The sequence below is a fragment of the Alosa pseudoharengus genome, unplaced genomic scaffold (genome assembly GCF_046254945.1).
Source record: "Alosa pseudoharengus isolate Yale_2024_CS ecotype anadromous, Long Island Sound unplaced genomic scaffold, YU_APseudo_1.1 YU_APseudo_1.1_scf_9, whole genome shotgun sequence".
NCBI classification, from domain to species: Eukaryota; Metazoa; Chordata; class Actinopteri; order Clupeiformes; family Clupeidae; genus Alosa; species Alosa pseudoharengus.
Window position 1 is genome coordinate 14822348 of NW_027468881.1, and position 107773 is coordinate 14930120.

General features: G+C 40.9%; 6 protein-coding genes across 22 annotated transcripts in view; 2 read left to right on the forward strand and 4 right to left on the reverse strand.

The window, feature by feature from the left end:
- lad1 (ladinin) overlaps positions 1 to 9882 on the forward strand; it is an 11056-nt gene extending 1174 nt beyond the window's left edge. Inside the window, exons 2-15 of one of the 3 annotated variants that reach the window (XM_076277102.1) lie at positions 38 to 175; positions 339 to 398; positions 1087 to 1450; positions 2691 to 2755; positions 2937 to 3084; positions 3400 to 3477; positions 4774 to 4817; positions 5210 to 5249; positions 5343 to 5386; positions 5689 to 5755; positions 6709 to 6837; positions 7155 to 7244; positions 8501 to 8625; positions 8991 to 9882. In XM_076277102.1, the coding sequence (XP_076133217.1) occupies positions 38 to 175; positions 339 to 398; positions 1087 to 1450; positions 2691 to 2755; positions 2937 to 3084; positions 3400 to 3477; positions 4774 to 4817; positions 5210 to 5249; positions 5343 to 5386; positions 5689 to 5755; positions 6709 to 6837; positions 7155 to 7244; positions 8501 to 8602 (1369 nt within the window). In that variant the 3' untranslated portion in view covers positions 8603 to 8625; positions 8991 to 9882. Of the gene's footprint in view, positions 1 to 37; positions 176 to 338; positions 399 to 1086; positions 1451 to 2690; positions 2756 to 2936; positions 3085 to 3399; positions 3478 to 4773; positions 4818 to 5209; positions 5250 to 5342; positions 5387 to 5688; positions 5756 to 6708; positions 6838 to 7154; positions 7245 to 8500; positions 8626 to 8898 lie in introns of all 3 variants that reach the window. The other 2 variants (XM_076277103.1, XM_076277104.1) reach the window with 2 other exon arrangements.
- A 734-nt stretch (positions 9883 to 10616) lies between these two features.
- tnnt2a (troponin T type 2a (cardiac)) lies at positions 10617 to 21151 on the forward strand. 5 transcript variants are annotated; one of them, XM_076277107.1, is made up of 15 exons: positions 10617 to 10773; positions 10993 to 11059; positions 12173 to 12190; positions 12719 to 12775; positions 13777 to 13863; positions 14937 to 14966; positions 16068 to 16089; positions 16182 to 16245; positions 16461 to 16577; positions 18120 to 18197; positions 18514 to 18621; positions 18935 to 19041; positions 19336 to 19426; positions 19661 to 19701; positions 20930 to 21151. In XM_076277107.1, exons 2-15 carry the CDS (start codon positions 11056 to 11058, stop codon positions 20961 to 20963), a joined length of 858 nt encoding a protein of 285 aa, XP_076133222.1. In that variant the 5' UTR covers positions 10617 to 10773; positions 10993 to 11055; the 3' UTR covers positions 20964 to 21151. The 5 variants fall into 5 exon arrangements, with proteins under 5 accessions (XP_076133222.1, XP_076133224.1, XP_076133225.1 ...); XM_076277109.1 differs by lacking the exon at positions 12719 to 12775; XM_076277110.1 differs by lacking the exons at positions 12719 to 12775; positions 14937 to 14966.
- Positions 21152 to 28893: 7742 nt separating this feature from the next.
- LOC143114989 (uncharacterized) lies at positions 28894 to 35683 on the reverse strand. Its single transcript, XM_076276826.1, has 4 exons — positions 35675 to 35683; positions 30250 to 30466; positions 29982 to 30110; positions 28894 to 29900 (listed from the first exon to the last, which is right to left on the reverse strand). Exons 1-4 carry the CDS (start codon positions 35681 to 35683, stop codon positions 28894 to 28896), a joined length of 1362 nt encoding a protein of 453 aa, XP_076132941.1.
- Positions 35684 to 41898: 6215 nt separating this feature from the next.
- On the reverse strand, positions 41899 to 58862 carry pkp1a (plakophilin 1a). Its single transcript, XM_076277345.1, has 14 exons — positions 58562 to 58862; positions 55504 to 55625; positions 53098 to 53459; positions 52803 to 52944; positions 51083 to 51290; positions 50422 to 50590; positions 49272 to 49389; positions 48838 to 49002; positions 48278 to 48451; positions 47520 to 47673; positions 47177 to 47363; positions 45129 to 45213; positions 43864 to 43973; positions 41899 to 43590 (listed from the first exon to the last, which is right to left on the reverse strand). The coding sequence occupies exons 1-13, from the start codon at positions 58734 to 58736 to the stop codon at positions 43899 to 43901; spliced, it is 2136 nt and encodes a 711-aa protein (XP_076133460.1). The 5' UTR covers positions 58737 to 58862; the 3' UTR covers positions 41899 to 43590; positions 43864 to 43898.
- Positions 58863 to 64672: 5810 nt separating this feature from the next.
- Positions 64673 to 71595, reverse strand: smpd2a (sphingomyelin phosphodiesterase 2a). Of its 2 annotated transcripts, none has more exons than XM_076276890.1 (11): positions 71245 to 71595; positions 70817 to 70967; positions 69421 to 69517; positions 69021 to 69097; positions 68034 to 68127; positions 67655 to 67744; positions 67399 to 67481; positions 66928 to 67060; positions 66555 to 66659; positions 66236 to 66407; positions 64673 to 65975 (listed from the first exon to the last, which is right to left on the reverse strand). In XM_076276890.1, the coding sequence occupies exons 2-11, from the start codon at positions 70864 to 70866 to the stop codon at positions 65515 to 65517; spliced, it is 1362 nt and encodes a 453-aa protein (XP_076133005.1). In that variant the 5' UTR covers positions 70867 to 70967; positions 71245 to 71595; the 3' UTR covers positions 64673 to 65514. The 2 variants fall into 2 exon arrangements, with proteins under 2 accessions (XP_076133005.1, XP_076133004.1); XM_076276889.1 differs by having other exon boundaries at positions 70817 to 71029.
- Positions 71596 to 73787: 2192 nt separating this feature from the next.
- tead3a (TEA domain family member 3 a) lies at positions 73788 to 106967 on the reverse strand. 10 transcript variants are annotated; one of them, XM_076277055.1, is made up of 13 exons: positions 106802 to 106967; positions 98567 to 98816; positions 84795 to 84859; positions 84323 to 84385; positions 79895 to 79906; positions 78725 to 78853; positions 78416 to 78459; positions 78221 to 78303; positions 77933 to 78069; positions 77466 to 77639; positions 77146 to 77289; positions 76863 to 77015; positions 73788 to 76553 (listed from the first exon to the last, which is right to left on the reverse strand). In XM_076277055.1, the coding sequence occupies exons 2-13, from the start codon at positions 98688 to 98690 to the stop codon at positions 76440 to 76442; spliced, it is 1242 nt and encodes a 413-aa protein (XP_076133170.1). In that variant the 5' UTR covers positions 98691 to 98816; positions 106802 to 106967; the 3' UTR covers positions 73788 to 76439. The 10 variants fall into 10 exon arrangements, with proteins under 10 accessions (XP_076133170.1, XP_076133172.1, XP_076133176.1 ...); XM_076277057.1 differs by lacking the exon at positions 84323 to 84385 and adding an exon at positions 84110 to 84172 and having other exon boundaries at positions 98567 to 98819; XM_076277061.1 differs by lacking the exon at positions 84323 to 84385 and adding an exon at positions 84110 to 84172 and having other exon boundaries at positions 78221 to 78285; positions 98567 to 98819; positions 106802 to 106966.
- Positions 106968 to 107773: the final 806 nt, after the last annotated feature.

Here is a 107773-nt window from a genome sequence, read left to right on the forward strand (position 1 = left end):
ACACATGTTATTTTCTCCACCTTTGCTGGGCTCTTAGTCTGGCTCGGCAGTGGACTATGGAGGACGAGGAGGAGCTGGAACGGGAGCGCCGGAGGAAGACGCGAGATCCCAGCGTCAGTGCAGACCCTGATGAAGAGGAGGGCCTTGCTAGTGAGAAGAACCAAGGCTCCAGGAGGTCAGCATGCAGACTAGTGCAGCTTCGTATTGTTGTGCAATCACATTAACTATTGCTTGATCACATTGAGACACTTTGGGACTATGGAGACTAACTTTGGGAAATGTAAAGGATGTATTTACTGAAATCGTATGAATTGCTGTTGGGCTCTCTGACCCTATAGAATGGATGTCAAAGAGCTTCTTGGTACCAGGAAGCAGGGCCACTTCAACACAAGCAAACAGTGAGATGTGTTTGTCTGTTTGAGAACAATGCATATTCATCACAATTTTGTAAACATATAAAGGAAAAGGGACACTCCTTATTAGGGCTTATTAGGGATTATTCGATTAGTTTTCAACTATTAAATTAATCGGCAACTATTTTGGTTATGAGTTAATCATTGTGTGTCATTTCTAAAAGAAAACACCATAAAATCTTTGATAACAGCTTCTTTACTTAAACCTCTTTACAGTAAACTAAATGGACAAAACAAGGCATTTGGGATGGGCTTTTGGAACACTGATGACATTTTATCAATCCAATAACTAATTGATTAATCAAGAAAATAATCAACAGATTAATTGAAAATAATCGTTAGTTGCAGCCCTACTCATGCACACAAGATGTATATCCTTTATAGGCAAATGCTATAGTGTGTTGCTGTGAAGGCATATTCCTATAGTTCAGGGTCTCTATCAGCAGGGGCCCCAGAAACCTCGTACATCTCTGGGGAATTGATATTTAATGTAATAGTGCACCAGGTGTCGCAACTTGCCAGCTGAGCTAGCTGGCTAACATTTTTGGTCAAAGTTAAAAAATGTCACATTCATTGATGCTTTATTAGCATGACTATTTAGATACATTGCAGCCAAACCACAAATAGCAATAAACAATGACTAATTTGTGATGTATAACTTAATGCCCATCAGTGCGAGCAGTGCCCAGCTGGAGCCTTCTGACCAAGGGGACAAGGATGAAAGTGCCATGCAGGAGGACTTTGTGGAGATGCTACGCCTGCGCGACGAGCGGCGGAGGGCCCGGCACGTGGAGACACTGCGGCGGCAGAAGCAGGAGGAGGAAGAGGGGCCAGAGGAGGGCGGTCCAGAGGCCCAGCCCAGGGTCGAGCTGCTGGGGGACGTGGACCTGACGGAGGCCCTGATCAACCCCCTCCGCATCCTGCTGGACCGGGACAGACCTACCAGCCCCACAAGCCCCAAAAGCCCCGCTAGTCCTGCCAGCACCAGCAGCTCCCACAGCAGGAGCCAATCCAGCCACTCCGCTGGGGAGGCTCAGGTGAGGGAGGCGTACGTCTGGTCACACATTTGTAAACACATTTGTAAATATATTTCATCAGGTGAGGTGAGGGAGGAGTACGTCTGGTCACACATTTGTAAATATATTTCATCAGGTGAGGGAGTTGTACGTCTGTACACATTTGTAAACATGTCAGGCTCCTTGCAATCTAATTGTAAACATGTTTCATCAGTTAGGAAGCTAGATGTTTTCTAACAGTGCATGATTTGGCTTCTGATCTGGAAAGTGCTTTGGTCTTCTTGTCAGAAGCATCTGGGGGTAGATGCTGCTTCTGTGAGCATTAAGCAGTCATATGGGTTGTGTAAGCTTCTCAGAATCTATGTTGTTTTGACCTTGTTTACACTATCAAATGTATCAGTGGGAAAGTACATAACACATTGCATAATGCATCTGCATAACCACAACTGCTTTGTATAGCAACTTCTGGGTGTAGTTTACCTAGATGTAAAGATGAATTACTAGATGTAATACCTGCGATGTTCCTTTACATTTAATGTTTTAAATGTAAAGGAACACATCACAGTTTCAGACTCATTCTGATGCTACTCTGAGTTATAATATGGAGATTGAAGTCTCTGACATTGCCAGTGCACACCCAGAACACTTGATATTGCACTGTGTAACATTGTTAATCGTGTATTATTGTGACCCTTTTAGTCAATTTAGGACTCTGTACCATCTTAGCACTAAATGGTGTTGAATATTGACACCAAAGGGCATAGATATAAATTATTCCACTGTGTTCCTTTAGGGACGTATGGTTGCACAATGACCAAGTTCTTCAGCTGTGATACAGTGTATCATGTCAGGCTCCTTGCAATCTAATTGTTTAAAAAACAGATCAAGCCGTGAGTTGTTCCTGTGTGACTCGACAACTCTGTCTTGTGTTATCTGCGTCATGCCCTGTGGTGTGCAGACCCGGCAGGGTTAGTGTGTCAGGTTAAATTACATGAGGTGTGTGAGCTTCCCACTCTTCACTCCACACCTCACCTCCCTCAGAGAGGCAGTTATCTGCTATACCACCCACTGAGTCTCTGTGTTTAATCATCTACACCATTAACAGAGAGAACAAAGTCAGGGGCCTTGATGTGAATGCACCGCAAGCATGGGAGGCACTATTTGGGTTATGGAAAACAAAAGCATTTCTCAAACAGTTCAATGTCTTTAGGTAAATTTCTTCACTTTTATTTATTTTATTTTATATTTCTGTTCTAATTAGAATGAAAACAGCAATGCAAATTCAGACCAGTCAACTCCAACAAAGACGTCCAGGAAGTTTGTCAGGTAATGTGTATTTTCAGTACCTCCACAGTTGACACAGTTTGATAGTGCCAAGCTCTGCCCATTAATATTACTATTCTTTATCAGCTTTTGTTTGAAGCTACCTTTGTCCAGTACAGAGTCCACCAACACACCTATAATGATCAATTTAATTTGTTCACTTCTGTTTGATGTGTCCGCACAGCTCCTTCTCCATCTCCTTTGACAAAAGCCCGGCGGCGTCACCGCCACAGAGGCTCGTTTCTCCCCTCAGCCCCAGAAGTGCACCCCAGAGGCCATTCAGCCCCACTTTTGGGGGCGCCCAAAGCCCCACGCAAAATGGGGATGCCGAGGTCAGTATCATGTATTCAGATGTTTCAAAGTCAACAATCTCTGAGTTTAAAACTGAAGTAAAGTAATTGAAATGGCTACTGTAAGGCCTGTGAAATGTAATTGCATAACCACTAGTAAGTTTGATATGCATTCAAACATTAAACTGTTTAGTGAGGTCACTGTCACTCCCTTCAAGCCTTTTGTAGTTTACCTTCTGTCACTTGAATCTTGAAGATATAGCACCCCCTGGAGGTGCATTCTATAGTTCACATGTTAGCAAATGACTGTGGTGAGGTGAATATTATGATGAAGGAATGTGCTTTGTCTCCTGACAGAATGGCACAGCTGCCAGCATTGAGACCACAACCAAACCTGCCTTTACAAGACAAAGTTCTAGAACCACCTCCTTCAGGGTAATTGCCACCCTTAAAGCAACACAACACCTTAAAATAATGGCTTCAAACTTATCTTGATATCACACTGACTTACAGCAAGGAGTATGGAGTCTCTGATTTTGCCGATGTGTGCACAGAATGCCTGTGATTAAACATAATGTGATGTTTACGTTAGCATTTACTTTTAGTAATTTAGCTGACGCTTTTACCCAAAGTGACTTACAAAAAAGGAAAACAATCAATGTATAGTGCGACAAGGACATGTTAGTGCAGCAATAAGTACTACTCACATAGAATCAAGTGATAGTTCTAGAAGGGGCATAGTCAGGTGGTAAGTGCTAGAATTAGCATGTGTAGTTGTTTGTAGTGCTAGGAGAGGAGGTACTATCTGAAGAGTTGGGTCTTCAGGAGTTGTTTGAAGATAGAGAGGGACATCCCTGTTCTGGTAGGAATTGGTAGCGCGTTCGACCAACGGGGAACTACAAATGAGAAAACTTTGGATTACCAAACTGTAATGTTGTTGTCACGGGTAGTAGCATGGCCCTTTTTGATGGTTGTAGACAAATTTGGTAGGTGGTGGTGGTGGTGGTGGTGGGGTGCCGGCGTAGTGGTTAAGATGCTGGGCTAGCATGTAGTAGCCAGAAAAGTTGTGGGTTCAATTCCCAGCTTCCATCGCTGTGCCCTTGAGCAAGGCACTTAAGTTCTTAAGTCAATGGCCCTTGTAATATAATTTACATACGTAAGTTGCTTTGGATAAAAGTGTCTGCTACAGTAAATGAATAAATGTAAATGTGTTGTCCCATTTCAGTACGTTGAATGGAAGACTGCATTCTTGCTTAGTGTTACCTTATTAGTATGTCACACTGTAAAACAACAGAAGATAACTTAATCAAGCCATGTTACTGCTTTGACTTGACTTGAGTTATTTAATGTTTCAGCTTTATGTATCAGTCAAAGCAACAACATGACTCAACTGGGTTCTGTTCAGTGTGCTATTCTGTTTATACAGCAGCACTGCAGTATCCAAGTATCGACAGCCTCTGTAATGGTGTGGAGACTACAGGCCCTGTATTCCCATCTCATTATCAAGAATTTGCCTAGGTCAATGTGTGAACAAGAAATATCATTTAAATCATCTGTGTTTGATGCTTGAAACATCAATATCCTTCTGTTTAGTTGTATATGGCATTGCCTCACTCGTCAAAGGCATGTGGTTCATATTTGCCTATGTAAGCACGCAAATGCAACATTAAATGAGTTCATTCTCCATTCGGCAATACAGTACATCTGAATCTGCTTTTTGTTTCATGTCAGTTGCTGAAGAAGCAAGAGGAGCAAAGCATGCCATTGCAACGGAGGTAACGTAACTCGCACTTTTACATTTATAACATCGGTTGTAGGCCTACTGTACTGTACTTGAAATACATAATTATTGAACGCGTATCTACAGTAGCCTACAGAGTTACAGAGAGTTTACATTAATGCACTGCTCGAGGTGATATTCAATCAATGTCATTGCTACAGTATGCTGGGGGCATCAAATGTGTGTGTTTGATGTACTGTATGATAGATAGATAGATAGATTGATAGATATATTATTGATCCCCAAGGGGAAATTCATGAGTTGATATGCAACTTATTATGCATATAATATGTATAATAAGTTGCAGTCTTGATTGTTTTGAGACTCCATAAAATGTGAAGTAACTCTACATTTTGCCTTATCTGTCATGTTCATTTACCTCAACAGCGCGAGTGTTCGGGTCACAAGCAAAATTGAGTCCAACAAGGTAGAGAGAGCTCTCTCTTTCAACATGAGGCATATCGCTGCATGTTTTAAGCTGGGTTTGTTCTGTACATTAACAGATAACTCTTTTTCTTAGAGTCCCAATGAAGATGAGCAACAACAGTCACCGTTTCAGAGAAAGTAAGCACTTCTTTTTAATATAAGTAACAGAAAAATATACAAGTAATGTGTGTAATACGACTGCAGCATTAAAAAGGGTTGATGCTAGATGCAGCAATGCTTTTTGTTTATTGAACAACAATTGTTTTATAATTATAAATGTGTCTGGGGACTTAAGTGTATGATCAATTATAGTGGGGTCATTGCTTGTGTACTTACATCACACACTTTTTGTATTTCAACTGTTAAATGTGTGTCTCTTAATTTTGTTGCTAACAGATTTTCTGATGTATAAATGTTTGTTTTTGGTGCTAATTGCTCAGCTCTAAACAGAGAATATCAGCTCGTTCAATCCAAGAAAAAATGGAGAGACTTGCCCAGGCTTCACAGGTGTGTTTACGTTTTTATACTGATTCTCTATCGGTTATGTGATGTGATGTGATGTGATGTGATGTGATGTGATGTTATGCTATGTTATGCTATGTTATGCTATGCTATGCTATGTTATGTAAGGGATAATGTATAGAATGCCGGTCATTATTGGGAAAATAAGTCCCGACAGGGCGAACCGGACCCCGACGCACAGCGGAGGGGTCTTGTTCCGCCCTGAAGGGACTTATTTTCCCAATAATGACCGGCGTTCTATACATTATCCCGCTTATTACACAGCTACTTGCCAAAACGAAATAATAAACTCCCCACGACATTACTTTAGCCTACATAGCCTAACCTATTTGTTACCGTTCATCGTTGCATTTGCTGAGAAACAAATAGTTTGCAACAACACATGCTGAACTTGAATCAAACATTCTTTAGAACACAGCTGATTAACCGTCTGCTTTCACTTTTGAATGAAGTTCCAGTCCTTGCGTAGGGATATGCAAGACGTATCAGAAGCACAAAACCCGTTGCCATTGACAGCGGTAATTATATATTTGCAGCGGTAATTAGATGAAAATATTTTACTGTAGAACTTTGGGAAATCCCATTCAAGCCAATGGAGCGTTCTACTTGCCTTGTGAAGAGCCGTGTAATAAGTTATGTTATGTGATGTGATGTGATGTGATGTTATGTTATGTGATGTGATGTGATGTGATGTGATGCTATGCTATGCTATGCTATGCTATGCTATGCTATGTGATGTGATGTGATGTTATGTTATGTGATGTTATGTTATGTCATGCTATGTTATGTTATGTTATGGTTTTGCTTTTATTGATTGTAAAGTACTGTGGTAAACTGTTGTTTTTAAATGTGCTTTATAAATACATTTATATTGGCATTTGAAGTGACACTGATTCATTGATTTTTATAATTGATTTTCATCGATCTCTCTTTTATAGAAACAAACAAGTAAATCCCCCTATCAGCCAGAGAGGACTCTGTTTCTTATGGATGAAGTCTTAAGAAAGAAGAATCTGTTTGAGAGTGAACAGCCAAAGGGACAGAAAGAGCCTGGAATGGGCAGACAGGTAGCACAGCTTTAACAAATCAAGCAAACTATACATTTTTACTTAACATGTTTGGTTAATGACGACATTCTAAACTGATAGATGAAATGTAGATACAACACCCATCTTGTTGTTTTCTGTTTGTTGATATGTTTGTTTTCTGACTGATGGTTTATGCAAATATCAGTTTGTTTGTATTGGTATCCATACAAAGGCAATACATTAGTGTGACTCTCTCTCTGATCAGTCAGTGATCTAAACAGTCAGTTTTTTTACTAATGCTCAAATTATCTGTTGGGCAAGTACTTACAATCATTGTGGTTTTGTCACTTATTTAGGATTTTCGCAACTTTTCATCTGGAATTTCTGACCGGATTAATCGCTGGCTGCAGAAACAACCAAAGCCTAGCCCTACTTCCACCACATCCGTAAGTATTTATGCTAGTCACTATGCTATACTAGTATACAATAGGCCTACTAAAGGCCTAATATGCATTGTTTTAGTAAGGGATAATGTATAGAACGCCGGTCATTATTGGGAAAATAAGTCCCGACAGGGCGAACCAAACCCCAACGCGCATCGGAGCCTGAAGGGACTTATTTTCCCAATAATGACCGGCGTTCTATACATTATCCCGCTTATTACACGGCTACTTGCCAAAACAAAACAATAAACTCCCCACGATATGACTATTTAGCCTACATAGCCTAGGCTATAACCTATTTGTTACTGTTCATCGTGGCTTTTGCTGAGAAACAAATAGTTCGCAACAACACGCAAACATTCTTTAGAACACAGCTGATCAACCGTCTGCTTTTCACTTTTGAATGAAGTTCCAGTAGTTGCAGAGTGATATGAAAGACCTGAATTAGAATCACAAACTCCGTTGCCATTGACAGTCATTGCGGTCATTATTCTTTTCAGAGGTCCTCTAGTCGAAAATAATGACCGCTAGAACTTTGGGAAATCCCATTCAAGTCAATGGAACGTTCTACTTGCATTGTGAAGAGCCGTGTAATAATATGAAATATGATATGATTTTATCTTTATTAATAAATGCCTGATAGACCAGCTAGAGGGCACTGTTACTCTGTTTTCTAAAGGAAGTCCTCTGAAGGGTAAGGCGGAGTTCACATTGTACGCGCAAACGGCAGTGCTGCACTATGAAACATAAATCTTTGGGACATTACCTCAACCAAGAGCAACTTAGCGTGCAATGTGAAGTCCCCTTTAAATGAGGCATGAGTGACAAGTCAGCCAAGCATTACTGAAAATCATGAACATCCGGGATGTAATCATTGCAAAAGTCCATTATTGATCAGATCTTATGTACAGTATGATACAGGAAGTTAAAGAACTGTATATCTTGTAATAAGATATATGCAAAATTGTAGTTCCTACTATCCCAGTTTTTCAAACATATGTCTATTTGAGTGAAATGTACTTATGTAGGTTGATTGTGATTCATTATTGAACATTTTTAGTTTCTCACACAGTATTCACCTGTTTGTTACTAAAGACTTTTTTTTATCTCTATATACCGTTAATATTTCTGAGTATAATTTAGAGAAGTACATATTGCTTGTAACATCATTGTTTTTTCTAAAGATAGATATGAACCATTCCAACCAATGTTCTAGAAATGTCCAAAATGCTTTACTGATGTTGCAATTGTCCCTCCAGGACCTGAGGAACGTGGACATCTTAAGCAAGAAGATTCTCTTTGAGCGGGGCAAGGATGAAAGGCCATTGTCTCCTGAACCGCACAGCAAGAGCTCAAATTAAGAGAAAATGCCACCGCCTAGACAGTAAGTGCCATATTCAACTTTCCTGTCTATTTAGTAAAAACAAAAAACCTAATTCTATTTTGCTTACTCTAGCTTTGCAAAGGAATGTCCTCGAAAGTGTGTCTTGTTACTAGGTAATTATAGGTTGCTTACCAGGTTGATGGTCTACTGTTTATGTTTGTAATTATGGGGTGGTAAAATATATTTACATTGTATTTTGGACTGCATAATGATCATGACATAAACATGACACTATAAATCCTTTCAACTGGAGCTATATATCTGCTTTTGCAGATGCTTCAGCGTGAGTGCACAGAAAAATCCTTTGGAATCTTTGAGAAGTTGTGTTGCCTGGAAGTGAAATGTGTTGGGTATTTCTCTCATAGGACTCCAGGATTCACAGAAACACAGTCTGACCACTACAGAGGACCAGCACTACTGATTGTACATTTTAGTGAGGAGTTTTGACCATGTCCACTTCTACTCCAAAATAATACTTTTAAATGGCTCGTACACCATTACTGCATGATGTGGTACACACTTACATACATGATGGGGTTGATGAGGTACATACATGCATACATTCATATATTTCCTTTGTTTTAAGATACACTTTTGTCAGAGACTGAAAAAAACTACAAAACACACTAAAATATCCATTGCATTCTGAGATTTATCCTAAATATCATACTCTGACTCTGTTGGTTAAATACAGATAATGGTTCTGTTAATGTAAGCTTTTCAAAGAAAACTGCCCCCAGTCTTTTATGCACTTTCTGTGTATGCGTTTTTCTTCAGCAGAAGTGTTTGTACTTTAGCAAACTAGCAAACACTTTTTTTGGAAAACAAAATAATGTACATTCATTTCAGTAGTGTAATGAATGCAAGGCTTTCTTTGAAATGTACAGTTTGCCATTTTCTTACAAGAACAGGAAGAATGATGATTTTGCTGATTCATTAATTATCAATAGGATATTTTAAATTGATGGCAGTCTAACATATGTCTAACCTGCACTCTTAATGCTCATAAATTACATACAAGCTATCTCTCTGACTTCTCATCATTTAACTACAAAAACTACAGTGCAGTATGTGTGATAGGAAGCATCAGATCACACTGAGGCCTGTTGATTAACACAAATGACAACTCTCAGATATTGTTTATGAGTGTGCCAATGCTATATGTTTACTTTCTTACTTTCTATACTGGTAATCTGATGCTTCAAAGTATGGAGGTGTTTAGTAAATAATAATAAACTATATTTTCGAAAATTTAAATACAGAGTTTTGTTTCCCAAGGCTTTATATATATAAGTTTCATATAAAAGTTTGTTTTAATATGCTAAATAGGCCTACTTTGAATCATGTTAATGTCTGAGTGTCTGTGTCAGTGTTTCAATGTTTTCTCAACAGATTGGGGTGTTTTGTTGCAATGAAAAGAAATAAGTATAAGTATATATACTCTTTTGATCCCGTGAGGGAAATTTGGTCTCTGCATTTATCCCAATCCGTGAATTAGTGAAATACACTCAGCACACAGTTAACACACAGTGAGGTGAAGCACACACTAATCCCGGCGCAGTGAGCTGCCTGCTACAGCGGCGCTCAGGGAGCAGTGAGGGGTTAGGTGCCTTGCTCAAGGGCACTTCAGCCGTGCCTACTGGTCAGGGTTCGAACCGGCAACCCTCCGTTTACAAATCCGAAGCGCTAACCAGTAGGCCACGGCTGCCCCCAAGAATAAGGCATTCTTACGTTTAGATATTTAAAATAATACCATAATTACAGAATCCAGAGAGAATAGAAGAGACAAGGTGTTATCTGTGACAATCTTACAAACCAAATAAGCAACATATTTAACATTTGCCCACTAGAACAGAGGAACATGCCTTTTTTGGGATTGGAGAGTGAGAGTGTGAGGACTATCTTTAGAGTTAAAAATAAATAGTGTCTGTGTGTGCATGTTTTGTGTGTGTGTGTGTGTGAGTAGTGGTGACAGTGGGTAGCTGGGCTGGGGTGGGGTGGGGTGGGGTGGTATGGTGAGATAAATACCCTTTGTCATCCAGCCTCCTCTGCACCCTCTGTAGTTTAAAATCCAGCAGGCTTTAAGGGTTCCACTCCCTGACCAGCTCAGCATCTGCCCGTCTCTGCATTCCTCTCTTTTTCCCTAAGGTAAGTACATACAGTTTTATTCAAACAGCATCTGCCCGTCTCTGAACTGGAGAACTGGTGAAATAGGGCATACATGTGTTATCTTAGTGGCTGCAGTCTCCTTGGTCCTCATAACCTGAGATGTTGAAGCGACTACAACTTTTTGAAAGATTTTGAAAGATAGATGGCAATGTCTTTAGGACCTCCTCAGAAAATCTCAAATCTTGGATATTTCAACAGCTGCTCCTGCTTTGAGTTCAGAGGAAAAAGAAAAAATGTCGGACAACGAAGAAGTTGAGGAATATGAGTAAGTGTAATGAATTGTATTCATACGGAGCTCTGGAGGTGTGATGTTTTTTTCATATATATATATATATATATATTGAAATATATATATATGATATATATATATATATATATATATATATATATATATATATATATATATGATATATATATTGAGGGAATGTTTTAGCAAAACGTGTGCTCTTTTTACTAAACGTGCTCATTTGACTAAATTGTGTGCTTGTTTGGGCTACACTGTACACAGATCTGCGTAAATGGCTCAATATTATGTGCTGTTGGCTGTCAGAAGGACAGCATAGGGACTGTCTACAAAGTGCATCACCAAAGAGAAACCAAAGAGAGCTACTGCAGTCTATATCTGTTGTAAAAATCACAATATAGTAAAACAAGCGCATGATTTAGCATTAAGTGTGCATGATTTAGTAAAACGAGCACACATTCTCTCGATATACATTAAAATCTCTAATACCTCCAAGGCTCTGTACTCAACTCACACATACCCACAATAATAAAGATACCTAGAGAAAATACCGTGTCAAAATGCCAACACTATTCACCACAAGTCATGTGAATGTAGTTAAAAAGACGTTTTCTGTTTTTTTTTCCATTGTGAACAGAGAGCAGGCGGGTAAGTCGGCACTTGCTTCTATCACATCCGTTTCATGCCGTATGTTTTAAAATCACTGATCCATGCTGCTCTGATCTTCCCCCATTAGTTGACCTCAGGGTTGGACTTTACCATGGATTAATCATCATGAATTACATAGTTGTATACATTAATTGTGCTAACCCTGTTAAATTAACCAAATTAACCAAAATGTGATAAATTAATGCTGTGTAGTTGTAAGTATGGTCATGTACTGTATAGAGGATAACCATCAGTTGGTACCATAATGTGGTAGAGAATCCTGGTATGTTGCCCTATGCACCATTTTGTTGAAATAACAGATTATGGTCCTACACTTACACTTACAAGATGCATGATATATGCTGCACTCTTGAACAAAGAAATACATAGACAAAGGATTAGTGCTATGTATATGTTTTGTGTAACAAAAGCCTCTGCTGATGTATAATTGAAATGTTCCCATTTGATTCTGGGCCTCATCGACAGACGAGGAAGTGATTGAAGGTATGGTTTTGTTTAATAGTTTATTTCTCTCATCTTATGCATGTCAATCATCAGGTTGCCTTGTTTATCCCATGGCAAGACATTGAGATATGCTACCTGGCATATACAGTATAGATTATGACTTGGTGTTTCCTTGATTGCTTCTTGCTTCATGGATTTTTCATGGACATCATTCAAAAATCCCAAACAGTACTGCATCTTTTTGCTTGAACTGTGTGATGTTCTCTAGTCAAAGCTCACTATAACCTGTACTCCTGTGATATTGTAATGTAGTTGCTATGTACATATACCACAAAGTCATTCAAAGAGTATACATTATTCTCAAGGTCAAATTAATATAGTCTAAAAACCTTCAGATCAATGAGCATTATGGGTAATCATATAACCATGACATGTAATGTGAAACTAATGCCACGGCTATACTCATGCATAGTGCAGCCGCCTGCTGTGTTTGTGTGTGTTACATACACACACAAACACAGCAGTGGGATGCCCTGCTGACTAACAGTCTGCTCTTGCTTTGCACAGAGGAGGTGCAGGATGTGGCAGAGGAGGTGACAGAGGAGGTGACAGAGGAGGTAGAAGGTAGAGCCTGTGCTGTCGCTCCTGCTTTGTGCTTTGCTTATCTGCCCTTATCACAGATCAAATGCAAAGAAGTGAACTTTGCACAGACAATCATGAATGGCAGATGATCTGTTGCCTGTATATTGTGTAGGATGTGGGTGCGGTTTTGGATTTTTTTTTTTTTTAAAGCATGCATATAGGGAAAAACTCACACACTATGCACATAACATACACAGCCAATGCACACACGCACATACACACACACACATACAGTACACGTGCACACACGCACATACACACACACACACACACACACACACACACACACACACACACACACACACACACACACACACACACACACACACACACACACACACACACACACACAATTTATTCTAATTCTGAGGAAAGTAGATTAGAGTGGTGTATTGTTCTATACAAGGACATGAAATTAAAATGTTATTCAACTTCAACACTTGTTATCACCTCAGCTGCCACCCGCAAACAACTACAGAGGGCTATCTGGAACGCAAGTGTTGTTATCTGTGTCCATAAATAGGCAGCAGAGATAGACATGCTATGCACTGCACCATATATGCCCCCTCTTTAACAGTACTGAAATAATTCCAGTTGATCAAAATGACAGGTTATATTACAGTAAAAGGGTTTCAGTAGTGATTCATTTATCATCTCTTTCCAGTCCTGTGGATGTTTTGGAGGAGTGTTTTGGCCATGTGCATGAGGAAAAGATATTATTTTTATCTTACAGGGGCTTGGTGCTCTCTTTACCCAACTGGGCTTTTGAATTGCAATTGGATGTGTGTACCATGGAATTTTAAATGTTTGTCATCTGGGGCAAAGTTATTTTAATAGTTTTACATTTTGCTCTGGAAATGAATGTTGAGTTTAAAAAAATACATTTTCTCTTTCCCTGTATGGTGTAGTGAATAACCAAATGACATGAATGCATGAATGCATGACAGAGCCCAACTAACGCACAAACTTGTCCCCCCATCCAGAGGCTCAGGAGGAGGTGGTGGAGGAGGAGGCAGCTGCGGAGGAGGAGGAGGCAGGGGAGGAGGAGGAGGAGGCCCCTCAGGAGCCTGGTACTTAGCACACACACACACACACACACACACACACACACACACACACACACACACACATATGCGCATGCACACATACACACACACACACACATGCGCATGCACACTGCACACGCACACACACACACACGCACGCGCATGCACATGCACACGCACACACACACACACACACACACACACACACACACACACACACACAAACAATATTAGGCACACTGGCAAGCTATGTTAGGCACAAAGCAATGCTAGGCATAGTGACCAACTGAGAAAATACAAAAATGGAAGTTGGATACTGGGGGACGAATGCATGACAACAATGGGCACTGGACAGAAATCACTGACTATTAGGAGAGTCAGACAGTAGAGTCTAGGGTCTAGGGTGTCTGGAATGGACGTGGCCTCTGAGCTCTTGCCCTACCATGCTGTCATCATCTTCATCATCACAGCCACCATCATCAACAACAACATACAGTTCTACATCATTGTCTGAGTCAACATCATTACATCCATACAAAATGATATAAATATAACAAATTATAGACATCTGACCTTTAGAAGAAAGCACTTGATGTACTTGTCTGAAAGAGAGAATGAGAGGCAGGAAGAATGAAAGAAAGAGTGCATGCGTGTTTGAGTATGTCACGTGTGTATGTTTGTGAACATCATACACGTGTGTGGCTGTCCTCAAACATGTATGTGCACGTAAACGAGTATTTGGCCGTGGCTTTCGTCCCTACATTCACACATCAGGGTCTGTGCTTAACATTCCAATTCTGTTCAGGCCTCTTGGGGGTCACACGAGTACATTCACTCATGCATGTTTCATTTCCTTTGCACGGATTCCTCTCCAAGTTTGGCTAGAGTATGTTGTTGGAGACTGTCTTCAATCACAGGCTTATCACCATCCCCCCACCCTTCTTCAGCCCCCACCCCCTCCTCCTCCAACCGCCACTTGTCTTATCAGCATGCTATTTCAGCCCCCATCCATGCCACCCCCATGTCCTCCACGGACCTATCACTGTTGTCATCCATTGCCTCATCATTGCTTGGCTAACACTCTCCCTTCATTGCAGAGGCAGATGAGGAGCCAGAGGATGGAGGAGGTAAAGGCTTTGATTTGACTTTGGCCTCTCTGATTGGACGAAATGAAAGAGGGAGTGAAGGGTGGGAGGGGAGAACTGGTAGCTTAGGGCACAAGCACTGATATACTTCACTGTATACTTGATACTGAAGTGTTTCTGGGAGGAGGAGGAGGAGGCATATATGCTAAATGCTTAAGTACAATTGTACATGGGCTGGGGTGTACTTTTTTATAGTTGTGCTGGATCGAATAGGCCCTAGTAGTATGAGGGGTAAACCACACAATACAGTATCCTATAACATAATGACAGATGTGCTGTAGGTAATTGATTTGAAATACTGTTGCATTGACAATGACCAATGATGGTGATGTGATGTATCTATATGTCTTTGGATATTTTTGCATATGATGGTCTATTGTATTGGTCATGACATGTTCAGAGCAATTTTGTCTTAGTTAGGTTCAAGTAAATGTCACTAAGGTTTCTCTGATTTGTCATGACAGCATAATAAGGACTGGGACCTGTGCTGATTCATGTCATTGTCATTAAGTCCAATTACTGCCCATGAGTAACAGTTTCAGCCTTGAGGAAATAGATCAAAAGAAGTCAAGCAAAATTATTACCTGTGACTGTTCACTTTTTTTGAGGTGCATCAAACTTCTCTGCGACAACCAGTCTGTGAACACATGGGGTGACTCAGTGTGAAAAAGAGCTGTCATTATTGATATTGGCACAGTCCTTAGAGTATGTTCAACAGAATACCTTAAAGATGAAGAAGACAGGGACTAGTTCAAACCTATATCATTTCAACATTAACAAATTAGGTCGTTTTATGAGGTCAATGTTGCCGCAACACTGAACCTTCAAACAGGCCAGTTATGACAATGTGAATAACAATATGCTATTCACGATAACATATCCGTTCAGTCAGGTGTTCTCGAATCTTCTTTTGAGGTCATGTTGCTAAATACTATTTTACAATGTTGTGTGATATTTTACTATGTATTAGTAAAACAAGTCAGTTTTGTATTCAGATGATTTTAATAAAATGATGCCACTCACCTTCATCTCTGTCTCTCCCCTCCAATGCAACTCTCACACCACCTCTCTCCACATACACAGAGGAGGCAAAACCCAAATTCAAGTAAGTGCAGTCAATATAAAACAAATATAACTTTAAAATGACTGTTTACTGACTAAAACCATGTATACATGTTCTGGCATGTTCTTCCTCAGGCCTTTCATGTTGCCCAACCTGGTGCCTCCCAAGATTCCAGATGGAGAAAAAGTTGACTTTGATGTAAGTATGGATCTCTGTCATGACAGGCTTTCCTTAAGAATTGACAGGGTTTCCTTAAGAATTGCTCCTGTGTGTACAATATATTTGTCGTGCTATGTCATGGCGACATGCAGAACATAAACATATTAATATATCACATGCCATGTCACATGGAATGACTAATGTGAAAAGAGTTGTCTGAGTTTGATGAAAGGCATGCACATGTTTTGTTGAAGGATATCCACCGTAAGCGCATGGAGAAGGACCTGATTGAGCTGCAGTCGCTGATTGAGGCCCACTTTGAGAACCGCAAAAAAGAAGAGGAGGAGCTGATCAACCTCACGGACAGGATTGTAAGTTCCCACCCTCCAATTGTATGTTGTAGTATAACAATTGCATTCTAGCTGGAGTATTATGCCGTAGAGCATGCTTTATATAAGATGTTCTTAAGTGTATAATTATATAGAATGTAAAACATTTGGAAAAATACCTGGATGTTTTTACCATATCAACCACAGAAAGGAGCAATGGGCCTCATTCACCAACCATTTGTACAAAGAAATGTGTTCTTAAAACCCACTTAGGCAGTTTTCACGAAGGTTCTGGCTTTCACTGTCACTACACACACTCAAGAGCACTCTTATGCATGAGTAGTGACTTGTTAGTGCAAAATAAATGGTTATTGCAGTTTCATCATTTTTGCAAGCATGAAATATAACAAAATGTATGTATATATTTTATCATTTTTTATATTTTATTATTATGATATTATAATTTTTTTAAATAAAATAAATTCCACTATTTTACAAAGCATTAAGGTATTTTGAAATAAACACAACAAACACAAGTAACAAGTAACACTTTTCACACCATATATATTTTAGTTTATATATATATATATATATATATATATATATAACGACTCGTTTACTGTTTAACTTTTGCAGCAGTACCTTCACTTCAAAGCAGCTGTCATATGGTAATTAAATTGTCTTGCTTGTATAAGGTAGGCCTACATTAGAAATAAAAGTGTGGTGTCTCAGCCTCAATGTGTGTGACACAGCCCTGCAGTATCATGCCCTTCTATGGGGACTGTCAGGGCGTTTACCTATACTAATTAAGAACAACTGGCATGCCCTGTCAACTTAAGAAGAGATGGGATTGAAGCTGCAACAATTCTGAGGTTTAAAGTAGAAATCCGGACATTTTTCACATAGATCTCTGTTTCTCGAGGTCAGCGAGTACTGTCTGTACGGGGGGGGGAAAATAGAGTTGCTGCAGCCAACAGCTATAGTAGCCAGGCAGCTACAGTGCTACACTCTGGGGGCATAATCATAATCATGCCCCCAGAGTGTAGCTGCTTGGCCTGCCTACAGAGATCTATGTGAAAATGGCCGGAATTGTCCTTTAAGAACACCTTTGTGAATCTGCTTAAGATTTTTCATAGGATCTTGGCTTAGGTAGATATTGGTGAATGAGGCCCATTCACAACAACTGAAGCATAACTATCTGTCAAACAAGCTCAGACATTTCTTTCACAAAATGTACACACCATCTCTGCACTGTCTTGGCACACATTATATACTCTGTTTGTAAGTCTCATCCATTAACACCAGTTCATAACCTGAGCTTGTCCATGCTTTAAATGGATGTGTGTGAAACATAAAACATAATACTGCAGCAGTTGGGCATATCAGTACACTGACTGTTAAGGTGTTGGACTTTAATCCACAGGTTCTGAGTTTAATAGTGTAAGCACTTTACAACAACAAGTTGTTATTATTCAAGATGATGACATTACTTTAATAGACCATTAGAGAGACGGGTCTAAGCTTTTGTTCCCAGGCAAGTTCCTTTAGGTTTGCTCAGTGATTTGTTTGATCTCTTAATTGCAGGAGAAGCGCCGTTCTGAGCGGGCAGAGCAGCATCGGATCCGCAGCGAGCGTGAGAAAGAACGGCAGAAGCGCGTTGAGGTGAGTCACTCACTGGCATCCTCTCCCACAGGGCATCAGGCCAGCACATTGCTGAATAATGATAGGTGATTACATGCAGCCTCCTACTCCCGCCATTTTGGCTCTACAGGTCAGGAAGGCCTTGATCTTCTTTGGGTCAGACCGTGGTCATACCGCAGGCATTTGCTTGACCAAACCATTCATCAATCCTGTCAAAATGAACTTGAAAGTCATGGAAGCACTATCCATTTTGAACTAAGTGGGCAATAAATGTTTGAATTTTTAATATGACATCCTGTCACGTTTTAGTCATGTGGCTTTTTATTCCCTTCAACAGGAGGAGCGGGCACGAAAAGAGGAGGAGGAGGCAAAGAAGAGAGCAGATGAAGATGCCAAAAAGAAAAAGACTCTCACCAGCTTACATTTTGGCGGTTATATGCAGAGAGTAAGCACTTTAAGATGCTGTTGGAGGAAGGTTATTAATGTATTACCCCAACAATCTAATCAAATCACACCCCTCCCTTCCATGTTCCTAAAGCAACCTGTTGATTGGCTGGAACCGTTTATGGTTCCGCCCAAGCCGGTATTTTGTTTGCCATGTAGAGCCTAGGCTACAAATTATCAATTTGAGTTAGAGTCAACCGGCTCTACCTAATCCTACATAATTATTCTACATCAACTGCCGATGCTATGTTCTGAAACTAATATATGAGTTCCCAAAGCTTATGGTGTCCTCTAAAGCCTATCAACTCCTACAGACAGTACGAGTTGGAAAGAAACAGACTGAGCGGGAAAAGAAGAAGAAGATCCTCAGTGACCGCCGCAAACCTCTGGATATTGACAGTCTGAATGAGAACAGCCTGAGGTTGAATTCAAAAGAACAGCTCAACAGATATATACTGTGTATTATATATATATATATATATATATATATATATATGAACCACTGTAAACCAAACCTTGAAGGCAGGCCCAATTTTGTATGAGTATGACTTAAAGCTAAGATATGTAAGGCTGATCTCCCAAGGGCATCCTGCTAATTTTACAATTTTACTGTCATCTTTATCATTTATGTTGCATTGTTCTCTGTCTTTATTGTTCTCTGTTTTTGCCATTCTCTGTTTCTGTAACCCTGGCTTCTCTCACACCTCACCTGCAGGGAAAAGGCTAAAGAGTTGTGGAGTTGGATGTACGAGTTAGAGGCTGAGAAATTTGAGCTGCAATACGAGTTCACAAAGCAGAGATATGAAGTAAGAGTTACACAATGCCATTAGGACTTTATGACCAAGCCTGGTTTACATGGTCTATAGCCATGTAAGTCGCTTTGAGCAAAAGCGTCAGCCAAATGAATGAATGAATAAATGAATGAATGAATGAATGAATGAATGAATGAATGAATGAATAAAATAAATAAACATACCCTACTTTCCATGCTGTTCAAGGACCATTACAACTAACACATTATCTTTTTTTTCTGGCCTTAGATTAATGTGCTGAGGAACCGAGTGAGTGACCACCAGAAAACGTGAGTAGCCTATACAAGTCCGTGTGTGAGTGAGAGTTGTAGTGTATCTCAAAATGTCCGCCAGAATCCCTATAGCATTAACAGGGGTCTTTTGGGGGTTATCAAATAGACAAATTACACTCTCATCTTTCAGGAGGAGAAGTATCCTTCCTCGTATTTCTTGGATAATGAACAAATATCAGGTTTAGTACTCTTATCTTAGAGCGATAAACCCCAGTTGCCACTGCTAATCTCCCAACAGCCTGCAGGGATCTAGCAATGTGACTTCTTCTATGCTTATCTCTTATTGCTGTCACTCACGGGCTATAGACAGGTGGTGTGTGTTGGGTAAGAATGATTTAAGGAGATCAGCAAGAAACAACAAAAACTGTCAGACATCAGTTGGGCACAAATGCCTGCCAAAACATTTATGCTTGTTTGTAATAACATTGGTTGACATTAACAACTTTGAAATCATAATAGACACATAAATGTCTGCCTGGGGTAATAAAACATGCCAGAAAATGTATAACATGCCATGGTGGTTCTGAAATGTATAAGTATTGTGCTGTTTGTGTAGATCCAAGCCAAATTTAGTAAAGGGAAGTTCAGTAAAGAAAGTTAACTCTGTGATTGCAATTCACTGTTCAACCAACCATACACCTTACAAGACTAGGATTGTTTGGGGTCACATATTCAATTAAGAACATTTGTGTGAATAAACTGCACCCCTTTGACATAATGGCAAAAATGTCATCAGTCACATTCTCTTCTTATGCTTCAATCCCTAAGGGTGTATCATTGTAACTCTTTAATGAGCATAGTCAATATGTACAACTTATAGACTTATGTCAGTAATTATGGGGCATTATGAATACCTTATAACTCTATATGAATATGTTTATAGGTTTCTATGTATTCAGGAAAGTGTTACCAAAATACCATAATACTATAAACTCAAAGATACATTATGAATACCTAATACAGTAATAGTGTTAATGTCAACACAGTAAATGTAATAATGCAGGGAATACACTAGATTGAAGCAAAGTGCTACCAAAATGTTTCAACAGCATTTTCACAAGCTGTAATATCTTTGTAACCATTTGTAACATGAAACAAGAACATCAGGTGTTACCAGACCCCTACTTCTTTGTTGCAACTCTTTAGAATGTCTTTATATAATACTTCCTCTGGCAAAAATGTACAATCCTCCCTTTTTCCTTTCTTTCTTTCTCTCTGTTTCTAGGTCGAAGCGAACCAAGAGGGGCCTGAGGAAGTAGACATCCTCTGTTGGTGGCCATCAGCTTCACAAACCCTCATCTCACTTTTCATCTTTTGAAGCCTTTGTAACATCCCCTTTAGCTTGCATTTCAATTATGTGTTCTGTTATGTCTATGAAATGGTGAGGTGTAATGTATTCAGTTTAGAAAAGTATAATTGAAAATAAAATAATATATAGATTTGGCAACTTTTAAGCATTTGTCTGATTATTCTAACTGATTGGCCTGTGCCTGACATATGACTTCCCAACATGTCATTTGGAATCAATAGGCCTATCTATCTATCTATCTATCTATCTATCTATCTATCTACTGGTATGTAACTATTTATCTTCTCAAAGGCAGCCACTATGCCAGTCCAACCAGAGTTCACCATTTGCACATATTATGCAATTACAGTTTTCGTCAGTTGCTTTGGTGCATTTATTGAATCATCATTAATCATCGTTTGCACAACAGTGCATTTCTCAAAACAATTAGTCCAAACTGCACTAAATAGTGGATTGCCTGCAAAAGTGCATATCTTGCTCAAAATGCTTAGTTTATGTCTCAAAGGCAAGTATTTCTGCCAAGTCCTTACACTATTGTTCATGAACAATATAGTCAAACTGTTATAAGTTCATTTTCTAATGAAAAATCCAAAAAGCAACACTATTTTCTGTGCGGCGTAGCACTCTGTTGTACTGTTTGTGCTGTAATTAGTTGATACAAAAAAAAATAGCCTTGCAGTATTGTGCAAAGGAAAAATGACAAATTTACAGCAAAACATAGGAAATACGCCTTATGACATCTATTTACAACAACTAGTTCAACACTTTTGCATGTAATAACTCAAGTGGTGAAATATGCCTATGGTTTAGAGTAGGACTATTCAGCATTGAACCACCAACATACAGTACATGACAGTAGCAATTAAAAATGCAAAAAGCAGCAGGCATTTGGCATGGATGTACGTACTAACGCATTTGCATGGATGTAAGTATAACGCATTGGCATGGATGTATGTACTAAAGCATTTGCATGGATGTACAACCCCAAATCAGAAAAATGTGGGACGTTGCAAATAAAAATAGGATGTGATAATAAGTCTTGTAAAACCCATATTTAGAAGCAAAAAGGACACAAACAACATATCAAATGTTGAAAATGAAAATTTTGACTATTTCATGGAAAATATATGTTCATTTTGAATTTGATGCCAGCAACATGTTTAAAAAAAAGTTTACCACTGTGCTGCTTCACCTCTTCATTTAACAAAATTCTGTAAATGTTTAGGAACTGAGGAGACCAATTGTTAGAGTTTTAAGAATGAAATGATGTCCCATTACTCCCCAATATAGGATTTCAGTTGCTCAATAGGATGGGGTATTCTTAGCCATGTTTTTCATTCCATTATGCACATAATTTGACAAATCTAGACTGCAAACAGGTCATTTTAGCACCTGGACTCTTACTCTATGGAGAAATGCTGTTTAAATATGTGCAGAATCCATTTTGGCATTGTTTTCCTGAAATATTCAAGGAAATCCCTGGAAAAGACATTGCCTGGATGGCAGTACAGTGCCTATAAAAAGTCTTCAGCCCCATGCTGACGACTATGGAATACAAAAAATCATCTTTTGGAAATGGATCTTAAAGCAACACCAAAGAGTTTTTTATACCTTAAAATAATGTTTCCAAAATCATTTCAGTGGTTCATCAACTCGTAACAGGGTGAACGGCACTTCTGCATTCGCTTCGCTGCCCTCTCGGCTATAACCGCACTATGTAAATTTGCCAGATCGGGTAGCGGATCTGTAGTTCGATGGAATGAGAAACATAAGAAACTTCACATTTGAAATGCTTCTGATGTCGCAATACATCATACTTTCATAAAATCATGCAACATACTCTGCCTTGTCTGTGGACATTGTTAACAAACAAATACCGGTAGTGTGCGTGCGACAGAGGAAAAGTGCTTTGGTGTTGCTTTAATGCCTTAATTAAAAAATGAGGAAAAATCCAACCTTTAAGGACACTAATTTTCTTTGTGAATGAATAATGGATTTTTCCTCATTTATTAATTAAGGCATTAAGATCCATTTCCAAAAGACGATTTTTTTATTCCTCTTTTTAGTCAACTTTAGCATGGGGCTGAATAATTTTTATAGGCACTGTATATGTTGCTCAAAACCTGTATGCAGTACAAAGGTAAAGTTGACTAAAAACAGGTACTCTCCCAATGAAAACAATGAGGAAAAATCCACCCATAAAGGGAAGCAAATTTATTCTGAGAAAAAGAAATACATTATTTTTAATGAAAACACGTTGCTCACAATTACTGGCACTCCTGCTTGTAATACCTTCTTAACCCTCATAGGGTGTTCGTTTTTTTGTTACACAGGAGGTGCTGCTGGGTCTGGTGGACCCATTGCATTTTAGGCCTTTTAATTCAACATAATCAAACTTTTTTTTAAAAAAATACTTACTAGATGGTTACTTCATCCCAATTGCAAGTAATATAAACAACACATATGTTAAATGTGTTGCCTTTACCTTTGTTAAATCACAATTATGAATAGAAGTGCCACTCGTTTTTGTTTATTTTTGTATTAAAATATAACAAAATAAGGAAATGCATCATAAAACAGGCATAACTGGAAAATAATCAACAATTGTACAAATGAAGCAAGTTTTATTTATTTGAATTTCATTAGAAATTGAACATACTCAATAACATCTGTCTGAACAACACATTGAAGCCATTGAACATGGCAATTTTATACCAGACTATACCACACATGAGGGGCAGAGTCTCACTGTGTGTGTATTGCATATGTATTTTTTGATAGGGGATGGCATGAAAAGGTAAAAAGAAGAATTGATGTCTTGTGCATGAGTTACATGCACAAGACATCGAGCATGTACAGTAGGTCCTGGTAGCATCCAAATCACATTGGCAGCCATGCAGGGGGGTTCATTTCTTGATCAGGAAGACCATTCAATTCTACCATTTTTTGACATCCATATGTTGTCATTTGCAAGCTGCTGACAGTCGAGTCCAATGTCTGGCTGCTCAATGGCTGGTTCTATGGCTGGCTGCTCAACGGCTGGTCCTGCAGCTTGCTGCTCATCGGCTGGTCCTGGGGCTGGCTGCTGGCGGGTTGGTCCTGAGGTTCGCTTGCGTTTCAGAGCTGGCTGACAGGCTGGTCCTATGGCTGGCTGCTCACGGTCTGGTCTTGAGGCCTGTTTGCGTTTTGAAGCTGATTGACGAGCTGGTCCTGTGGCTTGCTGCTTATTGGCCGGTCCTGGGGCTGGCTGCTGGTGGGCTGGTCCTGAGGTTCGCTTGCGTTTCGATGTAGGCTGACGGGCCAGTCCTAAGGCTCACGGGTTGGTCCTGGGGCTGGCTGCTTGCGGGCTGGTCCTGGCTGCTCACAGGTTGGTCCTGGTCCTGGCTGCTTGCGGGCTGGTCCTGGCTGATCACAGGCTGGTCCTGGCTGCTTGCGGGCTGGTCTTGGCTGATCACGGGCTGGTCCTGGCTGCTTGTGGGCTGGTCCTGGTCCTGGCTGCTTGCAGGCTGCTTCTGGGCTGGTCCCGGCTGCTCACAGGCTGGTCCTGGCTGCTTGCGGGCTGGTCCTGGCTGCTCACGGGATGGTCCTGGGGCTAGCTGCTTGCACGGCTGGTCCTGGGACTGGCTGCTTGCACGGCTGGTCCTGGGGCTGGCTGCTTGCGGGCTGGTCCTGGCTGATCACGGGCTGGTCCTGGCTGCTCACGGGATGGTCCTGGGGCTAGCTGCTTGCACGGCTGGTCCTGGTCCTGGCTGCTTGCGGGCTGGTCCCGGCTGCTCACAGGCTGGTCCTGGCTGCTTGCGGGCTGGTCCTGGCTGCTCACTGGATGATCCTGGGGCTGGCTGCTTGCAGGCTTGTCCTGGCTGCTGAAGGGCTAGTCCTGAGGCTCTTTTACATTTCGGAGCTGGCTGATGCTTATCCTCCTCTTTAAACTCAGGGCTGTATTTTGGGTCACCAGCGCATGGCGTAAAGTTCGTTATTCACCGGCGCGAAGTTGAATTCGTTATTTTGCACCTTTATTTTTTAAGCATTGCGCCCAGGGGTGTGGCAATTAACAACCTAGGGAGGGACCTGGCGCATTGTCTAAAAATCGCTATCATACACCACCTAAACCTGGTCAGAAGTCAATGGCGAGTTGTTCATATGCTATTTTAAGAGCGCATGTCAACAGTCATATTGGCAGGTGCACGCACCATCCTTCTATCATTCATGAACGCACACCAGCGCACGTCCATGCAAAGCATTACAAATTGCATGATTACAATGGTAAACATAATTAGAATAAAGATATTACGAAATACTGTACATCTCATGATGAGTAGTTATTCACCATCATTTGCAAATTGGTAATGACGGTTAAAAGTGATTAGGGGAGAGGCGAGAGACACGTATGGAGCACAGCTGAAGATGCACTGTCACGAGATATAAGCAACTCCTCTGCAGGATAAATGTTGTTTTATTCAGTCATTTGAGCAACATTAGGGTAAGTGTTGCTTTTTCCAGCCTATGTTTTCGATGGTAACCCATTGTCAGTCAATAGTGAAAGTAACTGCATATAACTGTCTTGTCGTTGACTGACTCCTCGGTGAAGTTAGTTTCACTTTGCCAATGAGTTCAAATAATAGACGAGTGCAAATGCGTGAAGGCTATGCTAGGTTTTAGTAAAGCATGATTTAAGAATGACTATTCCATACGGTCTCGCAAGCAGCCTCCTTCAAATGCGCCGTTGAATGCCAAAATACCGATGCATTTATTTGACATATCGCGCGTTGCGCCGTTAAAGGGAATGACAGATGTCATTCTCATTGGTTTAAAATGATGTTACGCCCCAAACACACCCATATGACTGATTAAAAGACCTAGGAACACCTTGTTACGCCATGCGCTCCACTTTTGAGAACGAAACCCCTCCCAATGTGAACTGGACATCCTACTAAATTTGAATAGACTTTTGACGAGTGACGATGCACTTTAGAATGTCATGATAGGGCCCTCAGTGTCGGACTCTAATTTTTCAGAAATGTTATCCTCACTTTCTGAAACTATTTGCTCTGCATCACCATCAAAACCCTCTGACACACTGACACACACACACAGTGCCGGTTCAGACCTCCATGGGGCCCTAAGCAAAATCCTGCTAAGGGGCCCTCCTACCTGAACTCTGAGCGCGAAAATTTAACCATTTTTTACAGTATCATCTAACACCTCAGTGCTCCCAATACAATCATCCCACCCCATTTTGGATGTCTATGGAAGTTACCAAATATAGTGTTTTCCCTATAGAGGACTAGGAGAAAGAAACATAATTGTGTGTGAATCACCTTCACACAGCAATAAATGCCCAGTTTCAGTGGCTGGGCTGTTTGCAAAAAATAACTGCAGTTTTTTCAAGTACAGTTCAGTTACTGTATACCACAGTAGGCTACAGTGCAGTATATTTTCATGTCCAAAATACTGCATTTCTGTAGTAAAGTAGGCTACAGTACTATGCAGTTTTTTGTGTCTAAAATACTGCATTCCCTGCATAAGAACTGCAAATATTTTCTCCAAAACTGCAGTTTTCATACTCAGACTTTCATACTTGACACTTGAAGTAATGCAGGGTTTTTTGTAAGGGTCTAGTTGTGCTAGTAGCCTACTGGCTGATTGTTCTTCACCTGTGTGTCTGTAGTAGGCTACTTGCCAAAGACATAGGCTATGAACTGGCTCCCCTGATTCTCTTATTATTTCAATATTTTTTTCAAACGTAAACTATTTTAAACAATCATTTTAATACTTCATATAGGCCTAATTTACGATGTGCATCTATTGTCCATCCAGCACAGCGAATCAAAGTTAATTAGGCTAGGCCTACTTTCCATTTTACATACGTTCAGTTGTAGGCTATAAAGCTTGACTGAAACATTGTAAAACAATTAGTTCTTTTAAAAATGTATGGGAAGAGTGAAATAAACTATTAGTTTCGACGGGTCCTCGCATGTTTCTGCTGAAAAACTGCTAGTTTCATCCCGAGCTGCACGTTATGGACGTATTTAAAAATGTAGTCGCCCGCATTCAAACAAACGGAATATGCGATTACTGTATATTTCACAACTTTGCGAAGTAGGCCTACTGTGACTGGGAAAGGCTGGCAAGCAAGCCGCAGACAGATCAGGGGATATTCACTTCCCTGTTAGGTAGGCCTATGCTAGATCAGCAACACGCACTGGAGAGACGCATGTTGACATCAAACCATGGAACGAACGCAAGTTTACCCGACTGCTGTTCCCGCTGTCATTCTCGTGGCGTTTCTTCCGTTTTTCATGCCCTGAATGGTAATTCGGTTTCATGTTCATCTTCTTAATGTATGAGGCACTGTCGCTATAACTGTATAGGGCCTAACTTGTCTGTCACTAGCTTGACAAAAGGAGACGGGGGAGGGGGCCTTTATTAACTTGCGGGGCCCTACGCAACTTGCGTAGTGTGCGTATAGGGAGAACCGGCCCTGCACACACACACACACAGGACCTATGATTTCCACACTTTAACTAGTTCCGGGTCCAGTGGACCCGAACATCCTGTGTGTAATATAAATGTGAAGGGGGGGTATGCAGGGGGGGTTCATTGAAAATGTTTTCTGATTTATGTTCCTCACAGAAAATGAGCCAAGGCCAATGAATCTTAGTTTTAAAAAATAATTATTTGTATCATTTTTATTAAGCTAAAAACTGAAAACGGGTCCCACAGACCCGAACACCTTATAAGGGTTAAGCCTCCCTTTGCCAATAAAACATTGGCATCTGTTGGTGAACATTGGCAAAGGGAGATTACAATAAATCACCAACAGAGATCTTTATACCGGTTTTCATTCAACTTTAGCAGACGTGCCAATAATTCTGGAGGGAACTGTACATCATTCAGAATTGATTGTGCTTTGCCAAATGTGCAAGATGCCCAAGCTGTAGGCACTAATGCTCCACACCCTCTCTTTATAGCCCAGATGAGGTCATGATTTCCAAAAAGAATGGCACATTTGTATTGGTCTAACCACAGGACCTTTTTCCATGTAACCTCATTCCATTTTAGGCCCAGATAAGACGGTGGCATTTTGGCTGTTTTGACAGTTTTTGAATTGAGTATCAAACTGTGAACATAGGGCCCATTGTCTATCTTGCACTCATGCGCAATTGACTTTGTACACCTTGTATCATTCCTATTTTGCATCCGACGCACAGCAGAGTTTCCCCTCGACAGATGCACGTCCAGTGTTGTAATGTAACGGAGTACAAATACTTCGACAGGGAGTTAAGTCATTTTCCGACGAATGACCGTCGCAGGAAGTTGCCTCATAACAAAGGAACATGCAAGAACCAGAACATACAGACAGCTATGCGCGACAGCATACTGGCTACTGCAGCGGCTTGGGTAAACCGGGGTAAACGAAATAGTTTATGTGTCTTAGATTGTATAAATATTTTCATGTTGTCTTGGATTGTATTGGTATTGTATAACTTGATTCAATGCATAAATAAAAACCATGATAAATAAAAACCGAAACGTCTTCAGACATTCGTCGTACTTTAGCCAATAGCCCATTGTATTTGCATTAGGAAGTTGACGAATTCTCCATGTCCAATTGTAGCCTATTATCTAAATAATTGTGTAATTCTAGATCCATTTCCAATAGCGACCTAATTCAGAGTTGTACCGAGCTTTATGAATATAGAAGCCTTGTAGGCTTCTGAAAGTAGACCAGCCTACTATCTTGTCCAAACTTTGCATTATTGTGTAGGCTAAATATTGTATTTCCAGCATATGAACTGCAAATAATTTCTTCAGAACTGCAGTTCACAAAGTGTGGTGTTGAGTGCAACTCGATCCAAGAACCCACAGGACAAACTCTTTTAATGCTTGCAGGATTTAAGCTGGAGGACATGGACCAGGGCAATAAGGGCATGCTTCCTCTGTTGGCTCAAAGCAGGTATCTCCTTTTCTTTTGTCGCCAATTCATGAGGTAACTCTGCTGGTACTTTTTTGTTTTGCCATAAATATTCAGTCATTTGACTGCAGTACTCCTGATGCTTTGGTGTCTCTTTGATGTAGTCTTTCTGACACTCTTCCCCCTCCTCATCAGATGACTGGTGGTGTGTGTCTTTCAACAGGTGGGGTCTCTCCTGAAACACCCACCATATACACATACACCGGTGTGTGCATCTTTCTGATTTCTCATGGCACCGGCAGTGCCACTGGCCCTTGCGGGTGTCGAAAGATACACGCACCCTTCCAAATATGCACCAGCCGTCTGTTTGTCCTGTGAGGACTGAAAACTGGAGATAACAGTCCTTATAATTGTCCTTGTCCTGTCCTCCCCAAAAAATGGGAAACACAGATACCACCCCTTTAGACTGGGCCTTTTCCTGCAGCTGCTGGCACTCCTTCTGCCGTACGGTTGACAGAAGGCCCATGTCAACCATTAGCTGCAAAGACCCAGCCATCAGGGGTGGGGGTGTACTGTGTGGCAGACTCTTGTTTGTCCTTATAAGGTGTTTGCATTCGGTCCCAGGATTTCCACTGTCAGCCGCAATTTGCATGAAATCGCGGCACACGGATGACTCACAGGAAATTCGCTGGCCGACAATTAATTTAACAACATGAATGGGAATCCTGGGGCCACTTCCATCTTTTGGTGTAACAAAAATTCCATTTTTGTAATCTACACAAATGACCGGTGGATGTTTTTGGCCGTGCCGCATAGCCTGGTGACGCCTCAAATTTGATGGGTTGTGGAATTTGATGAAGCACTCAGGGCATTCTGGCTGGTCAGGATCCCCTGATGTCTTTGTTGCTTTCTCTGACTGGGCAGATTCCTGACTGGGCATGTTGGTGTTTAGTTGTTGAGTGACATTAAGACCTGCAACATGAAAAGGAGAAAATAAAAGCAAAACAGGAGAACACTTTAAGGGCAGAAGAAGAGATGACAATTTGTACAAACCGTGATGGGAAATGTGTCTCTTAAAGGCATCAGTACGGGGAAAAACCTCCTGACACTTGGGACAGTGCCAGTGGCACCTGTTCTTCTCCCGCCATCCATTGGCACAAAAACAGGGAATGGTGAATTTAACTGTAAGGAGAGAGAGTTCCTTTTCATTCGCTGACATCGATTCCATAGTCCAGCTATGACTAGTAAGTCTAGTTAAATAAAATAAAAAGTAATAAAATAATATTACATTGTTAAAGAATGGGTTCTGAAATATACTCACAAACACTGTTGTTTTCAAAATATATGGCATATTTTAAGTGTCGAAGTTGCACATGTTCTTCTGTGCACAAGACAGTTTGCCTGCAGTACCTGCAGTTCTCAGTGCCTACAGTTCTACAGTTCTTCCTCTGAGATAAACTCAAAGCAATCTGCACAAACTTGTGAAGCTGAGGTAGCGTGCCTATATAAAAAGTAGAGTTGGATGTCTCGAGACCGGTCTTGGTCTCGAGACCACTTTTACGTGGTCTCGGTCTTGTCACAGTCTCGACCGTCTTTGGTCTTGGTCTTGTCTTGGTCTCGGATCCCTCGGTCTTGTCTTGGTCTCATTGTCTTGGTCTTGCGGTCTCGGGTCGACATAGTGGTCGGGAGATTTGCAACAAATATGTCCATGATACAAAACATAACATTCGATAATGCAACATTAAATTATTTCGCCTTTCACGCCCTTCAAATGCAACCTTTCAAATGCAACCAATCAATGACATACATGTATTTTGTTGTGATTAAGAAACTGGCGCTCATCCAATCAAAAGATGCAAGTGTAGCCAGCGCGAAACGTTAGGTTTACGTCGTAGCTGTCAGTCTCAGTCAGACCTAGTAATAATAATGTCAGCGAATTCCGCCATCCTTAAATTTGCATTCACGGAACATAAAGAAATTTGCAGTCCAGGGGCAAGAAAGAAGCATTCTGCAAAATGCAAGTTTTGCAAAGTCTCTCTCTCTCATCATTGTCATGCAATTGCTATAGCCTACATAGTTTATCTCACCCAGTCTACGAAAACATTTACAGTGAGTGAGCTCACAGTCACACACATTCATGACATGCTCTGTCTCTGCATTGTTCTGTCTGTAGTTGAAATAATACCTTCTTAAATTTAATTTAAACTGGGACTGAACCTCTTACCCCAGCAGGGTTCTCAAGTCTCACGCAATGGGCGTGAGACACACGCAATTCAACAAGTTCACACGCTCACACACCACACCTTGCATTTTTCACGCAGAAATATTACTAGGGATGTCAAGGTATCTGCATAATTATTAGGGATACGAGAGGATTTCTCGCAGGGTTCAGAACTAGCGCACCACTCACCAGCAAAATCAAAAAAATAAATAGCCACCGACATCCAATCAAAAAATAGTAGGCTATTCGTTGTATCCGGGTAAAATTCCAAAATAGCACATCCCCTCCCTACAACCACGTTATGCTTGTGTGGGGTTACACGTTTAAGATTTCAAAACTGCACCAACATTCTTTTTATTCAGAAATTCAACTGTCTGTCATTTGGTAAACCAGCCTACTTATGGTACTTTACAGGGTGTGTAAATCAAGCCTTTTCACGAACATTTGGCCTAGCCTACTTTATGGCAAAATTATTTCTTATCTATAAACTAAACTAAACTGTCGGTCATTAAGAAAACCTAATGATTGTGTCGTTATAGCTTTGTGTAAGCCAGACATCAGCAACGTTCATTTTACACGACCAATCACTCTCGTGGATGCCTGCACTTTCCCTGTCGTCACGGCTGCAACTTTCGCACTCGTTTGTGCTTTTTAGCGCCGTGTTCATCAGGTCCCGGGACACCCATCTGATCCTCCATGGACCATGTCAACAATGAATGAAAATTAGCTTATTATTAACGAGTGTTATCAATTTGAGCGAGTATGCTACACATAGGCCTACATTTTTTTCTAAACATACAGGACTGCTGCAGACAATGACCTGCCAACCACCATCATGTATAATGAACTTGCTGTCCTCGGTTTCGGCATGCACATGCTTAGTCTAATGATTCAGTGACAATATACTGTAGGCTACTCAAGTGAATAAAGCAATTAGCCTAATAAATAAAATATATGTCTTACTCAGTACATATAGGCCTACATCTCGTAAATTGGTGAGCCATAGAATATCCCAGTGCCACGATTATTATATTTCAAGATTCCAATCTATCCCACCTAAATATGAAAAGTTATTTCTACTGACATGCTTCCTGGTGACATAAAAAAACAAATGGTTTCCCTTGATAAGGCTGACATAAGAGACATAGGCTATGCATTATACTTTCCCAGACAAAAACAAGATATAGGATGTATAGATTACAATGACAAATTCAAGGTCTCACAGGGTTAATGCTTCTTTCCAATTTTTTTTTATAATTAGTGAGTGAGTGCACCCCCCCCCCCCCAATCTCACTCCAAGCTGAGCTCAAAACTTGAGAACCCCAGTATGCTGCTCTTATTCAATTGATGCAAGTTATGGTGTAACACCAGAGACTTTCTAATGTGGTTACACAGCACTCAAAAAATCCTCCATAGAAATGCATGGGGCTAGTTTGCAACGTTGTCTACACATATCCCACCCCTTCCTCGTCAAAATGTCGACATGTGTATACATTGAGCGAATCATGTGGTGTGAGTTGACTACTTTGAGCCAATTATGTGCTGTGTTGTGCAGACATTGTGCCAATCATGTGTTGTGAACTCGACACTGGAGCACGGTTGGTGTGGTGAAGCCTTGCGCACGCGCATTTCTGCTGATTAGGATGCCCGATGAGTACCCAAAAAGCGTTGCAATATGGCCGCCGAGTGGAGGGACATGCCTAAAAGGACTTTGGTAACACTAGCTCGCTAGCTGTTTTTTTTGTTTTTTTTTTGGTCTCGGTCTTGGTCTTGACTCAGTCTGTCTTGGCCTTGGTCTCGTGTTGGTCTCGGTCTTGATACCCTCTGGTCTTGGTAGTGTCTTGGTCTCGGTTTAGGCGGTCTTGACTACAAGTCTAATAAAAAGCATTAATACCTTTGGATATTTCCCCCCAAATCATGGTCAAAGTGATGTGTAATATGTGTAAAGTGATGTAATGTGCTAATTAATTAAGAAAATATACTTCTTACAATTAGGCATATGTCAACAAGGTATCTTACCGTACAAAATGAACGTTTATCCATGTGGAGGTTATATTGTCCAATATTTATAGCAATACCAGTAGCATAATAAATGGTTCCTAGAGTGTTGATGAGTGTGCATATTGTGAATGTGGATAATACAGTGTGATTTTTGAATGTTGAAAGTTGAAATTGGTGAATAAACTCTTTTGAGAGGTGGATACACTCTAATAAAAGGTGGATAAACTCTATTCACTCTATAAACTATGTGTTTAGCCTCCACTACATCCCTGGCTAAGATAATAGTTCATGTTAAGTAGAAGCCAAGTATGAGTTTATCCTACAGACAGCCTTTGAGCAATTTGTAGGGAAGTCAGAGTTCCGAGTGAAGATCAAGTCAAGCTCTTTGCCAGCTTTGTGTGTCGGTGGGCTTTGAACCAGTTTGAGGTCAAAGGAGTGGATCAGGGCCAAAAAGTCCGCTGAGCCTGGGGCATCTAAGTGGATGTTGATATCGCCGAGAACATCAACAAACGCCCAGACTCCAATTGTAAACAATTGGAGAGGATTGGCCAGTAGTAGCCTATGTGTTCTTCCTTTCTCTCTCCCAACTCACTGCAGTTGTTGTCTGATTACCTGAGAGGTGCTCCGATATTATAAGGAGCTAGTCACGTCTGATCCCGCCCTCTGACGTTCGCACAGCTTAGATTGTTCAAAAGGGTGTTAATTACTGTCAACTGAAAGTCCGCTCGCTCACACCGACCGAAACTCGCAGTTTCAAGTAGCCTCCTCCCTCAGCTGTTTCCAAACGCCCAGACTCCAATTGTAAACAATTGGAGAGGATTGGCCAGTAGTAGCCTATGTGTTCTTCCTTTCTCTCTCCCAACTCACTGCAGTTGTTGTCTATAAATCAGCCAGTAGTAGACAGATAACTTTTAGAAATAATCTGTACTGCAAAAACGAATGTTGGTGGGTATTTAAACTATCTACCGGTTGTTTTAACAGCTGCAAGAAATAGAAGCTTCATGGTCTTTATGTTCTGGTTCGTAAATTATTTTCATAAAACTTCAAGTTGCCCTATAACTTTACTCTCCAAACTCTTCACTGCACTGTAGGCAATTAACTGACAGTATGATAGGCTATTTATTTTCTGTAGGCTACATTTATTTTTTCAACTTTTGCAATATTGCGCACTTGGCTACTGAACGCAAATCAGCAGGAGAGAGAATGCACGTAGCCTACGCAGCGTGTAGCGCAATGTGTAGACCATTTGGTTACCAACTAACACTGTTAGCCAATTCACTAACTTAAGACTTCAGTGCCATCATATACAACGTGTTTTTACACAACAAATACAGAAAGGATGGAGGCCGCAAAAGTAGAGAAGTCATTTCAGATGGGGCAAGAACAAGGTGAATTTGTATGTTTGTCAAAACGTAGTCCTACCCTGCATTAGAGGAGCTGATCATCATACCAAGCACACTCGCTGTTTAAAGTCATACACCACGGTAAACTAAAACTAAAATGTTACAAAGGTGGCAAAAATAATATAGGCTATTATTAGCCATGACATTACTAGGCTATGAATCGTTCGTTCATTTTTTTTTTTTTTTGGGGTGGGGTGGGTTGTGTGTGTGTGTGTGTGGGGGGGGGGGGTTACAAACTTATTCAAAAGCATCCCCCCCTCTGGTTTTTACACAAATCGCACCCTGTGTATATGTGATGTCACTTCCGGAATCCCGGAATATCACTTCCGGGTATGACGTATTTCGACGCGTTTGACGTCACTTCCTGGACTCGTCTGCGTCTCCTCGTCTCGTCTTTAGATGACTTAAAGGAATTATCCGGAGTAAAATGCACTTTAGATCAATTTACGGATGATTGGGAGTACATACGTTGAGTTGACATCCAAATCATGTCATTCGGATGTGTTTTAAGAAAGTTCGATGTTACCGTTTTTAGTCAAAACTCGTTAGCGTGGAAGTGAGAAGGGCATATTATTTCGCCGCTACAAAACGCTATTTTTATACCTCTTCTACAGTTCCAAACAACATTACACTTACGTGGTAGTGAGTAGAGGGTCCCTAAAGCCAAACCAAAGTATCCCGAGGTCTTTATGTGGTCGGATAGAGTCCAGAATGAATTTCAAGCCAGTACCTTTCCGGAAATGTTGTCATCTTAGCTGCCATCTTTAGGGGAAAGTTCACAATTTCTTCGCCGTTTAAAAAAAAAAAAAAAAAAACATAGTCCAGTCCATACAACTTCATTTCAATTCCAAAAGAAATACTGGACTATGTTACGGTGACGAAATTGTGAATTTCCAGAGCACACTTGGCAATTGACTCCTACGGACTTTCCCCTAAAGATGGCAGCAAAGATGACAACATTTCCGGAAAGGTACTGGCTTGATTAAATTCATTCTGGACTCTATCCGACCACATAAAGACCTCGGGATACTTTGCTACTTTGCTACTTGGCTTTAGGGACCCTCTACTCACTACCACGTAAGTGTAATGGTGTTTGGAACTCCTACTGGACGACTCCTTACCTGGAGCATAGTGATAGGTTTTGTTGTGTCTCGCTCCTGCCCCGCCTACTTCGTAAGTGGGTAATTGGCAGCTGTGCTTCACAAAAATGAAGCGCGGCTATCCAGGGCAGACGTCTGCTTTGTCCAGGGACGACTCTGACCGACCTATCCCCGACGTTTGGCTGTAGTTTGTTCCACCATTTGCTCCAGGTAGGCTTGAGTCTTTGTCTGAGGAACATTCGTTTGTGCACTGATGTGCCGGAAAGTTCAGAACTTTTGTTTACATTCCAGTAACAGCAGTCGCTGCTAAACTACTGGCTGGATATTCTCACGGCTGCTCTTTCCCCCGGTGTGCTCATCAATTCCAGCTTAGGTAGATGCACTCCTTCCTGTGTGCAAACATTATCGCATAGCTAGGCCACTCGTTTACGTTATCTGTTAATTACAGCAACATCACTGAGTGTTGCGCTGCCCGGGCTCCCTACATCTACGTTAGCTGTTGCATGGTAGGTTTTAGCTTTATTTACCTCGATTTACCGAAATTAAGCATAACGTTAGAGTAATGACTCTGTACTCCTTATAGGATCTGTATGGTATGGTGATGTGGTGACTGCCTTGCTGTTTTGTTCCTGTTTGGGGTTTGCTGTGTGGAGCGCCTTCCGCTTCTCTCTGTGGCCTTCCGCTGCGTCTCTGCATGATTGCTAGCTAACCTGGTGGTGGCTATCTGCTTGGGCCTGTTTAGTGCGGACGTGCGTGTTTGTTGCATGAGTGCATGTGTGGGAGTTTGGTTTGCTTGCTGCTCTATTGATGCTCTGTGCTTTTCTCTGTATTTTGTTTTGTCTTATTTGTACTCCTCTGGTGGTGTTTATCCCTTATTGTGTGTGCTGTGTTAATTAGTTTAGATAAGTCACCTTTTCATTTTGATTTGCAGTGTGGTTTGAATCACAGATTTCGCCTCAGGGGCTTTGACATCTGCCCTCTACGGTAAGCCCAATCTAGTGTCAACATTGATCCTGACGATCTAGCATTACATGTTGCTCTGGTATTGAAGTGCATGTACATTGATCCTGTTTTAAATAAATAACTTGTAATAGTTTTGTATTGTAATCTCACGTCTCTGCCTATTATTCAGACTACCAACTTGTGTGACCCTAGTGGTAAACAGGAAATTATCAGGTTAATTTAACGGGTAGGTTCCTGGGTAACAGGGTATTAGAACTTGGTGACTGTAATATACAAGGTAGGCTACTGTCACATGTAGACAACTGCCATATTGGCGTTACAAACTAGCCCCATGCATTTCTATGGAGGATTTTGAGTGCTGTGTCTCCTCATTAGAAAGTCTCTGGCTAAATCACCAAACAACAATATAGCCTACAAACTGCAAAAGGAATGAAATGCCCGCACTCTGCTTAAACTCTCATATATTTAATGCGTGCCTGCTTTCAAAGGGAATGTGAGATGATGCTCTGATTGGTCTATTGCACGTTACGCCCAAACCACACCTAGGAGTAATTGGGGCAGCTGTGGCCTACTGGTTAGCGCTTCTGACTTGTAACCGGAGTGTTGCCAGTTCGAACCCCGACCAGTAGGAATGGCTGAAGTGCCCTTATGCCTAACCCCTCACTGCTCCCCAAGCGCTGCTGTAGAAGGCAGCTCACTGCGTCGGGATTAGTGTGTGCTTCACCTCACGTTGTGTGTGTTTCACTAATTCACGGATTGGGATAAATGCAGAGACCAAATTTCCCTCACGGGATCAAAAGAGTATATATATTTATACTTATACTTATGTAGACTTGAGACCAACCCATACCTTCTCCCGTATTTCAAGGTCATCTCCCGGCACCCTCCCGTTTGTTATTTCTCCTGGAAAACTCCCGTAATTTGCATGGCTATCAAACTTCACTTTAAAATCATTGATCCATTCTTTTTTTTATTTATTTTTTTATTAGTCTGACATCTCCCAGGTTGCCAGATTGTGTATGTGTAGGGTGTATTTCATACACAATCACTTAGTTTCAATTTCAACCGTTTTGTCATAGGCTAAAACCTGGCAACCCAAATAAGGAAGCGGGTGCCAATTGCGCAGCCTGAGTCTCGTCCTAAGCAAGCGGGCTAGTTGAATGGCCTACTCCAGAAATAGCTGTTGTGAAATTGTTGGAAATTGATTAACACTTCACATAAACTGTTATTGAGTTGTTGATACACTGAACTTGTGTCCTCGGAACCAAATCTGACAGCAAGCAGCTTTGGAGTTTTGGAAGTAGGCTGCAGGCAGGCAGCTGGTGGATACATAACTGGCATGCGTAGGCTTCGGTAAGGTAAAAGCAACGACCGAAATGCAGTGTTGAAACACGTGTTGTACTTGTTGGTAGCATCGGCTAACTAGCGCCAGATTTCGGAGTGCAGGGGACAAGCCGAGATGGGCTATGAGACATACGTTCACACTCGGTATCATGTTTCAAAACCCTTTAGGTCAAAATCACACCGGAATTCTCCTTTAACTAACGGGTAACCCCATGGCCAGTAAGCCTGTTTGAGTTGTGATTCACTCGGATCTTTCACCCGTATCTTTAAATTAACCCATGAGTCGCGAGTCTCTAGTATCATTAACTCAGATCAGTTGAGTCCTACTACAATTCAATCTAAAACGATAAACAGCGCCACACATAAACCTCTTGCAACATTAGCTAGCCTCCTAGCCCTAGCCATCGTAACTGCCAAAAATGTAACAATTTCGTAGGCAACCACAACTCCACAAATCAACTCAAGCGACTGAGTGAGCAGGCAGTCCGAGATAACTGGTTAACTTCCCGCAGAGCCGGAAACATTGCAGACTCACAGACCATGGGACTCAGATTGGAGCGGCTGAGTAGCAATCCGGGTTAGTCGGATCAGCCGGCCGGTTAGGCTACGTTGAGTACGAGTCAGTCGAATCAGCCGGCTACGTTGTCATGAGTGGATCTGCGAGAGCAAGTAGCTCCTCCTCGAGGTGAAAAGCAATTCCACAACAAAAGCCATTTCTTTCACTTCTGAAATAACATTCAATGTTCTGCATGTAGCCTAGACATAATTAGATTTGGTGTATAGATGTAGCATATTAAAATGCAATTAGGTCGTGCAGACAGTCCGAACTGCACGCTCATGGAGCTGCTTGAGTATCTACCCGGATCAGTTGAATCAGCCTGGCAGGCCGGTTATGTTGTTATGAGTGCGAGTCAGCCGAATCAGCCGGCTACGTTGTCATGAGTGGATCTTTAGAGCAGCGAGTAACTCCTCGTCAAGGTGAAAAACAAATCCACAACAAAAGCCATGCTTTCACTTCTGAAAAAAACATATGTTCTGCACGCATAGCCTACTTATGTCGCAAAGACAGTCCGAAACATTGCAAGCTCTGTATGGAGTTGCTTGAGTAGGCTAGCCTACCTGAGTCAGTCGGATCAGCGGGGCGGGCCGGTTACGTTATGTTGTTATGAGTGCGAGCAGCCGAATCAGCCGGCTACGTTGTCGTGAGTGGATCTTTAGAGCAGCGAGTAACTCCTCGTCAAGGTGAAAAACAAATCCACAACAAAAGCCATGCTTTCACTTCTGAAATAACATATGTTCTGCACGCATAGCCTACTATAAAATGCAATTAGGTCGCAAAGACAGTCCGAAACATTGCAAGCTCTGTATGGAGTTGCTTGAGTAGGCTAGCCTACCTGAGTCAGTCGGATCAGCGGGGCGGGCCGGTTACGTTACGTTGTTATGAGTGCGAGTCAGCCGAATCAGCCGGCTACATTGTCATGAGTGGATCTTTAGAGGAGCGAGTAGGTTAACTCCTTGTCAAGGTGAAAAGCAAATCCACAACAAAAGCCATGCTTTCACTTCTGAAATAACATATGTTCTGCACGCATAGCCTACTTTAAAATGCAATTAGGTCGCGAAGACAGTCCGAAACATTGCAAGCTCTGTATGGAGTTGCTTGAGTAGGCTAGCCTACCTGAGTCAGTCGGATCAGCGGGCGGGCCGGTTACGTTACGTTGTTATGAGTGCGAGTCAGCCGAATCAGCCGGCTAGGTTGTCATGAGTGGATCTTTAGAGGAGTAGCCTAATTTCTACTCGTGTCAAGGTGATAATAATAATAGGCCTAATGAGAATAATAGTAGTAGTAGTAATACTAATAACAATAATAATAATTTATTCACTGCAGGGCATTTCTACGTTCCTGTTTCTATGTCTACATTGAAAGTCAAATGCTTAGGCTAGGTTAAGACAATAAATAAACAGTCTGGCTCAAACTGCTTTCTTTCCCGTGAGTGGGTGGAGGTTTTGATGCTATTATATTAGTCTATTTTATATTATATTATATTATATTAGGCTACCTAACAGTATAGCTATGATTAATAATAATATTAGTTGCCTAGTATTAGCAGCCTATAATACTTATTAGAATAGATTCCTAGTAGCCTACCATTAGTATATAGTAGTGGTAATAAACATTGTGTAGCAGAGTAGCATTAGACCTAGGCAAACTTTTCTATTGTTAACAAAACAACAACAAATAATTAATTATTATAATAGGCTACCCTCTCTGTCAATAAGATCAACGTTTCTGAACATGAGCACCAAAAAGATGAATGTGTGGATGCACTTTGACCAGAAGAGCAAAACTCTAAAGGCTAAATGCAAGTACTGCAAAAACCTGGTTTAAAATCATGGAGGATCCACATCCAACATGAGAAGGCACTTAACGAAATGAAGCACCCCACTGCACTGCTTGAACGTAGGACTGAATTTCTTTGCGATTTAGCAATACTGACTCAAGTGACTCAAGTGACTCATTCAACCCGGATCAGTTTAGTGAGTGACTCAGAATAACCCGGATCCTTAAAAGGAATCGAGTTTGACAGGCCTAATGGCCAGCCTAGTGTTATGAGAAATGAAGTCTGTGAGGGTAAGTCCCAGGGAGTTTGCGTGTCGTGCCGCCGTCTACTGAGTGAGCACTCTGACTGGTGAAGAGAGGATCACATGCCCAGACAACATTACATAAAGTTGTCTTCAGAGTTCAGACACACCCGATACCTGAACCCACACTCAAAAACACTAACAATTTTACACATATCTATGCTATTTGCTGTAGATCTATTCAATCTTCCTACATGGCATGGGCAAATTCCAGGATGACCATGCCAGGATGACAGTCTTGTTCAGTTGTTCTTGTACAGTCACATAGTCAATACATGTCTTTGTTATATATTTATATCCTCTAATTTATTCCAATAAACAAATTCTCATTAACTATGTGAGTTACAAAAATGTCCCAAGCAGAAATGGATTATATGCAAAAAAGTACTATAACATCAAAAGGGAAAAGCTTGGTAGTGACCATTATCGGATTGCACTAGGTTTTGCCCTGTCTATAATTAGATTGATCTACTGACTTCATGTCGTCATTGCTGTTACTGTAAAATCAGCTGTGCCAAACAGCACTGCATCAGAGATTCATCATAGCTGAATACATTGCCCTCTCAGTTTCAGATCATAGCCCTACATACCGGTATGTACATTCTACAAATCCTCAGCAACTGTCATTCATTATGTCATGAGACATTTACATTGTATAACAAATGCTAGAATGTTACCACACCTAGTAAATAACTCTTCAGACATTTTTTAAGGACAAGCTCTGCAAGTCTACTTCCTAAGATACACAAGAGAAATCTGTGGGAAGAATGTTATGTTATATAGAAGACCCTATATGCCACTGTACTGTACTCATAAAGCTAACACATCAGAAATTAGACTCATTACCGTAAAAAGTAAATAATTGAGCACATTCTGTTTGTCCTAGAGGTTGAAGTTATGCCAGTAAAACACAGCTGAAATGGCCTACCTGAGTAAACAGAAACAGCATCTGAGAATGCATTTGAGCCATTCTCCCATTTTGGAAATCACAGAAATCCCTGGAACTAATCACAACTGCTTATCTGGCATGGGTCGACGGGATGTATACAATGACAGACAGAAGAGGATAGTTGGCACTGCTACATGTATTGTTTAATTTTGTAATTGAGCAAACAACTGCATTTAAAACATTTGTTTTCAAGAATGTATTTGCTGTACGTCTGAAAGAGTAATGTACTAACTTAAGTTGAATTTCAATGCTGGTGATGCCCCTTTGAAATTCAAAGTGAACTGAGAGGGTTCAGACCCATTCTCTCTTGTGAACTGGTTTGGTATCAGCCAGGATAGGTGATAAGTGATATAATTGTCAGCTCTTTATTTGGTAGTGTGTCTTATACCACAGAGGTGAACATAGTGAATGAGTAAACACTGCAAACATTCATTATCAAAGAGAACAAATGAATTAAAATCATTTTAACATTTTATCTGTCCATTGCATTAAAACCTTGCTTTATAATCTTATGGGAAGTATAGCGCCTGTTTTACATTTGAACATAGGAGACATACCAAGGTAGTGTAGTGGATAAGGAGCTGGACTAACATGCAGTAGCCTGAAAAGTTGGGGGTTCGATTCCCAGCTTTCACTGGTGGCAGCCGTGGCCTACTGGTTAGCGATTTGGACTTGTAACCGGAGGGTTGCCGGTTCTAACCCCGACCGGTAGGCCACGACTGAAGTGCCCTTGAGTGAAGCACCTAACCTCTCACTGCTCACCGAGCGCCGCTGTTGTTGCAGGCAGCTCACTACGCCGGGATTAGTGTGTGCTACTGTGTGCAGTGTGTTTCACTGATTCACGGTTTGGGATAAATACAGAGACCAAATTTCCCTCACGGGATCAAAAGAGTATATATACTTATACTCATACAATACTGCACAAGGCATTGTTTTACATTCAATCTTTGGCATAAATAGTAACATTTCCAAAAAAAAAAAGATTAGATATGATTTTGCGTGTAATGAATGAATGAATATAATGCAACAATAAGTGCTAATTTATCAACTAATACAGTGAGCAGTGAACACACTGACAAGGTTTGTAATATTTTCTGTGCAAGCGCCACAACCCAGAATAAACTGATACCAGTATGCTGAAAACCATCTATTAATGTTAATATTTATATAAACTCAATAACCATTATGCAGATAAACACATTCATACATACAGGGTTATAAAGTATTTATGTTTCATGATGATTGACAAAATATATAACCACTGTATAACGATCCAAAAATAGTTATGACTGCACTCATAAGACATTGCACTGTTGTAGAATAATCCCTTACAACCTGAAGTATCATAAAGCCAGTCTTTAGACTAATGTCAATTATTATCAGGCTATATGAGTGTGTTATAACCCTTAATGAATGTATTCATAATGGATACTGTGTTCATAGAAAGTGTTACTGTACATATGGATATGCATTTTTTGAAACATGTTTTGATACTTGAATGCTAGGTAACATCAAGATAGATGCTGTGAAGAAACAATACAGTCAATGAACAAGAAATCTTTACATTTAAGGAAAGGGGTGGATTAGTAGTCCTAGAAGATAACAAGAAGTGTACATAACATATAGCTAATAGCATCCCTAGATCTGAACCTGAAGGGCAGCTTTCCCCGACGACTCCTGAGATACATACAAAAAGCATGGCAGACTTATAGACTTGTGTCATCACTGTTCTACGGAATAAAATATATGGTTTATTCTTTTTTACTGTAATTTTTTCTTGTTCACAGACTATCTTTCCATATATCCATGTAGGAGGAAGTGGCAATGCTGACATGAAGGTGTCCATGACAATGGATGGATTATAGCAGATGTAATGGAAAAAAAAAATCCAAAATGAATTGCAGGTCTCTTGCCAGAACAAAAAGAGTTCGTGTTTTAGAGGTGACAGGATCCTCTACATAACATTAGCACAATCAGTCCAAAATAGAGAGGATAGAATCCTCTACGGGTGTGTGCTATTCCGAAGCACACAAGTCTCCACCTGCACAGAGGGGGCCATAAATGAGTATCAAAGTTCAGACAGTCTCTAGTGACTGTTTCTCTTCCTCATAGTAATTAAACACACAGTGTAGTAATTGTACTACCAGCCCAAGTGATACTACATACATTATTCCCCAGGGAAAAACTGACAACATTCACCAGGTTGATAAAACATTGGTTACAGAAAGTACCTACATTTGATCTGGTAATGGTGTCTCTAGTAACCATTAGTACAAGTGTTTTTTTCAATCAGGTTTGAAATAACAACACCTACCATTTATGGTCTAGTGGGATCCTTTGTCCATGTCATCAATCAATAACCTGTATTGACTTGTGGGCAGCCGTTGTGACTTCGTTCACAAATGTGTTCTTGTTCATCCCTTGCTGTTGAACATAAATAAAATAACAGATGATTTTCAGCATGATGTTTTATTTGTCATAGTGCATTTGTGATGGATGGAGTGAAACCTGATGACAATCTTTGGGAATATCGGGATTGGAACTCTAGATTTGCAGTTCATGCTACTACTATGTCTGAAATTTTAGATATGTGTCATATCCGCATTCTGCACCATGATCTTATCTCCATTAGCCAAGTTAATTACCTTACAATGCACAATGCACCATACTGTAGCAGGTAAAGTAAATGCGGGTAATTAAATCCAGGTATATAATGGGAAATTATAATGTGACAAGGTTTGAGAAAGAAAGAAGGCTGCATGGCTCTCTGCATTTTCTTTTCTCTCTCTCTCTTTCTGTTATCACTATCAAAACTCACCTCTCTGGATTCCTCTTTAATTCTGTTTCATTGCTTCCAGGGAGGGTGTGGCAGTACAGAAAATCTGTGTATTATACCTGTGTGGGGTGTGTGTGTGTGTGTGTGTGTGTGTGCGCGTGTAGAGCGAGAGAGAGACAGCATGGAGAAACACGAAGTTGTCATGCATCATGTTTTTGTGTTAGGGTCTGGGTAAGCACATGTATGTGGGCATGCAAGTGTGTCTGTGTCAGCATGTATGTGCATGTGTCTCCTTGTACTGTATTGAATTCCGGTGTGTGGGACTACTTTATGCCTTCACATTGAGGAAAAAGTGAGAGGTGGAGTGTGACTGAGTACGGAGAAGAGAGGGTGCGTCTCTGTCTGTCTGTGTGTGTGTGTCACTCTGTACATAAAGGGCAGATAGTTCTCAGAAAAGAAGAGGAACACTTTACTGACAGACACAGACATGTCTGCACCACAAAAATCCCCGCCCTTCTCTCTTCCATCTTCCCCTGACTGTTTGTTTGTCTATCTGCACTGAACATGGTCCTGAAAAGAATCTGGCAATCTAACAGTCCACAAAACAGCGCAAAACACAAACAATATAGGGGCGGGAGGATTACAGAAGCTACAGACAAGTTTGATGTTAGCATACAAAGTATATTTGTTTAGCACATATTCTGCCTTTTAGTATGTCTACTGTGGTTTAGTAGTGATATGAGTCATCAGAATGGCAGACTGTTAATCATAATGGCTGGACTGAGAGCTGTTGGTGTGCTTACTTTCTTCAGGACGCTCTGGATTTCCTTCTCATCCCACAACGTGTACAGCAGAATGGCTGCAGCCTTGCTAGCCTTTGGGAACTTACTGTTTAGGAGACAAAGGATTAATTAATGCTTAATTTAAATACAAACAGAATGCTAATGTGATATGTATACTGTAATGCAATCAGCATAATCAACATTTCAGTATCAATACACTGATACAGCTTTATTGTACTGTTTCAATTAACATACATGTACTTGGGATAATAAATGTGACTATCAAAATGTTCACATAATCAGTGTAACCAGAGACTGATAGTATCCAGGGTTGTGTCATGTGTTAGAAAGTTTGGATTACTAACAAAATCTTATGCAATAGAAGTAGTTACTAATAAGTTTATATGTACTAGAAGCAAATACTAATCTACATTATGTGTATGCTTTTCTGTATATTCGATTCTATGCATATGCATCTATGCAATAAAGGTCATGCAACCCCTTTTTTCACGAGTTAGGGGTATTCTGCCTGAAGCAGTAATATTAGGAATATCCTGTGAGGGAGCATACTATGAAAATGCTGAACAAAATGCTGAAGGATAAATATGTATTGTATTGACCTATTATCTTTCTTCCTTGAAGTAGCCACATGGCTTGGCGTGAGAATCACATGCTATGTCTGAGAAGTATCCATGTATTGTTGTATTTCTGCATGTATGAGGAGTTTTAGAAAAGACCATTGTATGTTCAAGTAAGGACGACCCATGTGATTTGTATTACAACAATGTAACTAACATGTATAAGAAGGGCCTTCCCCTAGAGAACTTTCCTACTGGAACGTGCTGTTGCCAGTAATTTAGATTAGGAATTTGCCCCGTGAATAAACCTGCAGTATTTTCTCTCGCCTGAGTGTGCCTGGAGTTTTTGACCGATTACGTATTTAAAATACAAAATATATATAAGGAGAATTTAAGTATTTGAATACAGTTACTATTTAAGTGGGTTTTTTTCAGAATACAGTTACATTGATAAATTTAAGGGATTGCATTTTAAATCATTATAACATGTACTGTACGCCATGCCTTTTCAAACTCAAATTCAATTTTTTTTTTTTTATCTCTCAGGTGGATTATATTTGAACCAAAGTCCAAACAAAACACACCAGAGAGGTAGCTCACCCCTCCACACTCCACACAGTGTTTTTATTATCTAGGGGACAGGCTGCCCCCATTATGTTTGTTTCCTCTTCATGGAAGAAGACCAGGTGTTTATTTACAGTGTACTCAGTAGATAGCTAGCGGATCGAGAGGATTTTTCCAGACGCTGGAATTATTCAAACCCAAAAGCAAACAAATGGCTTTCTCAAATATCCAGACTTTCATGCACTTGTAAAGATTTTATGGAACTTTGGCCCCAGCCGTGGCGCGGCTGGCTGGGGCACCTGCACCGTACGCCGACGACCCGGGTTTGATTCCCGCCCCGTGGTCCTTTCCGGATCCCACCCCGACTCTCTCTCCCACTCGCTTCCTGTCATTCTCTACTGTCCTGTAAATTAAAGGCCAAAAAAATATACTTTAAAAAAGAAAAAAAGATTTTATGGAACTTTGTTAAATTCTTCCAGTAATCAAGTCTATGATGGAGCGTTAGACTAGTCTGGTTTCACCAATACTCATTCACCTTGTGAATAGGGTCTGGCCCTATTCACCACTGAAGAGTGTTTCCAGTCCTAGCATCTTAATGGGAGTAGATTTCGAGAACAACCTTTACCGAATTCTCCATTTCCCATAGTCGGCAATTATCCATACCATGAGTGTGTTTAACTAATTCACGGATTGGGATAAATGCAGAGACCAAATTTCCCTCACGGGATCAAAAGAGTATATATACTTATATACTTATACTGCCCTATTATCAACACCTTCTATTTGTGAGTGTCTGTCTGGGAGGCCACATTTCACAAACATAACATGTAAAAAACAACAACAACAAACATCAGCATGGAGAGATGGAGATCAGCTTGGGCACTACACAGATGAAAAGACTCTTCAGGTTCAGTTCAGTGGTCTTACCTGTTCTCACTCAGCTCACTGAGAGATTCCACCAGGGTACTGGTCACCACCTTCTTGCCCACATCAGGCTCGGACATCAGAAGTGTGCGCACGGTGTTGCACGCAGTGGCCACTGTGTCGTCACAGTTGCCCATTTCTTTAGGGCCAGCTGACAGGAGCACGGCGAGCTGGGGAAGGATATGCCGCACTGAATACACATACACACACGCACACGCACACACACACACACGTACAGCCACACACCAAGACAAACATGTTGAGATTTATATAACTATACTCACACATAGCAACTAACATGCATGTATTGATAGACAGTTGACTGATTTGAATTAGCTGCCTTTACCCATACTGCTCTGTAGCGATGTGGTTCTGCTGAGGTTGCCAGTCAGGGACATGGCGGTCTTCTGCAGGCTGAGGTTAGGGGACTGGAGGGAAGGGGAGACCATCGGCAAGCCGCTCAGCTTCTGTACAATGGTTTGACTTATGAGGCTGGACACCTGAACAAATCCATAACTACTGTTGTTATTCAAACTTCAACATATTCATAACAGTTTGAATACATTTAAAAAGTCAAAGCACAGTGATTGAAGCATTCATCAATTTAATTCACACCAGATCACCATTTTTTTTTAGATACACAATTTTTCAGGCGTCCATCTGGATTCCATTGGGAATCAAAGCAACAATTTGAACCAGCAGCATTTTACGTGAATATTGTGCCCGTTAAAAGGAGACGAGAGCACATTTTTGCACAGTTGTATTTTTAGGGCATACGTGAAAGTCACGTCAGACACGTAGGCTGTGTAAACTGACTCATGCCTGCTTCTCACTTGGAGTGTAACTTCATGGGAACAAAAACTAACTACAAGGTTCACTGGCCATTTTCAGGTTTTAGAATTGGTTCAAAAATAACACAATATTCTAGTTAGCAACACCTGGGAGTATTAGTTCACAAATCAAGGACAAGCTCTTTCTGGTAGCCTCCAGGTCACATTTAACCTATTGTCACAAGCACAGGGTGTGACCAGCAAAGTCTGAATAGAAACAAGCAGGGCGATGATTTATAACACTTGGATTTATTTCCTCTCCAGTAAGCCTTACAGGGCTATTGTTGGCGGTGAGGTTTTGCAGTGCACCACAGGCAGCCTCCAGTGTAGCCTCTTTCTGACTGGAGCCCAACAGGGACAGATACGTCTGGATGGTCTTGGAGTGGTGGAGCAAACTCAGACCTTTTGGGTCACTCTCCTCCTCCATCCATGGAAAGTTAAAGGTGTTCTGTCAAGATGGATCAGTACAGTTAGAATACACTTCTGCAGGTTTGGCACAGAGTGTAAATGGGGCTAATATGACTGACAAATACATATAACTAAACAAATATAATAATATACTGTAACTAACAAATAAAACTGATCAAGAGTATTCACCATTTATGTGAAGAATATGACCTCTGTTGCCTTTATCATGAAATGATATTAGTGTCTAATGCAGATATTCTCTAAATTTTGACAGTATACAATAAAGGCTGACAGCTGAGATTGAGACAAATGAGATAATTTATTCTTTCATAATCCACAAATAGCCAGTACCGGTACTTCAAATTTATTTGTAGAATAATGCCTACAGGCAGACAAATGGGCAATAAAGATCTAACTGTATGTTACCTGTATCTTTTTGCTTTTAGGACTGAAGCAACCCATAGTTGTTGACTTTTTGTTGGCATCGGCTCTCGTTTCAGAGAATCCGTTGTACTTAGTGAACTGTTCTGGAGCCTCTGTCTCTAGCTGGTATGTCAAATTGTGCAGAATGCACACGCAATTCTCCACCGACTGTAAGGACAAAACATTATGACAATGAGCACCAGTCAGCAAGCAATATAACTTACAACAACTTAATTTCAAAAACAAAATGTTTGTATCTCAAAAACAGATCTAATGAACACAGCGTTGCTCAATGCCTTGTAATATGGTGGTGGAAAATTATTACAACAGTACGTGTTTACAGGTGTACACTTTTGATTTTACGAGAAACGGTGATATGATGCTAGTTCAATAATTTTCAAGTTTTTATTACATAGCAGTTTATGCCAGCGAATTACCATTTCATCTGCATTTTCTATAGTCACACAGGACTGCACGTATGTGACGAGGGCGTCGATAAGTCCGTTGCAGTCCCGCATTGCCTGCCTCTCCCTCTTACTGGCACAGCTCAAGTTGCTGTTGAGAAGATTAAACCCCGGCTTAGTCACCACACATGATTGTTATCATGGATATTGCAGATATAGCAACATTCCGTGTCATTACTTTTTCTCTGAAGCTGACTCTCTGTGGGCGTGCTCACACTTGGTTTTTGGATGATGTTCTGACAGGTGGACAGCCGAAACCATTATACAGGTGTACAGCCACTTGCTGATCACTTGGGTTAAGATTTCCTCACTGCCTTCATGACATTAGGACTCTCATTGTTGGGGATGCATCAGGACACATAAGAGTTTATTTTACAAGATGTAGGAGACCAAATGCATCCCAAAGCACCTCAATAGGTGTTTTTAGGGACTGGATCACAATGCATCTGGGGGGGGGTTCCTTTATACTTGTATTTAGCGTCCATTTGAGATCAGATCACCAAACATGCATTGTAGAACCAAGTGTAAACATGCCCTGCTCTGTTAAATTTTGATACTGTTCTCCTCATTGTTTGCTGCCTGGGGGGCAGGGAGGGAATGTTCAACACTTAGTCATTGAGGCAGTAAAATCACACTTTTTTTCTTAGAAAACCTCCAGTGACATTTCACTGTGGTTTCTACAGAATAAACAATATAGCCTAAATCAATGTATGTCTATGGTATAAGTTCAGAGTAGGAATAGTGAATAACCATAAATCGGAGTGAGGAAGAAGTTGCTTTCTATGCACAAGGATCATTCCCTGTTTTAGGTGTTACTTTCTGAACTAATTTCTGAAAATGAATGATGAAGAAAGTTATGAACCTCCACCGCTTTGGTAAGCACTTTTCTATCACTTCATTATGGCAGACATGTCAGAAATGTCTTGCATCCTGTGGCATCTTATAATGACTGATTTTGATACTTATTTCTTTAATGTAAAACATTCTCCCTCCAGGGCTTTTGTATACACCACATAGACAGTATCCAAGGCAGTGTGACAGATTCTCGAGTATCAGTGCAGTATAGCCTTTTATCAGTACCACATGATTCAGACTCAGCGAAAGGTGTGTTCGCCGCCCTTACCGCATGCAACCGGTGGTACTGTGGAACACCTCTGGGTCGCCATAGTTACTGGCGCTGGTTTCTGACCAGCACGTGTAGGGCACCACAATGGTCTCTGTCAGAACCGGGAGTGCTGATTTGATGAGAGTGGGCTTCAGCGCGTCTGCTGATGACAGGTTCCACAGAAGGCCTGGGCAACCGAGAGAGCATATATATTAACCTAACCAATCTGGCTGATTATATCATTCCTATTTAAAGAGCCTGAAGCTGCAATCATTTTAGGGGAGGCCATTTCTAGAGATCATGTATAGCTCACCACCATCATTATTATCGACACATTTAGTATCTAGCTTTTAGCATTAATATCATAAATGAATAATGAATCATTTTCCATTTATAATAAACTATGAACTTTGTGGTGTATCTGTTCTCTGTTTTGCAGTAACTAACCACTAACCACAGGGACTCACGTGTATGGGGCCCTCTCCTATTCTAGTTAGATTATTTAGATTTCCTCTAAAAGTACATACTGGGCCCTTAAAAATGTACATTAATTGTTTTTGGTTTAAAAAGATTTTGGTTTACATTTTGATATGACGGTCTTTGGATTTACAAGTCACAATTTTTTTTTTTCCGCATGGCCACAGACTTAAACCAGTAAATGACTGAAAACGCTCCACACCTGTTAGCTGTTTCTGAGTGAAGGCAGAGTTTGTCTCCTTGAGTAGGGTCAGAGCCTCTTCAATGCCTTCGCAGCGGACCACTTCCAGCTTGTTGTTGCTGTTCTTGAACACCAGGTTCCTCAGTGCAGCGGCCACAGTCTGCTGCACCTGAGAGTTGGAGTGCCGCAGCAGAGCCACCAGAGGAGGTATCCCTCCAAGCTGCAGGACCTGATATAATATATACATACACACACACAGAGGCATGCAAGCAAAACATTTGCTTAACAGCAATCACGTTAGATCAGTTAGGTCATATCTATCAAAAGTTGATCACTATTTCCCAAAGCCCATGATTATTAAGGGGTGGTGGTAGTGTAGTGGCTAAAGAGCTGGGCTAGCATGCAGTAGCCCGAAGAAGTTGTGGTGGGTTCCATTCCCGACTTTCACTGTTGTGCCCTTGAGCAAGGCACTTAACCCCAGTTGCTCTTGGGGCAATGGTCCTGCAGTGTACTGTAATTGACAATTGGATAAAAGCGCTTGCTAAATGAATAAATGTAAATTATGTCCTCAAATGTCTTTTTTGTCCACACACCAAAGATATTTAGTGTTGCCCATAGAGTAGTATGTTGAAAAAAGCTGAACAATTTCAAGTTTATGTAGCTGAATATGCTGAAAATATTCATGTTGAAATATTATGTATGAAATGAATAATGAAATTGAAATGACTAATTAATTGAATAATTATTGCAGCCCTAGTTTCATCGCCTACTAAAATTGGCACTTTCATAATAACATTTTAAATTAATATCCTTTGATATATTATCACTAATAACATATTTCAGGTTTCTCAATAGCAAGCTGCATTGGTAATCGACTAATTCAAAGCAGTTTACAACAAGCATTCTGAACAGTGTGTGCAGGTGGCTGTAACTTATCACATGCTATAGCGAGCAACTCGTAGCATTTTCATTACTCCCCTCTGGTAAACGCTACCGGAGCATTACCTCACACACAACACGTCTTAAGGACAGCTTCTTTCCCCAGGCTATCAGAATATTAAATGGACAGTGACTTGAAATCATGAACACTCTTAATATAATTGCTTGTGTCATCAATATGGTACCTTATGTATCACAGAAATGTTATATATGTTTTTATAATGTCTCAGTGCATCTCTTTTTTTTAATCATCAGGTCTGCAGGTCATTAGGGGCCTGCAGGTCAGTGTAGGTCTATGGTCTTACATGTATGCATGGTGTCTTTTACATGTATGCAGTCTTTATGTATGTATGTGGTCCATATGTCTGTGGTCTATATGTATGCACAGAAGCTCTATGTAGGCTTTCTAATGGGTGCATGTCGACTGGTGTGCTTGTGTATCTGTGTGTGTTTGGGTGTCTGTGCATGCTTAGGAGCACTTATGTCTCGTTCTTTGTATGGTGCCTTCCCCCCACCCCCTATACTATTTATTGCCTATATGGCACTATTGTGCTTCTTAGACCTCCCTCTTTACCTCCTGCAATTTGTGGCACAAGCATTTCACTGTATTGCAAAGTATATGTGACAATTAAACGTTGAACTTGAAAGAGAAAAGAAGCTGATTGCACACATGAATCTTGTGCGGCCAGTGTACCAGGCAATTTACTATCAGTAACAAACACTATATAACATGAGCAAACAAGAGTAAGCAAACAGAAACGCCCATGCAACCCCAGAGCGTCTAATGTCTGGCCAGCCATACCTCGTGCTTGGACTTGTCATCCGTAAAGGTGCTATGCTGGATGAAGGATGCTCCCCATATCTGATAATTCCCCTCTTCTTTTGAGAGATACTCCACCGCCTCTTTCATTGTAATGTCAGGCACAGTGATGAGAGGGTCCACCCTGCCCAGAAGACCACAAAAGGAAACTCTTTCAAAATGGGATTAGACGTGTGAGCCAGTTGAGAACATGGTGTGACTAAATAACGACAACAGTGTCTTGTCACTGTCCTTGTGAAATGGCATGAAAGCTTGACGGCACGTTATCAGCACTCACTCAGTTTTAGTTTTGGCCATGACTGATATCTTGGTCTCCACCTTGCCTGGGCTCGATGGCGTCTGCACAGCAGAGTGGCGCTGTACGGTGCTGGTGGTGATCACCTTGTTGGTGGTCGTCTCGTTGACCATGGAGTGAACACTGGCAATGGGCCGTGCCTGCCTAGTGGAGTACTGCCCGGTGGCCCGCTTCATGAGGTTGGTGGGGGCCAGTGTCGGGTCACTGACGCTGGGCATGATACCATTGCTTGCACTCTGCAGGGGAGATTGGGGCCAGTTGGAGGACTGGATGTGTTGCTCCCATTGGCTGGAGCTGGAGTTCCTGGACTTTGCAGAGAAGGTGCGGCTCTTCTGCTGGATGGCCTTAAGGAGTCAGCAGGGGTGAGATATCTTGCTATTAACTAAGCTGTTGTTGTTATATACTCACTGAAAAACTAGAATGAGACTGAACAGACTGAAACACTCCTTAACCACTTTTGAGATATCAAAGTAACACTGGAGTAACGCTGTGAGAACTCACTGACTGAATACAATTCTCAGTAAGGATCAGTAAGCCCTTTTTTAACATACCGTAACACAAGTATAACAAACTGAATGACTCTCTAGCTCTGTTATACAATTATGAATTACAAAAGCAACAACTGAGGGATATCCTGTGGATAGAAACAAGTTGAAACAAAAAATATATTAAGAGTTTGGTATATCCACAATGTTTTTTCATAAATCATTCTTTTTACATTTTGTTTTCCAAGTAATTTCATTATAACTGTAATACTTGGGTATTGGTATTTGATTTATCTTTACTCAATCAAAACAACACAACCTAGACACCTCAAACATTACCACATCTTTGATTTCTAAAACAATTGGCTATGTTTTCTGCCAAAGCTCCAGGCACTGTCCAATCATCCCAACTTATAATTATTATCGCACCTGTTCCACATCAATCATAATCAAATAAATGAAATTAAAACTGTGAAACTGCACAATGCAGTCTTGATGAGACTGCGACAATCTATCAAATGGTATCAATCTATCACCACACATACCATTAGTCATTAATTCCAACTTTCTCTCATGCACTGGGGTGAAATTCAAGACACAAATTAATGCTAGATTGTATGAAAGGATTCTGAACCACATAAGCGTCTCTGAACCACAAGATGCAAACCTGCCAGCCAATATGGCTAAACATTCAAGCACCAAAAGCTGTTATGATAGCATCTTGATTTATTACTGTAATATATTCATGATATATGACTGTGTGTGTCTATCAAAGAATGTAGACAAGTTTGCCATGGTTGTCATGGTTGCCTTCAGACACAATAGACAACTAAAGGTCAAGGCAAAAATGCACCAATTCTATTAAATACCAATTCTACTTAGTTCTATTAATTCTATTAAATATAAAATATCCAAAACAACTCAAAAGAGAACTACAGAACTAGTGAGCTAGCCTGGATGTTAATGAAGTATTGACACTCTTAACACATTTGAGTTAAACCTCCCTTACCAATCCAGAGAAAGAAAAAGAAAAGAAGCTTTCTAAAATTAAAAAAAAAACACTGTATACCTCATAATAACAGTCAGTTCAGAAAGACACATGAGTGTCACAAACAATTACAGTTTTGAAGCTCTGTCAGGTTTACAATCAGGTATTACAGTAACAAAATGCACAGGATAAATGAAAGCATTTCATTTGAATCCTGTAAGAGAAAATAATTATTATGACAGGAAGCTGCAAGCGCCTTAACACTTCTTGAGTTTAGTTTTGAGTTATTCAATTAAAAAGAAAACCTTTTCCTCTACTACTTATAATTGTGATACTTATAATGTCAGGTATCAGATTTGCCACACTTTTGTCCAAAACAACTTCAAAAACATATAAATATAATATTAAAGGTTGTATCAGCGATTTCAAGCTCAAAAAAGGCCCAAACATAAATGATCACATTCATCTAATCTTTCCTAATGATCCGCTAGCTGTCTGCCCCTTAAGCAGGCCGTCAAAAAAATGTGTCACTGTAGGCAGCCTAGGCTCCGAGATATGCACACAAAATCAATTGCTACCAACAAGGGTTGGCAACCCTCTCAAAGGCAAAATAAAGTGTTTCAACCAATAACTGACGAGATGCGCGCTTAGGAGGGTTTTACTGTAATTGCACGGGAGGGAGGGGGGGGGAGGGAGTAGCGAGCTAGCTCTCTGGTTTTTTTGAACATCAACAGAAGTGATGTATCCCCGCTATCGCTGATACAACCTTTAACAACAAACAAACGGAAAAAAGACAGTCTGTGCAGATGACCACATCTGTGCTTATGTCTGCCTTGCAGTGAAACACGTTATACTGCCCTTGCCACACCACACAGCTGGGGTCAACCTATTCAAAGAGGCACTGTCTGTCATTACCGTTCTATTGCGGCTGCCCACAGTAACTGATTTGCTCCTTCCAAAGACACTGCCATTTATGGTTCCTGAAGGTGAGAACCTGAAGGATATAGGCTCTGATTCTGATATGTGTGTCACTGGACCTGGATGAGGAAATGGAGCAAAAACGGAGGGTGTGAGAAAGAGAGGCTTAGACTGGCAGAGAAAGCTCTTGTGCATATATCAAAGCAATATTACTACCACACTATTCCATAATTGTTTGTATCTTTTTAAGAATGATGAATATGAGGTATTATGAAGAAATGCAATGAATTTGATGATGTAGACCTATTACAGTTCAAATAAATCTAAAATAGCCTTAGTAATTCCATTTTTTTCCAATTGAATATCATTTACATATACAGTAGAGCGCCAAAACATTGCATATGTCTCATGGCGCTTTACACAGTGTTAAACAATCAGAGAAGGCCCATGAGTAACTGGGGCGAAGAAAAACTCTAGAATTGGAGATACATGTAGGAAGAAACCTCGAGCAGATCCACAACTCAAGGGCCTAAGCCATCTGCCTAGGGTCAGTACAGAACAGTAAGGTTTGTTCACATGATAAATGAATAAGTTAGTTAGGTGTAGAAAAAAGAACATGGTGTTTAAAGGCACCTGAGCTGTATGTTACAAAGAGGTGGGATGGTTACATATCCAGTATGATAATGCATGAATCTTATTTAGTTCTAATTCTAGGGAGAATATTTAAACGTACAGCAGTGGATGTGAATAAAGATGTGGATCATTTTGGGAAGTACATAGTCTTTCCTGGTTTTCCAGGAAGATACCCAATGACAAACTAGATCTACCGCTGAGCGGCACAAAATATGACCGCTGCCCAGTCCTACACATTCTCTCCGCAAAAATAAATCACGCTTGTCAATTTGTTTCCATCTCCTACTCCATCCCCTACTTTTGTGTATTTGAATGAGTGTGTGCATAGTGTGTGTTTTGTGTTGTGCTTAGTGTTTATTTGTGCTTCTATGTGTGTGTGTGGGATAGCTTGTGAGTGTGTGAGTGGGGGATAATGGGGTGTGTGTATGTGTATGTGTGCGTGTGCCTGTATGTGTGTGTGCGTGTGGGTGTGTTTGTGTGTGTCTGTGTGTGTGTGTGTGTGTGTAACTGATATGGCCCCCAATTAACTAAATTACACAAAACTTGGCAAAGTGTGGCAAAGTGTCAGCCAAAGATAGCTGCGATTACAACGCCTAGTTTTTGCTTTTTCATTTTTAAGTGGGCGGCGCTGTACCTCAAACAAGTGGATATGGGATGGGTCGACATGGCCCCTTGAGACCAACATGCGAAAAAGGCCTTACAGTTCTCGAGATATTCACAGAAAAATTGTGTCCGGGCTACCCTCCTTCGGATCAAAACGAAAAACAATGGTTCCGTGTCATCCTTGTGGGGCTTTATGCGGAAGTTTCGTGCAGCCCGGTCTTTCAGTGTCCCGGGAATCATTGACAGAAATTCACTGAAGGAAAAAAATTAATTAAAAAATCCGGAAGAAAAAAACTCTAACTAAACCTTCGCTAGCGCTGCGGTCATAATAATATAATAGGCATTCCAAAATAATATTCACTATCATCTAAAATTGCTGAAAATTTTTTTGAAAATTGCATATCAGCATAATTATCCAAGTGTGACTATCATGTCACTTATAAACATACAAGTAACAAACATGGCCAACAAAAACCTATCTACCTGCATCTCATAGAACAAATAAGATTGTGGTTGGAGAAGGGAGGAGTTGTTGGCACTGTAGATTTGGCAAATACAGTAAATCATGATGTCTTGATCTCTAAACTATCAAATTTTAACTTCTCATCAAAAACACCGACATGGATGTCATCATACTTATCAAATAGGATGCAGTGTGAAATACGATGCCCTCCAGTTACATGACGTACACAAGGGGTGTACCCCAAGGATCTTTGCTAGGCCCTTATTGTTCATGACCTTCCACAGCACTATCATGGAGTAGAGGTACAACTGTATGCAGCTTACATGGTCTTATACACACAGGCAAAAACAGCTCAGCTAGCAACTGGAAATTACCTAAATCTATGGAAGGTGTGACTGAATGGCTTGATCAATCCTGTTTTAGCTCAAATATTAGCAAGACAAAAGCGATGTTTGCACAAACAAAGACGCAGACACCACATGCACATATTCTCATTAAGGGTGAATTCATTGAGCACTGAATTTAAATATCTTGGTGTCATATTAAATTCAAATTGTAATAATAATAATAATAATAATAATAATAATAATAAATAAGAACATAACTACAACAATCAAATAAAATGTGTTATTTAAAACAGATCAGATCCTCTCTCTCCATAGAAGCTGCCAAGATATTTATGAATGCTTTGACTTTTCAACATTTCTAAATGAAATACCTGTTCAGGTATTTCGTCATACGAAACAACCATTAAGTCTGTAGAATCTCTGTACAATTAGGCAATGAATGCACTATCACTGAAAAACAATTAGGCCTATTGTCTGTCACCCACATTTTCTAGTAGCTGTGTGTGTGTGTGTGTGTGTGTGTGTGTGTGTGTGTGTGTGTGTTATAATGTGCATCATACTGATGGAGGATTTGTGATCTGTCTTTGTTGTTAGTTAAATGTTGTCTAATAATAGTGCCCTCCCTGCCTGCCTGGGGACTGCTGATGTAAATTAGCTAAAAAGGCTAACTCCGGTAGGCCTACAATGAATCAAATGGCAACATTTATGTTAAAAATACATGTCTAAGGCACACACTTCCAAAATTGAAAAACGCGTTTGGTGTTAGGGACAGGGCATAACTACAAAGATGTTGGCCCTTCATATTACGAAATTGGAAGGCATAACAAGCTGCACACTGAAGCACTGGAGTGAAGTGGTTTTCGCCACGCTAAAGTAGGCTAAGGGAAACTTACTTCGCAACATGCACCTCACCGACACAGCAGTCAGTCTTTATATTGTGTGGGCTATTCTCCATTATTGGAGAAACAAATAATATTGAGGCCTGTACAATATTTCTGAATGAACTTACTCGTGGGTGAGAGTGATCCATTTTTAAGTTGTTTCGACTTGCTCCTCTTTATAGTGTGAACTTGATCCAGTACACGTTGCTGTCCTGTGCGTAAATTGTTATCTGATGGCAGGGCGAGAGATGTATCTTCGCTATTTCCCATAGACATCGCCGAACGCAACGGCTCAATCGTCATTTTTTCAGCGAAATGATCCTGGTCGCTACCGAATGAACGCCCTATATTCTACAAACTGTCAACTGACTTTTCTTGAGGAGATAGAGACTACGCCACGCAGCAACAAATGCCTGTACCTATGTGTGCACCACACCTCTACCACGCCCAAACTGAGGTTAGGTAGGTGTGGCCCCTTCTGAGATTATACAGTAGGAACTTCACTATGATTTATTATATCGTTATCATGCTATAGCTAATAATAATAATAATAATAATAATAATATACATACACACACACACACACACACACACACACACACATATATATATATATATATATATATGGGTGGTTGACGTTTTAGGCCGAAAAAAAGTTTTTGAAAAAAAAATCAGATATTAGGCATGGAAATATGTATGGTCTTTTAGATTTTTTGTTGAAATTCATATTTATTCACTAATTAGTTGTGGTAGTGACTAAAATTGTCATATGTGACATGAAAGTTATTGTTTGTAAAATTATAATGGGGTATTTTGTTTTCTTCATCAATACACAGAGTAAGGCCTATGTCCTCAATCTTTCAATAAACGTCATATTCATTTTGACATACCTTGATATAAAAGAAAGAAAATGCTTGTGACTTTTGCTGACCCTATTTTCTATCTGTTCCATTGAGATTTGTATGATTTAGACCCCAAAAGCCTTTTTATTTTCATAATTTCTTGATGTCACACCAAATGATATGGTGTCACGCCATATGATAAATAACACCACAAAACAATCTGTTAATACAAAAATGTGTATTATATGTATTTCACAAGCAACAAAAGGCAGTTTAAGACAGGTATATCATGTAAAGGTTCACTTTCAGAAATCACAACTATGCAAAACAGAATGCCACCAAATATTGTATAGCTCTTGGGTTCCCTGAGTTTTTCTCTTCTCAATGGTGGACTTCAATCTGAATGTTTGTAGTTCCCCTTTGAGTTTATTCTCTTTATATCTGTTAAAAGACAAATTCAACAATTTATTCAGATAATTTAAAAAGTTTTCCTGCATTATAATCAGATTAAATTGTTGCAATTACTTATAGTGCTACAGACAACATTAATATTACTGTTTTCTTTAACACCAGAATTTATTTTCTCAGACTACTATTGATATTTAGAATGTCAAATATGTATCTTTTGTATCCAAGGCTGTAGAGTGAGTGAGTGAGTGTGTGTGAGGGTGATTTCTGTGTTTTATGTGTGTGTGATTCGCAACACATGCAATAGTTGCACATCTTAAATAACAAATGTTAAATCATGTTAAATATGTCAAAATATATATTACACTTAAAAAACATTATTTAAACCAGTCAAGGACTTTCCTAGACATCCCAGTTCAGATAGTGTAGAAAGGAGAATGTCATGTTAACAGTATCGAAGGCTGCAGATAAGTCTAGTAAAATGAATACTAATGACTTAGCAACTTAGATGAAGACTTATCTACTCTCAATGCTTCGGTCACAGACATAAAAGCAGTTTCAGTAGAATGACTCTTGAAAACAGACTGCATAGGGTCTAGCAGGTTGGTCTGATATAGTAAGTCCAAGACTTGCTTGAAGACCACTTTCTCCAAAAACTTTGACAAGAAAGGAAGAAGGGAGATAGGTCTGTAAAAACAGGAATGGTTTTAGAGGTGGTGGCAAATTATACAATTATTCATCTTTATCCTCCTTGACTGATTTTTCTCTAGTTTCACATTTGGCTAGGGTCAGCATAAGCCAGTACCTGGAGCCTACAAACGTTGCACAGGTAGTTCAACTCCTCCAGAATGGCACACCAATACGTTCCATTGCCAGAAGGATTGCTGCGTCTCCCAGCGCAGTCTCAAGAGCATGTAGGAGATTCCAGGAGACAGTTGCTCTAGGAGAGCTGGGCAGGATGGTAAAGGGTCCTTAACCCAGCAGCAGCACCAGTATCTGCTCCTTTGTGCAACAACAAACAGTAGGAGCCCTGCCAGAGCCCTACAAAATGACCTCCTCCAGGCCGCTGGTGTGAATGTCTCTGACCACACTATCAGACTTCATGAAGGTGGCCTGAGGGCCCGATGGCCTCTGGAAGGACCTATGCTCACTGCCCAGCACCGTAGCTCAATTGGCATTTGCCATAGAATACAAAATTGGCAGGTTCACCATTGACGCCCTGTGCTTTTCACAAATGAGACCAGGTTCACCCTGAGCACATGTGACATCTGAAAATGTCTTGGAGAATGTAATGCTGCCTGCAACATCATTCAGCATGACTGGTTTGGTGGTGGGCCAGTGATGGTCTGGGGAGGGATATCCTTGGAAGGACGCACACACCTCTACGGGCAAGACAACTGCACCCTCACTGCTCTTAGGCATCAGGATGAAAACTTCAGACCCATTGTCTGACTCTGTATTGGTGCAGTGGGCCCTGAGTTCCTCCTGGTACACAGCAATGGCTGGACACATATAGTGAGAATGTGCAGGCGGTTCCTGGAGGATGAAGGCATTGATACCATTGACTGTCCCCCCACACTCCCCTGACTTAAATCCGATTGAACACACGCTGGGAGATTATATTTTGGTCCATCCAACAGGTTGCACCACCGAGTCTCAGGGAGCTCAGTGATGGCCATGTCCACATCTGGAAGCAGATCCCCCAGGACATCATCTGCCGTTTCATTAGGAGCATGCCCCGATTCCATCAAGCACGTCGGGGCCATATGAACTACTGAGTACCATCATGAGTTGCTGTGCTGATATTCAAGCAAAATGGACGAGCTTGCCGCGTAATTTTTTCCACTTAGATTTTCGGGGGTCTTTGAATTCAGTCCTCTGTGGATTGATAATTTTCATTCCCAAATAACAAAGTGGCATCCTTTTGTTCCTAACATATTACCTAGTCCATATCAGTTTGAATCCTACCTCACAGGATGCTCGTTTAACATATCATGGCTTGGACAGCTGTCCGCACCTTAGCCTCCCAACATAGGGGTCCCCCTGGGCTCAGTACTGGGCCCCCTTCTCTTTGCTATCCACACCACTTCTTTGGGACAGATTAACCATTCGCACAGCTTTTCATACCACTGCTATGCAGATGACACACAGCTTTATCTGTTCTTTCCACCTGATGACCCCTTGGTCTCGGCACGGATCTCGGATTGCCTCTCAGACATATCTACATGGATGAAGGCACACCACCTCCAGCTAAACCTCTCAAAAACCAAACTGCTGGTCCTCCCAGCTAAACCTACTGCTCCCACCTAATCGAATGCCCTCATACAGGCATATATGCTACCCCCTGACTTCAGACAAATATTGTCTAGCTCTGCCACCGGTACGCTCAGGTCAATCCAAACTTTTTTCATCTGTTGTTCCTCATTGGTAGAACGTGCTACCAGTTCCTACTAGAGCAGGTACATCCCTCTCCATCTTCAAAAAACTCCTGAAGACCCAGCTCTTCAGAGAATATCTCCTAGCTAACAACTAGCTAATTCTAGCACTTACCACCTGACTTGACTATATAAAAACAGCACTCACTGATGCACTTTTCCCTATTGTACTCTACCTTTTTTAATTGTTTTAAATTGTTCTAAAATTGTTGAGAGAATTGTTCTAAAAGCGTTAAACTGTTTACCAGGTTGTAAGTTGCTTTGGCTAAAAATGCGTCAGCCAAATGTAATGTAATGTAGATATCCAGTGTGATGTTTTTTCCCCATTGAGATCTGATGTGTTTTATTTTTTAAAGTGTATAATTTTTTTTTAAAGTGTATAGTAAGAGTTAAGGTTTGCTCAGAAAGAGAAGAAGGTAGAATAAGATTTTTACTTTTTTTTACTTTTTATAAGATAGTTACTTCAATTAACCAAAATATAGAATAATTGTCTTACACATAGTGGCCATATTGGAATCTTACCAGATTATACTTGATGCCTTGTATATTATTAAGGTTGTCATGTGATAAAATGACTGTTCAAACTTTGAAATTGTTTTTGAATGATATTTCTATCATGAATAACAATAGATATGGTCTATATTTTCACATTTGATATCCGCCATATTGGATTTCAAAATGGCCAACATCAAGTTTGTTTGGAAATCATGTCAATAGCTTCCTTGACCCTAAAAATTGAGTGTTAGAACTTAAAAGACTTTTTTATCTCGTTTAATTTTGAAGTTGTATCAACAATTCTATTAAGAATGGTAGCCATATTTGAATTCAAGATGGCGGCCCCTAGGGGGCACTTTGAGTTGGGGTCCATTTCAATTTTTGATCACTAGGGGTAGTAGTATAACTGTGCCAAGTTTCATGCTTTCTGCAAAAACTGAACGATTCTGGTGCTTAGCCGCTGTACTAATATGGGGTCACACCATATGAGGTTTCATGTACTTAGCATGACATTAAGCAATGTGCTTTTATGCTAACATCCTAAAAACATGCTAACTGCAATATGACAATATAGTTTTAAAGGTAATATTGACTGAAAAGTAATTTTATTTGGGCATTTTTGCTCAAAATGCGTCACACCAAAAGACAATGCAAAAGGGAACTGAAGCAGGAGTGCCGGATATACTTGATTTTTTTTAAAACATGAAGAGAGAAAACTCACCTTGTAACTTTCAGTGTCCTTCTGAGGTGTTGTTCTTCCTCCTGAAAGAAGGAGGACCCCTACTCCCCAGGTCTCCAAACAATTGCCCGTTTAAAAAAAGTAATATGGCGTCACACCATATGATATCCATTTCTGGGACAAAGTGTTTTAGTTAAGGGTGGCTTCACAATATTATGCCTGAACTTTTAGTCAAGCAGACTCACAAGTAGGCATCTGGGTTAATGAATTAATTTTCTTGTTTTTATTCAAAATCAAAATTTATGAAATGTGAATGGGACAGTCACGCCATATGAGCTTTTTCTGGTTTGGCTGAAAATTGTGAAAAAATGGAAGAATAATCCCATGAATGCTCTGTATGTTCATATAAAACAGCATTTTCTGAACAATATCACCATAGTTTTTGATATATTTTTTTATCATTTACCTATCTTTGACACATTGGACCAAAAAAAGGCCATGTCATGTCAACCTATGATATACACAGGAGGCTATATAGGGCAACGAAGACCAGGAGATGAATAAGTTCCCACATGTTGAACTGGCACCCAACCCGAACTTGGCACGGACACTGCAGCCACCCGCGACACAGCGCCCCGCATTACCGATATAAGCATAAACTCACATGCAGTTGGATCTGACCCGCAGTGATGATTGAAGTCACTAAAAAACTTAGCTCATGAAAATATGTTTGCATTAGCGAAAAAAATATCTGCAATAAAGACCAAGTCTGGCCTAGTTGGGTCAATGTTGGACTTGAGACTTGAGGATAAGGTCCATAAGACAAACTGAAAAATGGTTGTAAATTGGTTCATAATTATAAAATGGCTGATTATCTTTTACTGTAGCAATCTACAGATATGCCGCACAACCCAGCACACATTCCTCTCCCACGGCATTTATATAGGCCTAACATTCATGAACAGACATTAGTGATATAGGTCTTCAAGCTGTTGTCTTGCTTACTCTAGCTTTAGCCTACTTGTACTTTTTCTTGAGTTGGCAAACTTTTTTATTCAGGCCACTATAAAACACTGCCCGGATTAGTGAACTGCACTTTTCTGTTAGCCTATTTGCTGGTTTCCTAGTAGAAGAAAAAATAGGTTTCCCTTTTTCTAATTTTGGCCTATTGTATAAGCCTGGACTTTTCTGCAAGGCCACTGTATTATAGCCTATGATTACAGTAGCCTATAGCTTGTACTTGGTGCATAGCTAATTACGGTGCCATGGCTTTAAAATGCATTCACAAGACAAGTAAAACATTAGCCTATCTTTTTTTTTTTACTAAGATCACATTGTGTTGATCACAGAGTCAAGTTCTAAGTAACACTTTATTTCAGACAGCCTACACCAAATATATTACAGGATGAGGAAATATTAAGAGATCCCACTCAAAACTTAAACCCTTATCTCTTTCTGTTGTGTAAGCTAGGATAAGGGTAGTTGGGATTGTAAAAAATTCTATTTCCATGAATTGCCTGGATGATGGAGCAACAGATAATTGGAATCAAGTCCCGATGTGAATGCTGTCATGTGATACAATTTAAACTACTCTGACAAGCGGGTCAAGAAAAGTGGTTTCGTGCAATGCATAAGGAACAATGAAACTACATTGAATATTTGATAAGAACTATGGCTGGACATGTATCAAATGGATACAACCAGAGGAAGGTCACACAGGGCCACATTGTGTGAAAAGGTGCCATCTAGTGGACATTCTGTAGAATTGCACACAAGTAACAAAATTACACCCCCACCCCCTCCATCGACAGCAATAATTAAATATATATTTTTTATTATTATTTTCTACAAAAAAGATGTGTAATGGCAAAAAAGCACGCTCATTATAGTTGCAACGTAATGCAATGGAAATGTCACTATTCACTTGACACTACTACAGTCTATCTAAAGAAAGTAACACTGGTTTAGTTTTACACTTGTGAGAAAAGAGTGTTAGTCACTGTCTTTCAGTATATTACAGACTTCAGTGGAGTCAAAGGGAGTCATTTGCACAAGCAAGGGGCTGAGAGAGGACACATTCCATAAAGCTAGTGGAGTGTATGGTGCCACCCTTGATCTGTCTCTCTTCATTTTCGTCACCCTCATGCGAAGGTGAAAGCCTCTCGTTTGCAGGGCCTAAGCCCACACCACTTCCACAGGATCTGCAGGAGAATGAGGTTCGGTTACTCCTCACAGTCCAGTGGAGTGGGCTGCTGGGATCTTGCGTCTCCGCGTGGCGGATTCGGCGGCGTCGACGGCAGCATCCCCGCCTCGTCCTCGTCACCGCCCTCGTCCGTCAGACAGCCTCCGTCCCTCTCCTGGAGGTTGGCGCTGGCCAGCTTCATACTGGCCTCCGTCCCACGCAGGGCCTTGAGCTGGGCGGTGAAGAGTACGTAGAGCAGAGCGCCGGCAGCCACCATGGCCAGCCCCAGCGCGCCCAGCAGGCCCAGCAGGGAGTAGGACACCACGCAGTGGCTGTGGTGCGAGAGCCAGGGCAGCGTGGTGGCGGGCAGCAGCAGGAAGGCCAGACCCACGGCCAGCAGGCACATGGCCATCAGCTGCAGCCGCTCCGTCTGGCGGAAGCCCTCCTTGACAACACCGCGCGCCTCGCTCACCACCTCCACCAGCTCGCGCACAGGAGCACCTGGAGAGCAGAGAGAGGACATGTCAGTGTGTGTGTGTGTGTGTTTGTGTGTGTGTGTGTGTGTGTGTGTGTTTTTTTTGTGCATCTGTGTGTGTGTGTGTGTGTGTGTGTGTGTGTGTGTGTGTGTGCGCACGCGTGTGTGTGTCTTTGTGCGGCTGGTGCCTGATATGTAAAATACCTGCGCTTCACAAAACAGATAACGTCATATGTTATGGTCATGATTAATAAATGATTCATGAAGGCCATATAAAGTAGGCTACCTGTGTTTGAGGAGTCGGTGTGCCTCTCCCTGGTTCTGTCCATCCCCTCAGTGTGCTGGACGAGTAGCTGGGAGGTCAGGGACTCGTGGTCAGAGTAAGGGAAAGGCTTGTCTGGGACTGAACCCTTGGTGGTTGACATGGACTCACATTTCACACAGACACTGTTTGAGCCCTTGCAAGCAAACCATAAAGAAAATATACTCAATAGTAACATACACAGCAAAACCAAACATTATTGATGCAATGCAGCTAACCGGCTAACAATGTGTAAGGTTAAGATATTTATTATTTGATTATTTGATTCCTCACAGGCCACCACCTTCATTAGAATGTAGTCGATGCGGATCCCTTTCTCAAAAGGAAGCAAATCTTTCTTTTTTGTAAAGGTGTTATCAGCGATAAGTGTAATGCCATCTTCACAACCCTGGAAGAAATAATAATGATCATGATTCAGATGAAGAAGTTTAATTATCACATTTTGAAATGACATGTCAAGATAAAAAATGACATGTACTCATAGCACACCAAGTAGTCCAATTGTGTATAAACTTTTATGTAAAGCACATACAAGTTTTGAGCCAACCACATATACATCTAAGTGGTCTATAGTTGCTATACTGTGCCACATTCAAAATTACAATATATTCAGCACTGATGACATTAAATTAATGTTGCGATGCAGAGGAACTTACATCAAAGGTGTCAGTCTCCGTGTAGCAGTCCCTGAGTCCAGAATGAGTCCTGAGGAGACGCATGCCCAAGTCCTGAGGGTGCATGTTCAAGTCTCCCCCCAAAATCACCAAGTCAGCATCAGCAGATGTATGACTAGAGAGGGTGGACACATACACACAAACACACGCACGCACACAGATACACAGAGAGAGAGAGAAAGAGAGAGAGAGAAAGAGACAAGGTTTAACCACACAGTAAAGTTGTAATCTGAAACATCAATTACATATTGACACCATTGAATGTTTGTCTTCTTACTATTTAAGTCACTCTTAATACTGGCATTGCATTATTGACTACTGCATAGACAATATTGAACTTTTTTCACCTGCAAATTTAGTCAGCAAAATTCATATATTACCATAAAAAATCATTGATAGTACCCTAATATGTTTCTGTATGTGCTGGACATTTTTACTACATAGATGTATTACCGGATAAAGTTGAGCAGCTCCCAAGCCTGCACTGTCCTATGGGGAAGGTAGGTGTCGTTCATCCTACAGTACTCAGCATGCAACTGCAATACATGAACCACACAGTATATGGTTGAACATTAGGGCAGCAACAGTCTCTCCCAAACTAATCACATAGAGGAAACAGTGTTGACAGGAAATTAACTTTGTTAACTAGACTTTTGCTGTATCATAACAACTAGAGTGATAGCAGGAGAAAACCTATCCAGTAACTCACATGTGTGACATAGATGTGCGCTCTCATTCCACAGACATTCAGAATAACCAGGCCCACTGCTTTGCCTCCAAACCAGTCACCATGGTGAATCTGAGGAACAGATGACAGAGACATACGACTTTATGAACGGTTGACTCTGACGAAGAAGCTGTGCATTGAAACCTTAGTTGTTTGAACCATTAAAGTCTGAAAAAGCTATCTGTGTGCTTCGGTCTTTCCCTGGGTTCAGTCATCAGGCTCAGGGCCTGCTGCAGAGTTGTAAGAATATCATCAACAGTTTAGGAACTTTAGGAATTTGTGTAAATCACAGGTCACTGTCTCACCACTAAATGAGCATATTCGTGTCCATATTGAGCAGTCTCCCTCTCTGTGCACTCACCATGTATGGATAGCCGTTAAGAGAATATTGGTAGAGCAGGGCATCCTGAATCCTGTGCTTTGAAAACACTGCCAGTCCACTGCCAATGACTCCACTGTAAATAAATAAACAAAATGAAAGTATGTGGCAATGCCAAAGCACTATTAGGAAAACAAAAAAACAAAATGTATATCTGCTTTTAAGAGGTTTCTGTGAGCTTGAGCTAAATATAATACTCCGTGTTAGTAGGTCAAAGGAAAGACCATCTCTATCGAAATAACTCAAGTATTGTTTATTTCAAATATAGTGTGGCTGAGGAAAAACTGAATCCACTTGTAACAAGCAATGGAATTGAAATATGAAATATTAGTATATTTTCATATTAGTATATAAATATTTGTATTATTTCATATTAGTATATACATGATTTCAGTATTACTAAGATATAACTACAGTATAGTAGTATAATATATACATTTTGAAACATGACATACACACAAAGTTGAAGTTATTTGTATTTAGTGACAATGTTATTGTGCCTGTAAATACCAAGCAACACTGTGTGTGTGTGTGTGTGTGTGTGTGTGTGTGTGTGTGTGTCTGTGTGTGTGTGTGTGTGTGTGTGTGTGTGTGTGTGTGTGTGTGTGTGTGGATTTAAGATCCGTAAGGATTTAAGATCCGTTTTCTTTTGAGTTCAGACTATAGGTTGTACTTATAAATTCCATTCCATTCACACAGTCGTTGTGAAGTAGGTCACGTCTGACTACCCTGAATTAATCTCTCCACAGAGTTCAAGAAGTTTGAGAGCGCCTGGGCCAGCACCTCACATCTCAAAGTTCACCTCAGGTTTTCATAACTAATGGACTTCAGACAACCCCCCCCCACCCACCCACACACACACACACACACACACACACACAGTTATCAATTATCCCTTATCAATGTACACAACATGACGTCACATGAATAGATAATGTTTGAAAATACACTATATGAACAAAAGTATACCTTCTGAAGTAGTGGGTGAAAGGATGAGAGGTAGCCAGCGTTCTTTTTAAGTAGAGGTAGTCTTTCTCACTCCACACCTTCAAAAAAGGTCAAATTAAGATGAAATTAGTAGGTAAACATGCACACATGGGACATGGTGACAATGACCAGACAATGGTTTCATTGGTTACATGGTAAATCTTATCTGTAGCATGACAGTCCAAACAGATGCTGTCAAAGTGAAAGACCTCTAATGTCGCAGTTAGCTGTGTCTAATTGACAACTGGACACTGCAGGGTATACTTCATTATGGGATGTGCTGATCTGACATGCTCTACCTCCTGTAACAGTGCAATATATACAGGAATGGGCACTGCAGGGTATACTTCATTATGGGATGTGCTGATCTGACATGCTCTACCTCCTGTAACAGTGCAATGTCATGATGCTCTCTGTCCAGCAGCTCTGCAATCATCTGGTAGCGCTGAGAACAATGACGACTGAGGTAGCGGATTCCCCTGAGGATGAAACGAGTGTGCTTGTGTGAGTATGAAAACACTCTTACACATTTATACATACATACATCACATACAAACGTAGAGATGGAGAGGACAGGAGAGAGAGAGAGGGAGAGAGAATCATACATAGAATCATTCACACACACACACACACACACACACACACACACACACACACACACACACACACACACACACACACACACACGCACACACAGAAATCCAGGCACCATCTGTTGAGACAAACGAGTAAATGCAGTAACTTTACATTTAGGGCTGGATAATATCTAGGAGTTTTGGTTATTTGAATGGGATGAACCTAGTTATTTATTATAACTTTATGATGCCATAGAAGGGGCCGTGATCCAAACAAAGTTCTTCTGAATAAGAGGCATTAGAGGCACTTCTATTAACATTTTAGCAAACTACACAGACACTGTACTGAACATGCACACAAATACTGTACACACACACACACACACACACACTCACACACACACACACACACACACACACACACACACACACACACATACGCGCACGCACACACACACACACACACACACACACACACACACACACACACACACACACACACACACACACACAATACAAACAAATAAATAAACAGAGAGCTAACACATACACAAAACTGACTGCACAATGACAGTCGATTGTATCTGTCAAAACAAATGCTGATACCCTTGACAGTACAGAGCATTACACGTATGACACAACATCGTTTAGGCTTTGTCATGGATGAGACCACTGTTTTCCAGGTTTAATTGTTTGACCTCTTCCCCGGAGTTCTAGAACACAGCGCTGACAATGCAGCCATCAGCACACAGGGAGGCCCAGACCTCACATCATGTGACGAGGGAGTGCTGACTAAAGCGGCACAGTTTTGCTCTCAGCTCAAAACGTGTAGTTACATCTTCCTGTTTTTATCTAGGCTATATCAGGAAAATAATAAAGTCCTTTAAAACTGACAACCTATCCCTCCCCGTCAAAAGGTTTAGGACACGACATTCAATGCCTTATTTAACATGCAGATACATTGTTGTGCACAAACATTAAACCACACTATAAGTGAATGTAAACATTTCAAACAATCGGTTATAACAACAGTTAAAATGACCGTTCAAAACAAAGGAACACACTCACATACACACACATAGACAACAACAGGAAGAAAGAGACAGAGGAGGAAGAGAGAGAGGGACAGACAGGAACCAAGCAAGAAAGATGGAGTGACAAACAACAACATATACGCATTAAAACCAAAACTACCACACTTACCAGCAATTGAGGGAAAAGAGACGCAGTCTGACTGACTGCTGAGCTGACATGATGATGCACAGTTCAAGGACACTCAGGGCACAGAAGAAACAACGTCCCAACTCGAGTCAGCTACTACTGCCTGCATACAACACTCAGCACAACCAGGACACTGGTGCAGCGGCAGTGGTCAGTTGGAGGGAAAGAGCCTGCCTGCCCACCACCACCCCCACCCTCCCACCCACACACACACACACACACACACACAAAATAAGCCTGCTGACAGGGATAAGACTGAACACACACACACACACACACACAACACACACATTCCATCAAATTTGTAGGTGGAGCTTTTTAATCCTTCTCAACAGAACTGCAGAACTGCTATGACCTTGGCAGACAATAATCAATTTTGTAAAACAGACAAATAAGTGAAAGAGATTTACCTTATTGGTAAGAGGTATCCAGATACAACGACTTATATTTTACAAAACGGAACTCGCCTTTGAAACCTACTATTATATACGTGCACTTAAAAACACTAGAGCGCTTACTGGACAGTACTGACGTAAGAGGGATGTTCGAGACCGGACGGACACGCAATTTAGGATAGAGGCTAAAACAAGTTTCACTACAACCCGTGCGCGTGACACCTTGTAAACCTTCGCCGCTGCAATCAAAGTCCAAATTCGATCTCCATGTTACCGTTGCCAGCCTTATCTTCATTTGTTTTGGTTTAGCTGCATCGTGCTGGTCTGGATACAGCTTCACCAACATCATCTCATATCCACATCCTATGTTTCATTGCCGGTGTTACATGGCAACTGGCTCCTGTGTTAACTGGCTGCGTTGATGACGTTTCATGATTGATGACGAGTCTTTGACAGATGTGGCCGCTTGCAGATTTGTCACTTTCTGATATACTAGAGACGCACACAAATATGCATGACATGTTTAAAAGTCAAAATTGTATGTAGTACTATGCATTGGACCATGAATATGCCACCCAAAAAACAAGCACCTAAATTAACTCCACATCGAACCACGAATAAATTGACCTGTTTTCTTAGTAATAGCGTCTATCCACTTGCGCCACGAACCAGCTGACGGTACTCACAGAAATTGACTTCAGTTGTATGATTAAAAGAAGTCAGCTAACGTTATTATAATTGTAACAAGTTAACATAGCTGTTCATGTTATCTGGCTACCATGTTATCATGCTACCGTTGCCCAAGCCATTTAGTAGGCCTTCAAAGTATCATGGTTAAGTTTTACAAACGTTTCACTGAGGTTAGGCTGTGGCCGCCCCTACCTGAAGTGTCTGTAGAGCCACATGAACGTCAGCAAATAAATTAAATTAAAATGTGTTGCCTAATTGTGTATCCTTTTGTCCAGCCTATTCTTTTAAGAATTCAGTTCATGAAACACAGGCATTGAAACGCACATTGCAATGGGCAGGAGAAGTCTATAACGTGTCCATATTTTACACAAACTTTGAGCACAGGGAGAGTCAAAACTCTTAGGCTTATAGGCTATTAACGTTAATGTTGCTGACATGTAAACATGGGTTTGATGTTTTTTTGATACTTTATTTCCCAACTCACGCGTTGGTGCTTCTCCTGTGGCGCAACAGGTTAATGCATTTACATTGCTTATTCACGCTGTCGACATGGGTTCAATCCTCCTCATCACACGTTTTTTTTATTATTTATTTGTTTTTAGACCAGCAACGCTTCCTCAATTTAGGCTACAGATACTAGGTGGCCACAGAGAGCCTGACCAGCAGTCAGTGAAATGTTTGAAAACTTAACCATGATACATTAAAGACCTACTGGCTTGGGAAACTGCTGTAGCAAGACAACACCATCAGCCGTGTTAACTTGCTACAATCATCAGCTGACTTCTTCTAATTGTATAGGCTAAGTCAAGTAAATTTCCCTATGATTTATCAGCTGGTTCGTGGAGCAAGGACGTAGATGAATGATGAATGGTTATCACGTAGGAGGATTCATTTAGGAAGCAGGTTCGATACCCACGTGGAGTTATTATTTGGGTATTTATTTTGTTGGTGGCATATTCATGGTCCAGTGTATGTAGCGTACTACAGACAATTTTGACATTTAAATATGTCATGCATATTTGTATTTGTTCGTCTCCAGTTTCCATCAGAAAGTGACAAATCTGCAAGCGGCCACATCTGTCAAAGAAACGTCATCACTCGTGAAACGTCATCAACGCAGCCAGTTAACATGGATGCCAGTTGCCATGTAACACCGGTGCTGCGGAGTGCGCACTGCGCATGACATCTTGAGAGCATGCGCTTGTTACGGAAACTTACTTCACAAAAGTTAACCCAACACAATTCGGAAGTGTAGTAGTAATGTTCACTATGGTCTAGAAATATATTTAAATTTTTGGTATATTTAACGTTTATTGCCTTGGCCTTCACATATTATTCACAGTCGCCCTGTAGATGCTGGTGATATCGATTAAACGTTAGCATAGTTATCACAATGATAAGGACTACATGGATACGTGCGCAAAACTGCGCATATTTCCAGGGGTCGATGGGTAGGTTACAATTCAGAATAGCCTACCAAATCAACCACTATTCCTGCATGTGATAGTATTTATACATGAGTTAAGTAGGCTATGGTAGCCTATCTATCTCATCTCAGCTCTCATTTGATCTTTCCAGTGAGAAGTCACTTTGCTAATTTGGGACCCGTCGTATAGCCAACTGGTGCACACACACAGTCACAAAAACACGTTGGCATTACCCAGGCCCTGAGGTCACCATCATAACATTTCATGACTCTTTTGACGTTGCTTTGTTATTACAATGTGATCACTCTTCATTTTCACATTCAGGTCAATATGGCGAAAACACCATGATGTTAATAAAACATAAACAGTGTAGTCATGACATATGCTTTAAATAGCCGTGCTGTATTCAGCTGACTTGATAGAATGACCCATGATTTTGAGTGTTGCCAGCAAACAATGGCCCAATCGAGCCATGCAATTTTATTGGTATATCAACAAAAACGCAGTTTAATGTTACCACCCTCAAAATATAAGAGTACCAATGGTATTGAAAGCACCAATGCATGAAGGCAAAAATTAAATGGTAAATGAAAAAATATACAAAATGGGCAACAGCAAAACCATGTTGAATGCAACATCACACAGGAAAAATACACTGACGTAATAGCTTAAATCCAGAGTGTCAAAATTGTTAGACTGACAAAGTGTGGTCATTAATTTATGATAGTACAAAGAAGGCCCATCCAAGGCTATTCCTGTTTTAGTATATAATTGTTTTAGTCATTCTAGGGTTGACCTTACATGGTAAATAGACATGATACTTTCTGGAGAAATAAGGCCTTTAAAAGCTGACAAACATAGGAGTGTTTTCTACAGCTCTGGGCTGAAGTACAACGCCACAGAAATGGAAAACAAATAGCCATACCTTGATACATTTGTGGCCCACAATAAACATAGGTTAGAGACATCTAACTTTTTTTTTTTTCTCTCAGTAAAGCACAATACATTTTATGTCAAGTCACACTTGTGAACAATCCTGAGTGCTTCTCAGGGAGCCACTCATTGGGTAGTCAACACTGGTGTCAGTAGGCCTACTGTGCAAAAAGTTTAGGCACTTTTTAGTTTCACATCTTTTTGAACCTTATTTTCTATCATTTTTAGAATTTGTGTTGTGTTTGTGTCAATTATCAAACATTGATTATTTTTAAAATATATTCCAGTGAGACATACATTTCGCATAAAAAGTTGCAAATCATTGCAGAATCAAAAATGAAAGGACATGAGAAACCAGTGTAACTTGGGATTGCATGAAGAGACAAGGAAGAATCAATAATTCATTGACAAACTGTGGCAAGTTCTCCAAAATGCTTGATACAACCAAGGTAAACTGATGCTGGTTTAAAAAGGTCACACCAAATATCGATTTTATTTTATTTTTGTTTGTTTGTTTTGTTTACCTTACTACTGCACTCTATCAAATTAGTTGATAAGTAAAAAATAATAATATTATTTTCAAAGCTTCCCTACATTTACAAGTACCTAAAATATTTGCACAGCAGTGTACATTATGCTAAGCAGGTCAATGTTGTGTACAGTGCATTTGCACATTTAGGGTACTGTAAAAAATATACTGAAATAAAAATAAAACGAAACAATAAACAAACAAAGAAAAAACAATAATACTTTTTTTCTGTGTCAAATTCAGGAACTGGCAGAGAAAAAAGTGTGTATCATAACATATGATACTTGATAATTCCTGTAACACAATTTGGAAATAAATTGTTCATTGTACTTTTATTCATTGTACTTTGTTCAATTCTACTTTTATAATCATGTCTCGACTGACACCCAATTTGACAAATGTACTGAATGTTCCCAAGGACAGTGGCTTGCCAATTTCTTTTGTGTATTTCACAAACCCTGGTTAGAAATTCACAGTGCCCACATCAATGCTGATACAATAACCCTCATAGGAAAACATGAGGCTTCAGGCTCCGATTACGGCTCCTGGCAGACAAACAGCTGTGTTGATGTTGTTGTTGATGATGATGATGATGAGAAGGCCTTTGCAGCCATGCATAGTAAATACACAACACCAGGAGGTAGAAATAGTCACCTGACACATTTGCAGTTAAAACAATAATGGTTAAAGACGTTAAGCTTTAAAAAAAAAAAAAAAAAGACAATAAGCCTATGTACTGTAACTGACATGTTGTCACTTAGTGACAACCTGCTGCTCTTTTGCACTGATGCGAACAACAACACACCAATAAAATCTCACTGCATTTTATCTTACTGTAACACGTACCTTCGAAACACACATATTGTGTTTCTTTCCATCACACAATAAAGGTCAACATGGTTTTCCTCCAAAAAAGTCTATGAACCACTTCAAAGTGTACACTCCGTCTGAAGTTAGGAGGTAGTGGAACATTTTGGCAGGAAACTCAAGTCTTTCGCACTTTACACCAGTGATTGCCCAAATGGATAGCGTATGACATCAGCATGCCAACTGCCTATTCTCAAACTCCAGACTGAACGTCTGAGGTGAGAGCAACTCATTGAAATGTGCTGTCAGAGTTTCCTTTTGTCCATCTACTACCCAGACTCTAAATCATAACAAAGGACATAAATTACCCTCTTACAAAAACAAAATCACGTCACTATTTCAATTCTGCATTCCATATGAAAAAAGTAAGAAGCAACATCCCTAAAAACATATCTCCATTTAAGGCATGAGACCAATTCAACCTTTTACGCAAGTTTCAAACACTTAAATAGGTTTATAAAAAATTGCCCTTACACAACATAGTGCATCATATTGCTTGCCTTTTTGCTTGTCTTCCATTTTATAAAGTTCCTATTTTACAAAACCTGCAGTGATTTTCATAGAAAAATACCCACTGTTCTATAAAATATACACACTTTAATTTTTTTTTTCTTGGCAGCTTCACTCTATGTCAGCGTTGTCGGAGCTCGGCATCCCTTTGTGTTCTGTGTTTGTTTGGTTTTTGTAACTGATCAGAAAGCAGTTTATGAGGAGAGGAGCTAGATTCCAGTCCGGTAGGCCCGTGGCCCATTGCTTGGGGAGCATTAGTCCTTTACAAGCCTGTAGACATGGTACTGTGCCCCATGCTCACTTGTAGACACTTCAAAAACAAAAGCTATGCACAGGAGGGTCTCCTGGGTGTCTCGATTTGTCACAACCTAGAGAGAAAACAGAAAATACATTCTGTTAGACTAGAGTAGGCTACACCTGCACTAGCTTCGCCTTCAGTCATCTAACTATAATTCAAATAATTACTATACTTCAAAAAATACTGATTGTTATATTTAATTTCTTTTTAATTTACGTTTATTTCAATGTATTTCATTTTTGTGTCAAAATACAACTGATATAGACCTGAGTGTGTGAGACATTAAGTCTGATTAACTAAGTCATGTCATTCAATGCACACATATTAGGTACTCTGACGTATATATCATGGCTAATAAGTAACAGAACATGGACATTACCTGTAAGATGGTGAAGTTCTCCAGCACACTGTTCATCATGTACTTCTCAGGCAAGTGCCTCAGCTTGTGGATGAAGTTGATCATGTACTCACACATGGGTGAGCGGTGGATCCGATACAGATACCTCCCACCCTCCATACGAGCATACTCCGTCTGATGGGACCGTGCCAATGAAAACGCAGTATCACACAGATTGTAGAGAAAGGTTTTGTTTTTTTTCGATAAAAAATATGTAAAACATGTGCAATTTGTGCACAGATGGAAGGAAATGTCTTGCTCTTACCTCCACTTTTTCCACCACTTGTTTCCCAAAGGAGCAGACCTTTGTGGAGACTGTGATAGTCATGTTCTCTGAGCTGCTGTACTGACTGCTGACACCGTAGAAGGAGCCTGGACCATCCTGGATTCCACTGCTGTTTAGATCGGCCTGAAGGAGCCAAATGTCAGTAGTTATTTTTTGCAGTTATATTTTGATATGCATTATTAGGGGCACAGCAGCATTTTTTTACGTAGGGAGAGAACTGGATCATGTTGCAAGTTGGAGTGTAGGAGTGCATCCATGCCTGACGGGGGCAGCAGAGAGGTGCTCACACTGGCACTCACCCAAAACTTAACAAGGAAGAAGGAGTTTTGTGGTCCTTTCTCATAAAGCTCCTTCAGCCCTCCTTTCTTCTCAGGGAACTTGTCATAAATCTGCCGAATGTCCACTGCCTCCAGGAGGGGGTCACTGTAAGAGGGGTTTGTCTGCCCAATGTGGACAAAAAGGTGTTTGCTGTACTGTGGAGGGAGAAGAGAAACACTTGAACTGGTGAAGCTGGATACCTGACATCCTGACGTGGCTGGATGGTTAAGCAGCTTTTTCATTGAAATTTTCAACCTTTCAACTTGTGTATTCTGTACAGTCAAGGCTCATAATTTTCTCTATGAAAACTACAGTATGTGGTAAGTCAACTGCCAACACAATGAATTAATCAATATGCAGCAGCCAACATTTTTGTTTGAGTTCTGAATGCTGAAAGAAGGAAAGGGAGGACTGTTTAATCATGGTCCTGATTATTGTGATGGCTTACTGTGTCAGGGTCTCTCTGCACCTCCATGAAGGCAGAGTATTCAAGCATACGCAGTTTGGATGAGGCGATGGTCCGGTCCTGCCACACTGGTACTGCTGTCGCTGCCGGAGGGAGTGGAGTGGGTAAAGGCTCGTAACCTAATAGTGACAGAGAAAAACACTGATGACAGCAGTCCCATTGAAATACAGTGAAATGTGCATATAAATAACATTTGTTCTATTAAAATGTGCCTGTGTGTGACTAGGAAACCACAGTTAAAACTGTAGGAGCAGAGAGAGAAGCGCTCACTTGTTATAGGTGTGGGCACAGGGGGTTGAAGGTTGGGATACGGGCTTTGTGCGAATGGTTTGATGCTGCAACAGAGAAGATGACTGTTGAGAAAAACATTTTACAGATGCCTATTAAAACATTAGCTTACATTTCATATACCTACTGGGGAGGTAAGCTACATTAAAAATATTAAAATATTGTGAATAGACTTACTCCTGAGAAGGTCCAGGTTGTCCTGGGATGGGGCCAGGCCAAAACTGGAGATTAGAACACAGACAAATATTACAAGATATGATTTTCACAAACTATCACTACTGACTGGTCAATAAACACAGCAACTGTCATTTAGAGCAACCTAAAAGCCTAATCCTTACCCTTACTTTACTTCACACAACCAAAAAATACCACTTACAGTCCTCACTGTCAACAGAATGTCCACATACTAAAATGGGCCATTAGAATAGCACGAGACCGTATGTTATGATGATGGACTTCTAAAGCTGGTGAATTTGACCGTCTTACCCGGGTAGGTGGGGGGTAAGGGGGCTGGGACATGTGGGCCAGCTGGCTCTTCATCACGCTCGCCGAGACGATCTGAGCCGAGGACAGAGCGGCCATGCTTTGCAGGGCCTTGTCTTTGGAAGCCTGGTCCTGAGGAAGGCGAGAGGGAAAAAAGGTCAAGGCTTCCCTGAGCTCATGGTATACTCATGTACTCTTAAACAGTTTAAATGTATACATCCATTCATTTAAATACTTGAATATACAGTATTTAGCTTAACACATCTTGTAATTATAAAAAAGATGGTGGAAGACAACATGCTTCTCATGTTAATTGTGTGAAGCGTCAAATGCAAGTAAAGAACTTGCATACAATATGCAAAGAGGTGGAATGTGTGGTTATAAAGAAACAGAGGTGAATGTGTAATATACCAAAGATGGTAAGGGTGTGAGACAGAGGAACATAAAAGGCATAGAGCGTGTCTGCAGAAGTAGAAGCATTTCAGGATATCTGGTCAAGTTTACGGTGATATGAGAATACAGGTCACAGCCAAAGCATTCAAGTTCTTTAATAGGATTTAACCAACACCAGAGATTTAGAGTACTTCTGTGTGTCCAACATGGAGAGTTATCATCTTATTTGTGTTCTGTCAAAACCAATTTCAGATATGTGATAGATAAATATGTGATAGTACCTTTACAAATACTCCTTTCATATGCTGAGATGGTTTCATATAAAGAGAATCAGTGGAACATTGTTATGTTTTTTTTTTCAAAGTTGACAGTGCTCACAGTCTGTTAAGGCCTCTTAAACAAATATTCCACCTCTCAAATCAGGTCCTATGCCCTTAAGGCCTCCATCTAGTTTATCTCCATCTTAGTCAGTAGTGTGTTTTGTATTGTAAAAAAATACAACACTGAGTTTCACTCGACAAGTTCTGAAACCACCGCACCCTCCTGTCCACTTCGGAACAGCTCATACCGGTAAGTAACCAAACTGGTTGTAGTTTTTCCTCTCAGGTGTGGTAGCCCACAGTTAGGAGTCCCTTATGAGGAGCATTTAGGGCACAGGGCAAGCAGAAGCCAAGCCAAAAGCTCTCATTAATCCTACAGAGGAAGGAACAGCCATTTCATATTTGCCGAGGTCATACTGCTGCAAAACAGGCAAAGCTATTCAAAAGCAACACCACTTACCAAGTTCATGGCCTAAATTAAAGGAAAGAAAAAAACATTATTGTGATAAAGTCATAGATAACTGGGTAATAGGAATGTGTGCTTTTGTTTTTACTATTCTGTGAAGTGTATAATAAATGGATAATGATAACTGTGATGATGGTGCTTAGATATTTGTAAATCTTTTTACTTGTGCAGAAGTAAAAGAAGTACGCTTCACACTTTGTAGGCTATGTCTTGTCTATGTTATTATGTCCAATGATCTAGTTCTAATTTAAGTCAATAAAGTTACTGAATGAGTCATCAGGATGTAATGCTGTCTAGTATAGACAGTACAGCCGTAATGATGTATACATTTGACTATCAGTCTTTATGTCCTTAGATCAGATGAAACAACTAGGACTATGTAAGATGTACTGTGCACTACTCATTATTTAACTGGTCTTCATTGTATCTTTGTTGACATTCAGATTAAAAAATATCAGATTCAAATAGAACTCTCAAGAGGGGGGATATAACTATATATAAATATAGCTGCAAGCAGCAATGCGGGGGCCAAGCAGTGCGCTATAGCAGGAATGGCGTTGCCATGGGATGAGCAAGCACTCACAGCAAGTTTGATGGCAATTGGATAAAGAACGGCTGAGAAATAAGCTAATTTACTTTGTTAAAGCACAACTAGAGGCCAAATTACACCAATGTCCTTGTGCGTTCTTACAATCAGCTCCCATATCCGTCTACCAAGTTTGGACTTCATACACCAAAGTGTTGCTGAGATGTGAGCTCACTTTCTTTATTGCAACACCCCTAGAGGCCAAATGAGACCACTTTCCTTGCATATCCTCACAATCAGCTAATATGTCCATGTATCAAGTTTGGACTTCATACAACGAAGCGTTGCTGAGATATGAGCCCACTTCCTGTATTACAGCGCCCCCTATAGAGGCCAAATGATGCCAATTTCCTACTGTGTCCTCACAATCAGATACCAAGTCCCTGTACCAAGTTTGGACTTCATACATCAAAGCGTTGCTGAGATACAAGCTCACTTCCTGTATTGCAGCGCCCCCTGTAGAGGCCAAATGACGCCAATTTCCTAGTGCATCCCCACAATCAGGTACCAAGTCTCTATACCAAGTTTGGACTTCGTACATCAAAGCATTGCTGAGATACAAGCTCACTTCCTGTATTGCAGCGCCCCCTATAGAGGCCAAATGATGCCAATTTCCTAGTGCGTCCTCACAATCAGATACCAAGTCCCTGTACCAAGTTTGGACTTCATACATTAAAGCGTAGCCGAGATGTTAGCCCACTTCCTGTTAGGCGGCATCGTCGCCATGTGTGATTTGCTGTCACGGGCAAATAAACTTAAAATTAAAAAATCTGACAAGTATCGTTTGTGCGGCTCGGTCTGAAGATCATCTCCGCCAAGTTCTGAGAAAATCGGAAGAAATTTGTAACCGCTGAAACTTTTCGTAGAGTTTGGACTAAATCCAACATGGCGGAGGTCCAATATGGCGGAAAGTGACGGGATAGGGGTCGATGAACTTGGGATGTTCCAAGGATTAAGACGCTACCTCAATTGTGAAAATCAGACAAAAGAGTCAAGGATCACGCGCATGAACGCATGTCCAGCATTGAACTGGTGGTGGCGCTAGAGTGTTCAATGTATATGCATAAAAATTGCTGTGAGTGATTGGGACAGTGTCCTGACTAATGGTATCGAGTTTTGTTATGTTAACTCAAAGCGTCACGGAGATGTTAGTCCACTTCCTGTTTGGCGGCTTCATCACCATATTTGATTGGCTGTTACAGGCAAACAAAAATGAAATTGAAAAATCTGACAAGTATCGTTTTTGCGGCTCGGGCAGAAGATCATCTCCTCCAAGTTCTGTGAAAATCGGATGAAATTTGTAACCGCTGAAACTTTTCGTAGAGTTTGGACTAAATCCAATATGGCGGAGGTCCAATATGGCGGAAAGTGACGGGATAGGGGTCATTGAACTTAGGTCGGTCCAGGGATTCCAACGGTGCCTGATATGTGAAAATCGGACGTACCATTCAATGGTCACATGCATGAATGCAATCCAGGTTCGACCCATTGGTGGCGCTAGAGTGTTGGGCATAGAGTTCTGGAAATTGGTGAGAGTGATCATGGGACAGTGCTGAATCAGTGTGCCTAATTTCATAACTTTAGACCCAGCGGTTCAATTTTCGGCCAGATTTTGACCTGTTGGTGGCGCTAGATGGCTGGGTTTAGAGGTCCGTAAATGAGTGTGAATGGTCAGTGGAGTGTCCCGAAACTTTCTGCCAAAAAATCTGCACTTTTTAGCCAGGCGTTCTATGGGCTGCCATAGACTCCAATGGCAGAAGTGTAATAATAGGAAAAGCTAGTAACTCAATGGGTGCCTTCGCAGCTTCGCTGCTTGGCCCCCAATTATAGTAGGCCTACAATTCTATGATACCTTTATACTGGTGGTTTTAGTACAGACAAAATACAAACATATATAATTGACATGGTTATAGAAGATCATCAAAACAACTTAATATTTAAAATGTTCATAAGCCAGTGTTTCTCAATTTTTTTCAGACCGGGGACCACTTAACCAATAATAAAAAAAAAAACTCCCTGACCACGTAACTCCCTAAATATCCCAAAAAAAGACCACAATAGTCCTTCCACAACATACGACACAATACTCGATGAACCATTTCCATCATGTCTTGGAACCTTTGTTTTGTTAGAGGTTTCGCTTTTAACTAACCCCGTCTTGACAGTTTGATGCTAGTAAGCTAATTGTATTCCACATTCTCTTTCACTGGTCATGATGATCATTTTTAACATCAATTAAAAGTGTAAACTAGCGTAGCTACATAGACAGGTACATAGACAGTGTCGCAAAACTGGCAGATTGCTGAAGTCTGCCAGGACCACTAAACAGACAACTCACATACGCACTCACAAATTTGCTTTGGAGTCGTGCATGGGCAGAGTGAGGAACTGATATAAAATATGATATTTTACCACATCTGCTTGCTGACTACTAAGGATAGTTTGAAGACCACATTGTCATAAGCTATTTAATCATGTGTTATGAAATTAAAATTTGAATATTAACTCATGTAAATATAGTGTTTCCCATACATTGACTTATCTGTGGCGGCCCACCACAATATCAACATTGACCACCACACAATGATTTTCCATGTTGTACTAAATTGTGCTTAAATCTAGTAAGCATCATAACCACGCTGCGCTAATTTGTTAAAAACTGTTGCATTCAAGTTAATTCTGCAAACCTAATACCACAAATAAAATTTAATTCTGTGGGAAACACTGAAATAGTGAATTGCTGGTAAGCAGAAATGAAAAAAGACTAGCGAAATGCAATGTGTTTACAATGTGTTATTTTGGGTTATGGTTGATCTCCAATATCATAAATGAATGCTCAGACAACACAACAAATAAATTGGTGAGTGTTATTATATTGAGTAATACACTTAATAATGACCACAGGGGTATCAGTGAACAGTTGAAATAAACAGGTAGTTCAAATCTTAGATGATATGATGATGTGGAATCATGAAACAATGAAGGGCAGAGGGTGTGAGGTCTACAGGAAAAGTACAGGAGGATGTGTAGGGCTCGAATGAGTTCAGAGGAGTTAGGAGGTGAGTGTTAGTGTGTGGCACAGCACAGTACAGCCAGCCAGTTGGCAGCAGCACAGATAGGTGACTCACAGGAATGAACTCTCAGGTATGTACACACACAAACACACACACACACATGCACATGCACACACACACGGGTTACATAACGAGGTCATTACATGCATGTCAAAGCGATTCAGGCAGCAACAGGTTAAGTCAATGTTTTCATAACCCACTCCAAAGCTCTACAGTATGCAAGAGTGCAGCATTTTCAAAGCGTTTTTTTCTAGACTGTTTTAAAAAAGGCATTCATAGACAGCTTTGCCAGTAAGTAACATGTATGATCCTCTCGTCTCTATGTGATTTTGCATTGGTCTATGCTGAACAATGCAGCATCCTCTTTAAAGTCATTTACTGGCCTTAACATGAACCATCTCAGCAATGAAATGTAAGCATGGGTGTTGCGTTAACACATTCAACTGTTTTTTTTCTTTTTTCTTCAGTTAGACCCTACTGCAGTCAAGCTCGGTTAGCCCAGACACAAGCAACTGGAAGCCTTCGATTAGCCTGCAGACAAGCGCATACCTTCAGCTTTGACTGAATCTCGCGTGACTTTCTCCGCGCAAGAACCTGCAAATGGCTAGAGACCTGCAGAGGAAAGAGTGGAGGAGGACAGGGCAGGAAAAGGAAAGAAAAGAGGAGAAGAGGGAGAGAGAGAAAGTAACAGGAAGAGGAGTGACCAAGGAGGAAAGAGAGGCCCCTTCAAGCCCTTGCCACTAGGTGGCAGGTCAGCCCTACCTTTATGCCAGCTTGGTACTCCCGTACTTTCTTCCGCGCTAACACCTGAATGTGACTAGACACCTGAGGTACGTGACACAGGGGGATAGATGTTGAACCGAGAGAACATAGTGGTTCATTTAAAAATGCTCATCTTCATAGCAGATTAACTCAGTGTCAACATAGCTGGTTTCATACAGTACTACATGGATATAGTAAGGCCTAGAACATACATGTATGTTGACTCAACATAGTAATATGAGACAATAGCCTAAAGGTGATAATGATTAGGTGATATTCATTTCTAAGAATAATTGTGTTTACTTAACCTAATAACACATATTTCTTTACATAAACTTTCCCTACTGTTTGTGACTGATTATTTGGGAGGTAGGCCTAAACACAAATGGGTTTAATTAAAAGTAATTAAGCTTTATGTGCATAATACTTTTCTTAAATCGGCAATTCCACGATGCTCAGTAGTCAGACTCACCTGCTTCCTTGTGCGTGTCTTTCCAGTACGCAGTTTAATGTATCTTGCTATCAACTCATTGCGACCTGCAAAACATAAAAGGAAAAGCAGAGTTGAGTCACATGCACTTTAAGGTCAAGACCAGGTGATGGCGCTAGACACAATACTAAATTACAGAGGGCTGTCTTCCAAAGCCTCTTTGGCATTTGTGTCTATTATAGAGGCAGAAAGAATGAACGGTTGTTTGACTGAAAAGGAACAGAAGATACCCTCTCTGAGCAGTTAATTAATCTGTGACAAGCTACACTGCACTCTGTGTTTTAAAGTAGTCTGTGTTTCAGCCTGTAGTGTCTGTCTACTGTGAAAAACAAATGGTGGGCCTATTTTATAATGACTCAGCATGAATATACCAGTGATCTGAGAAGTTGTGGTTTTCCACTTACAAATGATTTAATTCACTTAAAACAAACCCTTTCCTGCCACTAAACAGTATGCTTTCCTGAGCATTCAACATACCTGGTCAGAATTTTTTTCAGAATCTGAATTTCCTTAGTATAAAACTTGTTCAGAATTTGTTCAACAAAAACAGACTGAATAAGAACGGTAGCATTTATTATGGTAATGATTTTCAGACATGACGTATTTCAAGACTGCTACACCGATCATAACCTTTCTTGAATATCAATTCACTGCTACACGCAGCTCTACAGGCTCATAAAAATTTGTTTTGGACGGCCATGTTATTGCATCAAACCAGGCTGAGGAAGACGGGGAGTCAAGCCACCATCTGGCTATTAATAGACTATTAAAAAAAATAAAGGCTGTGGTGAATCTGAGTAACAGATAGGTCAGGTGATACGGGTGGTGACTCTAAAAACCATGACGAGAGACTGGACCACACTCCCATTACCAGCGAGTATGTCTGGGTGTCTGAGCGGCCAGTGCCAAAGATTTTCTTTCTATGAAAGATACTCAGCCTTGCCATGTGAAGAGTGCACGTCTGCCCTGCTGTGAAAGAGGAACAAGATGGAGAAATGGAGGGAAAACCGCTTCTGGCAGTTTGACTCGACGCTGACACGCACTGGGAGCTCTCTTCGTTCGCGACTGACCTTGGAAACAGCTGTGAAGTTGTGGTCGTGAATCTTCTCCGCACCCCCACACACACTGACAACCAAATGGCTGCTCTCATTCTCCCCCCTCAACACCACCATCACCCCCCCCCCCCCATACACACACACACACACACTCCCTCCAAAAGTCTCTGATCCTCAACAGACCCCTCCAGTTGGCCACTCCTGTGTGTATAACAACAAAAACAAAAAAGGCTGTGCAAATCACAGCTTTTACAATGTGGCAGAGCAGCTAAAAGGCTAAAGGGGTTTGGCCGAGGTTACTCTCAGCCCAGTGTGTCTGGGACACTTAAGGTGCTGAGCACAGTGGAAATCAAAAGTCTGGAAAGTTTCGCTAATGGCACGGAGAGCTCCCTGACGAGTCCACGGGACACAACTCCAGCTGTATTTCCTGTTCACGTGGGTGACAGGATGATGTATGCATTCCATATCATTCAGATTCTACACCGATTCTACTCCAAACTGATACAGAGCTATTACATCAGTTTAATGTGTTTCTAATACTTTGATTTGCAGTTTAACTTAATGTTGCTATATAATTAAATTTACATTTGATTTTTTTGTACAAAGTCACTAAAAAAGTCCTTTACACAAAAGATTAACTCCAGTTTGCGTCCTGTTTTGAAAAGGGCCTGTTTTGACACGTGTGGTTAAATCAAAATGTTCACCTCCCATTAAACAGCGTCTGGTTTCATACCCCTCGAAAATACTAGTAGTGTCATCTTGCTCTGTTCTTTCCATGACCCCTTTTCTGCAGGGACACAGCCACGCCCGACTCTGTGCCCCCCCGCGTTCCACTCATTCCAAGTAGCCCATCGCCTCCATGTTAACCAACCTCTTGGTCTGACAATAAAGAGGCCCTCCATTTAACCACTGCTTACTACAACCACAAAAACCGCCACACCCTCAATTACAATCAATAGCAACACTGAGGACTGAAAACACTTTTATCTCTTCGGGTGTAGTCAGTAGGGCACTACTGAGGTCGAGGGGTTCAACTCCCTGGGGCGTGTAAAGTAGCATAGAACTCAGGCTTTCGTGACACTTCATGGCCTCCACGACACACTAAGTTGCTTGAGAGAAAACACATGGGATAATTGGCCTAATCACATAGCTACTCTAAATCACGACAGGATTGTGAGAGCACAGTCAGACCAGAGAGAAGAGCAGCTGTTAAGCTGATGTGAAGCACTCTGAGCATAAGAGCTGATAGGGATAACAGGCTCACTACCATGGCAGGTGGACTTAATTATGAGCACAAAAAGACCAGCGGGTAGTGAAAAGATAGATGGTAAATAAGTAGGAAGTTAGAGGTTAGATATTACAGTAAGTAAGTCATAGGTAGTAAGTCATAAGAAAGTATGTACCATGTACGTTGGTAGGTATGTAGGCAGTTGGATATAGGAAAGAAAAAAGTAAATATGGTTATGGATAGGTAGAAATTAAAAGAGAAAGAAAGACGTAGGGCAGCGCATATTGGAATTTTCCCTCCACAGGTACATGCCTGTAAATTAGATTGCGATTGCGCCCACGGGGGCGGTTCAGCGAAAAGACGGGGCGTGTTCCGGCGCAAACGTTCACTGTTGATATTTTGCAGTTTCAGAAAACAATTCCGCCACAGACCAGGAACTCCCTGGTCTAAAGTCTGTGGCGAAAATGCAGATGCTATTTTAAGGGCGCATGCATGACCACAGGCCTGCATGAATGAATGCGTTGCACACCGATCTACAGACACCCCCGTGCACAGACGGAAACATTCAAAGCCTTGATAATATTTGTCCATTTCCCGGTTTTGTTCGTGCATTGGTGACCTAAATATTTAGTAGCCTATATAGTACAACATCTACATGCAATATCTTTACAACAACGCCTAATTACGACCTATTAATCTGGACAACTTTATAGGCTACAGCCCTATAAAGGCTAAAGTTACTTTTAGTTTTGTTCCAATTTACCGTTGTGTATGGCTTTAAACATCGCGTGCGCTTTAACATCAGCCTAAGCATTATTCCAGCTGCGCTAAGGTTTTAAGCACCATCATTTTGCCTACCTTGTTGTAGCCCATGTGAAATAACTCCAAGCTTTGCTATGTTCCCTCCATCCTTTCGTTATTTTCAAAAAAAGTTTTATATCCATGATGGCCTTGAAGTCTTGAGTTAGTGAATTAGCTTAAATCAGCTTTTCATGTGCTGTTAACCAGCAACAGATAGTACAAGAAAGCAGCAAGTATGGTTACAATTTCTGTACAATTTCTGTAGTTGCTGCATCCATTCATTGTTATTCTCTCCTGCTCAAATAAATGTTGTGCGTGAATTAAGTTGATGATAACGTGTTTACAAACTCTGCTTTACAGAAAATATTGTAAATAGTCTACTGTCACGCAGTTAATGGGATACTGTGCAGAGTTGAAAGTTAGGTCAACTTAAACGAAGCCCTTGCTTGGCCGCCTGTGCTGCGCAACGCACACTTAGCTGCTCTCATCTATGTTCCCATTTCTGTAAACCATACATAATTTCAAAGAAAAATATTACCACTCGAGGGAAATCAGTGTGGTGTCCATGTGAAAAAATAGGCATAAATCTAGCGTACACATTTTCACGAATCACTGATGTGTTGACATAAATTAGGTAATGTTAGATTACATTGTACATTGCAAATATATCACCATGCATTCATAACCTCGTGATTCAGTGAGAATGATCCCAAACATCGGAAAGTATGTCTTTGTGACAATTCTGTATTACATTTTGTCAAGATGAAATGAAATCAATAGCTAACTGTTCCCAACTGAACAGTGATTATAGCGCTGTGAACGCTCCTGGCTGCGCCTGGCAAATACGCCACCATAATAGCAATCAGCTATGGAACAAGCGTGCCTGTTGTTAAAGGGAATGTGAGATGACGCTCTGATTGGTTTATTGCACGTTACGCCCAAACCACACCCATGATTAATGTAGCTACTTCAGACAACCCCATTTTAGATTTGCGTCAGGCGCAACAGTCAAATATCCCGCCGGTAAAATAGCATCAGCGCCCGAGATCCGCCCACAAAGTGAATTGCGTTTTGCGCAAAGACACTTCCGTTTTAGACCATTAAAATAGAGCCCGTAGTGTGTAAGTATATACTTATATATATATATATGAGAGAGAGAGAGAGAGAGAGAGAGAGAGAGAGAGAGAGCCAGTACATCCATAAGTAAGTAATTAAGCACCTGTAACACAAACACAGAGATCATTCTCTAAGCCTGGGGGTCTGACTAAAGCAGCCCCATTCGACCCTCCCACCCTGCAGGAACAGGCCAAACGAGAGGACCCCTCGGATCTTTGAAGCCGCTCCAAGACACACAGGACAGAAAGTGATCCGTGGGGCGGCCCGTTTGAAATCTGCTGGCACCAGTACAACGTCTCTGAAGTTGCCGCCAGGCTTCTTGGGGCACCTTCTTGGGGCACCTTGCACACAGTAGCTTTTGAGAGTCATTTGCCACACACCCCATTCATGTCTCAGAGGAACAGTGTGGAAAAGATAGGGGTGTTATGCAAGCAGAGGTACATGGACAAGAATGGGAGACAAAACATGTACCCTCACAAAGTTACATAGTCAGGCAACAGGACAAGAGATGTGATGATATTACTATAAAAAGCTGAATAGTGATAGTTTATCTAACCATACTCTCACAAAGGCTTTTGAGTAGCATACTCAGGTGGTATTACTGAAAAGCTGAATAGTGATAGTAAAAAATCATTTGTCATAATTTATAAAAAGAAATCATTCAAATAGGAGTGGGTCTTTGATCAACCTAAGGGAAACTATTCAAAGACCACTGTAAAACAACAACAAACACAACCATATTCTGGTGGCCTTTGAAGGGTATGATCCATGAGAGTTTTTCATGACTACCGGTAAATGTCAGGTGAACTCCACGTACCCACCCAATAACATATAGCCTTATAGCTAACACCACCACAGAACAGTGTGGGAACGCGGACAATGGACATCAAAGAGCAACGTTGCAAAATATTTTGGATTTAAATCCAAAACTTTTCTTTTTGTCTTTTATTAGTGACCTAATTTAATGTTTTCCAGTTGCAAGTTAATTTGAGCTTGTGAATGACAGATATGACATTAACTGAATTGACAGATTTTTAACAAGAAAACATCTGAATGACCAAGATTTTTTTAATCAGTTTAGTTTGAATTCTGGACCAATAAAATGTATCACAGCACTATGAATGGTAAAGGCCAGCTGGTGCTGTTTCAGTAGCAAATGGTCAACACAGGACAACACCGTTATGCACTAAAGCTCTGAGAGATATGGGGAGGGTAGAAGGTGTCTGTCAAGGAGTTTGACACATCAGCCACACATGGTTTGGTCAAAGGAGTTCACATTTGACACCTTTGGATTTAGAAGGTCAAGAGAAGGTGAGGGCCACATCTCCTCTAACCCTTTCTCTATCCTTCCTTCCCTCTCTCTCTACCCCTTGAGGGAGGTTCTATAATCACAGGCACTAAATCAATCTCTACTTCACTTAACCATGCACAATACATACATTTCCAGAAAAAAAACTCAATAGACACCCTTTAAAAGAAATCCAATCTGATTTTCATTTAAAAGAAAAATCAGAGTCTTCATCTCAATGCAACACAGACACAGTGCTGACTCCAAAACCTCGATTAAACCCACGCCATATCAAGGTCTGGATAAATAGTGGACCCAACTGAGCCGCTGCCAAAGGAAAGTGCTGATTTGCATCCAGGCTCTTTCATGCCGAAGCCAGGAGAAAGAGGAAAGGAATAAAATTCAATCACCATGTCCCACTTGCTCTGAAACACGTCCAGCGAAAAGTGCTTCCTTCAACCGTTCCTACTGGGCCTTGCCCTTGTACTCAGCTTGTCCTTCTCCAAAACGGAAGACACACTTCTCGCCGAGGCCTGGAAACAGAACTGACCAGAAAGACTCGAAACGAGAATAGTCGCACGAGGCCCATATGAGTATTTGTAGATGTGTTAAGAGCTAATCATACCACTAAAACCTCGCTCTGAGTCTGAATGAGGTGGCAACAACGCTCTCCAAAATCCATTTTTTCCCTACCATGAATACTCATAAATGACAATCAAGAATATAGCCACAAGAGGCAATGCTGGGCCCAAGCACCTGCGATCCATGACATTTCGGAATTCAACATGCACTCACAAGTTGCAGCCAAATCAGCAAATGCTTTGTGACTTTATGACCCATTTTGTGTTTATTCAGCAAAATATTAAAATTAATTGCGCCACCATTTCAACACATTTCATCATATCAACAATCCCTTTACTATTTATCATCAACAACATCTTGACATAATGTCCTCATCTAGGAGAAGTGTGTCAATATTGATCCTGTGCTACGACTGTAATAGCCATTCTATCTGTTGCCAGATGGTGGCGCTGTGGTAAATATGCATTATGGGCATGTGAATATCAACATAACCATAACAATTAATAACCTGTGAGGTTTGAGCCATGTCAAGCAATGCATGGCACATTTCCTGTTTATGTGGCGAGGTATGCAAATTCATCATATTGCTATTTCAGCACATTACAACATATGAAAAAAAGCTTCTCAATTTAAAATCACAAACATCTCAACATCATGTATACCAATTTTGACACGAGCACAAGACTCAATGACATAAGGTTGCGCTAGGGAGTCCCTGAGCCACGCCCGGGGCCAAGCCTTTGTCCGCGGGTGAATTATTTCACACCTGTTGGGCATGTCAAATTTCATGAGTTTTCGCCCATGGGAACCACCTCAAAAAAGGCAATGCACTGCAGAATAGGGTGGTCCTTATTTTTATAGTCTCCAATTTTCATGCTCTTAACCCTTCAAATTGTTCCTTTATATAAGAAAATACAGCATGCCAATTTTTATGGCAGAAACATAATAATTACTGGTAGCTCAATAGCTTTAAACTTTGAGATGATTTTCTGTTTGATGATTTTCATAAAAACAGCTAATTTGAATTGGTATTGTAACTGGCTAGTAAAATTCCAAAACAATCTCCATAAAAGCATCTAATGCACCATATATTCCTAAATATGTATTTTAGATACATATTTTAGATACATATCTCAGTTTACTTATTGTAGAGCCTAAATCCAAATTAATCCATCCATGACTCGGTTTAGCAGATTTACCTTTCCTGGTGGAATCAATACATATTTCTATTGATGATCATCTTGGTTATTGTTTGGGTTTAGAGCACATTTTTTGGTCTTCATTAAAACATTCAAACAATTGTATCCACGGAACCCCAAATATTTGCCACAAAACTGTATGAGGAAAAGGCACCTTCACCATTCCTTGCTCAGCTTTGCTTGCAGTGGTGTTGTGTACCAAGAGCAAAATCATGGCAAAAACAAGAAGTGAAGTTTATTTGATTGGTTCCACCATACCAGAATTAGTTGGATCAAATCTGCCATCTATTAGAATGGAAGATCACTGACGGATCTATCCAGACTGCAAAAAGTCAACACTGGCTGCTGAGCATCAGAAATGAGGAATTGTTGAAAACGTTGTGCTTTTTTTGAGATTGTTGTCATGTCAGTGTTGCTCTGATTTCAATAAAATGTAGTTCATTTGCAGCAACTTTTAATATTACTTGCATATCACAATAACGCAGCACAGCTTAACATAGGCAATCTTCCACATGATTGAGCTACCTCTAAATATATATTTTTTATCAAAATGTTTGCATATTTCTAATTTTGAAGTTAAAAGGAACAGTTTAAGAGGTTAAGACACGAAACATTTTGCACAAAAAAAAACTTGGACTTGATAAGGGCCACCCTACTGTAGAACGGAGACAAATTATAACGACTCTTATTCTTGCTTGACTCCGGCGTTCGGGCCCTAATTAAAGGATGGATATAGTTCTCTGATGCCAAAGCAGAACCCCCTACCCCCCACTCCTACTGGTAATCCGTCCCCTCAGGTTGAATTGAAAGCTGGGCGTGCTGTTAATGTTTGCTCCCCGGCTTGTAAAAGAAGTTTCCTGAGGACAGTCATCTGACTTTTGCATCAATATGTTCACGTCAACGCTAAAAATGGTCGGGATTAGCATCTGCTTACTTAATGGAAACGCCTAAATTCAAACCAAATCTGCCGACCATTTTCTGTGTGTGTGTGTGTGTGTGTGTGTGTGTGTGTGTGCATGCGCGCGCATGTGTGTGTGTGTTAGAGAGAGAGAAGAGGAGAGAGATAGGGAGGGAGGGAGAGAGAGAGAAAGAAAGAAAGACAGAGAGAGAGACGTGGCTTACACCTGCACTTTAATGGCTTCGCCACCCACACCTTAAAGGAGGAAAAGACTGCCCCAGGGGTTTCCTATTATGGCCGATACAGTATATGAGCAGAAAGCATTCAGCCAAACAAAAGCAGGTGGCAGAGATCCAAACTATCCTAATTTCATGAAACATCATCACAACAACTTGTTGCCTACACTCAGAATAACCAGTAAAAAGTGAAAATGTTTCCATCATTCAAGCTAACAGTGACTACCCTTTTTAAGTTATGACTGAATGCTGAGTAGAATGACCAGGCTCACCTTACAAAAGAAAACTATGAAGTCCAGATATACTTTTAAAACCTTTGTACCCCCACACCTTTTCTTGTGCAAAAACCAAGTTCTAAAACAAACATATAGGGAGGGAGATTTATTGATTTATAGACAGAAAGAAAGCCAAGGAGGGAGTGAAAGGATTTCACAACCCCATACTCGTTTCCAAAAAAACATGCTTATCCTGTCAGACAGTACCAACAGGCACAACTAAAGATGGTTGATAAGAACAAAACCAGTTGGGAAAAGAAAATCAAAACCTTTCAAGTTCTGAAGACAAACTTTCACCTTATTAATGTAAAACTGTGTGTGTGTGTGTGTGTGTGTGTGTGTGTGTGTGTGTGTGTGTGTGTGTGTGTGTGTGTGTTTGTTCATACAGTATATATATGAGTGTGTGTTTGTATGTGAATTGTAATCTGTTTTTTAACCACACCATCTCTCCACACTTGCAAGACCCAATCAATGTGGGTTAAACGTGTTAGTTGAACATGTTGAGGCTTGTTTTTCCTGCTTGTGTTAAGGACTGCATTGATTTGAGGCATATACCTGACTGGAGAGAGAGAGAGAGAGAGAGAGAGAGAGAGAGAGAGAGAGAGGAATAGTGGAGATGTGGCCATTACCTACGCTTGACCTTTTAGAAAGAGGTCAAATGTTAAAGGAAAATTCCAGTTTTTAGCACTTTAAGGCCCTTTTCTGGTTTGTTTTGGATGAACTAGAGTGGTGGACACTGAAATTTTGACGATTGGTCCCTTCTCGACTTTTCTGACTCGTTTTGAATCGCCTTTGACTTCTCAGGGTGACTGGCAATGGGCATACTGTAGTAGGCTACTCAAACATGTCCTAAAACAACCCTTAACGTTCATTTTCAAAACTGTGCAACTCACCGAGTGGTTAGTGGGGTTCGTTGATAATTAAAAACAAATATATCGGCGCAATGTATGATTTCAATCCAGTTATTTGCTGTTTTTTCAAGACAACTCACAACCGCGTATAAACTTCCGCTCAATATTTGAGCCTGAAGCATAGACGGTGGCGCAGTAATATCAACGTGCAATGAGTCTTCCAACAGAAATCAATGGGATTTTACAAAATGCCAAATAAAAGACGACAGAAACTGTATTTCGCTATGCTACTTGTTTTGGAACATCAACGAACACCCCTAACCACTCGGTGAGTTGCACAGTTTTGAAAACGAACGTTAAGGGTTGTTTAAAAACCGGAATTTTCCTTTAACTCCTCTGGCCCCAGGGCTACCTCTGCGCAAGCTCTTAAGATTCTGAGTCACAGATTTCCCAGATCCAGCACCATGTGTATCTCCAGCAGCTTAAAACATACAGAGGAAGAAAGGAAGAGTGAGAGAGAGAGAGGAGAGAGAGTGAGAAAGAGAAGAGCGAGAGAGAAAGTAGATCTCTCCTGGGAGAAGCCCTCGTTGAAATACAGCCCACGCGGCGAGTGAGCAGCGCTTCTGGTAAGAGCTGTGCAGCTGAGGGTGATGTCATACCTTCATACCAGAGCCTATTCTCATTTCTGTTTGTGAGTGGGCCAAGTCATCCGACTCAAAATAGAGGAGTCAGACAGAAAGGACACGGCCGAAGCAAGACTAACCAAAATAAGACGCTCTCCGCCGTTAAGACTTGCCATAAATTGACTGAAACAAACAAACAAACAAACAGAAAAAAACCCACGTTGCTTGTCAATTTATTCTCGACAAAACAACCTGGCAACACATCATAGGTGCAGGACGGTATACAAGTCTCATTAGCGCAGTCGGGTTGCTGGGTGAGATCTGGGAACGGAGTCGTTAAATGAACTTTCATGCAGCAAACATGGGGGTGACTCAATTACATCTTCTGCTTCCTATTACGGCCCAGCAGGAGATCCGTGGTCATTATGATCACCATGAGGGATGGGTTCTTAGCTCAGCGCTCTTTCTCTCTCCTATGGGCTTAATCACAACAGAAACGCCACAACGACGACCCATTCACACACTCCACCATTCACTCAGGCTCAGCCTGGGCTTAGGCTAGTCTGTCTACTCACAAGCTGTGTCACATGTTTAAAGACATCAGCAACGCTCGGGTAAGCACAATAACATAGAGAACAAGGACCACCACAGCTCACACGCGCACAGCGCTGTTGGCACTTTAGCGAGTCTGTGTTCAGTGAGGTGGGAAATGCCACAGAGTGCACAATAGATAGAAAGATAGATAGATAGATAGATAGATAGATACTTTATTGATCCTCAAGGGGAAATTCAATATGTTGCTATCATGATACCATATTGAGAGATCGGTTGATCAGTAGACCATGATGGAAAATTAGTTTTGAGCATAGTCATGAGAATCAGAGAACACAAAATAAAATGTCTTAATAGCGACATATTTTTTCCAGTTGGGCTTTTAATAGCATTAAGTATTCACTGAACCTAATGACCGACTGTGTAAAGTTACTGCATTCCCAGCAATTAATCTGTGTGTGTATGTGTGTTGACTGAGCAGATCTGGGAGCATTGATCTAGCAAAGACGGAAACATGACAAATAAAATAAAAAGTTGAGTGGATTTATTATGCTTTCACATGTTTTGTCCAGATGCGGGTGTTTTCTTCTCCAGTCTGGACCCTAGCGTGCCCTGAGTGAGCCATCTGAACTTGAGCACACTAAGCAGGGGGCACTCGTTGGGTAACGCAGCGGCCCGATTTGGATCCTTACATCATGGGGGCCGGGGGGGTGACATACACCACTCAGCTGGGGCTGAGGTCGGACTGGCAGAGGGAGAGAGAGAGAGAGGAGAGAGGGAGGGGGTTAGAGAGAGAAAGAGAGAAAGATAAGCAGAGAAAGAGAAAAAGAGGCAGAGAAATAGAAGGTGAGAGAGCGGTACAGAAAGCGAGAGGGAGGGGGTTAGAGAGATTGACAGAGAGAGAGACAGAGAGAAAGAGAGAGAGAGAGAGAGAGAGAGACGCATACGCGTGGTAGTGGCGAGTATGACGAGCGAAAGGGGATAGTCTGACCAGGAGACACAGGGAGGGTGTGGGGTGGTGGAGCAGGGAGACGGGGGGGGCGCAGAGGAGAGGTCGGCCTCGTCAGCCAGCACTACCACAAAAGGAGAAAATGCTTGGCCGTTGAAACAAACCTTCCCCTTCTGTCGCGTCAGGATTATGTATCCTGTCACGGCGGTTCAGATCGCGCGGGCCACGGCCGGGCCCAGACCCAGGCCCACGTTGCTCTGGAATGCCCGTCCCCTCTTGCTAGCAAGCGGGGAGAATGATCGGAATCTGGGCCGCCGTCCAAAGAACTTTTCTAGAGCTGGAGACAAGGGGGGGTCAAAATATAACTCCTTTCAGCCCCAACAAAGCTCTTGAACGCAAACTCTCTCACACACACACATCCACGACCCCCACCGCCACGCAAACTCCAAACTCACACAAACGTCCATGACCTCCACCCAAACAATTACACACACACACACACACACACACACACACTATCACACCTCTGCTGCCACAATCACCGTTTAGGACAGATAAGAGTAGACAGAGGAACAGGAGCCAGTGCAAAGACTTCTACCACGCCGCTAGAGTTAAGCAGAGCCACCACCTCGGATTCACCACTGACACTGAATCACCAGCTATACAGTATGGCATCCAAGACTCCATCTGTCCATTGGCCTGGCAGCGTTGGCTTGAATGTCTTGCATTCGGGGATTTAAGAGGCTGTAACTGGCACAGAGGTGTTGAATCATTAACAGTGACACAGCAGTGACTGTCCAATAATGGGAAAAGGGCCTGCTTACAGACCCCCCACTGAGGGAATGAGTCAGAGCTTTTCACTGCCCAGGCAACAGACCTACTGCATTACCATGAGTGTACTCTCCCAGTCCACAGACAAACTGCATTAAAGCGATGGTTCGGAGTAATTTCACCCTAGGGTCCTTTGCACCATGACCCCGAGCCAAACACCCTCCCAGAACCTTTTTTCCCTTGGTCGAACCCTGGTCGAGTAGCGCTGTCAGAAACTAATGACGTTCTGCAGTCGTGATGGAACCAACTTTTATCTCGTAAATTACCCCACTAATAATGCCCTGAATGGTACGAAACTTCTGCAGTAGTACAACTATGACCTTTAGTCCAGTAACGAGGCATTAGAAAGTTTGTAAGTGCACCAGGAGTTTATTTAAATAAGACTTGCCTGATTATCTGCTACTATACCGCTGCGTCGACGTTTCTTCCGTGATTTGGGAAAAGCCCGTAAAAGTCCTGGCAGGAAGCATGCATAAGGATGTAGATCCAGGAATGCACTAATATTTTGTTCGTAGTCCAGTTTGCAACAATTATTAGTTAACACTAAGTTGTAAACACTTCGGAAAAAAAATATTAAAAACTGTATATACCAAAAAACGTTGATGTAATCGCTTCCTGCAAGGACTTTTACGGGCTTTTCCCAAATCACGGAAGAAACGTCGGCAGGACTTTTACGGGCTTTTCCCAAATCACGGAAGAAACGTCGACGCAGCGGTATAGTAGCAGATAATCAGGCAAGTCTTATTTAAATAAACTCCTGTTGCACTTACAAACTTTCTAATGCCTCGTTATTGGACTAAAGGTCATAGTTGAACTACTGCAGAAGTTTCGTACCATTCAGGGCATTATTAGTGGGGTAATTTATGAGATAAAAGTTGGTTCCATCACGACTGCAGAACATCATTAGTTTCTGACAGCGCTACTCGACCAGGGTTCGACCAAGGGAAAAAAGGTTCTGGGAGGGTGTTTGGCTCGGGGTCATGGTGGGTGAAATTAGGGTGAAATTACTCCGGACCATCGCTTTAATATCAGTGGACACTCTGAGTCCACAGACATACTGCATTACTATCCACAGTCCACAGACGTACTGTATAAGCACAAGTGAACAATGAAGTCTTGTGATGATGAATACAAGACTCTAATATAAATAAATAACATAACACACATTTTTGTTTAATAGTTGGAATATATAGTACCATCTCTGCAGACCACTTTTCATGTTGTGTTGGGCCAAGTAGCTGTTTGCACTTCCCTTCAGTGGATTACTCACCATACATCTTTCCCTCGTCGGAGAGGATGATTTTCCGGCGTCCACAGGGAGGGTAGATGGCGAGCGCCTCCTGGAAGCTCTGCTCGATGTCGGGGCTCCACACGCCCTCAGCGTCCCCGTCCATGCCCGCCTTGTCCAGCCCATCAGCCCCATCCTCGCGGCCCTCCTCTGGGCTGCCGTTGGCGCTCCACTCGTTGGATGCAATGGTGGCGGCTCCCCCTGGGCCCAACCGAGAGCCCCGCACTCAGGACTGCTGGAGGAGACAGAGAGAGATGGAGAGAGATGGAGAGAGATGGAGAGAGAGATGACACACAGAGAGAGAGACAGGAGGAGACAACCAAACAGACACAAAGAGTGTCAGAGGAAAGGACAGACAGAAGGAAGAGAGAGAAAAGAAAGAGAATCCTACTGTCAATACCACTGGTCTTGCAGGGTAATAATCACCTGAGCATATCAAAGCTGCTGAGTATATAACTGGTAAACTAAAATCATTTAAACTGACAAGAAGGTAAAATCTGCTGAGTATAAAATGACCATCTACATATCATTTCAGGTGGTTGGTGCTGTCATGAGCTGAAGATTACCTAAGCCTGCCTTAAATAAACAATCATTACCACCACCTCAGCCCCAGGATCACTGGCACAAGTAATGCACATCAGTCTGCAGCACATCTGCTTATGCAACTATAGAAAGGGGAGACCAGGAGAGGAAACAACAAACAACCAAAAAAAGTCTGTCTGGACAGGCACAACAAGCTTGGCCAGGCCTGCCAAGCAAGGTGACACATTTTTAAGACTCCTGATGTCAACTGCAATTCAGGTGGTAAGATATCAGATTCACTGGCAATGCTTTACGGCTTTCACGAGATGAGCTGGTATAAATAGCTTTGGCATTGGGGAACCGTCTAAGCCATCATGGGCAAATGCACCGACCATGAGGCACTCATAAATATCCACCAGACAGTCCTGGAAGGTCAACAAAAGACTCTGAGGAGGAGCACAATAACCCGGGATGATGCAGCACTTTATTGACAGTTATCCTCCCTCCACGGATCTCGAGTTGGTTAAAATGTCACAGATATGACGTTCAGTATTTTGTGAGAGATTCAGCGACAGGATCACAATTATGACAACACACCACCACATCCACACCTCATACCAGGGCCATGAGCGCGCCCGGTTTCACCCGTCTGCTGTGCCATCTCTCCTCACCAGTGCATGCAATACAATTTCCCCCTAAACTCTAACCTGTTAGTAACTCTTTTCTCTTGAGGAAATTGCAAATTCTTAAGCCCTTGCTGTAGTTTTCCTCCGTGATTGGGGCCACATGTAAAACAAATCCAAAATATCTTGAAATGAAATGGAGTTTACAGAGGACGTTAATAAGCCCATGCCGCAGAGGATTTTTGTGGTTGTTTGATTTCATCCCATTGTGGCGTTCCTGCTGCCGAGGCATCTTTTTAAAGGGGCTGTACATTTCTGGAGCCATGTCCTCCAAATCTACATTGCTCGGGAGACGGGGGAAAAAAATAGGGCTTCGGGGGTTAACATTTTTCGCTGATTCTTGAGGAAACGAACAAACAGAAATGAGTACATGCTGCCATTGAGAGTTAGGGCACACAAGACTTCACCGCAACATAATTTATTGTGTGTTGCATTCAACAACCAGGAAAATAAAGACGACAAGAAGAAAGAGATGAAAATGAATGAACTCAACAGTTCTTCAAATGCTCTCAGATGCCGTACTTACCTACTCTGAACAGTGCTACTCTGTTAATGAGGTTAACTGAGACTCTTCCAAATACATTTCTACAACAGTACAACTGATGAAGATACACTGCATTTGAGTTACGGTAGTAATTTAGGGGCGGCTATTAAGCTTCCACTGTGTCATTTATTTTCCAGTTTTGCAGTATAGATAAAAAAGGAACTCTTACAAGATAAAAGGGATAGAAAACAAATAACCACATGACTTGCTAAGTGTTCTCATTGCCTCCTTTCACACAGTTTCAATCAGGCACCCCACACTAACTGGCTTTAGGGAACGTAGCAAAAGACTGCCATCTCAAAGTTGGTATAAGATTATGGCCGAGCGTTAAACTCTGATATTTGCTGGAGAGGCATCGGCATGGATCAACAGTGTTGGGGAGCGCGTCTGAAATTCCAGACATGCCCTTATTAAGAAAGCAACAGCGCCATAGAGCTACAAACCTCCTCTCTCCTCCCTCTGCGACCCCCCCCCCCCAACCCCCTGGGAGCTCCCCTGTGTCACCCTCGCACCCCTCCCTCTCCCTCTCTCTCTCTCTCCTCCCTCTCTCTCTCAGCTTATGAACAGCCCTGTCCAAAAAAGGACAGGAGACTAAAGGAGTCACGAGGGGCGTGAGTGAGAGGAGGAAGGGGGTGTGTGGCTCGTCTGACCAATTTAGGTGACCACAAGGGCCCAGAAAACTCAAGGATCTCTCCCCGAAGAGACGAACGTGTCTGGAGGCTTCGGTCCTGTCCAGTTCTGCAAGCTAAGAGAAACACTAAACTCTTAAACCATCTATGCTTAAAGAAAGAGAAAAAAAATCACGGCGTAGTCCTTAAACAGTTGTGACAGGGAGCAAAAAGAACATAAGAGACATTGGCCATAGCCCAATGCCCGCAAAGCAAGAGAGCAAACAATGAAAATCGTTTCCATTTTATCCCGCAGCCCCGACTTTCCCCCCAGAAAGAGAGTTTAGAATTTCCTAACAGAATTTTTCCTTTTGGCTCAGAAGAAAAAATAAAAGAATAGCTGTTTTCATAAAGAGCCGTCACTGGAAGGGCCAAATCATGACTTGTTTTTATATTAGCTTACCAGAGCACAGCCTGAAATGCTCATAGAGCGGTTTGCACCAAGAGTCAAGTAGCTAATAAATCTTCATAAAATTGAATGAGTTATAGCATTAAGAATTTCCACATCATAAGTAGACTACTTTTAAGATGGAAAAAGAAAAAGAAGGGATCTCCACATTGTAATAAGTCTTCCTACTCGGGCAAGAATTTCAGTAGTTGAATGTATTGTGTCTGCGTGTAATACGACAATGTCAGTTAAGGCATTGTAATGCACTTATTACACTTTTTCACTTCTGATATAAAAATTATTAAACATGTCCTCGCCATTCCAAGCATTTTACTGAATACTCTGTATTTAGCCATGACAAAAACCTATTTAACCTCTGAAACCAAAGCAATTACATTTAACCACCACTGGCCAGAGAAGAGAGGCTTGGTTCACAATTGAAGAAAAAACCAAACAAAAGGTGGGAGCCTGTTTGAACAAGTCCAAATTGGCCTGAGCTACCCTCTAAGTGAGAAGTAAACATTGACCTGCAGGTCAACCGCACACCAACATCTGTGAGCAAGATCCAGTCCACATTCACAAATTAAGGCTGGGCGATCCTGAAGTTAAGCTTTTGACCTCTGTGAGGAAGATAAGCTCCCAGCTATCCGGCTGACAGAATCTTTGCTAAAACATTCAAAGCACTTACTTCTTTTTTCGTTATTTTCAAACGTTGCATTAAAAGCATAAAAACATCTTTACAAAATAATGTTAACATGCTTTACTTTTTTTATTTTACACTAGAATTTTCACAGCTTAATTTGTAGATGAAAATGTCAAAATAACTTGACACTTTAACCACTGTAGTTTTGTGCATTGTACCATATAGTTCTGCTTAACTTTGATCTTCTGAAGTAATTAGTGGCACAAAGTTTTAGCTCCTTCATTAGAGACTCAACACTATAGATGACCATAATATATAACTGTATAATAATATGTGTGATTTGTAATATATAGTATCCTACAGAACTGAAAATTACACTTTGTGTTGATCCAAAATAGAGACCATGAGTTGATGTAAGGCAAAATGAACACCACTTTTTGAGGCTTTTTTCCCTTTATGTTCGTAGAAGCGGTAACACCTGTCAGCAGAGAGCAAGCCTTCAACTATACACACCCACTGCCTGACCTTAACACACACGCACACACAGGCACACACACACACACACACACACACACACACACAGAGAGAGAGAGAGAGACACACACAAGCATATGCCCTCTCACAAAGAACAACAGGACCAGCATTCAAGGAGCAGCTGTTCTCTCCGGTCAGATTACAGATAAGGAAGACATTTTAAGGCCCGGCAGAGCAGGACTGCCTTGTCTGATGGGCCCGTTGGGCTAGAAGACCAAACGGGCCAGAATGGCCTCCTGACACCGGTTTTACTGCATTATAATTTAGCCTGAGGAAAACACTTAACCAGCTAACCCGGTTGTGTATTTGAGAAAACAGCATGACGCATAATGTTACCATATACAAACTGCGCTATAATACAGGCTACAAATGATTCGGATTGTACATAAGTAGACATTTTACATGGCTGCTGGATATGATGAATTAATGTCACTTCATGCATTACAACATAAATTATTCCAAATAAACAATATACTAAACGACTGTTAAAATGTACTGTTTAGATACTGAGCTCGAAACTGTAAATGTAGCCAGTGATACTAAAACAAAACTCAATTGAATGCTTTCTTAATGGTCTCTGAAGAGAAGGTGGGAAGTCTTCCTTATCTAAATGAAACCAATGTCTTATTTGCATATTGCTCTTTCATTTGGAGCAACAAAATCTAATGACTTGGGTATCACCTGCTGCAGCCTCCTCCACCCAACCAGAAAAACGAGTCTGACTTCAGAGAGGGAAGAAGTACAGCCCACAATCTGAGTCTAGCACAACCCAGTTTTGAAATTATATGTAGGGCTGTTGAGAATAATCTGTGCATTCATAAGGAAAGCATCAAACTGAGCTGTCTTTCTTTGGTTGTGATGGTCATGGCACATTAGCATCATGTCATAGTACATTATTTCATAGTACACTGAGTGCTTCAATCTTTTAAAAAATATAATGCTAAACAACTCAAATGGAGCCACTATTTACATTTAGATTTATATATGATAAAACTGTTTAAATACTGTACTAGGCCAATATACATAATGTGAATAATATGTATCATGTATCAATTTGGTCATGGAACTCCTCTATATCACCACTTTAACCTCAGTTCATCTCACTGCTCCTGACTCCTGAAAGTCCTTGATTTTCCCAGTTCTCAAAGCCATCATTTGATTGGATTTAGGAGACATTCTGACTTGGAGCCTCTTCACTACTGCTCATACTCTCCCATGATTAACTACACACAAGGGGCCAAACAGTATCTCCACTCTCCAACAACTTCCTCTCACTTCCTGTCTGATTACACATGCAGGAAATGGACACAGATGTAGAGCCTCATCTGCAAGATTTTTTTTTCCTTTTCTTTTTTTGTGTGGAGGAACCATTTAAGTTCTGTCGGCTGTACAGTGTGCCTTCACCACCATTCCTCATGGATCTTTTATGTTTAACGTCAGTAACATCACTGGCATAGTTCAGAAATCGTCTCAACAGCCATGAGTTACTTTCAACTGTCTTCAAATTATTCAAGTCCTGCTAAGCTGAAGAACATATGTGATACTGGCTCATATGAGAAGAATAGTGCAATGGCAAAGTCAATTTGGCTGACATCACACCTTATTACCACACCAGTGATTGGTCATGTGCACAACATAGGCATACATTGGCTACATCCATAAATGATCAGATAGAAAAGTATATATTACAAGGATTATGCATTGTCCTTTATATTTTACACCATCATCACTGTAGTGCAAGGCAAATGTGTCAAGCCCAAATGACTGAACACAGGGAGTAGCACTTCCATCTCCCAAAGGGTTTGGAAAATTTAAATCTCAGTATGGGATAGCTTACAATAAGTCATTCGCATAATGGTTTGATATACAAAGCAACACATGAACCATGATCTGATTTCAGTCACACAGCAGTAAACGGTCCTTGCGTTGTGCTCAAAGCATGCCACAGATTTCATGCCATAAGGTTTCCTAAGTAGTGCAGATTCCATATAAAGCGCCCCATGTAATACACAAAGAAAAATACTGGTATGGAAATATTTGCAAGTATTTCTTCCTGATGGAATTTGGTACACTAGGTGCATGTGCTGGGAATCAGACACACATATGTCCCAAAAGCAAATAAAAAAGCAGTGCCACAGGCTGAGAGAAGGCCGGGGAAAAAAGATCATCCATATCCCAACCAGACTGGAAGAACACAATTTAAGAGTCTGGAAAAAGAGACATACCTGTACCTGACACAAGACAAGGGCATATTTCTGTTTTACACAACACACACACACACACACACACACACAGCACAAACCCTATGGTAACTATAGTGTGCATGCCATTTTTCTTGGGAACTACTGATCAATCACTAAGTGCACTAAGTCTATAAAGCCAGTGCTGTTTTAATATCCTCAAGAGGAGCTCTTCAGAAATATGAATTAACCCCTGAGTCTGTATGACATAGGCCTACATAGGGATTTAATTGAGGTGATGTCAGGACAGTAGAGATAAACAGAACTCAAGATCAACAAAATCACATTTGACATTATTGTAGGCTAAATTGACAATACCCACTTAACATAGTTTATATCACACCAGTACATTGATTATTACAATCTATTAACCAAATGCAAAACTAAATGAGTGTAATAAGTCAAATAGTAAAATAGGCTAGAAATTACAAAACAGCCTCCTTTACATTGACAACTGTGAAAGTTAAAGTTGCTGAGATTTCATTTGAAATGATGAAAGTAGAACACTGTAGTGTTACAAAAAATGTTATGAGCGTAACTGTTACACTGTAATATGTGTGATGTGAAACAAACTGTGTCAGATAAACATCAATAGATCTCAAAAAGGCAGTTATTTTTGGATGCACTGAATATTGCTTTATAGGCATGACAATGGAGATGGACTGCACACAATTCTTCTGATTTCTGACACCATGTGACATTGTAGCAATAGGCTACAATTACTCCGTTTTTAGACTATCCATTACTCCGTTTTATATTATGTATCCTGACTGGTACTTGTTTGTAAATGCTATATTACAGTAGGCCTATAAAGTTGATACTAATATTATACTTGAATTTCCCCTTGGGGATCAATAAAGTATCTATCTATCTATCTAAAGATTTCCAAAATCTTCCAAAATTATTCTTCAATGTTTCAATCAAAGTGAGTGTTTGCATTTATTTTCAAGATAATAGCCTAATCCTACATATTTTATCAGCATTTTATTCATCTGACATTTTAGTTAATGTGGAAAATTAGGCTATTCTTTACACAGACCTTACCCACCATGCAAAAGGTAAATAAATAGCCTACCGTTATTTTTTTACAACTGGATATAGCTAACCTCACTTTGTTCACTTGGGTACATTTCACGCACCGTCATCTTATTTGTTTTCATTGAAAACTATTAAGCTGCAAAACACTTAGGCTAGGCCTATCTCGTGTGATAGCCCCCTCATAGGCCCTATCCTTTACATCGAGCAAAACATTTCTAACCGTAGTTTGAGGACCTCAGTTTTACTATGATTATGTGTTGGCCTATCGTTTCGGCATCTACGATTTCTGCAAACAACACAGATAATTGTTGAATGACATTCCCGAATACCATTTTCACGACTAGAAGTTCATAAGAATGACAAGAATCTCGTCATTGTTGAATACCACATTCAAAGATAGGCCTACCTAGGTATGCTAAATATAAGGTGATGTAGGGTAGGCTACTGTGTCGATTAAATCAGTAATTCTGACCGTGCTCTCCGTGTATGGAAAGCTTTCTAGCGAATAACGAAATCTTTTTTTTTATTAAGACAAAGTTGGTGAAGTATCTTAAACAATGACTGATTAGGGAACAACGGCAACATTTAAAAACTTCCTAAGACACTCCCGTGGATAAGCCTACACGTCTGAAGCATTTAGACTACCCTTAGAAGATCTGTTACAGCAGGAAAGGTCCGACAAAATGTAACGTTACGGCGATAGAAAACTAAGCTCGGTGAGATGCTGTGTCACAAAGTGGGCTGTGTTGTGTTGAAGTTCTACGATGATATCTATAAACAAAATTCCTATCATACAAAGTGCTCATGAAAATCCTTGTAGGTTTGTTTTGTTCCCGTCACAGGAAGTAGAAGGGAAAAATCTCAAATATGGCAAAGATTTGAAAACTTCCATACAACTGCGCCCGATCCCACAAAGCCGTAGAAACAAAGGAATGAATTAGTTTTTAAAGCACGTACCTTTGACCGATATCACCTCTGACGATTGTGGCAAAGTCTTGAATGATTTGTGCATTCACTTGAGCAGTGCGTTGTTTTGGAGAAATATTTGTTCTGGTTTGACAGTAAGGGTGGAATTCAAAGTATGGCTTTGGTATGAAATCAACGCACGCCACTGAAAAACGAAGAAAAAATGCGCAAGGTGGAGCCATGGGCAAGCGTCAGTCAGTAAAGTTGTGGGCTGATACTTTTTCTGAATCCCCTCCCCCAATTCGTTGTTTGGAGACTGGCCTACGAAGTCACCCATGGTTTAATCAACTTTTTAACCAAAGTTTTCTCCTATAAAGTGGTCGAACAGGGGGGAAATCCATGACTTAGCTGACATCCAGTGGATAGCAAAGTGGAAACAATGCAAGACAACTCTTATTTAAGTGGAGCGTTGCAGAATAAGGTTTCCGCACAAATCATTTTTTCCCTATGACTTGTAAAATGTCTCCTTTCATAATATGGTTTCTAGAACAGACTCGTTATTTTTACTATCGCTATGTGTCGTGTCCACATCACGTGTAATACAAGTTTCTACCTCACTGCCAATATAAGTCAAGACTGGTGAAACCTGCCCTTGCGTTACATTCTCAGTCAGAGAGACAACGCCATCTTCTGGGCATGGCATTTTACAGTAGCCTAATGCAGACTAACAAAACTGGATGTCACTGGAGTGACTGTACAGATAAAGCAGGCTGCTTCCATTCCATCTGACAGTAGCCTTTTACGACAGCCTACATATTTTGTTAGTCCATTGTTTCTATGCATGGGCTATTTTATATTTCATGTCTTTAATAATTCAAAACAAGACACATCCAATGTGACACATAAAAATACATCAAAACACGTTAAACCTTGTCCCATAGACCCAGCTGTAGCCAGACTTCACTGGGAGAAATGAGCAACTGTCAAATTACACAGCAAGTCACCATGAAAAGAAGGCTAAAG

What these genes read in the sequence shown, in the direction of transcription:
- pkp1a (XM_076277345.1), bottom strand. Translation starts at nt 58,736, where the DNA reads ATGACGATTGAGCCGTTGCGTTCGGCGATGTCTATGGGAAATAGCGAA. An exon ending in CACTCAGAAACAGCTAACAG is followed by an intron (nt 50,591 to 51,082) that starts GTGTGGAGCGTT and finishes TCGGTTGCCCAG; the next exon opens with GCCTTCTGTGGAACCTGTCA. An exon ending in CTAAAAGCAAAAAGATACAG is followed by an intron (nt 48,452 to 48,837) that starts GTAACATACAGT and finishes CCATCTTGACAG; the next exon opens with AACACCTTTAACTTTCCATG.
- LOC143114989 (XM_076276826.1), bottom strand. An exon ending in TTTTGAAAACAACAGTGTTT is followed by an intron (nt 30,111 to 30,249) that starts GTGAGTATATTT and finishes CTCTCCTTACAG; the next exon opens with TTAAATTCACCATTCCCTGT. An exon ending in GAGACACATTTCCCATCACG is followed by an intron (nt 29,901 to 29,981) that starts GTTTGTACAAAT and finishes TTCATGTTGCAG; the next exon opens with GTCTTAATGTCACTCAACAA.
- smpd2a (XM_076276890.1), bottom strand. Translation starts at nt 70,866, where the DNA reads ATGTCAGCTCAGCAGTCAGTCAGACTGCGTCTCTTTTCCCTCAATTGC. An exon ending in TTAACGGCTATCCATACATG is followed by an intron (nt 67,745 to 68,033) that starts GTGAGTGCACAG and finishes TCTGTTCCTCAG; the next exon opens with ATTCACCATGGTGACTGGTT. An exon ending in TCGACTACATTCTAATGAAG is followed by an intron (nt 66,408 to 66,554) that starts GTGGTGGCCTGT and finishes TTTGCTTGCAAG; the next exon opens with GGCTCAAACAGTGTCTGTGT.
- tnnt2a (XM_076277105.1), top strand. Translation starts at nt 12,616, where the DNA reads ATGCATAGTGCAGCCGCCTGCTGTGTTTGTGTGTGTTACATACACACA. An exon ending in GGTGACAGAGGAGGTAGAAG is followed by an intron (nt 12,776 to 13,776) that starts GTAGAGCCTGTG and finishes CCCCCCATCCAG; the next exon opens with AGGCTCAGGAGGAGGTGGTG. An exon ending in TTGGCGGTTATATGCAGAGA is followed by an intron (nt 18,622 to 18,934) that starts GTAAGCACTTTA and finishes CAACTCCTACAG; the next exon opens with ACAGTACGAGTTGGAAAGAA.
- tead3a (XM_076277055.1), bottom strand. Translation starts at nt 98,690, where the DNA reads ATGGACGGGGACGCTGAGGGCGTGTGGAGCCCCGACATCGAGCAGAGC. An exon ending in TGCAGAGAGACCCTGACACA is followed by an intron (nt 77,640 to 77,932) that starts GTAAGCCATCAC and finishes CTCCCTCCACAG; the next exon opens with TACAGCAAACACCTTTTTGT. An exon ending in AGAACTTCACCATCTTACAG is followed by an intron (nt 76,554 to 76,862) that starts GTAATGTCCATG and finishes TTTTCTCTCTAG; the next exon opens with GTTGTGACAAATCGAGACAC.